This window comes from Salmo trutta, chromosome 3, assembly GCF_901001165.1.
Source record: "Salmo trutta chromosome 3, fSalTru1.1, whole genome shotgun sequence".
NCBI lineage: Eukaryota > Metazoa > Chordata > Actinopteri > Salmoniformes > Salmonidae > Salmo > Salmo trutta.
Window position 1 is genome coordinate 35090118 of NC_042959.1, and position 121896 is coordinate 35212013.

General features: G+C 42.3%; 6 protein-coding genes and 1 long non-coding RNA gene across 12 annotated transcripts; 4 read left to right on the forward strand and 3 right to left on the reverse strand.

The window, feature by feature from the left end:
* Nucleotides 1-11173: 11173 nt before the first annotated feature.
* LOC115174153 (homeobox protein CDX-1) lies at nucleotides 11174-13892 on the reverse strand. Its single transcript, XM_029732857.1, has 3 exons — nucleotides 13310-13892; nucleotides 11906-12054; nucleotides 11174-11690 (listed from the first exon to the last, which is right to left on the reverse strand). Exons 1-3 carry the CDS (start codon nucleotides 13719-13721, stop codon nucleotides 11487-11489), a joined length of 765 nt encoding a protein of 254 aa, XP_029588717.1. The 5' UTR covers nucleotides 13722-13892; the 3' UTR covers nucleotides 11174-11486.
* A 4716-nt stretch (nucleotides 13893-18608) lies between these two features.
* On the forward strand, nucleotides 18609-77903 carry pdgfrb (platelet-derived growth factor receptor, beta polypeptide). Of its 2 annotated transcripts, none has more exons than XM_029732867.1 (23): nucleotides 18609-19048; nucleotides 50110-50185; nucleotides 50560-50841; nucleotides 51336-51593; nucleotides 51951-52081; nucleotides 55855-56020; nucleotides 57072-57252; nucleotides 57640-57755; nucleotides 58057-58180; nucleotides 58453-58661; nucleotides 58982-59076; nucleotides 59209-59341; nucleotides 59494-59598; nucleotides 59697-59807; nucleotides 61987-62146; nucleotides 63995-64161; nucleotides 68350-68468; nucleotides 71571-71693; nucleotides 73488-73599; nucleotides 74137-74236; nucleotides 74354-74459; nucleotides 74786-75075; nucleotides 75978-77903. In XM_029732867.1, exons 2-23 carry the CDS (start codon nucleotides 50137-50139, stop codon nucleotides 76129-76131), a joined length of 3291 nt encoding a protein of 1096 aa, XP_029588727.1. In that variant the 5' UTR covers nucleotides 18609-19048; nucleotides 50110-50136; the 3' UTR covers nucleotides 76132-77903. The 2 variants fall into 2 exon arrangements, with proteins under 2 accessions (XP_029588727.1, XP_029588729.1); XM_029732869.1 differs by having other exon boundaries at nucleotides 59212-59341.
* Nucleotides 77904-78745: 842 nt separating this feature from the next.
* On the forward strand, nucleotides 78746-97320 carry csf1ra (colony stimulating factor 1 receptor, a). Of its 4 annotated transcripts, none has more exons than XM_029732870.1 (22): nucleotides 78746-78939; nucleotides 79075-79262; nucleotides 84240-84530; nucleotides 84634-84921; nucleotides 85103-85239; nucleotides 85346-85511; nucleotides 85748-85943; nucleotides 89530-89645; nucleotides 89831-89942; nucleotides 90097-90296; nucleotides 90567-90658; nucleotides 90876-91002; nucleotides 92079-92183; nucleotides 92357-92467; nucleotides 92638-92800; nucleotides 92976-93055; nucleotides 93177-93286; nucleotides 93495-93617; nucleotides 93718-93829; nucleotides 93946-94045; nucleotides 95321-95435; nucleotides 95635-97320. In XM_029732870.1, the coding sequence occupies exons 2-22, from the start codon at nucleotides 79211-79213 to the stop codon at nucleotides 95818-95820; spliced, it is 2982 nt and encodes a 993-aa protein (XP_029588730.1). In that variant the 5' UTR covers nucleotides 78746-78939; nucleotides 79075-79210; the 3' UTR covers nucleotides 95821-97320. The 4 variants fall into 4 exon arrangements, with proteins under 4 accessions (XP_029588730.1, XP_029588731.1, XP_029588732.1 ...); XM_029732871.1 differs by having other exon boundaries at nucleotides 79154-79262; XM_029732872.1 differs by having other exon boundaries at nucleotides 78746-79262; nucleotides 84243-84530.
* Nucleotides 97321-99209: 1889 nt separating this feature from the next.
* On the reverse strand, nucleotides 99210-100995 carry LOC115174304 (uncharacterized). The gene is made up of 3 exons (XR_003871763.1): nucleotides 100885-100995; nucleotides 100585-100707; nucleotides 99210-100488 (listed from the first exon to the last, which is right to left on the reverse strand). It is a non-coding gene; the product is annotated as an uncharacterized LOC115174304 (long non-coding RNA).
* An 896-nt stretch (nucleotides 100996-101891) lies between these two features.
* LOC115174247 (HMG domain-containing protein 3-like) lies at nucleotides 101892-108556 on the reverse strand. Its single transcript, XM_029732875.1, has 7 exons — nucleotides 108517-108556; nucleotides 105928-106102; nucleotides 105703-105807; nucleotides 105315-105588; nucleotides 104453-104593; nucleotides 102508-102832; nucleotides 101892-102139 (listed from the first exon to the last, which is right to left on the reverse strand). The coding sequence occupies exons 5-7, from the start codon at nucleotides 104459-104461 to the stop codon at nucleotides 102057-102059; spliced, it is 417 nt and encodes a 138-aa protein (XP_029588735.1). The 5' UTR covers nucleotides 104462-104593; nucleotides 105315-105588; nucleotides 105703-105807; nucleotides 105928-106102; nucleotides 108517-108556; the 3' UTR covers nucleotides 101892-102056.
* A 4650-nt stretch (nucleotides 108557-113206) lies between these two features.
* Nucleotides 113207-117036, forward strand: LOC115174278 (SLC35A4 upstream open reading frame protein-like). Of its 2 annotated transcripts, none has more exons than XM_029732877.1 (3): nucleotides 113207-113294; nucleotides 116228-116326; nucleotides 116548-117036. In XM_029732877.1, exons 1-3 carry the CDS (start codon nucleotides 113280-113282, stop codon nucleotides 116743-116745), a joined length of 312 nt encoding a protein of 103 aa, XP_029588737.1. In that variant the 5' UTR covers nucleotides 113207-113279; the 3' UTR covers nucleotides 116746-117036. The 2 variants fall into 2 exon arrangements, with proteins under 2 accessions (XP_029588737.1, XP_029588736.1); XM_029732876.1 differs by lacking the exon at nucleotides 113207-113294 and adding an exon at nucleotides 113518-113553.
* A 197-nt stretch (nucleotides 117037-117233) lies between these two features.
* Nucleotides 117234-118950, forward strand: LOC115174231 (probable UDP-sugar transporter protein SLC35A4). The gene has a single exon (XM_029732874.1). It carries the CDS (start codon nucleotides 117351-117353, stop codon nucleotides 118326-118328), a length of 978 nt encoding a protein of 325 aa, XP_029588734.1. The 5' UTR covers nucleotides 117234-117350; the 3' UTR covers nucleotides 118329-118950.
* The last annotated feature ends 2946 nt before the right edge of the window (nucleotides 118951-121896 follow it).

The following is a 121896-nucleotide window of genomic DNA, read 5'->3' on the forward strand; positions in this document are numbered from 1 at the left end:
ACTTAGTTCATCAAATGATTTAACTTGGTTGTTCTTTAAGGCTTGGTGTACATATTGCAAATTAAGTAAGGAACACCTTAGAAAACCTGAATCTAATGGGATAATGGGATGAAATCTGTAAGATATGCAATACCTGTTAGGGATGATATGCCAATAGGCAGATGGAAATTGAATCTAGACAGTACCTTGCTTACTGGCCTTTCTGTACCCTGGCGTATACACAGTCCTCCTCAGGTATGTCTACCTTCCACCGGGGACCCTCTAATATTTTAACCTGTCCATACACCTCCAATGGCTGCTGGGGAACCCCCACCACTTTCACCTGTCCGTACTCCACATTTCTTTCCTGCTGTCTCATCAGATTTTTCAGTATCCTGACATCCGCGTATTCCATATCCTGACTGTTAACATTAACTGTGTAGAGAGAGAGAGAGAGATTGATAACTTCAGAAAAAAGTTGACTACAAATACAAAGTTGACAATGTCTTTGTATTTGTTACAAACAAGCGACATATAAAAAGATGCTTCAAATCAACTGAATTGAACACATAACAAAAAAAATTGCGGGCTACAGGCCTATTTTAATCATTGAAATACATTTTATGTTCAATCGAGTACTATTCTGCTACTTGTAGGCCACTGTCTGTAATTTGACTCAATATATTTTATGATGAGTAGCCTAACGTGTGCAATGATGTGTCATATCTGGGATTTTGTGAATTTTTATTGGGTAAGCATAGAATAAGCCACCTCAACATTTGCAGCCGTAGGTGGTACGATCTCTCTAGGAGCTGATCCGTTGTCAGTATTGTGAAATAATTATATAATGCTAAGGAAATATTTGAATGGAGAAAGCTGATCCGATCCCTTTCTTTTGATTCTATCAGTATCGACACATACTCCAACGACGCACTTAGCGACTGTTCTCTCTGAGTGATGTTTTGGGAAACACATGTTACATCTTCTGCTGTTGTAGGAAAGATGCATTGTTAAAACACTCGTAAGCCTCAGTTCCATTGCTATCAGGAAACCGGGCCCTGGGCCATTTCACCATGCAGCCTCGCTGCAACCTGGTCTCAGAATATTTTGTATTATTCGGTACGTAAATCCGATACACTCCATTTGGTATGATATGTTGCGTTTCGTATGTTATGTATTCATTTGTGGCTGTCCATCATCCATTTCAGATATGTTTTACGAATTACAATTCATATTATACAGAACAAAAATATGAATGCAACAATTTCAGCGATTTTACTGAGTCACAGTTCGCAGCCATAGGTGGGCCTGGGAGGGCATACGCCCACCCACTGGAAAGCTGGCCCAGCCAATCAGACTGAGTTTCTCCCCACAAAAGGGCTTTATTACAGACATAAATACTCAGTTTCATCAGCTGTTCAGGTGGCTGGTCTCAGACGATACCGCAGGTGAAGAAGCCAGATGTGGAGGTCCTCGGCTGGCGTTACACGTGGTCTGTGGTTGTGAGGTCAGTTGGACATACCGCCAAATAATCTAAAATGATGTTGGAGGGGGCTTATTGTAGATTAATTATCTGGCAACCGCTCTGGTGGACATTCCAGTGTCTCAACATGTTGTGAGACACAACTGCACATTTTAGTGGCCTTTTATTGTCCCCAGCACAAGGTGCACCTGTGTAATGATCATGCTGTTAAATCAGTACTTGATATGCCACACCTGTCAGGTGGATGGATTATCTTGGCAAAGGAGAAATGCTCACTAACAGGGAAGTAAAAAAAATTGGCCAGAATTTGAGAGAAATAATATTTTTGGTACAAATGGAATATTTCTTGGATATTTTATTCAGCTCATGAAACATGGGACCAAGACTTTACATGTTAGGTTTATATTTTGGTTCAGTGTGTATATACAGTACCAGTCAAAAGTTTGTACACTTACTCGTTCCAGGGATTTTCTTTATTTTTACATTTTTTTACATTGTAGAATAATTGTGAAGACATAAGTATGAAATAACACATATGGAATCATGTAGTAACCAAGAAAGTATTAAACAAATCAAAATATATTTGAGATCCTTCAAAGTAGCCACCCTCTGCCTTGATGACAGCTATTCACACTATTGGCATTCTCTCAACCAGCTTCATGAGGTAGTCACCTGGAATGCATTTCAATTAACAGGTGTGCCTTGTTAAAAGTTAATTTGTGGAATTTCTTTCCTTCTTAATGCATTTGAGCCAATCAGTTGTGTTGTGACAAGGTAGGGGTGGTATACAGAATATAGCCCTATTTGGTAAAAGACCAAGTCCATATTATGACAAGAACAGCTCCACTAAGCAAAGAGAAACGACAGTCCATCACTAGTTTAAGACATGAAGGTCAGTCAATCTGTAACATTTCAAGAACTTTGAACGCAAAAACCATCAAGCGCTATGATGAAACTGGCTCTCATGAGGACCGCCACAGGAAAGGAAGAGCCAGGGTTACCTCTGATACAAAAGATACGTTTATTAGAGTTACAAGCCTCAGAAATTGCAGCCCAAATAAATGCTTCACCAGAAATCAAGTAACAGACACATCTCAACATCAACTGTTCAGAGGAGACTGCGAGAATCAGGCCTTCATGGTCGAATTGCTGCAAAGAAACCACTGCTAAAGGACATCAATAAGAAGAGACTTGCTTAGGCCAAGAAACATGAGCAATGGACGTTAGACAGGTGGAAATCTGTCCTTTGGTCTGATGAGTCCAAATTGGAGATTTTTGGTTCCAACTGCCGTGTCTTTGTGAGACGCAGAGTAGGTGAACGGATGTGTAGATCCCACCGTGAAGCATGGAGGAGGAGGTGTGATGGTGTAGGGGTGCTTTGCTGGTGACACTGTCAGTGATTTATTTAGAATTCAATGCACACTTAACCAGCATGGCTACCACAGCATTCTGCAGTGATACGCCATCCCATCTGGTTTGCGCTTTTTGGAACGCTCATTTGTTTTTCAACAGGACAATGACCCAACACACCTCCAGGCTGTGTAAAGGCTATTTGACCAAGAAGGAGAGCGATGGAGTGCTGCATCAGATGACCTGGCTTCCACAGTCACCTGACCTCATCCCAATTGAGATGGTTAGGGATGAGTCGGACCTTGGACATGGAGGCTGTGTTTGGACTGCTGGGGATCTTAGTAGGAGTGTCTCATGGTAATAAGTTTCTTTATGTGTCGGTGTCCCTCTTTTTATGCATAATATAAGGAGTTTTGTACAGTATATAAAGCAGTAAGAGCATCGCTTGATCATAGCTCTTTGTGATACAGTATACCGTAGGTTACTCAGAATCACTTTTGTCAAATGAATACCTCTCATAAACTGAGGTGCTGTTACAGTATGATGCCAATTAACCCATAAGAGTCTGGGGGGGGGGGGGGGGGGGCTACTAAGCTATATAGAATTGTTTTAAGAAGGTCATATACCAAGGATAATTTTGCTATTTGATTTTGAATTTTAAGACCCCTTGAAATTATTAAGTTTGGCCTTATTGCTATTGGCCCATACAAATGCATTGAATAACAGATAGTCCCATGAAAGAATCTAAAGGATATTTGTTCTGAAGTGTCTTTCCTATATCTGAGAGATATAAGAAATATCAGGAAATGTGTATATATACCACCATTCAAAAGTTTGGGGTCACTTAGAAATGTCCTTGTTTTTGAAAGAAAAGCTCATTTTTTGTCCATTAAAATAACATCAAATTGATCAGAAATACAGTGTAGACTTTGTTAATGTTGTAAATGACTATTGTAGCTGGAAACTGCTAATTTCTTTATGGAATATCTACATAGGCATACAGAGACCCATTATCAGCAACCATCCCTCCAGACGCCCCAAGTCCTCAGCTGGCAGCTTCATTAAATAGTACCCGCAAAACACCAGTCTCAATGTCAACAGTGAAGAGGCGACTCCGGGATGCTCGCCTTCTAGGCAGAGTTCCTCTGTCCAGTGTCTGTGTTATTTTTCCCATCTTAATCTTATATTTTTATTAGCCAGTCTGAGATTTTTCTTTTTCTTGGCAACTCTGCCTAGAAGGCCAGCATCCCGGAGTCGCCTCTTCACTGTTGACGTTGAGACTGGTGTTTTGCGGATACTATTTAATAAACCTGCCAGTTGAGATATTTGCGTCTGTTTCTCAATCTAAACACTCTAATGTACTTGTCTTCTTGCTCAGTTGTGCACCGGGGCCTCCCACTCCTATATCTATTCTGGTTAGAGCCAGTTTGCACTGTTCTGTGAAGGGAGTAGTACACAGCGTTGTACGAGATCTTCCGTTTCTTGGCAATTTCTCGCATGGAATAGCCTTCATTTCTCAGAACAAGAATAGACTGATGGTTTCAGAAGAAAGGTCTTTGTTTCTGAGCCTGTAATCAAACCCACAAATGCTGATGCTCCAGATACTCAACTAGTCTAAAGAAGGCCCGTTTTATTGCTTCTTTAATCAGATCAACAGTTTTTAGCTGTGCTAACATAATTGCCAAAGGGGTTTCTAATGATAAATTAGCCTTTTAAAATTATAAACTTGGATTATTTCTGATCATTTTGATGTTATTTTAATGTACAAAAAATAGCTTTTCTTTAAAAGATAAGGACATTTCTTGATGACTCAACACTTTTGAATGGTAGTGTGTGTGTGTGTCGGTGTGTGTGTGTGTGTGTATATATATATATGCAGTACAAGTCAAAAGATTGGACACACCTACTCATTCAAGGGTTTTACTTTATTTTTTACTGTTTTCTACATTGTAGAATAATAGTGAAGATGTCAACACTATGAAAATACACAAGGAATCATGCAGTAACCAAAAAAGGGTTAAACAAATAAAAATATATTTATTTGAGATTCTTCAAAGTAGCCACCCTTTGCCTTGATGACAGTTTTGCACACTCTTGGCATTCTCTTAACCAGCTTCACCTGGAATGCTTTTTCTACTTTTTAGAAGGAGTTCCCACATATGCTGAGCACTTGTTGGCTGCTTTTCCTTCACTCTGTGGTCCAACTCATCCCAAACCATCTCATCTGGGTTGAGGTTGAGTGATTGTGGAGGCCAGGTCATCTGATGCAGCACTCCATCGCTCTCCTTGGTCAAATAACTCTTACACAGCCTGGAGGTATGTTAGGTCATTGTCCTGTTGAAAAACAAATGAGAGTCCCACTAAGCACAAACCAGATGGGACGGCGTATCACTGCAGAATGTTGTGGTAGCCATGCTGGTTAAGCGTGCCTTGAATTCAAAATAAATCACAGACCGTGTCACCAGCAAAGTCCCCCAACACCTCCTCCATGTTTCACGGTGAGAACCACACATGCGGAGATCATCCGTTCACCTACTCTGAGTCTCACAAAGACACAGCATTTGGAACCAGAAATCTCAAATTTGGACTCATCAGACCAAAGGACAGATTTTCACCTATCTAATGTCAACTGCTCATGTTTCTTGGCCCAAGCAAGTCTCTTCTTATTATTGGTGTCCTTTAGTAGTGGTTTCTTTGCAGCAATTCGACCATGAAGGCCTGATTCACGCAGTCTCCTCTGAACAGTTGATGTTGAGATGTGTCTGTTGCTTGAATTCTGGTGAAGCATTTATTTGGGCTACCATTTCTGAGGCCTGTAACTCTAATATCTTCTGCAGCAGAGGTAACTCTGGGTCTTTCTTTCCTGTGGCGGTCCTCATGAGAGCCAGTTTTATCATAGCGCTTGATGGTTTTTACGACTGCACTTGAAGAAACGTTCAAAGATCTTTAAATTTTCCAGATTGACTGACCTTCATGTCTTAACTCTAATTGGTAAAAGACCATTAGTTTATCTTCTGTTTATGCCCCTACCTTGTCACAGCACAATTGATTGGCTCAAATGCATTAAGATGGAAAGAAATTCCACAAATTAACTTTTAACAAGGCACACCTGTTAATTGAAATGCATTCCAGGTGACATCCTCATGAAGCTTGTTTAGATAATGCCAAGAGTGTGCATAGCAGTCATCAAGGCAAAGGGTGGCTAATTTGAAGAATCTAAAATGTTTTGATTTAACACTTTTTTGGTTACATGATTCCATATGTTATTTCATAGTTTTGATTTCTTCACTATTATTCTACAATGTAAAAAATAAAGAAAAATCCTGGAATGAGTAGGTGTCAACTTTTGACTGGTACTGTATATATATATATATATTACATTTTTTTGCAGTGAACAGTCCCATTATTATATATATATACTTCCATATACTGTTGCGTGCTTGTATCACCATCTGTAAAATTAAACTCAAAACGAGGACAGTAATAGTCACTGACTTTCTTCTTGATTTTCAGGTATGGTGACCTCCTGTGATGCTAGACAGAAAATGTCATGTTATGCAGGTTGTGGGAGGAACTGTCTATCTCCATCTGGTGACTTATGCCAGAGCATATGAAATCCCGTTTAAAAAAGACTCCAATGGTAGTTCTACACGAATATTTCGAATGAAAGACAACAAGGTGATAATCCATGACTCCATTACAGCTAGGTCACATTTCTTCATCAGCAATGGGACATTTATGATAAATAACACAGAAAGGACTGATTTAGCTCAATACATAATTGTAACCTTTGATACAAATGGAACATCATTGGGCCCAGAGGACTACAACTGTTAATTGAAGGTAAATGCCTAACTCTCTAACTCATGACCATATTATTTTATTATTTGATACATTAATTTCACTATTCGCTTCCTAGATATTAATTTAGGACATTTCATCAACAAGTATGATGCAATGACTTGTAAATCAAATCATCTAATAATTTGTAACTATTTAAAGTATGTAAATGTGTCCATAGAGCTGTAATTGTGATAAACTAGACAGCAACCAGTAACAACATTATAACCTCAACATAAATACCATTGTTCATCTTCCCCCATAGCCCCTGTGTCCCCTGCAAAGCTGTCCTCTGAGTGTCTGTCTAATGGAGAGGTGAGGGTGTCCTGCTCCTCTGAGGGGGACAGTCCCCAGTACAGCTGGACTCTGGATGGACACCCACTGAGAGACACTGAGGCCTCTCCTGGTGACAAGACAGACACCATCACGCTGAAGAAAGGCCTGTCTGGAGATCTCACCTGTACCGTCAAAAACAACATCAGCAGTGTTACCACCAGCGAGAGAATCTCGCACTGTCCAGGTTATCTGCTGTTTAATTTATATTGTTAAAGTGATAATGCTCACCCTGATGTTTTATTGGTGTCATTATCATTATTATACAGTTTAGTCTAGTTTATTAATTCAACCATTTAAAAAAAACAAGCACACATAAAACTTCAAAAAGCCATACTTGCACATGAGTAAAATCATGGAGGATAACACACAGTAAAGTCTGGGACTTATTTCCATGGTGGTCCTCCTTAGACAAGATGGCCATGCAAGATCAAACACGGTTGAACACAGTATGGCAGCGAGATAATACAGCATAAAAACAAAGAAGAACATTTATCTCATCATTGCAGTTACATCGTAGGGGACAGTGATATGGGAACAGAAGACTTCAAACAATGCAGAGAGAGCTTCTCCAAGACATTTGCTAATGTTAGTAAGCTCTGTGCTAAGTATGCTCTCCAACAGTTTTACTTTAATGAGACACCAGAAGTGTAGAGTCATCCTCATAAAGGAAAAGACTGAGAACAAGCCTCTTTCGTATCGTTTATATACAGTAAAAACAGTAGTGGTCCAAGCACGCTCCCTGCAGAACACTACAACTTATTGGATTTGCCTGAAACAGTGAACCATTTAACCTCTACCACTTGCTCCTTACCTGACAAGTAGGACTTTAACCAGCCTAGAGGGATACTGTTTAACTCCAGTGCCTCCAGTTTGGAGATTAGGAGACAATGGTTGACTGTATCAAAGGCCTTTTGTAGGTCAAGAAGTACCATTCCACAAAAACAATTAGCATTTCCTGTTAGTGCAGGAGGATTTTCCTGCTGTAACAAACGTGCTCAAATTAAGATCCTATATCTGTAGTAACATTGGTGGCTGGTTTTACAATGGAACAACCTTCCACATTTCCATATGTTGTTTTGTTTCCTCTCTTTTACCCAGTGATCATCTGGATGGTAGCAGGGTCTCTGGCAGCAGTGGTTATTGTTCTAGTGATGGTGTTGGCAGTTTACTGTGTCCAGAAGAAAAATAAACCTTCAAAGACGCCAGGTTAGAGGACATTTATCAGTAGCTCTTAATTTTTTCTTAAGTACTACAATTTACCGCGTTTACCAGTCTTGCCAGTGAAATACTAGATGTAACGTCTCCCCACCTGTCCCTCTCGCTCGCTCTCACTCTCTCTCTCTCGCTAGCTAATGATGACAGCCAGGATATGGAATACGCTGATGTCAGGATACTGAAGAAGCAGATGAGACAGAAGGAGAAGGAGGCGTCAATCGAGGTGGAGTATGGAGAGTTTAAAATATTAGAGGGTCCCCGGCGGAAGGTAGACACACCTGAGGAGGAGGACTGTGTGTACGCCAGATTACAGAAAGGCCAGTGAGCAAGGTACTGTCTAGATAGAACATGAATGAATAGAAGGACACTGAGAGTTGAATCACTGAGAGTCTGAGATGAATCACTGGTTGCGTCCCGATGATCTCTACTTTTCTTGTTCACTTCCCTTCTTGGATTTGAAAGGAAATGAATGGAATATGGAATCTCCCTGTTAGCCGTGCCAACACCAATCCAATGCTTTTAAATGTGTGGGAAGTAGTGAACGAGCGCACATTTCAGGAAGAAAGAGATTATTGGGATGCACTCCCTGAGAGGCCCAGAGTTGATACAGACGACAGCCATGTTGAATCATGTTGTCTTAGTGACAAAACACAGCTGTTACTGTAACTGTATGTTCAGCTTTAGAGCACATACTGTCTGTTTCCAAGAAGTGGATACAACACTTCTGTTTTTCTTTACCACATTTCTTTCTTTGTAAAAGTGTTTTACCAATTTACGTGTGGTCTTGTTTAAGTTGTGTGATATGTCCCAAATTCTTACATGTGTTTGCTGCATGATAGAAGTAATGAAATAGTTATTTCAAATAATGTTTAAAGAATTTTTGATTTTGATAATTGCAAAACAGAAATTGAATTACCAATTTCCAATACCTTAAGTCAATACTTTAAAGCATGCAGTCCATCTCCCTCATGGACATAGCTTGAGATATTGCTAAAAATCAAATATACTCTTCTTTTTCTATGAGGAAAGTCATCCTGGGATCCACACACATGCATACATTTCTGGTAATATCTAAGATAGTAGTTACATGATGATCTTTATACAGCACAGTACCTGTACAGCAAATAAGATTATGTTACATTTTTTGAAATTGTATCTGTTTTTGAGCTAGTGCAATAATAAGCTAATGTTGTAAAATAGTTGTTTAGATACATGGTCATATCTTTTCACACCATCAAAAAAAATGTTTTCTTCCCTTGAACCTTTCCACGTCTCTGGTTTTGGGGGGGTTAAAGTTGGTGATGCATTTCCTGTTTGAGTTGCATTATTTTGTCACGGCTGTCGTCTTCGTCTTCCGACGATAGTGCGAAATCGTCATCAGAAAAGGTAGACCAATATGCAGCAGGTACGTGAATGCTCATCTTGACTTTTATTTACTATAAGAATGAACATACAAAATACGAAGACGAACAAATAACAGTCTGGCAAAGCATAGGGCTTTACACAGAACAATCACCCACAATCACAAACACAAACACACCCTTATATATGGGACTCTCAATCAAAGGCAGATAGACAACACCTGCCTTCAACTGAGAGTCCCAACACCAATTCACCAGACATAGAAACAGACATACTAGACTCCACATAGAAATACCTAAACATAAACCAACACCCGGAATTACTAAAACAAACACCCTTAAACCAAACACACCACCCTGAACCACATAAAACAAATACCCTCTGTCACGCCCTGACCAAACTACAAACAATTAACCTTATATACTGGCCAGGACGTGACATATTTCCAGTTGAGAATCCCCTCATTAACTAAAAATAAAGCATATATGATTTTGCCATATGGTATCTCATTCTCACTCAATAAGTTAAGCTAAAAGAACAAATTGTGAAGAGGCTGTTTATAAATAAAGATAATGTTTCTAACAAAGTGTTGATATCAATGTAATATGCAGAGGAATCACTTGTCATGCTCATTGTTGATGCCACTGTGTGATTGGAAACTGCAATTTGAAAATAAAATCCTGTGTTTTAAAAACAAACACAACGTGTTCCTGTCTTCTCTAATAGTACAGTATAGAGGTCAGAGGTCGAAGGTTAAGAGCATTGGGCTACCATTCATCCCATCTGAGGAGTAATAAACACAGTCTTTATGGCCAATCATAGTTGAATTCTCCACAACCCCAAGATCATTACCTCTCTATGGTTACTGATCTATAAGACAGGTGACAGATGCCCAGGTATGCTGCTGTAATCATATAACTAACATGTTCTTCTGACATCTTCTTTTCATGTCCCCTATTAGACAATAAGCAGGGAGAAAAGAGTATGCAATTTCAAAATCAGCAGACTGCACAGATTAATGTGAAATTCATAAGAGTTAAGGCCAAATACTGTCATATGGGTACTGTAAACTGGGGATGTAAGTGTCCATAAGTTTAACAGCAATGGAATGAGTTCAGTACCCATCATCATGTGACTTAGATAGGGCTTTTATCAGTTTGATAGTGCAATCATGAAACTTTTCATTTGCCTATGGCATTAAAATAGCAAACTCATCACTTGTGGAGAGACTGTAAACAGCTAAAACGTGTGGTTTCTCTCCTTGGTGATCATGGCTGTCTTGCCACATACTGTACAGGGTATACAGCAGTGGTTTTCAAACTTGTTTTCAGGTGTCCATTTTGGCAAACCAGGACAAACAACATCTATATGTAGCCTATGTGTCAACAATACACTTGTAAAGTCGTTCGTAACACAGAAATGAAAATAAGACGTTCCAAGGCATTTATTTGCCTGGATGAATCATATGATTGAGAAACTGAGGCCAGCTGTAGATCAACTATCAGGATGTGAAGAGAAATAACCCTGCTTACTTCGTATCTCAACACCTCTTCAATTGAATTTCTCTTCACAGTGCCTCAAAACTAATCAAACCTTTCACGCAAAATATTGAAGATAAAAATATTTAAAAAAAACATGAGATCAGATCAAAACATTTCCATTATTTTGCAGTTACAAATTCATTGGGTCAAGAAAATATAAACACAAAAGCAGTTTCAAATAAGGCACCTATGCCTTTTATACATATTTGCACAGTGTAACCTGTTCTTCTCTCTCTCTCTTTCTTCTTATCATAACACAGACCGTAGAATTCTATTACAGGTGTGGAAGACGCATGTAATAATATTTTCATCATATCACTGAGGTCAATTACATCTTCTGTAGTGATTGTCATGGGAACAGCAGTTTAATATTGTTATCCTCAGTACTCCTCTTTTATAGTCATTGATATTGTCTCTGACAACAAGCTGGAGCTGGTTGCCATGGAGCCGTTGCTGGGGTCAGCCAGGCAGGATGGGGTAAAGGTCAGGGTAGTTGTAGTCTTAGAGGCCTGCTGGGACAGCTGGATCTTCTTCTTGGTAATTTTCCTCTCCTTGGCTCTCCTGTTCTGGAACCAGATCTTTACCTGTGGTGATATCAGAGAATGATGAGACCTACATTGCTCTCTGAGACTCACCTGTAGCGCTCACCTGTCTCTCTGACCCACCCGTCACTCTCACCGACATGTCTGCTCTCTGCCATCTACCTGTCTCTCTGAGAGGCCCAGGGCCAGCTCTGCACTGGAACTCTTTTTACAGCTCTCCAACTGTCTCTTAACACACACCTGTCTCTCTGACCCACCTGTCTCTCTGAGAGGCTGAGGCCCAGGGCCAGCTCTGTCTTCCTCCTGATGGTGATGTAGCGGCTGTACTGGAACTCCTTCTCTAGCTCTAGGCGCTGCTGGTCTGTGTACACCACCCTGTACTTGTCCTTGGTCCGCGTCTTCCCTCCTGGAACCAAACACAAGTATGACAATGCAACGAGTATAATAACCAATGCATCTATCAACTATCAAAGGAATGGTCCAGCACTGAGTATTTGTCAAGGATTTTGATGTCGATGTTCTATATTGGTTAAATTGGTATGTCGGGTGATATGATCAATACAAAAAGTGTATAACTCTTGGAGGGATTGGCATACGTAGATTCAAGTGTAAGCAGTGTGAAGATATCTCCATGACTCAGGCTGCACAATGTATGAACAGTAGTGTCACCGCAGACTGCTAAATTTGCTGATGGAGATATGTCTGGAGCCGTGTTAGAGTTGAGTCTCACACATGGGGGTGGTTGAAAGCACTCTGGCGCCTGTGAAGCCTCATCTACCCTATTAGTCATGTTAATCATAAGCACTGTGTAAGAGACTACGTAAGACATTACTGTGGTAGTTCTTATCACTGTGAGAGCTGTTTACATAGGAGTTTACATAGATAGCCATTCAGTCCCACTTGCGTGCGTGTGTACACACACAATTACTATACACACACAACACACATTCTCTCACACACACACAGCGCCAGGGACGGGTGAGTCAGGGAGATGGTATTGATCCACAGGAGAGATCTTGACGGCACGGTGCGACCGAACATTGATTGTAGTAGGGCGAGGAGGGGAACACAAAGTGAGATAAGGCCAGGAGAGTTTCCAGTAGAGGGGGGTTGATCCTGTCCTGTCTGAGACACCCAGCCCAGTCCAAACCAAACCCCTGGCTCTCAGCCTTATCTGCTTAACCTGTCACCCCCACAGTGGACAGAGAGGGTGGGGAACCACAGGCTGCAGAATCCCTCGCCTCGGATGTTAGCTTTTCACTAAAATATTTTAACCAGCGGAAAGGATAGGTGAAAAGGTTCTGTTTGATGAATGTGCGTGACGTTGTGCAATGGTTCTGAAACTTGTGTATATGAATATGTATTCTGTTTTCAGTGTGCCAACAATGCTTGTTTTGTATCTTGTAAGCCTACACCCACTCAAAATGTTAAATCTGATGTCTGCCATTGAGCACTGACATTGGATCAACAAATCCATAACGTGTGCTATTTTTCGAATAGGTGTAATACTCTCCGCAAAGTTCATAAATCAACAAACTGTTTTGGGCGTTCAACGATAAGTAGCCTACTGTACAAAATAAATACATTTTATTGAGGAAATAAACTATGCCAATTTATAGATATGAGACAGGCTCAAGGGAATTGGGATTTGGAGAGTTTACCTGTACTGGATGAATGTACATTGTGTCTGATCCAGTCGTATGAGTTTCTTCTCTCTGAGTCTGGAGAGTACTGCCCGGCAGGTGAGTTGAGTGATGGAAGAGTTCCCGGCCCCGTAGGCAGGATGGATGTCAGATCCGGGGAACTGAAACTTATTTGTTCTGTACCTGGGCTCAAACCGTGGAAGTCCGCGCTCTGGCCATACGGTGACCACTCCTCCCGCGGACCTGCTAAGTAAGCAGGGTTCCACACACCTGTCATCTGGGCATGCGGGTCACTGATGCCTGTGACGTGATGATAACCGGAGAAATCCGTATATTGCATGAAGTTCTGACTGTTCAGAGGTTGAGTCGGGTGTCCCACGGAATTTGAGTACATTCCGGTGTTTTGATCCATCAGGTAACTCACGTACATCTCAATGAATTAACTCCTCTGCGCATGGTAATCCACAAAATTATATCACCAATTCTCTAGAGATTCCTAGAAATCTATCTATGTGACTCGACCTCCTGTAACCTACGCACCTGTTGAGTATCTACACCTCACCACACCTTTATATAGTTTTGTTTCCTGGACAAGTTGACAGTTCGAAGGTATCTCCATGACGTCAACTTTACAACCTGGAGGGACTACCTAGTTAGCTCAGCTCCTCACATCAAGATTATATAGGGTATTTTTCAGAAATTGTGTTGATTAAAAAGTTAGGATCAGTTGAGGCCCTTGAGGTGAGGACATTATGGTTATTTCATGTACAAAATGATTCCTTCAATCAAAGTCATTCACTGTGTTTATGTCTATATGAGGTGGGGTTGGGGGGTATATTCCCTCCTTAAAGTCGGATACACTGCATGACTTTACAGTGATCATAGTGGGGCATCAGATTACCAGACATGGCATGCAGGCCTACAACCTGAAATGTGGGACGACAACATGCTGAGGGTAAAGTACATTTAATGTGTGTTGTAGCTCTCTTCACGACAACAGACACAGGTTGGTTCCTTGAAACGGGCGTTTATTGCCTTGCACGTCTTTTTCTCCGATGCATCCACGTCACGCCGTGAGAACTATATGTTTGAATGAACACAGTAACGTTGATAAATTATACAGTACTGAAACAAAGGAATACAAATGGCGCTCGGCGCAACAATACAAATGGCGCTTGGCGCGACAATACAAAAGGCACTTGGCACGACTATAAACAAAGTTCTATAGGTTGAACAAAATACCTCATTGGCTGCTTGTACTGAAAAGAGGTTCTTGAATCCTTAAAGTCCCTTGAAAGTCCCTTTACTGTCTTTCTTAGCCTCTGCCATCAACAATTATGACTCAGACTAAGATCTGCTTAAGTTAGATTGCACACAGTCAATTAACAAATTCCGTAGCAGTAACACAACAGAGAACGTTAGTTCCAGGATGGAACATAAAAACACAAACAATGGCCTAACGTTAATTTACCTGTTACATCACATTTACATTCTTATCTATACATCAATAAATCATTTATTTATTTACTACATCAAATAAACCATGAATTATGTATTAATCATGCATCGTGAACACAGCATCTATGTAACACCACTTACATGTGTGATCTGCTGTCCTCTACTGTTTGTGAAAAGTAATGTTTCTTGGGTTTGAAGTAGGCTGCCATCTCAAAACTACTTTTACTTTCACCTGAGGCAATTAATGCTGTATAGACCCTTCTACTTACTTTATGAATAAAAATGGCACATTGTTGATAATCTACAGTGACAGCCTACTCAGCTGGTGCAAAGACACCATCCATTTGAATTTCGGAAGGGAAGGCATTTATTAAAGATTGAAGTCAATATCTAGTCTAGACGTCCATTAGCGACAATCCACCATTAGCACCGGCCAAGTGAACACTAAAGGATGAGAAACTGTTATAATACTCTTAAAGCATCCAGCCAAATTCACCTGCCGGCGCCCTATAAACATGATGTCCATCAGAATGTGTAGAAAAATGTACGGTGATCTGGCATCCAGACAGAATATAGCTCATACTGTACTGTAAATCCCACTTTCTCTACCACTTGTAATGTAAAGAATAGGTTATAAAGTACAGCTTTTGTGGAGAGTGTGTTTTCAGCACTGGTATCTTGTTGGACTCACTAGCGGTTCTGGGGGGGGGGGGGCAGTGCCCCTGTGACAACAATTTTGGACCCCCTTGTGGCCCCCCTAAATATGGATGAAATAATTTTTACATAACAAATTTTTGCTATCGTTCTTTTTGTACATCCGTTATTAGACAGTGGCAACGATGATGATTATGAACATGGTCTTTTGCCTGCTAATGCCTGCAATGCAGTGAAGAAAACGATATGACAACAATAACGTCTAATGTAACTGGCCCCTCTAACAGTACAACTGGCCCCAGCTTGGCCCCCCCAGTTGAAATGGTCTAGAACCGCCACTGGTTGGACTGTGTAGGACCACGCATATCTTCGTCGTTGTTGCTGCAAAAAAGACAGACAGACAGACAGACAGACAGACAGACAGACAGACAGACAGACAGACAGACAGACAGACAGACAGACAGACAGACAGACAGGAATGCTAAGCACGCACACTCACGCACGAAGCATGCACACTTCAACTCAACAGGCAAGTCTGTCCTTTACACAACACAGAGTCCAGACATAAGCTTTGAGCAAAGCCAACTGTCTGAGCTTTATGTAAATCTAAAGCTCTAAAAGTCTCCACATCTGCCGAAAAGTGTCAAACCACAAAACACTTTAAATAGAATAAAGTGCATATAGGCAACTGAGTTAGAGGAACTTGACCCTCGCTCTGTGCCAGATTGAATTGTCTCTGTGGTTTTATGTAGTAGTCCTACATATACAGTATAGCATTTCACTACTGTATGTCTTGTAGGCACATAAAGTGTAACTGGGGAAGTAATCAAAAATTTCGAGCCTCTTTGGGCCACTTGTGAGACGCTTACACGTGTCAGGAGCACTGCCTCTGGGCGGTGATGAGTTGTTATGGGTCCCCAGGCAGACCCAATGCTTTGATGTTCACCAGCCTCCTCCTGGAGGGAAAGATACTGTGGACTCAAGTCACAGCCTGAGGCAACCTGTTGCCTACAGCAGGGGCGTCATGATCCCAAAAACTCTGAGGGGGCACAAAGTACGTGAGGATCGCTAGTGGGTGGACACCGGTAAATTGGAAGATTTTGCATTTTTCAAACACCTGAAACCTATCAAGAGCCATTATCATTACGCTTAATTCTATGTAACAAATATGTCTATTTTTCTCCATATCTAAGCATACCTCTTGAGCTGTCTGTATCCTCCTGAGTGGTGGTCCTTTTTAAAGAAACTAAATATGTTTCTCTGCATCTCTGCTAATATCTGGGTCAAAGATTGGTAGGAATGTGAGTCTTATTCTGTACACTTAGTTATTGCTTGCTTTTCAAAAGTCTACAAACCTTGAGAGCAGGGTTGGGAACCTAAGCTAAGGCCAACTTCATAAAATTTCTAAGTGGCTAGTAGTATTACAGAAGTGTAGAATGTAGAAATCTGCAGTGGCACATGCCCCTGTGTTGCCCCCTATGGGCATGATGCCTCTGGCCTACTGGGCCTTGCTAAATGCTGTGTTATCTATTCTTACTATGTTATGTAATACTTTATTATGCAATACTAAATGTGGTTGCTTGAAGTTTATCCCACAGATCGTTTACAAACCTCAAACAAGCAAGTCATTGATAACGTCATAACAATTCTTTAAGTGTTTAATTGTGGCCAGTATTCATTCTTAAACAACATAATTCTCTCTTACTGTAACTACTGATGAGGATTGCCCAATTTCAGACTCTCCACACATAAACCAATATACAGTAGGCAGAACTGCATGGCACCTTATCCTAGCTCGAATTAGTGATTTATTTCCCTACTAAGCTTTCTATATTGTCACACCCTGATCTGTTTCACCTGTCTTTGTGATTGTGTCCACCCCCCTCCAGGTGTTGCCCATCTTCCCCATTATCCCCTGTATTTATACCTGTGTTCTCTGTTTGTCTGCTGCCAGTTCGTCTTGTTTGTTCAAGTCAACCAGTGTTTTGTGTCTCAGCGCCTGCTTTTTCCAGTCTCTCTTTTCTCGCCCTGCTATTTTTGACCCTTGCCTGTCCTGACTCCAAGCCCACCTGCCTGACCACTCTGCCTGAGCCTGCCTGGTGAACTGTACCTTTGCCCCCCCTCCGGTTTACTGACTCCTGCCTGGGGAAGCAATAACTACTGAATAGCAGCCATGGTGTTACTATTACTGGTATTTCAAAATGAGGATGTTTTCTACATCTGGTACAGTAGATGGAGAAGCTGTAGCAGAGGGCTAATATTACAGTGATAGAAGTTTAAGTAATTGATGTTTTAGTAGTGGCAGCAGTGCAGCGATCTGTGCAATGTTTATACTGCACTATGAGCTCACTTTGGGCTTGTAGAGAACATGATAATATCTATTCTAAAGTACTACAGTAGATTACTTTTGCATTAGTATAAAACTGAGGTGGGGCCCACTATGCTCCGACTGGCGGCTTCTGTTCTGAAGACTATGCTGTTTTCCCCTCTGAACTCCATGTGCTGTTGTAACTGCCCTCCTATTTAACTACTGGGCACTCTACATCCCTCTAACTGCTGCTGCTGGGCCTTCACATTGACTCACACAATTAAAGGAGAGTATCGTCCAATATTCCCCCGCATCGCTAACTCTCTGTCCCCCCGTTCCCTCTCAGGAGGCCCTCTCTAATAGAAAGGCCTGAGTCAGTTGCTGGCTGGCATTATGAATTTTCAGGCCATCCACTCATATCCTGGGAAAGGAGAAACTAGGAATCTGGCCAAGATTGAAAACAGACTTGGACACAGACATTGAAAACAGAGATTCTTTCAAACTGAAAGCAGAGCTCCTTTGCACAGTACAAACCTGCTGTTTTCTCTCACTCTTTCACACTTTGTGTAGATGAGGTGATTAATACTGAAAGTGAAGCTGAGTTATGTTACTAAGGGAAAGAGACTTTTCGTTTATTTTCTATAGCCTCGCACAGGCTTGCCAAAACATGTTTTCTCCTGGAATTGTCCCTTTCTCTCACTTTGTTGTGCTTGTTTTGAGTCTTAGATGCAGTCCAGTCCTGTTGCTAGTAGTGACTGTCGGAACTGCTTCAGTTCAGTTACACCTCAAACAAATCACATCGGTGGTGAACCATAGAACAACAAACACAACCTGATCCATTTGTCCCTCCTCTCTCCTCCTCTCTCCTCTCTCCTCCTCTCTCCTCCTCTCTCGAGCACTGGCAGTCTCTTCTGGGTGAGTTTCTGTTTGCTATTCGGCAGAGCAGTGGGCTGGCTTTATCTGTGTGTGAGAAGAGCGCAGAGGAGAGCAGACCAGAAGAGAGGAGACCCCCTGTGCTGTGATTTGACTACATAAACAGAGCTCAGAGCCGTACCTCCTCCGGTGGACTCCCAGGACACTGGAGATTAACCCTACAGTCCTGCACTTCAGAGGAATCTAGTCCAATCCTTAAAAACACAATTGGCTGGAGACTGTTACTAGAGACCATTACTGTTACTCTAAAGGCAACCAACCGCTGGATAGAGCACTTCTTTGACAGAAAGAGAGAGAGGGAGAGAGAGAGAGAGAGAGAGAGAGATAGAGAACTAGACACTCACAGAGACTGAGACTTGATCATGTTTTAGGAGCCAAGACAGCTGAGAACTGATACACTGAAGGTAAGAGGGTTTAGTTTAAGCTTGGCTCTTTCTTTTTCACATTTACAGTATTTCTGACTAATACATTTTTGGCAGCTTTAATAGAGCCTATGATTTACTACTGGACATGAAGGATGTATAAATTAAATTAGTTGGGACTGAAATCCCACTAAGAATAAGGAAATTACATGGCTGTCTATCACATGTAACTGTCCACAACTGGATAATGCCATTTTCTTAAAACATATTTTCTGTTGTAATGATTAATTGGGAATGTATTAATTTAGTTAACTTTGTGTATTTAATGTCATGGAATGGCTTGCCAGTCTTACACTATCGTGTGTTTTGTGTGTGTTGGTGGTTGGTTCTGTTTAAGACTGGGGAGGATGATTTTATTTTATGAGCATGGCCTTATTTCTACTACTTCCTATTGGATGACAGGTCGAGAGACAAATTGGATTAATCAAGGTGATAGAAAGTGACACATTCAATACCGTCTTGCACACTCTTGTCTGCATCTAGCTGATCTATGGCGTAATCATTAGTCCAAACAGTTGCAAACAAGAGTTTCTAGACAAATTCAGGTAGATTTATCACCATTTTGTCTGCTTCCATTTAAGAAAAGTTTTTCAACAGAATCTGTCAAATAAATACACCCCTGAGCACACACAGTTCACTTTCATAGCAGCCACATACAAAAAGCATCATCACTTGCTCATTGTGTAAGTCCTTTTATCTACACACTTTCCTCCTCTCACATTTTCCCTTTGCTTGTGGACTTCAATGCACAACACAACAGCTGCCTGACCAGGCAAAAAAAAAAAAAACTTTCCAACCCAAACTTTCATACCATAACCGCTAACCAGTAGACACAGCCTAAATCGTTGTCACCATATTAGCTAACGTCATAGTCAACATAGCTTCTAGAACTAACGCGTTAGTAAACCCACTACAATCACACAGTACAGTGTACATACAGCAAGCAGTTTAGGAGTTACACAGGTGGCAATAAATTAATAAAACCAAAAGCTTACCGTGACTTGGAAGAGTTCCAGTGCTGGATAGCCTTAGCCAGCTAGCTAACATAAATGTTTGAGCCGGGTGTTTGGTAAGCTAAATTAGCTAGCTGCATTAGCTAGCTAAGTAAGTGAAAGTGGTACATTTAAATATAGCTATTTCTCTTTATCGCGGCTGCTTCTCCTTAATTTTTGAAGAAATTAATTTGTTCAAAACTGTTCAACTATTGTCAAATCAAATGTATTTATATAGCCCTTCTTACATCAGCTGATATCTCAAAGTGCTGTACAGAAACCCAGCCTAAAACCCCAAACAGCAAGTAATGCAGGTGTGGAAGCACGGTGGCTAGGAAAAACTCCCTAGAAAGGCCAAAACCTAGAGAAGAACCAGGCTATGAGGGGTGGCCATGGTCCTAGGGCTCAGGTCCTCCGAGAGAGAGAATTAGAGAGACCATACTTAAATTCACACAGGACACCGGATAAGATAGGAGAAATACTCCAGATATAACAGACTGACCCTAGCCCCCGACACATAAACTACTGCAGCATAAATACTGGCGGCTGAGACAGGAGGGGTCAGGAGACACTGTGGCCCCATCCGACGATACCCCCGGACAGGACCAAACAGGCAGGATATAACCCCACCCACTTTGCCAAAGCACAGCCCCCACACCACTAGAGGGATATCTTCTGGAGGATATCCTCCAACCTATCTTTGTCTCTTGAGTCAACTACTCACCACATTTTATGCACTGCAGTGCTAGCTAGCTGTAGTTTATGCTTTCATTACTAGATTAATTCTTTGATTGTGTGAACAACATGTCAGTTCATGCTGCAAGAGCTCTGATAGGTTGGAGGATATCCTCCGGAAGTCGTCATATTACTGTGTAAGTCTATGGAAGGGGGTGAGAACCAAGAGCCTCCTAGATTTTGCATTGAAGTCAATTTACCCAGAGGAAGACGGAAAATAACAGTCCTCTGGCTACACCATGGTGCTACCCCAGAGAGTGCTGTTGAGGCTACACTGTAGACCTTCATGTGTGTTGACAAGTGAATAAACTGATTATACAAAATATGAAGAACACCTCCTCTTTCCATGACATAGACTGACCAGGTGAAAGCTATGACCCCTCATTGGTGTCACTTGTTAAATTCACTTCAATCAGTGTGGATGAAGGGGGGGAGATAGGTTAACGAAGGATTTTTAAACCTTCAGACGATTGAGACATGAATTGTGTATGTGTGCCACTCAGAGTGTGAATGGGCAAGACAAAAAATGTAAGTGCCTTTGAACGGGATATGTTAGTAGGTGCCAGGCGCACCAGTTTGTGTCGAACTGCAACACTGCTGGATTTTTCATGCTCAAAATGTTCTGTGTGTATTGAGAATGTTCCACCACCCAAAGGACATCCAGCCAACTTAACACAACTGTGGGAAGCATTGGAGTCCACTTGGGCCAGCATTCCTGTGAAACACTTTCGACACTTTGTAGAGTCCATGCACCGACAGGGATGTTCTGAGGGCAAAAGAGGCGGTGCAACTCTTGCACGCACGCCCGCACACACACACACACACACACACACACACACACACACACACCCTGACACTTTGTGCTTCGGTGCTAAAGGGGCTATTTGTACAGCTTTCTCAACTCACCTTTGGTGAACCACTGGTCCTCACCAGTGAACCATTGATGCCCTGCAGCCCTGGTGAATGACCTTTACAGAATCAATCTTCTACGCATAGATGCACAGAGGAGCCACTGACAGCCATGGAGCCATTATCATAGCATAGCATCATTCACGTCATAGGAGTCTTCAGTTGAGGATACAACTCTGATTTGTTTTAACCACATACACAAACAGATGTAGGATCTTAATTTGACTATTGTCACAGCAAAATAATCCTGCAGCAACCGGATTTAAATGTTAAGACCATAATGTTGCTTGATGGGTGGTTAGGCTATTAGCTGGCCAAAAGTAGGCTAAATGAAAAGTGCAATACTGTTAATATAATTGTGTGTTAGAGTGGGTTTTCAGTGAATGTATGTTAATCACAAAGCTCATCTACATTTCCTGTGGTGCAGGAAAATTCCCAGGAACAAAAGTGATCAAATTAAGATCCTACTGTACATCTAAGTGTAATACATTTGGGCCCGGTTTCCCGGACTCCAGATTTCACGGACTCCTAGTCCTAGGCTGAAACAGGATGTGAATGGAGATTCTCCATTGAAAAGGTTTCTTAGTTCTAGACAAGGCTTAATCTCTGCCCAGGACACTGGCCCATAGAATTTTTGCTTTGTCATTGGTGAGCATGTGTCACTTGTAACCAGTGAGTTGTATCTGTGTCAGCTGAGCAGAAAAGAGGGAGAGGCAGACATTCATACAAACATATTCTACTCTCTGACATCCCACAGACAGACTTAATCACTGTGGATGTTTCAGTTATTGCGCTGGCATACATATTACATACCGTATGGTTATAGCAGTCATTTAATCTCATAACAAAGACATGTGTGGCATGTTGATCTTTCATCCAACAGATGTTGTACACCTGAGACTGCTGTTCTATGACTATGGTCAGATGCTAGAAGCCTTCGGTATACCAATGCTCTGGCATGGGGCGGTTTAGGTTGTAGAGCCACAAACAGACAACACTCTAGCACTCTAATGCAGATGGATCTGTTTGATACAACCGATGTTAGCATGACATGTGGTTTACTGTTGAATCCTCACATCTGTCTCTTCTCTGAAGTAGAGTTTTTTTTAATCATGTTTAACCATCTTGTCACGAGCTGTCTGGATGTATATAAGACATGTACAGCCTGTTTAATGATCTTTTAAAAATGATGTTCATACCATTGTTTTGTAACGAGTGTTTTATGTATCGATTGATAATTGCCATTCTAAGACGTTCGGACGTTTAATTTAAGGCAAGTTTGGAACATTGTGGGGATTTTCTTAGTGTGTCAGGGGGCCGGTATGTTGGATAGAAAGAGTTCTCCCTGTGCTGTTGTAGTGCACAGTCTTCTCTTCTCCCCTCCCCTCCTCTCCCCTCCCTTCTTTGTCTGGCAGTAGAACTAATCCTTTAGCTGTCATCAGCTGTATCCTGGCTCTCAGAGCTCCCTGCATGCCAGCCAAAGTGAGAAATGTGACTCACATTATGACCATGCAGAAGACATGCAGTGTATCTGATTAAACAGGCGGCTCACAGGCACTAACCCATATGGTCTGAAGTACCAGTGTGGTAACTTATAGCTACAAGCTTTGCAGCACATTGAATAAGGCCTATGATTGATCTTTTCAATCCAAAGTCATAAGTGTTTTGAATCAAGCACAGGCACTAATGCTGTTTAGATTTGGTACTAATAAATCAGAATTCTCTCAAATAATTGTATTTAAGTGGCCTTCATGGATAGATAGTTTAGTATACCTGCTTTAAAGATCATACAATGATTACAGAATTGGCTAAGCGTTGTCCGGGTTAGGGGAGGGTTTGGCCGGGGTAGGCAGTCATTGTAAAATAAGACTGTGTTCTTAATTGAATTGCCTAGTTAAATAAAGTTTAAATTAAAAATTAAAAAATAATAATAACAACAAGGTTTTAGACCCTGGCACCCTTAACTCTCCTTGAAGTGTTGCCATTCTAACTTGTACTACAGCTATAGTATATATAGAGATCAACACTGAAAAGCCACATCTTCGTGCTATTGTCAGAACACAACATTATATGAATCATTTACCAGTGGTCAATAATCCATTGATTCATTATGTATCATCCTTATAATTCTGGATCAAGAAATAGCCACTGGAGTAAGGCCAGTGGTGGCTGAAACAGCCTGCTACTCAAAGCCTCCCTCTTTCTCATCCTCCTCCACCTCTCCCTCCTCCTCCACCTTGGTACAAATCATTCTACTGACAGAGTCATTAGAACATAGAACACTTAATGAGTTGTGAGGAGTGCTGGGCTAATACATCCTGTCCAGGTCTGGCTTGCACCACTCCTCTCCCTCCCTCCCACCTCCTACTCAACAACACTACAAGAAGCAGCTGCATCATATCTGAGAGTGGGTGTGACCGCTATTCAGCCAGCCACTCTCTTTGGAGGACAATAGAAATGGAAGGGTTCCGTAAAAGCTTCATAACAGAGTAATAAGGCTTCATAAGAAAGTGAAACGCATCCCATGAAGTCATGTGTATTGACAGCGAGAATTCGTCATAACAGTATCACGATGAAAGTGAATGGTGAATAGAGTCAGTTTGACTATTCAGGCTGTAGTGGGTCCATTGAAAACAATGCTGTTTCCTCTGGCGCTGTCCTCGGTCCAACTAAAACATGTCAGGGATTTGTTCTGGTGATACAAACTGGGCAGGAGGGCAAAGGAAAGCATGCTGTAGCTCTCAGAAGTGATAAGACCTTTCACACGAAGGAAAACAGAGAAAAAAATAGTCCTTGGCTAGAGTGAATTTATCTGGCTTGCTACTCTGTGTGAATTTGAAAGATAAACGCTAAGCTGATGATACTACAGTGAACAAAACTAGCTTATGTGTAATTACATTTTCCCTCCTTAAAATCATAAATTAAACTACCCATGAGTCTCAGGGATGGAAATAGAAAATCACCACTATATGAGTATCTCATTAAAACACTTATCAATAAACATGAAAATAATAAACTGAAATTCCTCAAAGCAGGGTCAGTTGACCCCATAGTCCTGACCCCACTGTAAAGCTGCTTTAATGGACAAACTTTACAAACTTTTTTTTAACCTCCTTTTCCTTCCTTTTTTCTCTCCCTCTCGGCTGTGTTGGAAGCCGCCATGGAAAACGAGAGGGATTTAAAGCCAGTCAGAGCTGTAATTGTATTCAGCTGTTTCTTTTTCTTTCCTTTTTTTGAGGAGTGTAGGCGTCCTCTATTTCTCACGGGGAAGGGGAGGGTCTGTGGTGGGGTCTGCTATTCCCTCAAGTGTTTGAGCTGAGAGGTGGGAATGAGGGTTGGGGGACATGGGTGTTTTACTTGCCAGATGGGGAGGGTTTAGTGGAGTGGGGGGTGTAGGGGACTGGGCCTAGTTGTCAGTGTCTAACCCTCTACATCCGGTATCTTCCCTAGGAGTGGGTTTTCGGTTGTCATTTTACTGGAACTCTGCCCTTCGTCTTTTTATAACATATTATCATTGCCTGGTGATAATACTGGATGTGCTTTTTACTCTACGTCATAGACACTGGTCTAGATTTTTTTAGGCCTTGATAGTAAAGGACAAACATTTGATTACAGGACAATAGTTTTTATTTTGATAAACGCTTAATGAGACATTGAATAAGAGCTACTTTGTTAAGTGTTTTTCCTCCTCTTTAATGCTTTTTAAGCCCTTTTCCTCGTTTAGTTTTCCAAATGACTTGCAAACGAGATCATTAAACTGATATCAAACGTCAGCCACATCCAACAACTACCACACTTTTTACCACTGGGTTTTACCAGGTCCAGACCCTCAGTTCCCCTCCTCCCCTTAGCCTTCTCAGTATCATTTACAGCTTCATTTAAATAGGAGCTAGCCAGAACCCACAGCTTCCCAAATAAGAAGTCTGACACAGCTCTGTTGAGGTAGGGCCCTTCAGACACCAGTCACTGTTTACCCATGATAATCCAACACCACTGCGGTGCATTTCAAGAAGCGGAGAAAATACAGCAATGGACATTTGCTGTTATATCAGTTTCACTGTAGTTTCCTCTGTCTCGTTCAATTAACATCTTGTTCTGTGACGATAGTATAGCGATTTGGGGGAGACTGCTGGAGTGGTGTGTGAATCAGCATCCCTGGCATACACTTCCCCGTTAACACCTGTGCCATTAAGGTCCAGACCTCTTGGCAGAAGCTGCAGTATACTTACTGTACAAACAAGGAAGTTAGTCTATAGAGAATGGCCTCTGTGTGATCCTTACTGAAGGGTCAGTAGTTTAATTGTAGGAAAGCTAAGATCTATTAGCCAAGGTAGCGTGGTGTTCTACAAGGATGTAGACTTGGTTGGTTCTATAAACACAGTTCCAGTTCATTTTCCGAAGAGACTGTGACAGTGTCAGACAAGTTTCAGTAGTGGGAAAACATTTCTGGTATTTCCGCGATGGTGAAGTATTTTTATTTAATCTTTGTTGTCTGGCACATAAAGCTGTTCATGTAGCAACCGTAATAATAAATGAAGAAATAGGTCAATTCAAGAATGTTAAACAACTGTCATGAAGATGCATCTACAGTAGAATACATCTGTGTTCCAGTGACTTGTTGTTTACACTTTGGTTGTGGATGGAAAATGCCCAAAGGCTTGAAATGTTACTTTTCTCACAGACTGGAAGATTATTGGTTATGGTAAAAATCATGTACTGTACTCTACTGTATAGACCACACACACCCAGTACTAAAGTAGAGAAGACGTATGGTTATGCACAGTACAGTATGCACAATATGCTGAAGATAATATATATCTGGACTGAAATCTCACAACTTTCCTTAAACAATATGTTACAATATTCTAGAAGTTTTAAATAGCTAATGCTATCTCGTGAATTTGCAAAGAAGAACTTGGCTAACTTAGCTAACGTTAACGTTGTTAGCTATTTTGGCTATAATGTCTTTACACGTTAGCTAGCTAACGTAGCTAACTAACTTACCGGTCGCGCAGTCCCTCTACCACCATCTCTATGATGGACTACACCTTCTCCTCCAGCTGGTCCACATGAATGGTCTAATGAATGGCACCATTCGCGCATAATTAAAGCGTGAAACAATGCTTTTAATCACGGCATGGCTGTTCATCGATTACAGCTCAGCATTTAACACCATAGTTCCCTCCAAACTCATCATTAAGCTCGAGACCCTGGGTCTCGACCCCGCCCTGTGCAACTGGGTCCTGGACTGTCTGACGGGTCGCCCCCAGGTGATGAGGGTAGGAAACGACATCTCCACCCCGCTGATCCTCAACACTGGGGCCCCACAAGGTTGCGTTCTCAGCCCTCTCCTGTACTCACTGTTCACCCATGACTGCGTGGCCATGCACGCCTTCAACTCAATCATCAAGTTTGCAGACGACACTACAGTGGTAGGCTTGATTACCAACAACGACGAGACGGCCTACAGGGAGTAGGTGAGGGCCCTCGGAGTGTGGTGTCAGGAAAATAACCTCACACTCAACGTCAACAAAACAAAGGAGATGATCGTGGACTTCAGGAAACAGCAAAGGGAGCCGGGACAGTAGTGAAGAAGGTGGAAAGTTTTTAAGTTCCTCTGCGTACACATCACGGACAAACTGAAATGGTCAACCCACACAGACAGCTTGGTGAAGAAGGCGCAACAGCACCTCTTCATCCACAGGAGGCTGAAGAAATTTGGCTTGTCACCAAAAACACTCACAAACTTTTACATATGTACAATCGAGAGCATCCTGTCGGGCTGTATCACCGCCTGGTACGGCAACTGCTCTGCCCAAAACCGTAAGGCTCTCCAGAGGGTAGTGAGGTCTGCACAATGCATCACCGGGGGCAAACTACCTGCCCTCCAGGACACCTACACCACCCGATGTAAGAGGAAGGCCAAAAAGATAATCAAGGACAACAACCACCCGAGTCACTGCCTGTTCACCCCGCTATCATCCAGAAGGCGAGGTCAGTACAGGTGCATCAAAGCTGGGACCGAGAGACTGAAAAACAGCTTATATCTCAAGGCCATCAGACTGTTAAACAGCCATCACGAACATTGAGTTGCTGCTGCCAACATACTGACTCAAATCTCTAGCCACTTTAATAATTAAAAATTGAATTAATAAATGTATCACTAGTCATTTTAAACAATGCCACTTTATATACTGCTCCAAAAAATAAAGGGAACACTTAAACAACACATCCTAGATCTGAATGAAAGAAATAATCTTATTAAATACTTTTTTCTTTACATAGTTGAATGTGCTGACAACAAAATCACACAAAAATAATCAATGGAAATCCAATTTATCAACCCATGGAGGTCTGGATTTGGAGTCACTCAAAATTAAAGTGGAAAACCACACTACAGGCTGATCCAACTTTGATGTAATGTCCTTAAAACAAGTCAAAATGAGGCTCAGTAGTGTGTGTGGCCTCCACGTGCCTGTATGACCTCCCTACAACGCCTGGGCATGCTCCTGATGAGGTGGTGGATGGTCTCCTGAGGGTTCTCCTCCCAGACCTGGACTAAAGCATTCGCCAACTCCTGGACAGTCTGTGGTGCAATGTCGCGTTGGTGGATGGAGCGAGACATGATGTCCCAGATGTGATCAATTGGATTTAGGTCTGGGGAACGGGCGGGCCAGTCCATAGCATCAATGCCTTCCTCTTGCAGGAACTGCTGACACACTCCAGCCACATGAGGTCTAGCATTGTCTTGCATTAGGAGGAACCCAGGGCCAACCGCACCAGCATATGGTCTCACAAGGGGTTTGAGGATCTCATCTCGGTACCTAATGGCAGTCAGGCTACCTCTGGCGAGCACATGGAGGGCTGTGCGGCCCCCCAAAGAAATGCCACCCCACACCATGACTGACCCACCGCCAAACCGGTCATGCTGGAGGATGTTGCAGGCAGCAGAACGTTCTCCACGGCGTCTCCAGACTCTGTCACGTCTGTCACGTGCTCAGTGTGAACCTGCTTTCATCTGTGAAGAGCACAGGGCGCCAGTGGCGAATTTGCCAATCTTGGTGTTCTCTGGCAAATGCCAAACGTCCTGCACGGTGTTGGGCTGTAAGCACAACCCCCACCTGTGGACGTCGGGCCCTCATACCACCCTCATGGAGTCCGTTTCTGACCGTTTGAGCAGACACATGCACATTTGTGGCCTGCTGGAGGTCATTTTGCAGGGCTCTGGCAGTGCTTCTCCTGCTCCTCCTTGCACAAAGGCGGTGGTAGCGATCCTGCTGCTGGGTTGTTACCCTCCTACGGCCTCCTCCATGTCTCCTGATGTACTGGCCTGTCTCCTGGTAGCGCCTCCATGCTCTGGACACTACGCTGACAGACACAGCAAACCTTCTTGCCACAGCTCACATTGATGTGCCATCCTGGATGAGCTGCACTACCTGAGCCACTTGTGTGGGTTGTAGACTCCGTCTCATGCTACCACTAGAGTGAAAGCAATGCCAGCATTCAAAAGTGACCAAAACATCAGCCAGGAAGCATAGGAACTGAGAAGTGGTCTGTGGTCCCCACCTGCAGAACCACTCCTTTATTGGGGGTGTCTTGCTAATTGCCTATAATTTCCACCTGTTGTCTCTTCCATTTGCACAACAGCATGTGAAATGTATTGTCAATCAGTGTTGCTTCCTAAGTGGACAGTTTGATTTCACAGAAGTGTGATTGACTTGGAGTTACATTGTGTTGTTTAAGTGTTCCCTTTATTTTTTTGAGCAGTGTATAATGTTTACATACCCTACATTACTTATCTCATATGTATATACTGTACTCTGCATCTTGCCTATGCCGTTCGGCCATCGCTCATCCATATATTTATTTGTACATATTCTTATTAATTTCTTTACACTTGTGTGTGTATAAGGTACCGTAATTTCCGGAATATTAAGCGTACCTGAATATAAGCCGCACCCACTTAATTTAAAAATATATATTATTTTGAACATAAATAAGCCGCACATGTCTATAAGCCGCAGGTGCCTACCGGTACATTGAAAGAAATTTACTTTACACAGGCTTTAACGAAACACGGCTTGTAACAAAAATAAATAGGCTTTAACGAAACACGGCTTGTAACAAAAATAAATAGGCTTTAACGAAACACGGCTTGTAACAAAAAATAAAAAATTAGCAGTAAGCTTTAGTTGTCTTTTCAATTCCTCACGCTGCTGTTTCCAACATCTTATCATCGACTCATTAAGACCAAGCTCCCGTGCAGCAGCTCTATTTCCTTTTCCAACAGCCAGATCAATCGCCTTCAACTTGAAAGCTGCATCATATGCATTTCTCCGTGTCTTTGCCATGATGAGGGTGACAAAATGACTACCGTAATCAGAATGATGGGAAGTTTGAGAGCGCTCGATTTAATCTAAACAGTAAACAAAAAAGTTGTTTGACCGTAACTCGTTCGGCAATTTCATTGGTCTAATGAAAGCTTCATGCCGCCAAAAAACTGAGCACGTCACAGAATGTGTTTTTTTGGAGAAAAAAAAATTGAAAGCGGGAAAAATCCATATATTAGCTGCGTCATTGTTTAAGCCGCGAGGTTCAAAGCCTGGGAAAAAAGTTGCGGCTTATAGTCCGGAATTTACGGTAGTTGTTGTGAAATTGTTAGATTACTTGTTAGATATTACTGCACGGTAGGAACTAGAAGCACAAGCATTTCGCTACACTCACATTAACATCTGCTAACCATGTGTATGTGACCAATAAGATTTGATTTGAGCTCCCTTCTTAGCAGCCAATTTGATGTCGGACCACTTCTTTTTTACGGCGTCACTGTCCCTTGCCATACCCCCGACGGCAGAGACAGACTCGGCCACTCTCGCCCATCCTTTCTTTTTGGTCTCTGCAGTGACCCCGCAGTGACCTCCCCAACAGCAACCTTTTCCCGGTTGCTATTTCCTCCACCATCACTTCAATCTCTTTTCTTGGTTATCCATTTTTGATTTTTGATATAGCTAGTCTGATGGCTATAATGTGTGAAAAATAACGAAATAACCAAATCCAATCATCCCTGTCACATAGGCTTATTTATTGGTTTCAAGCACGTCACTAACGTCAATGCCACATTAAGAAGATACTTACGAAGATCCTAAGAAAGTTCGTAAATGCTAATCCTATCTTATGAACTTCCTATTTCTCTTCCTTAAGAAACTTCTTCATTACTTTTTTCATAAGTAATGTTTCGTGAATCCCGCCCCAGGAGTCTTGTCTCAGGGGGGTTTAGTCACTCTGTGAGGAATGATAGAAAAATAGGTTTATTTTAAAAAGGACAATGGATAATTCTTTTCCCACATTGTCAGAGACTGACTCTGTTGTCTAAAGAGAACTCCAGAAAAAGCTGGAGGATGACAATGATGTGTAAACGTGTCTATAGCTACCATATTAGTCCTGTGATTTAGATGTCCAATTCATGTATAGTATGACCACTACACTAGTGCTTTCAGAGCACGGTTCTGTAATGGAAAAGTTGACCACAAAGTTGGAGAGGTTTGTTTTGTTCAGGACCATGTCCTGCACACGTATTAAGAATAGGCAATACCCTCTGTGTTGAGTACGCTTTGTGTCTGTTCTCATATTCTCTTTGTTGTACGTCTCACTTTGTTGTGGTGTTGTGTCATAAACTGTGTTCTGCCCATCAGTGTGTCCCTTCTCTGTTTTGTTTGTATCATCTGAGGTTGTGTTCTATCCGTTGTTGTGGTATCTCTCATTCTTCTATTCCAGTGAGTTTGATCTTGCTCATTCTGTCCCTTATTTTGTCCTGATTTATGCTTTGTCTTGTGTTTTCCTGTGTACAGTTGTCTGGTCTATTTTAATTGTCTGTTTGATCCTGTGTTTTGTCTGTGTTGCGCTCTTCTGTCTCTGATTGTAATGTGCCATTTTTTGTGTCATTGTTTTGTGTGTGTCTGGATGTGTTGTGTTGCACTGTACTCTGTATCTGGTTACGTTGTGTTGTGCTTTACAATGTGTCTGGCCAGTGGTCTTGGTGGTCTGCAGCATCACTGTTGAATCACTCCTTCACACCCACACATGGCTGCATGTTTCCCCATACAGGAAGTGAAGACTTTCCAGCTGCGCTCAAATAAGCTTTTTGGACCAAGTGTCTGTCTTTTGTTAATAAATGTATTTTTTATTCTTTCAAACACTGTCTCCCCTCTTCCCCTTGGGACACACTCAGTAAGGCAAATACTTGGTTGCAAACGTGATTGAGAAAGTGGTTCCCACCTCATCATGTGCCAGATGTCTAACTCAAACACGGACCAGTATGGATAATACCCAGAGATTGAGCATGAAGGCTGCTGAGGAAAGTCAGTTTACACACTAGCTGTATCCTGCGCCTGTGCGTGGGCCGGGCCGCCTGCACGTCAGGGGGGTGAGGGGGGGTGACACTGAGTGTGGTGGGGTTGGTAGTGAATGCTGGGAAGGCATCCCTGGGAAAACTCACGCTCTGAGAACACACTTTTAACTGCATGGTGATTACCATGACATCTCTAATGTAAACACCTATCTTTACGTCGACCATGGCCAATGGGGGAAAGGGACAGTATACATACTGTCCTAGACCACTCTTTCTATGGACCACTCAAATCTGATTATGCCCCTTCAATTGACCCTTCACCAAGCCCAACCCACCTTGGTTACTGTTGCAACCTCAACATTTTTCCGGAAAGCCCAAATCCCCATTCAACCACTGGCAAAATCCCCTCACTGTTTCTTAAACACAATGAAATTAAACACATACTACCCCTTGCTAATCAGGAAACTCTTGTGGTGGACTGTCATTACAATTGCTTCACGAAAACCTGGTCAAATTATGTTTGTAGTGTAGCTAGCCAGTGAATGGCTCTGAATTCACTGTCATCATGCAGTCAAAGTTTTATAACCACTTTTGTAGCTAAATAGTGCTCTCAAATCGGCAGATTGGAGTAGTATTCATACCATTGCTAGCTAACATACATTTTGAGAACACGTTATATTAAGTGCCTAGCTAGCATTTGGTGGTGAATGAGACTGAGCTAGAAAACAACGTAACAAAAGTATAATTTTGGATTTGAAAAATATTCCATAATTTCAGAAAAATATTCAATTTCAGGAATTAGAGTAACAAGTACGGCCTTTAATTTTTTTTAAAGAAAACTCTGTTTTTGCCACAGCCTTAATAACTGCCGTTAATGTGATTCAAAGGACATTTCACCACTGCTCTTTAACTGTATATGTCCATTAATATGTTATTAATATATGTGTCAAATTAATAATTTCCTCACTACATGCAAATGCAAGCATTTCTGCATCTTACCGGTAGAAACGGGCCATCTACATGTACTGGTTGTAAGCAAGCCACAATATATAGAATTCACGATTTCAGGACGAATTGCCGCCCCTGCCAAGGTGGATCCGTTTGAGAATGGGAGTCAACAGGTATCTAACTAGCTAGCAAACTACATTTGTTTATCTTAACCAAAGTCGAGCTAGCTAGCTTTCATAATATGCTGGCTAGATGTTCCAAAGCAAATCATTGTAATTAGCCAGCTGCCAGCTGCTATCTGGTAATGTGATTTGTAACTTTGCAAGCTATGTCAGATTACATTAGCTACAGCATACCGGACCGTATCTAACTGTTAGCTAGCTAACTACCGCATAGGCTAACGTGACTGGCCTGTATGTTCGAGTCTGATCCCATCAACATCTGCAGCAACATCAACATCAAACTCAGCACCAGGAACTAGTGTTTGCTAAATCTTAGCAAAGTCACCTTTGCTAAATCTTTCCATGACTCCATGATGATCAAATAAATATACTGGAGCTAGGCATAAACATGGTCTGTCTTGTTATAGTTGTTGTCGTTTATAAGTAGGGTACCACTTCTACTGTAGTTATCTGTATTGTGGAGGCTTAGCTGATAGTTAATGCAAAGCTTAATTTCTAAATTGGAAAAAAGCTAAGTTATTAGTAAGGAGGGGATGGTGTGGGTGACTGACTGGTGTCTGTTGGGGATGGATATTTTGTGGGATGGTTAGTCAGCGTGATCTATTGACACGAGGGTGATGGGGGGATATAGTACCTTGTTTAATTGTGTATTGATGGGGACACAGTAGTAAAATGTTGGCTAATCACTGACTTGTGTATGTCCTACTGACTAATCCTGCTGATGATGATGATGATGATGACCTTGACACCAGCTTTAGTAGTACAGATCCTGTAGACCCATTGGATTTTTACTTCACCTTTATTTAACCAGGTAGGCCAGTTGAGAACAAGTTCTCATTTACAACTGCGACCTGGCCAAGATAAAGCAAAGCAGTGCAACAAAAAACACAGAGTTACACAGGATAAACAAAAGTACAATCAATAACACAGTAGAAATATCTATATACAGTAGAAGTTGTAAGTTTACATACACCTTAGCCAAATACATTTAAATTCAGTTTTTCACAATTCCTGACATTTAATCCGAGTTAAAATTCCCTGTCTTAGGTCAGTTATTATCACCACTTTATTTTAAGGATGTGAAATGTCAGAATAATAGTGGAGAGAGTGATTTATTACAGATTTTTTTCTTTCATCACATTTCCAGTGGGTCAGAAGTTTACATGCACTCAATTAGTATTTGGTAGCATTGCCTTTAAATTGTTTAACTCGGATCAAATGTTTCTGGCAGCCTTCCACAAGCTTTCCACAATAAGTTGGGTGAATTTTGGCCCATTCCACCTGACAGAGATGGTGTAACTGAGTCAGGTTTGTAGGCCTCCTTGCTCGCACACTTTTTCAGTTCTACCCACAAATTTTCTATGGGATTGAGGTCAGGGCTTTGTGATGGCCACTCCTATTGTCACAGGTGTCGTAGTGAACAGACCAAGGCGCAGCGTGTTGAGTGCTCATCTTTTATTTTGAATGAAAGCACTTCACAAAGAAAAACAAACGACAGCCAAACAGTTCTGTCAGTTATACTCACACACTAAACAGAAAGCAACCACCCACAAATCCCAAAGGAAAACAGGCTGCCTAAGTATGGCTTCCAATCAGAGACAAAGAAAGACACCTGCCTCTGATTGGAAACCATACTCGGCCAAACATGGAAAACGAAACATAGAAATAGAAAACTAGAACAAATTCCCCATGAAACACAATACCCCAAAACACACAAAACAACCCCCCTGCCACGCGCTGACCATACTACTATGGAAAATGACCCTTTTACTGGTCAAGACATGACACAAATACCTTGACTTTGTTGTCCTTAAGCCATTTTGCCACAACTTTGGAAGTATGCTTGGGGTCATTGTCCATTTGGAAGTGCACCAGTCCCTCCTGTAGCAAAGCACTCCCACAACATGATGCTGCCACCCTTATGCTTCACGGTTGGGATGGTGTTCTTCGGCATGCAAGCCTCCCCCTTTTTCCTCCAAACATAACGATGGTCATTATGAGCAAACAGTTCTTTTTGTTTCATCAGACCAGAGGATATTTCTCCAAAAAGTATGATCTTTGTCCCCGTGTGCAGTTGAATCCATAGTCTGGCTTTTTTTGACGGTTTTGGAGCAGTGGCTTCTTCCTTGCTGAGCGGCCTTTCAGTTTATGTCAATATAGGACTCGTTTTACTGTGGATATAGATACTTTTGTACCTGTTTCCTCCAGCATCTTCACAAGGTCCTTTGCTGTTGTTCTGGGATTGATTTGCACTTTTCGCACCAAAGTACGTGCATTTCTAGGAGACAGAACACGTCTCCTTCCTGAGCGGTATGACGGCTGGGTGGTCCCATGGTGTTTATACTTGTGTACTATTGTTTGTACAGATGAACGTGGTACCTTCAGGTGTTTGGAATTTGCTCACAAGGATGAACCAGACTTGTGGAGGTCTACTATTTTTTTCTGCTGTCTTGGCTGATTTATTTTGATTTTCCCATGATGTCAAGCAAAGAGGCACTGAGTTTGAAGGTAGGCCTTGAAATACATCCACAGGTACACTTCCAATTGACTCAAATGATGACAATTAGCCTATCAGAAGCTTCTAAAGCCATGACATCATTTGCTGGAATTTTCCAAGCTGTTTAAAGGCACAGTCAACTTAGTGTATGTAAACTTCTGACCCACTGGAATTGTGATACAATGAATTATAAGTGAAATAATCTGTCTGTAAACAATTGTTAGAAAAAATTACTTGTGTCATGCACAAAGCAGATGTCCTAACCGACTTGCCAAAACTATAGTTTGTTAACAAGAAATTTGTGGAGTGGTTGAAAAACATGTTTAATTGACTCCAACCTAAGTGTATGTAAATTTCCGACTTCAACTGTACATTGTGTGCAAATGGGGTAAGGAGGTAAGGCAATAAATAGGCCATAGTAGTGAAGTAATTACAATTTAGCGAATTAACACTGAAGTGATAGATGTGCAGATGATGATGTGCAAGTAGAAATACTGGTGTGCAAAAAAAGTAAATAAAAACAATATGGGGATGAGGTAGGTAGTTGGGTGGGTTATTTACAGATGGGCTATGTACTGCTGCAGCGATCGGTAAGCTGCTCAGATAGCTTATGTGTCACGGTTGTCGTTGGTTAAGGAGGACCAAAACGCAGCAGGTATGTGCAGGCTCATCTTGATGTTTATTTAACTATCAAAATGAACGTACAAAAATAACAAAAAACACGAACGATCAACAAAAACAGTCTGGTAAGGCACAAGGCTACACACAGAACAATCTCCCACAAAATACAAGACAAACACACCCAACTAATATAGGACTTCCAATCAAAGGCAACACCAAACAGCTGCCTTCAATTGGAAGTCCAACCCCAATTAACTCAACATAGAAACACACACACTAGACTAACCATAGAATACATGAAAACCAAACAGTGCCCAAAAACCCCGGAATACTTAAATCAAATGCCCCTTCAACAAACACACCACCCCGAACCACATAAAACGAATACCCTCTGCCACGTCCTGACCAAACTACAATACCAATTAACCTTATGCTGGCCAGGACGTGACATTATGCTTAAAGTTAGTGAGGAAGATATACAGTAAGACTCCAACTTCAGCGATTTTTGCAATTCGTTCCAGTCATTGGCAGCAGAAAACTGGAAGGAAAGGCGGCTTTGGGGATGACCAGTGGGATATACCTGCTGGATCACGTGCTACGGGTGGGTGTTGTTATGGTGACCAGTGAGCTCAGATAAGGCAGAGCTTTACCTAGCAAAGACTTATAGATGACCTGGAGCCAGTGGGTCTGGCGACGAATATGAAGCGAGGGCCAGCCGACGAGAGCATACAGGTCGCAGTAGTGGGTGATTATATGGGGCTTTGGTGACAAAACGGATGGCACTGTGATAGACTGCATCCAGTTTGCTGAGTAGAGTGTTGAAGGCTATTTTGTAAATGACATCGCCAAAGTCGAGGATCGGTAGGATAGTCAGTTTTACGAGGGTATGTTTGGCAGCGTGAGTGAAGGAGGCTTTGTTGCAAAATAGGAAGCCAATTCTAGATTTCATTTTGGATTGGAGATGCTTAATGAGTCTGGAAGGAGAGTTTACAGTCTAGCCAGACACATAGAATATGTAGACAACTACAAACACCTAAGTCAGATCCGTCCAGAGTAGTAATGCTAGGCGGGTGCGGGCAGCGATCTGTTGAAGAGCATGCATTTAGTTTTACTAGCGTTTAAGAGCAGTTGGAGGCCATGGAAGGAGTGTTGTATGGCATTGGAGCTCGTTTGGAGGTTTGTTAACACAGTGTCCAAAGAAGGGCCAGATGTATACAGAATGGTGTCGTCTGCGTAGAGGTGGATCAAGGAATCCCCCGCAGCTAGAGTGACATCAATGATATATATGAGAGAGAGAAAAGAGTTGGCCCGAGAATTGAACCCTGTGGTACCCCCGTAGAGACTGCCAGAGGTCCGGACAACAGGCCCTCCGATTTGACACACTGAACTCTATCTGAGAAGTAGTTAGTGAAGCAGGCGAGGCAGTCATTAGAGAAACCAAGGCTGATGAGTCTGCCGATAAGAATACGGTGATTGACAGAGTCAAAAGCCTTGGCCAGGACGATGAATACGGCTGCACAGTATGAAAGGGTGAACAGGATGAAAGCTATCAGCTGGGAACAAGCTCAACATCATCTGACTCGGAAGAGGTAAAGACTGCACGAGGCTGGCAAGAGCCAAAGTGTATAGTCTGAGTCCAACGTCATGGAGCTTATGAAGTTCTGCCTGACCAGCTGCCATTACCCAACACAAGATGAGGTTCACCAGCTGAAGAATATTCATGACCCTGCCTGGAACATTCAGCCAACACAACATCCATATTCAGTTAGACTGATGTTGTAGTATAATATAGAAGGCCGAGAACGCTCACAACTGCATTGTGGTATAGATATTGCTAGAACTTGAACATATGTACATAAGGGATTTTTACAATCTTACTACTAAAACAAATGATGTAGGGAGTTGGTGTATCATCTCAACTTTAATTTGTTGGCAAGTAAACATGTTCCAATAAAACAGTAGATTAGTCTGTCAATGTATCAAATAAGTAGACATGGCTTGTATTCAGGAGAAAGTTTCTTTTCTCTGGAGACTGAGGAGAGTTCACATAGCAGTATGCATTAACAGTTATGGCAATGTATGACATATATACTTTATTTACTTAACCAGGCAAGTCAATTAAGAACAAATTCTTATTTACAATGACGGCCTACCGGGGAACAGTGGGTTAACTGCCTTGTTCAGGGGCAGAGCAACAGATTTTTACCTTGTCGGCTCGGGGATTTAATCCAGCAACCTTTCGGTTACTGGCCAAACGCTCGAACTACTAGGCTACCTGCCATCCCATATACAGTAGAAGAAAAATATACAACTAACGCCTATAAATACTACAGTTCTACAAAGGGACTTGCATACACCATACTTGCATATGGTGTGTTTGGGGTTGCTGTGCGGTATTAGGAGTCACTTTGACACAAGCGAAGATTGTTGGTATGGACCTTTCACATCTCCTCTTGAATTGCTGGAATGGCCCCAACAACACACGCAGGCAAGGGGATTCGGTGTCCTGTGCCTAGCTTCTCTAAAAAACTCAAAAAATAATCTGCAGGCCACCAAGCAGCATTGTCTGTAAGAGAATGACAAAAAAGCCATTAGATTTTCATGGGCAATTGTTGTGTACTGTCTGTATTTGTACTGTAGCAGCAGGATGCAGAATATTACACATCTCACAGACACACGTTAGCTAGCTAGCTATAACACCGGTGTAGTTACTCAAAGACTACTAGTAATATGAGTCATGAAGCCAAAGTCATTCCTATACTCTTCGTCATCATCATCAAATCATTTTTCCAGTTTAGCTGGAGAAATGTGACGCCATCTAACTTGATCTAACATTTCTCCAGTATTGCTCCTAGTCCTAATGAGATGCACTGAGGCTAGCTAGGTCAACGCTAGATAGCTAGTTAGCTATAGCATTAGGCTACAGTACATTTTGGGTATAGCAAACAGAGCTAGCTAGCTCAAATTGGCTAGCATTGGCTTGTAGCAAGCCCCGTTATGGCCAAATCGACCAGGAAATAATACTGTACTGAACAACACTGCCTCATGTGAAAAGAGATCTTAGCTATATTGCTAGCTAGCTACCAACAGCAAAACAACTTACTCATTTGTCATTTGCCCTCCTGGTCCAGCCGGTCTAGGCTGCTGCCACCAGCTGATCTTTGAGGTTCTGAAGAACATCTCAAGCACACTGATATCCATATGTGCATCGAAACTTTGTTGGTCTGTCACAAACACACATTCCATGGGGTCTGCATTGACTGTCCGCAAACGAATTCATTGCAGCACAGACATTCCTCTTCTGTTGACATGGCTGGACTGCACCCGCACAGGCACCACCAGTTTGACTGTAGCTCCCCATCGCTGCTTGCTGTTCTCACTGTCTCAACTCCTCTTCTCTTTATTCCGGCTCAAATGAATAGGGCAGTATGTCCCTATGTTAGTATGCAAAATAAAAGCTGTTCTTGGAAAGAGGAATCATCAGAAGCAGTCATTGTAATTATTTAGTTGGCCATCTCGGCTAGACAGTGCACAGTAACATAGCTCCTGTGAACCTGTAGAAACTAGTACCGCCCCTGCTTTGAAAAGCCTGCCTTCGAAGGTGGAAACAGAATGGGACAAGGAAGTAGGGCTCCCATCAGGCTGTAGTCTTCACAAATCCAGGGGAAATTAGTCACCCTAGATATCCTGCAATACCGTGGCAGATAGGAAAATCATTGAGGCAAGTCCAATGGCTCTATTGAACAAGGACAACCATATCTACTCTCTGCTAGCGTGGTCGTGCAGTCAGAGAAACTCTCCCCTTCCCACAATAAATGCTACAAAACATGACTTCATTCATTTTCAGAACAGACAGGAGACTCTCCCGTTGTGAAAATAGTAAAATACCGCTATGGTGCATAATTCTGTCTAATTATGTAGGGAGACTGGAAAAACACCACAAATAATGTCTAGCGGTGAAGTTTCCCTTCAAACGTGAGCTTGTCCAAGGTGTCAGAATTGACGGCAGTTGCTATCCATTGGAGCACTGTGATTGGTTGCCCAACATTTTGGGGTAGGGCTTAGCGAAGTGTCAATTGTAACATCACAAAGGAGAACAGAACAATGCTTACCATGGCAACAAATGATGATTGTGACATCACAAACATACTCCATACTCCCCCTGGCAACAAATAGTGGTTAGTGTGCTGATTGGGACATCACTTTGACCATTGTCCTAAAGGTTACTCAAATGTGGGTGTGTTTAACCTTTTCACACGTACCAACAAACGGGTGTGATCATTCTGCAGTGGTCCCTGCAGCATACGCTCAACCCGGTTTGATTAGAACGCTTATTTAGAATGTACAGTTTCGATTGAGGCAACAGTCAGCATTTGAGCTAGCCACACTGTTTTTTTTATAGAAACATTTTGCACAAACACAGTCCTTACAAAGTTATGTCCTGAATGTGACAAGTTTATTTTTGGACACAATGTTCAGACATTCACAGAAGTAATAACAGCATACACAATCATCCAAACTGGAAAATGTAAGCTACCTTAGTCCTAGAGCTAACTGAGGCAATATTGACATCGTAACACTAGCGGTCATAACATTTACATTTAAGTCATTTAGCAGACGCTCTTATCCAGAGCGACTTACAAATTGGTGCATTCACCTTATGATATCCGCACTAGCGGTCATAAGTCTCAGCTGACAGAAATCACAATATGAATTAGCTAATAGCAATTACTATTTATAATTCATCACATCACGGGTGAGCTCAACATTGATCTAAATAAATCGAGGGAATCAGACGATGGGTAGTTTGTGCGCACCACCATGTTTGTTTTTTGCGTCAACCAAAGATAATAAGAGGAGACAAGATGAGTTTGGTCTGTTTGCAGTATGCATGTTGAAGGGGGTGTGTAATCTACGATCATTCACTTCCCTTCATTCACTTCCGGAAGTTTGACAGACGTTTACGTGACACCCATAATCCATTGTATAATGTCAACAAACATGGCGCCACACATAATGGCAAATAGCTTAGCTCATTATAATCAGTACAACCTTCAAAAAAGTATTTTACACACATCATAGGTGTCCATTACAATCTATGCAATAATCGGAATGCATTACTTGTCACCAGTACTTGAAAACATGTGAATAAAACTGTAAATACATTATTCTACATACATACATACATACATACATACATACATACATACATACATACATACATACATACATACATACATACATACATACATACATACATACATAGTTCATGCTACAGTAGAAACGACAACATGATATGCAGAAAATAAGGCAGTTACTTTGATAGGAATGCACACATGTCCAAAGTTATTCTTTGTAAGGAAAACAACAACGAAGGCAATGCGAGCAAGTCTGCGCAAATGTCTGCATACTTGATGTGCGGAAGAAATGGGGAAGGGCTCTCCTCGAAGAGGGAAGTTTTCTGGCTCAGTAAAGCCTCAAACATAAATTGTCCGCAATTCTGAAATTGGCTCTTTCTATGTGAATTAATGAGGAGGTGGAACAACCCTCAATTCAAACTGTTAGAAAATACAACTTGTTAGAAAATAATTAGAAATTGACAAGCTGAAGCATAGCATCTAGATAATTAACAGGCAGCACGTGTTAACTGTCCTGTTGCTTAACAATCACATTTTGGAACAGAGATTGCATTCTGACATCACGTGCATAACGGGTGACCGTTAGAGATATTTGGAACTCACATATGAAAAGGTTAAGGGCTTCCCAAGTGGTGCAGCGGTCTAAGGCATTGTATCGCAGTGCTAGAGGGGTCACGATAGACCTGGGTTCGATCCCAGGCTGTATCGCGGCTGGCCGTGACTAGGTAACCAATGAGGCGGCACACAATTGGCCCAGCGTCGTCCGGGTTAGGGGAGGGTTTAGCCAGTCGGTATGTCCTTGTCCCATCGTTCTCTAGTGACTCCATGCACGCTAAATTCGGTCGCCAGTTGTACGGTGTTTCCTTCGACACATTGGTGCGGCTGGCTTCCGGGTTAAGTGAGCAGTATGTCAAGAAGCAGTGCATCTTGGCAGAGCCATGCTTCGAAGGACACATGGCTCTTGACCTTCGATTCGACCGAGTCCATACAGGACTTGCAGTGATGGAACAAGACTCTAACTACCAAAATCGTGGAGAAAAAGAGGTAAAAAGTACACAAAAATAAATAATAATAATACTGTGGGTGTGTTTGTAAATTCACTCTGGAGAGCCAGAGTGCGCTCCGAGTGTGCTCTGGGCATTCGTAAATTCAGATTATTGTCTGTTTGTAAATTCAGAGCGCACACTGGATGCTCTAGCTGAGGAGTAGGGTTGATCTGAGCGTTCTGGCCTCACAACAGCAGTCAAGCACCCAAGCTAACTGGCTAAAGTTGGCTAGTTTGCTAGCTACTTCCAGACACAAATGAGAGAACACCTCACTCTGACCATTTTGCTCACCCTAGCAGAGCTGGTTAGGCTGTTTTCATGTTATCTAGAGTGTTAGTGACTGTAACTCTAGTGCTGACAACAATATAATTACGTTTTTTTGCTGACGTTTACTGACACTGGTCATATATGTATTCATAAATTCATCAGTTATTCTGCGCTCTGGCACACTCAGATGAGAGTGCTCTGAAATCTGATTAGATAGCCAAAATGTATTTACGAATGCACCAAGTGTTGCTTCACGTGCATCTTGTCACTATGGTCTAAGTCAATGTATTTTTATCCATCTCCTCTGGGATCAACTGGAACCAACAGCAGCTTGTATTATTTGGGCCGTTCAGGGTTACTGAAGAACAGCCAGGCCCTCTTGGCAGATCGTGTCTTCACGCTTAATAAAAGTTCCATTCCTCACACAGAGTCCTGACTTGGACATAGATCTACTCTGCACATACACATTTGTATCTTCTTACACCCCCCCCCCCCCCACAGTCTCACTTTACAATACCACAGAGTATCTGATGCACTTTGTCTTTCCCAGAAGCATTTTAATGCGCATAGGCACGAGCAGTGAGTGTTTTCCTATCCTTAGGGTCAACTCTGATGTCCACTCTCCAGACCTCTCCTCATCGCCACTCATGAACGTATTCTGTGGTTTGCTATTCACCCCCTTGGCATTTTTCCTATTTTCTTGCCTTGCAACCTGGAATTAAAATGGATTTTTGAGTGGTTTGTATCATTTGATTTACGCAACATGTCTACCACTTTGAAGATGCAAAATACAGAAAACTTGAGCATGCATAACTATTTTGTCATATTCGAGTGTGTAGGCAGGAGAAACCAACTTTGGGTAAATGGAGTAGTTTAATAAATATAAAACAAACTCGAAAAAACCAACGTACATAAATAAATAAACATGGGTAAAATAATCCGTCGGCACCAATACAAAACACGAGCACATAACACAAACAATCTCTGACAAGGACATGAGGGGAAACAGAGGGTTAAATACACAACATGTAATGAATGGGATTGGAACCAGGTGTGTAGGAAGACAAGACAAAACCAATGGAAAATGAAAAATGGATCAATGATGGCTAGAAGACCGGTGACGTCGACCACCGAGCACCACCCGAACAAGGAGGGGCATCGACTTCGGCAGAAGTCGTGACATATTCACCCTCCCAAAGTCAATACATTGTAGAGCCACCTTTTGCAGCAATTACAGCTGCAAGTCTATTGGGGAATGTCTCTATAAGTTTGGCACATCTAGCCACTGGGATTTTTGCCCATTCTTCAAGGCAAAACTGCTCCAGCTCCTTCAAGTTGGATGGGTTCCGCTGGTGTACAAAAATCTTTAAGTCATACCACAGAGTCTCAATTGGATTGAGGTCTGGGCTTTGACTAGGCCATTCCAAGACATTTAAATGTTTCCCCTTAAACCACTCAAGTGTTACTTTAGCAATATGCTTAGGGTCATTGTCCTGCTGGAAGGTGAACCTCAGTCCCAGTCTCAAATCTCTGGAAGACTGAAACAGGTTTCCCTCAAGAATTTCCCTGTATTTAGTGCCATCCATCACATCATTCCTTCAATTCTGACCAGTTTCCCAGGCCCTGCCAATGAAAAACATCCTCACAGCATGATGCTGCCACCACCATGCTTCACTGTGGGGATGCTGTTCTCGGGGTGATGGAAGGTGTTGGGTTTGCGCCAGACATAGCATTTTCCTTGATGGCCAAAAAGCTCAATTTTAGTTCTCATCTGAACAGAGTACCTTCTTCCATATGTTTGGGGAGTCTCCCACATGGCTTTTGGCAAATTATTTTGTGTATGTCCATTACATGAAATCCAAATAAAAATCAATTTAAATTACAGGTTGTAATGCAACAAAATAGGAAATACGGCAAGGGGGATGAATACTTTTTTCATATGTGACACTGAGGAGACTTGTGCTCATAAATATTGATGTACTGTTTTCCTGGTTGCGGATCGCTCTCTGAGTGTTCTGATGTATGGCCTTCTGGGACGGTGTGACCTCCAGGCCCTGGCGCTTCCGCCACCATCCCCACTGTATCAGTGGGCCTGGGAAGTTTCATAGGAACACTGTGGGAATGTGAACTGTACTGTACACCAGTGACACAGAGGGGAGGTAAGGGGAGGGAGTGTGTGTTGAGGGTTGAATGGAGTGTGTGCATGCATGCTTGTACATGTCATGGTGAATGTGTGTGTGAGTGACAGTAAGTGTGTGTGTGTCTGTGTGTGCGCGTGCGTGCGTGTGTGTGTGTGCGTGCGTGCCTGCGTTTTGTTTCCTCTGTAACTGTGAGTGTGTGAGAGAATCCAAAGAATGTATAATGAAATCAATCAAACATTACACAAGGCCCTTGCTAGCCTAGTGCAGGATGACGTCCAATCCCTCTCTCTCTGGATCCTCAGCTTTATTAGAACCAGGAGGATGGAGGCGGGGGAGGAAATGTACTAGTCATGTTGTTGGAACAGTTTAAGAGTTTCAGTTTGGGGAACGGAAGTGCCAAGGGCAGTTTCTTTACACAGGCTTAAAGATCTAAAGATATACTGTATCTAAGTTTGACTAACTGTTAGCTGGATAGTCAGGGGATTTCAAATATTAACAAATTCATATTTTTTATATAGAACCTTTCATAGGCTAGAATACTTGTAGCACAACGTGCTTTACAGTAATCAAAGTAACAGTAATACTTTTTCCAGCAGGTTTTATGATTCTATTGATTACTTCTAAAAACAGAACAATGAATCAATTTACAGTATTTCAAACTGTATATGACAATGAATGAAATATTGTCTTGTGAGGAGGAACATCTTCATGGTGATGGAACAGTTCCACAGTTGTATCGTGATCAGATGAGAAGTTGGATAATTTTTACTACACATGCTTTTAATAGTACGCATTAAGTAATTCAGTTCAAAACAGAATTAAAACAATTTAAGTGCCCACAATTATTTTTAAGATCAATTTCAATGTTTCCACTAAGGATTCCTCCTCCTCTTGCTTCTCCTCCCTCTCTTCCCAGGGCTTCTTTCTTCCGCCCTCTCTCCATTTCCCACCCTCCTCCTGCGTACAAGCCTGTGATCTATCCTTAACTGTTTCCAGACGCCTGCTGCTGCACCCCTTCCCTGTGCCCCCCTTAACGCTCCCCTTCCCCACTTCCACCCACAAGAACCTCCACCCCTCTTTCCCTCTCTCCTTCCATCACATTATCTGTGTTGTAGATATTTCTCTCTGTCCTCTTTCCCTCGTATGATGCAGTGTTTACTCAGGAATACTTTCCAGCTCTCTCATTGGCTGTCTGTAGTCAATGATGGGTGAGCCATGTCACCTTTAACCTCCATTGATCTCTGACATGATGTTGATGCTGAAGTGATGACGTTGCTCTTAAAACATCAAAACCAGTCTGTGTCTCAAAAAAAGGGGGTCTGGTAGTGAACCTCAGTGGCTTCAGAAAGTGTTCACACCCCTTTACTTTTACTACATTTTGTTGTGTTACAGCCTGAATTTAAAATTGATTACATTTAGATTTCTGTTGGTCACTGGCCTACAATGTCAAAGTGGAATTATGTTTTTTGAAATTTTACAAAATACAAATAAAAAGCTGAAATGTCTTGTGTCAATAAGTATTCTATCCTTTTCTTATGGCAGGCCTAAATATGTGCAGGCGGAGAAATGTGCTTAACAAGTCACATAATAAGTTGCATGAACTTACTCTGTGTGCAATAATAGTGTTTAACATACATTTTTTATGACTACCTCATCTCTGTACCACACACATACAATTATCTGTAAGGTCCCTCAGTCGAGCAGTGAATATCTAATACAGATTCAACCACAAAGACCAGGGAGATTTTCCAATGCCTCGCAAAGAAGGGCACCTATTGGTAGATAGTTAAAAATAAAAAAAGCAGACATTGAATATCCCTTTGAGCATGGTGAAGATATTAATTACACTTTGGATGTTGAATCACACCCAGTCGTTACAAATATGCATGCATCCTTCCTAACTCAGTTGCTGCAGAAGAAGGAAACCACTCAGGGATTTCACCATCAGACCAATGGTGACTTTGAAACAGTTACAGTTTAAACTGTGATAGGAGAAAACTTAGGATGGATCAATAACATTGTAATTACTCTACAATACTAACCTATTTGACAGATTAAAAAGAACAAAGCCTGTACAGAATACAAATATTCCAAAACATGCATCCTGTTTGCAACAAGGCACTAAAGTAATACTGCCAAAAATTTGCCACTTTTTGGCCTGAATACAAGGTGTTAGGTTTGGGGAAAATCCAACACAACACATTGCTGAGTACCACTCTCCATATTTTCAAGTATAGTGGTGTCAGCATCATGTTATGAGTATGCTTGTAATCGTTAAGGACTGGGAAGTTTTTCAGATTAAAAAGAAACGGAATGAAGCTAAGCACAGGCAAAATCCTAGAGGAAAATCTGGTTTAGTCTGCTTTCCACTAGACACTGGGAGATTAATTCACCTTCAGCAGGACAATAACCTAAAACACAAGGCCAAATCTACACTGGAGTTGCTTACCAAGATGACAGTGAATGTTCCTGAGTGTCCGAGTTACTTAAATCTGCTTCAAAATCTATGGCAAGACCTGAAAATGGTTGTCTAGGAATCAATGATCAACAACCAATTTGACAGAGCTTGAAGAATTTTGAAAAGAATGATGGGAAAATGTTGCACAATCCAGGTGTGGACAGCTCTTATGCCTTGCTCACACTGCAGACCTTAATGCTCAAATCAGTTTTGTTTTTCAAATCCGTTTTGGAATACTGAATACTGTCCAAACAACAAGTTACAAGTGACCAAATCGGATTTGTGTATAATCAGACAGCAGTCACTTGCTGACATGGCTATGCTAGTTGTCATATAATGACGGGTGTGTAGGCTGATTTGGTGGTCGTGCTTCCTGTAGCTCAGAAGTTAGCAGGTGACAACAATGCTTACCATTGGATGTTTCCCAGTTGCATTGAATGTTCTAAGTCATAGTGTAAGAACACCTTTAAAGCATCAAAGAATAAGATGATCCAACTTTCAAAATAAGTAATTTTTGGTTAGCCACAGCTGTCAGCTAGCTAGGTAGCTGTTTAGCTTTCTATCACATTTCAAACACTAATTTGTTTGTAAACAGTGAACAAGTTAGGTACAACGCCTTGTTCTTGTCAAACTGTCAATAGAGTAGCTAGCAAGCAACAAGACATGCCAAATAACAGTCTCACAACCACTTGAGGGCAAATAAATCAGATTTGACTGTTCAGACACGATTCGCTAGGCCAGGAATCAAATTTGTATCTCATTTAAACTATATCTGAAGGTGGTTTGAAATGTGGATTGAAATATCAGAACCCATGTGGCTTTTGGGTGTTCAGACTGCAAGAAAAATAACAGATTCAAATCGGATATGGGAAAAATTTGGATTTGAGTCACTTCAAACTGCCAATGTGAACAAGGCTTTAGAGACTTACCCAGAAACACTCACAGCTGTAATCGCAGGCAAAGATGATTCTAACAAGTATTGACTCAGGGGGTTGAATACTTATTTAATCAAGGTATATTAGTGCTAGATTTTTAATCTTTAAAAAAAATAAAAGTTTTTTTACAATTGATCATTTTTCTTCCACTTTGACATTACATAGTATTTTGTGTAGATCATTGACCAAAAATTACAATTATGGGCCTCCCGAGTGGCACAGCGGTCTAAGGCACTGCATTGCCGTGCTTAAGGCGTTACTACAGACCTGGGTTTGTTACCAGGCTGTGTCACAACTGGCCGTGACCGTGAGTCCCATAGGGCGGCACACATTTGGCCCAGCGTCATCCGGGTTAGGGGAGAGTTTGGCCGGGGGGGGCTTTACTTCTCATCATGCTTTAGTGACTCCTTGTGGCGCACCGGACACCTACAGGCTGATTTCCGGTCGTCAGTTGAACAGTGTTTCCTCTGACACATTGGTGCAGCTGGATTCCAGGTTAAGCGGGTCATGTTTCGGAGGACGCATGACTCGACCTTCGCCTCTCCCTAGCCCCGTTGGGGAGTTGCAGCGATGAGACAAGATCGAAATCCATTTTATTCTTACTTTGTAACACAACAAAATGTGAAAAAAGTCAAGGGATGTAAATACCCTTTCTGAAGGGTAATAGGGTATCATTTGAGATTTTACCTCAGTGTTGAGTTTTAAAATACGAAACTACACATTGTATCACCATAGCAGCTTATCAGTAAACAAAACCCCAAATATGGTTTGCTATTGCCGTTCTGTGGTTGCCGCTATTGCCTAATTACTTTTGTTTACTTGGAATCCAATTAAGGGTTCAACACGACAGTGGAGTAGTTTTAGACCCAGCAGCATTGTTGGGGAATAGGGTATCATTTGAGATTTTGCCTCAGTGTTGTGTTTTAAAATACGAAACTGCACATTGTATCACCATAGCAACTTATCAGCAAACAAACTCCAAAATATGGTTTGTTGTTGCCATTCTGTGGTTGCCTTTTGTTTACTTGGAATCCAACTAAGGGTTTGACACGACAGTGGAATAGTTTTAGACCCAGCAGCAGAGTGTTGCAGAGGCACACACTGACCTGTTAGTTGGACAGAACACTGGCAAAACAAGAACAAAAACACTCCGACATTGTTCTGTCCCTGTGCAGCGAGCCGTCACATACCTCTCATGTGAACCCATTCAGAACATAGAACCGGAATGTTGTGTACAGAACTCACATCTCATTATTGAGAGGGGAGTAACCTTCCATTGTATTTTAAGAGCCGCATCTACTCTGTTTAGTCTGTCTATGATTAGCCCTGTGTTCTTTCTGTGGCATACAGTATCTTTGGATTAGGAACAGATTGTGCTGTCATGACATGGGATTTATATAGTAAGCTCCCAACTTGGTTTCGACCTAACCTTGTTGGTCCATCATGATATGAGCGTATCAGTAGTGTATGTGAAGAGATATTAATGAGATGTTATGAGTTCAGAATGTTCAGACCAACTCTGAGTCCCACCCTCCCCATGTCCCAATCCCCGAGCCGTCCTAATGCCTGAGCTCATTAGTAACCGGCGTCGGAGGAAACAACACCCTTGCGCTAACCTTGGAGTCGTCTGTCTCTCTCTCAATCATTTTGTCTGTCATAAGCCATTTACTGTATGAAGGACAAGTGTAAAATAGAAACTCTGGGTAGGGAGTTTGTCTTTAACACAAGGGTCAAACTCAATATGCTGGGAGGAATGTCGTGAAGAAAACAGGGGCTATAATGGAGACTACAATATTCAGTGTTTTTGTTTTTAAATCTGTTTGCAGAATAATTCTCTCCTGAAGCGTATCACCATGAGGAGTGTCAGAGTATGCACTCTCCATCTGACAACCATTCTTACAGGTGAGAGGAACAACCACACATCTACTGAAATATAATGAAAATAAACTGTGAGGTATAACATGACTAGAGCCTGAGTCTTTCCTAGTTAGGTTACATGGTAGGGAAAAACTTCTGAACTTTGTATGCAGCTAATTTGCCATAGAGATTGTTCTTTAATATGGATGGCAAAGAGCATTGATCAGCTTAAAAGGATCTGTCATTAACGGTGCGTCATCATCCCTCCTCCATAGCACAGCAGACTGGTCACATCCGTCATCGCTGTGTAATTGGACGGATATCTCAGTTGTTATTGCCATCTTAACCTTTGACCCTTGACCTGGAGATCTAGCTATTTGATCCCAAACCTGACCTTTTCTTGTTTGTGTTGACTGCAGCTCTTTTACACTTCTGTCCTGAGTTCTGTTGCCTGGAGATCTCCCCTAGCAACAGTGAAGTCGTCATGGCAGCGGGTGACTCCATGATCATTACCTGTACCGGCTGGGGGACGGTCGAATGGAGGTTCAAGCGGGATGACAACGTTCCCTATTTTGGAGTGGAGAACCAGAACACGACCAGTGTTCTCATTCTGGACAATGTGACATGGAGCCAAACGGGGGTATATGTCTGTGCCGAGACTTGGACTGACAAGACTATAGAGGTGGCAGTCTTTGTGCCAGGTGAGAACACTGTTATAATATTAAAATTAGATTAAGATCCCTTTATTGGTCAATTAGACACATGGTCCAACCAAAATTGTACTTCCGCTTTTAACACAACCCCACCTTTGGAGAGGTGTGCAGGGCTGCCACACTCGGCACCGTTGTAGTGGGGGTTAAGTGCCTTGCTCAAGGGTACAGTGGCATCTAGGATTTGACACCAGCAACCCTCCGGTTACTGTCTCGTCTCTAACTGCTAGGCTACCTGTCGCCCCCTTTACACTCTGTCACAGCTATTGTACTTTTACAAAGATAGACTAGGTTAGACAACTGTTATGTTCGCACTGCCCAGGCAAATATTGGATATTGTAACAGCGAACTCAGCTTATAGGCCTCCATATCTTGGTTCAATCATGATATAAAGTAAATATTTGTATTCCTCATATGGTGTGAAATGATTCCTCTTATTCTTCAAGTGATGCTAAGTCTTCCCGTCCCTCGCCTTCCTCATACAGACCCTGATGTGTGGTTCATTGAGAGTTTCCACGGCATGGTGACTAAGACCAGCGAGGAGGGGATCATCCCGTGTGTGGTCACCAACCCCCAGATCAACGTCACCCTCTACGAAAGAGACAGTGACATGCACCTGAAGGGGGTCTACATCCCAAGTGAGGGCTACAGGGCGCCCCTGGAGGACAGGACCTATGTGTGCCGAGGAGAGCTGAACGGGGAGGAGAAAGAGTCCCAGGCTTTCTACGTCTTCAGCATTGTTGGTGGGTACCTGGGCTGAGGCTGGGGCTGGGGTTCGGAGATAGGGCTGGGGATGTAACAATGAAGGAGACTAAAGAACGCTAGAGACCTAGCGTTACATGACATTCATTGTACTGTATAGGCCATGAACGTCATTGTTGATATGCATGTATGGATGTAACGAAGACAGTATTGCAAGGGTATCAATCTATGGTCTCAAGCTGTTGTATATCAGTGATATTGCTAAGTAAGCAATATGTTCTCTTTCACCTTGCGGTAATGTCTAAAAAATAACAAGGAACTCATTATCTCTATCCCTCTTTCCCTCACACCCTCCCTTTTCTTTCTTTTCTTCGCTTTCCACACATTTCCCGTGTTAGTTCCGGAGACGATCGACGCCTACATCAATGCGTCTAAGACGGTGCTGAAGCAGGGCGAGCCTCTTACAGTGAACTGCACGGTGCACGGAGTGGAGCTGGTCTTCTTCTCCTGGGACTATCCCAATAGAGACGTGAGTGGGAGAGAAGAGAGGAGAACAGGCATAGAGTAAATTACATCAAGATGTCTGTGTAGCCACACCTAGATGTGTTAAATCCCCAGGAAATATCATTCATGACAGACATGGTTTTCATATCATCATTCATAATACACTATCTTTTTGGTGGTGAAAGTGTTTTACCTCTATGGGATCGGTGTCCCTATACCGGGACGGTTGAGCTAACGTGCGCTAATGCGATTAGCAGGTTTTTGTAAGTAACAGCAAACTTTCCAGGACATATGTCTTCTATGGGCAGAAAGCTGAAATTCTTGTTAATCTAACTACAGTAGCTATTACAGTGAAAAAATACCATGCTATTGTTTGAGGAGAGTGCACAACAACAACAAACTTTATCACGGCAACTGGTTTGATACATTCATATCTGAAGGTAAATAATGTACTTACATTCAGTAATCTTGCTCTGATTTGTCATCCTGAGGGTCCCAGAGATAAAATGTAGAATAGTTTTGTTTGATAAAATCTATTTTTATATTAAAATGTAGGAACTGGGTTCTACAGTTTGAACCCCTGCTGTCTCTGGCTCCACACCCACCCCGCCCGGCCATCTAGATGCGTGAAAGTTAGTGTAATAGCTAATGATCCATCATGTATGACATTCCTGGGAGTGTTTAAACTTTTTTTGTAAAATGTTGTATTACCATATAATTTGTGTATGTTCTCTATAGTTATGTACTTGAAAATGTATCAATTCACCAATTCGGCACATTTAGGCAGTCTTGATACAAAATATTGTCCAGTATTGCAATGCTTCACTGGATCAATCTAAAACTTTGCACACACAAGTGCCTAATCTGCAATATTACATTATGGCCTTTCTCTTGCATTTCGAATATTTTTTTTGAAAACACGTTTTTTTTGTTTGTATTATCTTTTACCAGATCTAATGTGTTATATTCTCCTACATTAATTTCACATTTCCACAAACTTCAAAGTGTTTACTTTGAAATGGTTTCAAGAATATGCATGTCCTTGCTTCAGGTCCTGAACTACAGGCAGTTAGATTTGGGTATGTCATTTTAGATGAAAACTTTTTTTTAAAGTGTAAGATCCTTAAAAACCTGTTTGGGATAGGGGTTCCGCTAACGGAAGGTTTCGACAACATCCGGTGAAACTGCAGACCGAAATTCAAAAAAAAGTATTACAAATATTTAACTTTCATACATTCACAAGTGCAATACACCAAATTAAATCCTAACTTTTTGTTAATCTAGCCACCGTGTCAGATTTCAAAAAGGCTTTACGGCGAAAGCAAACCATGCTATTATCTGAGGACAGCACCCCATCAAACAAACACATGACAATCATAACTCAACCCACCAGGCGCGACGCAAAACTCAGAAATAACGATATAATTCATGCCTTACCTTTGAAGATCTTCTTCTGTTAGCACTCCAATATGTCCCTGTTGAGGCCAGGGGGCAGGATCTTATCCCGGTATTGGGATTCATTGTCATGTGACCATGGCGGGGAATTCAAAACTGCAAGAGTAATCATTTCAAATACTCAAATAATCAACTATTTTCCTCCATTTGAAAGATATATCTCCTAAATCTAACCACGCTGTCCGATTTTCAGAGGCTTTACGGAGAATGCATAAAGTTAGGTTATGTTAGGAGAGTACATTGACAATAGCTGTGTGTAATGTTTAGCCAATTCAAAGAAGGGCATCAACAGACAGAAAACTAGCTAGAATTATGCACTTACCTTTGACAATCTGCATCAGATGACACTCATAGGACATTATGTTATACAATACATGCATTTTTAGTTCCATCAAGTTCATATTTATATCCAAAAACAGCATTTACAGTCGCGGTGAAATTCAGAATTTTTTTCGGCTCCAATGCTCCCAGTGAATCCAGCATTACAAATCACGGAATTACTATTCGAAAACATTGGTAAATTATAATATTGTCATTCAAAGAATAATATATTATCATCTCGTAATTGCTACCGAATGGCCAGATCTCAAAATAACTTTACTGGGAAATCACATTTTGCAATAAACTGGGTACTATGCTAACAACAATAAGCTATAAGCTAAGCTAAGCTATACAGTTAGCATTAGCATCATCTAATATCGATAATAACATTCTAAATATCCCCTTACCTTTGATTATCTCCATCAGAAGGCGCTGCCAGGGATCCCAGGTCCAGAACAAATGTGGTTTCTTTTGACAAAGTTCATAATTTATGTCCAAATAGTTAGCGTTCAGTAGGCTCCCACAAAATGAGGTGGGCAGTGTAAAGTCACGCCGAAAAGCTAAAAAAAAACTAGTAAATAATCTATTTACGTTTGTTCAAACATGTCAAACGTTGTTTAGCATTAATCTTTTGGTCCATTTTTAACGTGAAACATCAGTAAACATCAGTAATATTTTCACACAACCTATCAAGTGTCTAGAATAAACGATTATGACAAAGACACTCTTCTCAGATTTATGCGCAGGCGCAAAAAATGAAGTGATGACGTGTCAACTTCCAAGCATTCTAATTCGGTCTGTATTCATCACAGATGCTTCAAACAACATAATAAAGATCGTTGACATCTAGTGGAAGCAGTAGGAGTTGCGAACTGAATCCTTTCTCACTATGGTATCTATAAAACAATGACACTAAATAGTACAGTCACAAAATTCACATTTTTTTTAATCTATTTTTCACAGGTTTTTGCCTGCAATATGAGTTTTGTTATACTTACAGACACCATTCAAACTGTTTTAGAAAATTCAGAGTGTTTTCTATCCAAACCTGAACAATAATATGCATATTCTAGCTTCTGAGTTGGTGTAGGAGGCAGTTAAAAATGGGCACATATTTTTTTCCAAAATTCTCAATACTGCCCCCTAGCCCGTAGAGGATAAACATCATAAATGGTCCTTTTGTTTGATAAATTCCTTCATTATATCTCCAAAATGTCAATTTATTTGGCGCGTTTTATTCAGAAAAACACCGGTTCCAACTCGTGCAACATGACTACAAAATATCTAATAAGTTACCTGTAATCTTGATCCAAACATTTCAAACAACTTTCCTAATACAACTTTAGGTATTTTTTAACGTAAATAATCGATAAAATTTAAGACGGGATAAACTGTGTTCAATACAGGACGAAAACAAAGTGGAGCGAGTTTTCAGGTCGCCCGCCCCAACCACAAAAGTACACTACACTCGACCTTCGTACTGAACAGCCATACTTCTTCATTACTCAAAAGAAAAACATCAACCAATTTCTAGACTGTTGACATCCAGTGGAAGCGATAGAAACTGCAAGCAAGTGCCTTAGAAATCTAGATCCACATAGAAAACCCATTGAAAACACTGTCACCTCAAAAAAAATCCTGGATGGTTTGTCCTCGGGGTTTCACCTGCCAAATAAGTTCTGTTATACTCACAGACATAATTTGAACAGTTTTAGAAACTTTAGAGTTTTCTATCCAAATCTACCAATTATATGCATATCCTAGCTTCTGGGCCTGAGTAGCAGGCAGTTTACTTTGGGCACACTTTTCATTCAGACGTGAAAATACTGCCTCCTATCCCAAACAAGTTAAGAGGTTTGAAGGCCCTTGTGTTAGGATTTCACTGATAGATATACATGTGGATAAAATCAACACATCCTGTTAAACTTGTAGAATCTGATATTACTTAGTTTATATTTCCATAGCCTTCAATCAGAAGGAATACAAAATGTATGCACCCCTTTCCTCCCCTGTGTCTGTCAGGTGGACTCCATTGAGCCTCTGACTGACGTCCTGTCATCCCAGAAGATGCGCTCACGCCTCATAGTCTCCAAGGTGACGCTGGCCAACACAGGCCAGTATGCGTGTCATGTCCACGAGGGTGTCCTGGACCAGAGAGCCACAGCCAACGTCAACATCACCATCCTTGGTGAGAAGGAGACAGGAAGAGACTCTAAAAACAAACAATGACTGGATAGATTATTATTAAGGCAATTCTTTAAGACTGAAAGAGCATCACTCATAATATGAACCCCCATGCACTACGCGAGAGAGAGTTCTGTTAAAATAAACCACATGTAAATGTTTTTTTATCATTTAGCTAGTGAATGTCTCTGAACATGCAAACACAACATCTGTGTTTTGTGTGAGATAGTCAATTAAAATCAAATAATATTGAATTATTATTTTTGATAACATTATGTGAAAAGTGTCCAATCTGAGAGATTTTGTTGACTCAGAATCAGCACTGTACCTTTACCTTTGAAGTCATTTCAAATAATTGAAATTCATTCAACTTAACTGCATCTAACAAGCTGCAAAATGAAAGTCGGCAGAAAGTTTTTTGAAGGGTAAACTCAACATTTTTCTCTTTCACCCTTTTTGAGGATTGGATGTAGCCAAAGACAGTCGTGCCACTGTGAATGCTTACCCTATTCCCACTGAGTTGTGTTATATTTAGGCCACGGTAGTCAAACATGTATAAACTGCCTTCTTCATACAGCCAGTGCATGCATGTTGTAAGTCTTTCTCTCTACATGGCTCTGGGCCAATACTCTGGACAGCCCACTGGAAATGACAGATCCTCATTTCAGTCTCTAAACAGTTCAACCATTTGAATAGACAGCTTTGTAATCACCTCAGTCTACAATATGGACCCACTATACTTAGCAGCCATACTGTAAACACAGTGAATTACACTTAATACTCTTAAATAGTAGTTACGATGAAGGGGAAAAAAATAACTTTTGATATCATAGCATATACGCTAGCATACTGGGCATCAGAAAGCATTGGCTGCAGATATGGATCAACAATTTAAAGGCATCTTCCCTTGCCCTGGGTGCCTGTCTGTTTCAGCTTCTCAACTCCCATTTGTCAAGCTATTTATTCCTTAACGCAGGCTACATGTTCTTGCAGAATGTTTACAGAGGTACTATACTTAATGTGTTAACTAACTAACGACAACCTTCTTCTGTCAGAACAAGGCTTCGTGGAGCTGAGGTCCATCCAGGATCGTAATGTCTCAGCCCAGCTGCACCAGAACGTAGAGCTGAGGGTGGAGATTGAAGCTTACCCCCCTCCACGTGTCCGCTGGACCAAAGATGATGCCACGGTCAACGGGGACAAAGTCGTAGTCACCACGCAGGAGCATGAGACCAGGTGAGACCAACTGGACGACGATCAATTCTAATCAATCTGGAGATTACATTTCACAGATTAGATCAATAGAGTTTGTTCTATTTGTCGTTACATGAAAGTATAAAACAGATCAGGCAACCAGATTTACAATTCCACTTGTGTGGTATACAATGCATTACGTTAGTGACTAATTGGGTAATTTACCCCTCAGAGATGGTCTTAGTCTGCCTCTGGTTCCTGCTGGGTGTTGGGTTACCTGCTGTCTAGGCTTTATCTGCTGTTGATTGATGTCTCAGGAGGTTTTATGGTTTTAGCAATGTTGATGGGTTTATTAAGATAAACCCATTTTTCCAGGATCAGTGAACCAACATTATAACTGTGTGGTTTTCCATTACCCCTCTATCTCAGGTACGTCAGCACGTTGACCCTGGTGAGGATCAGGACAGAACAGAAAGGCCTCTACACCGTTCACGTCGCCAACGGAGATGACACCAAGAAATTGACCTTTGATCTAGAGGTCAAAGGTGAGTCGCCTTTGCAACCAATGTAAACCAATATGGTGTATATCAGTAGTCTGTTAAGTGGTTCCTTCTCCTCCTTTACCTTTTGTCATCAGCACTGATTTGAAAGAACTGCATCCACCATGGATGTAGCTCCATTGCTTTCACACTCCCTATGCTTTGAGATCAGTATAAATAAATGAGAGGCGATGATAATAAAAAGTAACTTAAGACTATTGAAATTCCACCCTGGCTCAACATATACCTACACTTATCATCTAGATTCATGGGATATGTTCCTAATCCTGCACCCCTCTCTGTGTAGTCCCCCCTCAGATCACAGACCTGTCAGACCACCACCTCCCTGGGAAGAGGCATGCAGTGACCTGTGTGGCTGAGGGGGTACCTTCCCCCACCATCCAGTGGTTCAGCTGTGACAGCATGCTCAAGTGGGTCATGTCATCATCATCATCACACTGTCAGTGTCTGGCATTCTGTCACACTCTGGACACTAGAGGGCAGACTTAGCTTGTTTCGTTTTAGTAATCGCAGTTTAAACTGATATCAGGCCAGCTATAGGTTATCAGACAACTTCTATACCAGAGTGCATTAGCTCACAGCATTTACCTCAGACACACCTGAGTAAAGGTAGCAGTAGTAGTTCACCTTCACTACTGTACTATTGAAACACCTGTAGTTATTATTATAACATCTGTCCCAGGTGCAGTAACCGGAGCACAGTGTGGCAGCCCCTAGTGTCAGACCCCGAGACCCTGAGCGTCCAGACCAACGTCAGCTTCAACGAGAGCCGTAAGGTGGGCCAGGTCCGCAGCCAGGTCATCTTCCACAAGCCCCAGCAGGTGAGCGTCCGCTGCGAGGCTAGCAACGAGAGAGGACTCCGCAGGAGGGACGTCAAACTGGTGTCCAGCAGTATGTATCTAAAGATAGAACCGAACAATGATGCTATTGCCATTATCTAAGAACAACATTTTATCGATGGGGATATTTGTATTTCGATGTGTATCTACCTAAGGGGTTGCATTTATCAAGCACATACTGTAACTAGACAGTCCTGGAGAGTTGCAGGGTGTACTGTGCAGGCTGTTGGTTCCAGTCCAGCACTAGCACACCTGATAAATAATAGTTTATGTATAAATAATGGTGTGAATGTTAATACTAGGAACAAATGTTCTCTGTGACTATGTCGACTATGTAATAGTTGGACGTTAATGTTCTGTGTTGTGTTCTAGCTTTTTTCTCCCAGGTGGCAGTGTTGGCTGCGGTTCTAGCCCTGGTAGTCATCGTCATCATCTCCATCATCATCCTCATCGCTGTGTGGAGGAAGGTGAGACTACACAAAGACACAATGAACAATGTTAAAACAACAATGCAAAATGGAGTACAATTACTAACTCACTCATGGTATCTCAATGTGCCTGAGTGATTGGGTAACTCTTACTCTTGTGTGTTGCCTCAGAAGCCTCGCTATGAGATCAGGTGGAAGGTGATCGAGTCAGTGAGTCTGGACGGACATGAGTACATCTACGTTGACCCCATCCATCTGCCCTATGACCTTGCCTGGGAGATGCCCCGAGACAGCCTGGTGCTGGGTAAGGACCAGGAACCATGGGGGAAGGGGGTGCCAATGATGTCTATGGGGGTACCCCCAACCTTTATTTGATAGTATATTTAATAGAGACAGATACAAGTTACTGTTCATATTGACTTTTCTGATTTGGGCAATGTTTGTGTTGTGTTCCAGGTCGTACTCTTGGGTCCGGAGCATTCGGCAGGGTGGTCGAAGCAACCGCGTATGGTCTCGGTCATTCCCAGTCCAGCACGAAAGTGGCAGTGAAAATGCTCAAATGTAAGTGAGAACAATCATCTTCAGCATAGAGGTAGTTTTAAGCCTGTATGCCAGTCTGTTTCATGCTTTAGTTCTCTGACCTCTGACCACTCCTCCAGCCACGGCCAGGAGGAGTGAGACCCAGGCTCTAATGTCAGAGCTGAAGATCATGAGCCACCTGGGGCCTCACCTCAACATTGTCAACCTGCTGGGGGCCTGCACCAAACAGGGTGAGCCCTGCCCCCGTCACCACAGCAACAATCACAAGCTCACAACCTAATGTCATTAGTCTCTGAAATCCCAGACCTAGGGCAACAGCATGTACAGTGGCTTGCGAAAGTATTCACCCCCTGTCACGTCCTGACCATAGAGAGCTCTTATTTTCTATGGTAGAGTAGGTCAAGGTCAGGGCGTGCCGGGGGTGGTTATCTAGTTTATTTAGTTCTATGTTGTTTTGGTTCTAGTTACTTTTTTCTATGTTAGGATTTTTGTGTGATCCCCAATTAGAGGCAGCTGGTCATTGTTGTCTCTAATTGGGGATCATATTTAAGTAATTGTTTTTCCCACCTGTGTTTGTGGGAGATTATTTTGAGTTAGTGCATGTTGCACCTCTTTCGTCACGGTTTGTGTTTTGTTTGTAGTTTATTGTTTGTTTTGCAAAGTTTCACATTAAAATAAAAGATGTGGAACGATACCCACGCTGCGCTTTGGTCTCCCTACAACGAACGTGACAGAATCTCCCACCACCAGAGTACCAAGCAGCGTGGCCAGGAGTGGACATGGGAGGAGATCCTGGATGGCAAGGGGCTCTGGACGCAGATTTGGGAATATCGCCGTCCAAGGGAGGAGATAGAGGCAGCAAAAGAGGAACGGCGACGATACGAGGAATTAGCACGGCAACGACGGAAACCCAAGAGGCAGCTCAAAAGATTGTTGGGGGGGGCACACGGGGAGATTGGCGGAGTCAGGGTTTAGACCTGAGCCAACTCCCCGTGCTTACTGTGGGGAGCAGGAGCGTGTGACCAGTCAGGCACTGTGTTATGCAGTGATGCGCACTGTATCTCCAGTGCGCATTCATAGCCCGGTGCGCACTGTGCCTGCGCCCCGTATTTGCCGGGCTAAAGTGAGCATTCAGCCAGCACGGGTTGTGCCGGCTCAACGCTCCTGGTCTCCAGTACACCTCCTCGGTCCAGGATATCCTGCGCCAGCTCTACGCACTGTGTCGCCAGTGCGCATTCACAGCCCAGTTCGTCCTGTGCCAGCACCCCGCACTTGCCGGGCTAAAGTGAGTGTTCAGCCAGGACGGGTTGTGCCAGCTCTACGCTCCAGACCTCCAGTGCGCCTCCACGGTTCAGTATATCCTGCACCGGTTCTACGCACCAGGTCTCCAGTGCGCCTCCACGGCCCAGTACGTCCTGTGCCTCCTCCTCGCACTCTCCCTGGAGTGAGTGTCCTCAGTCCAGTACGTCCTGTGCCTGCTCCCCGCACTCGCCCTGAAGTGCGTGTCACTAGTCCGGTGCCACCGGCTTAAAGTGGTCCTATGGACAGATATTCCAATCTCCACTGTGGAACTTTGCAGCTCCTTCAGGGTTATCTTTGGTCTCTTTGTTGCCTTTTTGATAAATGCCCTCCTTGCCTGGTCTGTGAGTTTTGGTGGGCGGCCATCTCTTGGCAGGTTTGTTGTTGTGCCCTATTCTTTCCATTTTTCAAAAATGGATTTAATGGTGCTCCGTGGGATGTTCAACGTTTCTGATATTTTTATATAACTCAACCCTGATCTGTACTTCTCCACAACTTTGTCCCTGACCTGTTTGGAGAGCTCCTTGGTCTTCATGGTGCCGCTTGCTTGGTGGTGCCCCTTGCTTAGTGGTGTTGCAAACTCTGGGGCCTTTCAGAACAGGTGTATATATACTGAGATCGTGTGACAGATCATGTGATACTTAGATTGCACACAGGTGGGCTCTATTTAACTAATTATATGACTTCTGAAGGTAATTAGTTGTACCAGATCTTATTTAGGGGCTTCATAGCAAAGGGGGTGAATTCATATGCACGCACCACTTTTCCAGGTTTTTTATGTTGAATTTTTTCAAACAAGTTATTTTTTTCATTTCACTTCACCAATTTGGACTATTTTGTGTATGTCCATTACATGAAATCCATTTAAATTACAGGTTGTAATGCAACAAAATAGGAAAAACACCAAGGGGGTGAATACTTACGCAAGGCACTGTATGCTGGAACATTGTTAGGCAGATGGGTTGCCTCCCACACTAAGGGGACTATAACATCATAGTTACAAACCTTTCTTTTTACTAACCATGTAATTGTATGTGTAATACAATAGTTCACACAAATTCTTCCCCGATGAAGATAAAAATGTCCCTTTTGTGGCACCCAACCTCTCAGGCCCTCTCTACCTGGTGACAGAGTACTGTCGCTATGGAGACCTGGTGGACTACTTACACAAGAACAAGCACACGTTCCTGCAGTACTACCTTGAAAAGAACCAGGAGGACTCTGGCTGCCGCATCTCTGGAGGGAGCACTCCTCTCAGCCAGAGGAAAGGGTGAGAGCTACCTCTTCATCTGGGGGTCTGTCACGAGAATTTTCAATCCCAATGATAATAACTAATAAGCTTTGACTAATCCACAAGGTTTGTAAGACACTGGGTTAATAGTAATTAGGCAAAGACTCAGCTTATGCAAAAGGTTCGTACAGTTTATTCAGAGAACGTTCTGAAGTCCATTATTCAAAGACATTCATTTTATAACTTGCTTCTTCCTTACACACATACATCCACACAAACAGTAGATATCCTACGCACATACATACACACGAACAGTAGGTGGGATGTATCCCTCCCCAGAGTTCTCACCGCTGTTTATCACTACTCAGCACTGTCCATTCCATTCCCCTGAGATTAGAGGAACCTTGAAGTACTCCCTGTCCTATCATAAGTTTCTCAGAGTTCTAGCCAGGTCGAGCCAAACAGTCTAATTGTTATTTTCTTAGGCACACACATACATTTCTCTTTCTCACAGGTCTCTACTAAACCTTATGGGACTTACGTTTAGTACTTTAATTATTCATTATACATGCTACATAAACTAATAATCACTAATAGTTAGGTTTCAGGGTAGAATTATTTAATCATTATATTTAAACATATAAATCCTTTATCAGGGTCACTCAGGTCTTCATTTGGAAGATAAAGAAGAGGTTATATTGGCCAGTGCGTGGATCAAGTACAACCACAAAAAAAGACATACACTACTGTTCAAAAGTTTGGGGTCACTTAGAAATGTCCTTGTTTTTGAATGACAAGCACATTTTTTGCCCATTAAAATAACATCAAATTGATCAGAAATACAGTGTAGACACTGTAAATGTTGTAAATGACTATTGTAGCTGGAAACTGCTGATTTATAATGGATATTTACATAGGCCTTCTTTAGAATAGTTGAGTATCTGGAGCATAAGCATTTGTGGGTTCGATTATAGGCTCAAAATGGCCAGAAACAAAGAACTTTCTGAAACTCGTCAGTCTGTTCTTGTTCTGAGAAATGAAGGCTATTCCATGAGAGAAATTGCCAAGAGACTGACGCGTTTCAGAAGAAAGTTCTTTGTTTCTGGCCATTTTGAGCCTGTAATTGAACCCACAAATGCTGATGCTCCAGATACTCGACAGAAGGCCAGTTGTATTGCTTCTTTAATCAGAGCACAGTTTTCAGCTGTGCTAACATAATTGCAAAAAGGTTTTCGAATGATCAATTAGCCTTTTAAAATGATAAACTTGGATTAGCTAACACAACGTGCCATTGGAACACAGGAGTGATGGTTGCTGATAATGGGCCTCTGTACGCCTATGTAGACATTCCATTCAAAATCAGCCGTTTCCAGCTACAATAGTCATTTACAACATTAACAATGTCTACACTGTATTTCTGATCAATTTGATGTTATTTTAATGGACAAAAAATGTGCTTTTCTTTCAAAAACAAGGAAATTTCTAAGTGACGCCAACCTTTTGAACAGTAGTGTACATATGTAGGATCTTAATTTGATCACCCTGTTGCAGGAGAACTTTTCTGCAAGGCAGGAAATGTAAACGTGTTGTTTATTTGAGCTTTAAAAATGCTTCTGAAGTTGTCATTTCCACTTTGAAATTTCAGACTTGATTTTCATTTACAAAAAATGTATCAACCACAAAAATGTCCATTCATTATAATCCACATAATAATTTGCATTTCCTGCTGCTGCAGGGTTATTCCTGCTGTAGCAAACTACCTCAAATTTAGATCCTACATCCGTAGACATTCAATTACAAAATGAGGCCATAGAAACATAGAGATGACCATGAGGTTTTTTATTTTTCATTATACTTTACCCTAATGTGTCCCAAATATCTTGGCAGCTACGTGTCATTTGGCAGTGAGTGTGACGGTGGTTACATGGACATGAGTAAGGACGAGCCCACAGTGTACGTCCCCATGCAGGAGCTGAAAGACACCATCAAATACGCTGACATCCAGGCTTCTCCCTATGAGTCTCCCTATCAGCACGACCATTACCAGGAACAAGGTATAGAGTCCAAGAAATGCAGAGCCATAACAAAGCTCAAGCGTACTGTATACTTTGTATATTTTAGGTCTGTTATATGTCAAACATATGGGAAGCACATGAGAAGAGAAAGCGCAGGAGGATGGGTTAAGGACAATTTAATTGTTTATTTGACCTACAGAGCCTCTATGTACACTGAGTGTACAAAACACTAAGGACACCTGCTCCTTCCATGACAGAGACTGACCAGTTGAATCCAGGTGAAAACTATGATCCCTTATTGATGTCACTTATTAAATCCACTTCAATCAGTGTAGATGAAGGGGAGGAGACAGGTTAAAGACGGATTTTTAAGCCTTGAGACAACTGAGACATGGATTGTGTATGACATCAATAAGGGATCATAGCTTTCACCTGGATTCACCTGGTCAGCCGTCAAGGAAAGAGCAGGTGTTAAAATGGCGCCGAAGAGGATGGCGTACGTTTTACATGCCCGTAACCAATTGTGCTATTTTGTTCATTTTTTTGCGTTGTTTGTAACTTATCTTTTTTACTTATTTTGTATATAAAGTTGCTGCTACCGTCTCTTATGACCGAAAATAACTTCTGGACATCAGAACTGGGATTACTTACCACGAACTGGAAGAAGCTTTTTCCTGTAACGAGTCCAACGAGAAAGATATACTGCTCTCCCGGAACAGGCCCAAATCCCCATCATATGCATGAAGAAAAGATAGAGGAAAAGAGGATGCAGATTGGGCTGCCTTTTGAGAATCCGTAGGCGAGCGAGTAAACTCCCACTGCCATCAATTCTACTTGCTAACATGTAATCATTGGAAAATAAAACATTAAGAACTGTAATATCTTGTGTTTCACCGAGTCGCGGCTGAACGAGAACGCGGATAATATAGAGCTGATTTTCAATGCACCGGCAGAACAGAGAAGCCACGTCTGGTAAGACGAGGGGTGGGGGGTGTGAGTCTTTTTGTCAATAACAGCTGGTGCGCGATGTCTAATATTAAAGAAGTCTCGAGGTATTGCTCGTCTGAGGTAGAGTACCTCATGATAAGCTGTAGACCACACTGTCTGCCAAGAGAGTTCTCATCCATATTATTTGTAGCCGTCTATTTACCACCACAGACCGATGCTGGCACTAAGACCGCACTCAACCAACTCTATAAGGCCATAAGCAAACAAGAAAATGCTCACCCAGGAGCGGCGCTCCTAGTGGCTGGGGACTTTAATGCAGGCAAACTTAAATCAGTTTTACCACATTTTTACCAGCATGTCACATGTGCAACCAGAGGAAAAACAACTCTAGACCACCTTTACTTCACACACAGAGATGCATACAAAGCTCTCCCCCGCCCTCCATTTGGCAAATCTGACCATAATTCTATCCTCCTGATTCCTGCTTACAAACAAAAACTAAAGCAGGAAGTACCAGTGACTCGCTCAATACGGAAGTGGTCAGATGAAGTGGATGCTACGCTACAGGACTGTTTTGTTAGCACAGACTGGAATATGTTCCGGGATTCATCCAATGACATTGAGGAGTATACCACCTCCGTCATCGGCGTCTTCAATAAGTGCATCGACAACGTCGTCCCCACAGTGACCGTACGTACATATTCCAACCAGAAGCCATGGATTACAGGCAACATCCACATCAAGCTAAAGGCTAGAGCTGCCGCTTTCAAGGAGCAGACACTAATCCGGACGCCTATAAGAAATCCCGCTATGCCCTCAGATGAACTATCAAACAAGCAAAGTGTCAATACAGGATTAAGATTGAATCCTACTACACCGGCTCTGACGCTCATCCGATGTGGCAGGGCTTGAAAACTATTACAGACTACAAAAGGAAACCCAGACGCGAGCTGCTCAGTGATGCGTGCCTACCAGACGAGCTACATGCCTTTAATGTTCACTTCGAGGCAAGCAACATTGAAGCATGCACAAGTTCACCAGGTGTCCTGGATGACTGTGTGATAACGCTCTCGGTAGCTGATGTGAGCAAGACCTTTAAGCATGTCAACATTCACAAAGCCGCGGTGCCAGATGGATTATCAGGAGCTGTACTCAAAGCATGCGCGGACCAACTGGCAAGGGTCTTCACTGACATTGTCAACCTCTCACTGACTGAGTCTGTAATACCTACATGTTTCAAGCAGACCAACATAGTCCCTGTGCCCAAGGAAGTGAAGGTAACCTGCCTAAATAATTACCGTCCGTAGCACTCACATCGGTAGCCATGAAGTGCTTTGAAAGGCTGGTCATGGCTCTCATCAACAGCATCCTCCCGGATACCCTAGACCCACTCTAATTCGCATACCACCGCAACAGATTCACAGATGACGCAATCTCAATCGCCCTCCACACTGCCCTTTCCCAGCTGGACCAAAGGAACACCTATGTGAAAATGTTGTTTATTGACTACAGCTCAGCGTTCAACACCATAGTGCCCATGAAGCTCATCACTAAGCTAAGGACCCTGGGACTAAACACCTCACTCTGCAACTGGATCCTGGACTTCCTGACGGGCCGCCCCCAGCTGGTAAGGGTAGGCAACAACACGTCTGCCACGCTGATCCTCAACAGTGGGGCCCCTCAGGATGTGTACTTAGTCCCCTCCTGTACTCCCTGTTCACCCATGACTGCGTGGCCAAAAAACGAACAAAACCATCATTAAGTTTGCTGACGACACAACAGTGGTAGGCCTGATCACCGACAACGATGAGACAGCCTATAGGGAGGAGGTCAGAACTGGCAGTGTCGTGCCAGGACAACAACCTCTCCCTCAATGTGAGCAAGACAAAGGAGCTGTTCGTGGACAACAGGAAAAGGAGGGCCGAACAGGCCCCCATTAACATCAACGCAGTTATAGTGGAGCGTGTCGATAGTTTCAAGTTCTCTGGTGTCCAAATCACCAACGATCTATCATGATCCAAACACACCAAGACTGTCGTGAAGAGGGCATAACAAAACCTTTTCCCCCTCAGGAGACTGAAAAGATTTGGCATGGGTCCCCAGATCCTCAAAAACTTCTACAGCTGCACCATCTAGAGCATTGAGCATTGTGACCTGGTATGGCAACTGCTCGGCATCTGACCATAAGGCGCTACAGAGGGTAGTGCGTACGGCCCAGTACATCACTGGGGCTTAGCCTCCTGCAACCCAGGACCTATATAATAGGCGGTGTCAGAGGAAAGCCCATAAAATTGCCAGAGTGTCACGTCCTGACCAGTAAAATAGTTATTTGTCATTGTAGTTTGGTCAGGGTGTGGCAGGGGGTGTTTGTTTTTGGTTTAGGTTCTATGTTTATATCTAGTTTTCTATTTCTATATTGGGTTTTTGGTAGGACCTCCAATTAGAGGCAGCTGGTTGTCGTTGTCTCTAATTGGAGGCCATATTTAGTTGAGGTTTGTTTCACTTGTGTTTTGTAGGTGGTTATTTTCTGTATAGCCTGTGTGCCTTATGGAACTGTTTTTCATCATACATTTATTTTGTTTAAGTGTTATCTTTAAATAAATTAAGTATGAGCACTTTACCCGCTGCGCCTTGGTCCTATCCTTTCGACGCCTATGACACAGAGACTCCAGTCACCCAAGTCATGGACTGTTATTTTTCTGCTACCGCACGGCAAGAGGTGCCGGAGCGCCAAGTCTAGGACCAAAAGGCTCCTTAACAGCTTCTACCCCCAAGCCATAAGACTGCTGAACAATTAATCAAATGGCCACTGGACTATTACATTGACCCCCCCCTCCATTTGTTTTGTACACTGCTGCTACTCGCTATTTATTATCTATGCATATTCACTTCACACCTACCTACATGTACAAATTATATCTAACATGTACCCCCGCACACTGACTCGGTACCGGTACCGCCGGTATATAGCCTCGTTATTGTTATGATATTGTGTTCCCTTTTATTATTTTAGTTTATTTGGTAAATATTTTCTTAACTCTTAAACTGCACTGTTGGGAAAGGGCTTGTATGTAAGCATTTCACGGTAAGGTCTACACTTGTTGTATTTGGCGCATGTGACAAATAAAGTTTGAGTTTATTTGATTTGTTATTGATGTTTCGTACACTCAGTGTATACTGTCCATGTGTATCATCTGAACATCTATTCACCTTTACATTGTCTCTCTTTTTTTACCTCGTTAATGAACCCTGCCATCCTTGTCTCTGCTCTCCCTCCAGACCAGACCATAATGGACCCTGCCCTGTTCATCAGTGACTCTACCACCCTCAGCTATGCTGACCTCATCGGCTTCAGCTACCAGGTGGCCAAAGGCATGGAGTTCCTCGCCTCCAAGAACGTATGTAACGTTTTATTTACTCAGCCTTTACTAATTACATGGAATCTAAACTTTATTGATATATATGTATTTATCATTTACCCTTTATTGAGCCAGGCACAGTAATTACAGAGCTGTAGATATGGATATAGAATGTACTTCACCATCAATAGTTAATGTCCAGTCTGACCTTGGCTTCCTGTAACCCTGTTGTTTACATGGGCAATCAGCAGTTGAAACAATAACAAAGCATCTTCCCTGCCAATGTTTTGGTTAAAAGCTGATAGATGGGGCTGGAGAAAGTAACCACTCTCAAATAGACAGAGCTATGGATGCAACAGCTGATCCAAAATGACATATACAATTAGTTTGATATGTACACTAAACAAAAATATAAATACAACATGTAAAGTGTTGGTCCCATGTTTCATAAACTGAAATATAAGATCCCAGAAACGTTCCTTAAGCACTAAAAGCGTATTTCTCTCAAATGTCATGCACACATTTGTTTACATCCCTGTTAGTGAGCATTTCTCCTTTTCCGAGATAATCCATCCACCTGGCAGGTGTTGCATATCAAGAAGCTGATGAAATAGCATGATCATTCCACAGGTGCAAATTGTACTGGGACAATAAAAGGCCACTTTAAAATGTGTAGTTTTGTCACAAAACACAATGCCACAGATGTCTCAAGTCTTGAGGGAGCGTACAATAAGCATGCTGACTGCAGGAATGTCCAACAAAGCTGTTGCCAGAGAATTCAATGTTAATTTCTCTACCATAAGTCGCCTCCAACTTCGTTTTAGAGAAATTGGCAGTACATCGAACCGGCCTCAGAACCGCATACCACGTGTATGGCATTGTGTTTTAGCATGATTATGCACGGCCCCATGTCGCAAGGATTTGTACACAATTCCTGGAAACTGAAAAGGTCCCAGTTCTTCCATGGCCTGCATACTCATCAGACATGTCACCCATTGAGCATGTTCGGGATGCCTTGGATCGACGTGTAGCGTGTTACATTTCCCGACAATATCCAGCAACTAAGCACAGCCATTGAAGAGGAGTGGGACAACATTCCACAGGCCACAATCAACAGCCTGATCAACTATATGTGAAGGAGATGTGTGGTGGTCACACCAAATACGGAATGGTTTTCTGATCCATGCCCCTACCTTTTTTTTAAGGTATCTGTGACCAACAGATACATATCTGTATTCCCAGTCATGTGAAATCCATAGATTAGGGCCTAATTTATTTATTTAATTTCATTGATTTACTTATATGAACTGTGCCTCAGTAAAATATTTGAGACACTCAGACATAATTTACAAACTAACATTTGTGTTTAGTGAGTCCTTCAGATCAGAACCAGTAGAGATGCCAGGTATGTTCTCTTGATAAGTGTGTGAATTGGCCCATTTTCCTGTCCTGCTAAGCATTCAAAATGTAACGAGTACTTTTGGGTGTCAGGGAAAATATATGGAGTAAAAAGTACATTATTTTATTTAGGAATGTAATGAAGTAAAAGTTGTCAAAAATATAAATAGTAAAGTACAGATACCCCCAAAAAGTACTTAAGTGGTACTTTAAAGTAATTTATACCACTGACAGAATCAGAATCCCATTTATTGTCCTACAATTGGAAAATCATGGCACAGCTCACACAGGAATAACTAAAACAAATATGAAAACACAGAAGAAACAAACAGTGTTGGTTATGCTTACAGAGGACTGGGTGTTATCTATTCTCACGGCCTGAGGTCTGCCACTTAAACAGTTGTGGATCCAGCGAATGATGGTGGGAGATATGTCCAGGTTACTGAGCTTCTGGATCATAGTGTGTCGTTGGATGGTGTTGAAGGCATAGCTGAAACCCACGAACAGGATGTGTGCGTAATTCCCCATTCGTTCCAGGAGCCTGTGCAGGCTGCAGACCACCGTGTCATCCGTTCCTCTCCCTGCTTTGTAACAAACTGGTAGGGATCAAGGGCGGAGTGAACGGTGGGTAGTAGTAGGATGTTAAGAACCAGTCTTTCCAAGAATTTCATGATCAGTGACTTGAGAGCAACATGCCGGTTGAACTCAGTCGAGGTAGACTTTTTAGGAATGGGGACGATGGTAGATGTTTTCTATAGGGTGGGGATTGTGCCAGTGGATAGCAATAGGTGGAAGGCTGTGGAGGATTGGGATGAGCTCAGCAGCTCAGGCTTTTGGGACTCGACACTCCCGCCTGGCCTTGCACTTACTGTAGCTTTCCGCTGGTATACCGCCACCTCCTCCTCACTGAAGAGTGGGGCAGGGGAATCAGTAAAGTGGAGGGCATCCAGCAGGTTCTCACAGCTTCTGGATCATAGTGGGTATCAAAACGTGGGTATCAAAACATGAGAAGAAGTTTCTTTGTACTCCCTGACGAAGGCCATGCAGCCGAAACGTTGTTTCTATTGAACATGCCATACAAATCAAGGCATTTTAATTAATTATATGAAGAGTGCCTTGGTCCGCCTTGCTTTTTGATAACCAATTTACCCCTTTTACCAAAGAGCACCTTCTGTCTACCACTTTTGTGTACCTTAGCAGCGCTTCCCTTCCTCCTCTTTTTTCTACATGACAAGAAGTTGTTGGACAAGGCGAGTGGGTCATCATGGGCCGGTGGAGATGGTTTGTCAGAGTAGCCTGCCAACTTCCTGACTTTTGAAAGACCTGCTTAGCAATCATGTTGCTGTTTTCCACCTCCACCTTGTATCTTAGTGTGGCTCGTTGGATGGCATGTTTGAGGGAGCTGTTCAGTTGGCGCAGGGACTGCATGTCCCGATGGGAGAACGCAATCTTCTTCATCCGTAATGCGTTTTTGATCTTGCCATTAATCCATGGTTTGTCATTCGGAAATAACCTGGTGGTTCTCATGGGGATCACACGGTGTGTACAGAACTTGATACTGTCCGCTATTGTGGTAAGCATTTCATCAATGATGTTGTTGGGTATTACAGTAAAGCTCACGAGGCATATATACGTCCTACGCTTCAAGAATCAAAGGGTACATAATATATCATACATTTTATAAGTCCAAAAATGAATGTAGCAACTGCAGATTGCCCCTTTTTAAAACCCTCTCCTCCTCAGTGTGTCCATCGTGACCTGGCCGCCAGGAACGTGTTGATCTGTGAGGGGAAACTGGTGAAGATCTGTGACTTTGGCCTAGCCAGAGACATCATGCACGATTCCAACTACATCTCCAAAGGCAGTGTGAGTGGCAGGCTCACTAAGGGTCACTCATACACATACAATGGGGGGAAAAGTATTTGATCCCCTGCTGATTTTGTACGTTTTCCCACTGACAAAGAAAGGATCAGTCTATAATTTTAATGGTAGGTTTATTTGAACAGTGAGAGACAGAATATATCCAGAAAAACGCATGTCAGAAATTTTATAAATTGATTTGCATTTTAATGAGGGAAATAAGTATTTGACCCCCTCTCAATCAGAAAGATTTCTGGCTCCCAGGTGTCTTTTTATACAGGTAACGAGCTGAGATTAGGAGCACACTCTTAAAGGGAGTGCTCCTAACCGCAGCTTGCTACCTGTAAAAAAGACACCTGTCCACAGAAGCAATCAGTCAATCAGATTCCAAACTCTCCACCATGGCAAAGACCAAAGAGCTCTCCAAGGATGTCAGGGACAAGATTGTAGACCTACACAAGGCTGGAATGGGCTACAAGACCATCGCCAAGCAGCTTGGTGAGAAGGTGACAACATTTGGTGCGATTATTCGCAAATGGAAGAAACACAGAAGAACTGTCAATATCCCTCGGCCTGGGGTTCCATGCAAGATCTCACCTCGTGGAGTTGCAATGATCATGAGAACGGTGAGGAATCAGCCCAGAACTACACGGGAGGATCTTGTCAATGATCTCAAGGCAGCTGGGACCATAGTCACCAAGAAAACAATTGGTAACACACTACGCCGTGAAGGACTGAAATCCCGCAGCGCCCGCATGGTCCCCCTGCTGTAGAATACATATACATGCCCGTCTGAAGTTTGCCAATGAACATCTGAATGACTCAGAGGACAACTGGTGAAAGTGTTGTGGTCAGATGAGACCAAAATGGAGCTCTTTGGCATCAACTCAACTCGCTGTGTTTGGAGGAGGAGGAATGCTGCCTATGACCCCAAGAACACCATCTCCACCGTCAAACATGGAGGTGGAAACATTATGCTTTGGGGGTGGTTTTCTGCTAAAGGGACAGGACAACTTCACCGCATCAAAGGGACGATGGACGGGGCCATGTACCGTCAAATCTTGGGTGAGAACCTCCGTCCCTCAGCCAGGGCATTGAAAATGGGTCATGGATGGGTATTCCAGCATGACAATGACCCAAAACACACGGCCAAGGCAACAAAGGAGTGGCTCAAGAAGAAGCACATTAAGGTCCTGGGGTGGCCTAGCCAGTCTCCAGACCTTAATCTCATAGAAAATCTGTGGAGGGAGCTGAAGGTTCGAGTTGCCAAACGTCAGCCTCGAAACCATAATGACTTGGAGAAGATCTGCAAAGAGGAGTGGGACAAAATCCCTCTTGAGATGTGTGCAAACCTGGTGGCCAACTACAAGAAACGTCTGACCTCTGATTGCCAACAAGGGTTTTTCCACCAAGTACTAAGTCATGTTTTGCAGAGGGGTCAAATACTTATTTCCCTCATTAAAATGCAAATCATTTTATAACATTTTTGACATGCGTTTGTCTGGATTATTTTGTTGTTATTCTGTCTCTCACTGTTCAAATAAACCTACTATTAAAATGATAGACTGATCATTTCTTTGTCAGTGGGCAAACGTACAAAATCAGCAGGGGATCAAATACTTTTCCCCCCCACTGTATACATAAAATAAGACAAAGTTTGAACGATCACAGTAAAACACCATTTAAACACCATAAATTACAACTTTCAACCGACTTAAATTGTAAGCCATAACTGCTGCTGTAACCTACCTCTAAGTACCTGGCTGATGCTAACGTTCTCTCTAATTCTGGCCCTCTCAGACATTCCTGCCCCTGAAGTGGATGGCCCCAGAGAGTATCTTCCATAACCTGTACACCACCCTGAGTGACGTGTGGTCCTACGGCATCTTGCTCTGGGAGATCTTCACCCTTGGTACGTGGACGGGAAATGGAATCCATTCAATATTAAGTGATAGATCGAAGAGATTACTATTTGATTAAATCGAAACAACCCATTAACTGGAATTCGTTCAGAAAGATCAGTCGTAGCATGAGCGGTTTGATGACCTCGTTTATTTAATGTATGTTAGTATAGAGGTTTCAAAAGGCTGTCAATACCGTGTTTAAACAGACACGCAGTAAAGTTGTCTTAAGAGGACAAGACGATCAGCTTGTCTAATCCTGAGTCTATTTAGGGTCAGATGAGGTTTTGTTATTAGCTACAGTCCAGGTTTATTATCAATTCATTTTGGGATTTTTACAAATGCTTTTGGAACTGCTGTGACAAGAAGAGTACCAATTGAGAAGTGATTAATTTAGCGTGAAACAGCGTGAACAATGTTTTTCGTGGGAAACCAAATACAGCATGAGTCTTGTTTCATTCGAGATTTGAGAACTTTTAGACACTGCTGATTCAGCATGACTTAAACAGATCAGCCTTTAAATACTTGAATGGTTGATCTTTTAACAGGAGGAACCCCTTACCCTGACCTTCCCATGAATGAGCTGTTTTACAGTGCCTTAAAGAGAGGCTATCGCATGGCCAAACCTAACCATGCCACAGACGAAGTGTAAGTCTCTACCATCACTCTCAAACATCTCTCTCTAATCATGTCTTCTGTCAGTTTTCTTTTTTAGTGACATGTTCAGTTAAAATGTTCAACTAAGGAAGTAATTCTGTCCTCCAGTTATGAAGTGATGCAGAAATGCTGGGATGAGAAGCATGAGAAGAGGCCAGAGTTCTCCTTTCTGGTGCACACCATGGGGAACATGCTCACTGACAGCTATAAAAAGGTATCCTATTAATATAGGGTTTTTCCCTTTACACAATGCATCGGAGGACCAACAGTATTTCCACATCCATCTATGAAACGATCACATTTTTTGCAAAATGTAAAATGCATCATACGGGGATGATTTCTGTATTTTGTAAGTTACATATCGTAAAAACCTGATTACTGACAAGTAAAATATTTTGGGACTATGTCCAGAAAGGACAAATGAAAGAAATACCAAAATATAGTTTTTGGGTGGAGTTTTCCTTTAAGTGTGTTTTGACTATGGACAGATCTGACATTGATCACTGAGATGTATCTAATTGACTATAATTATTGGTACAGAGATACTGCCAAGTCAACGACGAGTTCTTCAAGAGTGACCACCCAGCCGTGGTCCGAACCAAACCCAGGCTCTCCTCTCCCTTCCCCACCCCAGCCATCACCCCCTCCACCGCCCCTGACACCCTCCAGGACCTCAACCCCTACCCCCTAACTGGAGACTTTAGACCAGAGACAGATGGAGAGGAAGTGACAACCTCCTACAACGACTACATCATTCCCATCCCGGACCCCAAGCCTCAGGAGGAAGTCTTCTCCGAGGCCAACAGCATGCCAATGGAAAGCCCCGTGAGGTATGGCTGTCTAACATACTTCCTGACTACAAACACTGACTGCAAATGTGTGCCAAATGCTGATCATGCAGGAAAGATAAAGCATATTTACTCTAGAGGACCTTGTATCGTTACAACACCAACACACAGAGCCATATGTGGTATTTTGATAAAAATCGGTCTTATCTTACCATGTATACACTGAGTGTACTAAACATTAAGAACACCTTCCTAATATTGAGATGCACCATGCACCCCCCTATTTTTCCTTAGAACAGCCTCAATTCATCGGGGCAAGGTGTCGAAAGCGTTCCACACGGATGCTGGCCCACGTTGACTCCATTGCTTCCTACAGTTGTGCCAAGTTGGCTGGATGTCCTTTGGGTGGTGGACCATTGTTGATACACACAGGAAACTGTTGAGGGTGAAAAACCCAGCAGCATTGCAGTTCTTGACACAAACTGGTGCGCTTGGCACCTACTACCATACTCCGTTCAAAGACACTGTCTTGCCCATCCATCCTCTTAATGGCTCGCATACACAATCCATGTCTCAATTGTTTCAAGGCTTCAACATCCTTCTTTAACCTGTCTCCTCCCCTTCATCTACACTGATTGAAGTAGATTTAACAGGTGACATCAATAAGGGATCATAGCTTTCACCTGGATTCACCTGGTCAGTCTGTCATGGAAAGAGCAGGTGCTCATAATGCTTGGTACACTCAGTGTTACATTTTGAGGAATTTGTAAGACATTTAAACTGAAACCTTAGACAAGCCAAGCTGGCAGAAATATGATAGTTTAGGTTTTACATTGTTTGGATTTGTGGCACAATGCTGTAATGTTTTCACCAGAAATGGGACGTAAAATCGTAAAATCCCACGCTTGTTTGTAAAGGAACATGTGTGTTGTTATTCCCTGTAGCTCTCTGGCTCTGGAGGATGATGAGGCTGACTCCATCTCCCAGGAGACAGCAGAGGCAGACACCATTCCAGAAGAGGAGGATCTCCATGCCAACCAGGCTCTGATTCCACTGGAATCTTCTGGAACACCGGAAGTGGAAGACAGCTTCCTGTAGACCTTTGAGAAACTTGGTGGAATGTATAGCAACATTCCTGAATAGCTTTAGTGTGGGGATGGGAAACTTTGATGGGGGTTGGGGCCACATTTTTTTTACTTATCATGAGGGTCCGCAGTGGCTTGCGGGTCTGCGTACACACATCCCTACCCACAAATGCAGTCAGAGACGGTACTAGTTAATTTCCTGCCGCCAGTTGGCCATCCCTGCTTTAGTGGTTTAAGACAACATGTTGCGATTTCAATGAGAAGCTAACCCTAACAACATAAACAATTCCCACTGCTTAAGCAAATATTTCACAACTGGTACTTTCAAAATAATTCTGTGCTGAAAATCAATTGAAAATCAATAATTACAATGAGAGAGTGACATATATTTAATCAATGATGATTGTTGATTGATGATGATTTTAATTAATCTAATCAATGCAAAATACTCCATATTGAAGAGAGGGACCATTTTCAAAGCCTTCACATAATAATGAAGATGGAAAAAATACCAGTATCACATAAGAATAAAAATGTACATCAGGAAATTCATGATTTTAAAATACACTTGTATTATGGTCACTATTGCAGTGTTTCTATGGGGATTTGTCTAGTCATTTTTCCTTTTACATGTGTTGTATTTTTATATTATAAAGATGAAAACATTAGGCTTCTAAAACCCTTTCAGTTTTTTTATCACTAAAAGTGAAGCATGTACTGGTACATTTTGCTTGTGTGAAGAAGTTCACATTTTTAGACGGGTAGGCTACTTTAGTTAGTGAAAACAATCAGAAACACATCATCTTATGGCATCTATACTTCTCAATATCAATGGGATATGACTTTCTAGTTGCACTGAGATATATTTTCTTTGTTTTTACAAATGTGTACTTTCTATTTCAAGTTATTTCGCGGGAATATAATTAACTTAGAGAAAAGATTCATACATTTGGCCTTAATTAAGCAGAATATTGTACATTCAGTAAAGGTTATGTGTCAAATATCATTTTATGTTGTCTTGAGTTTTATAGAGATTTCTTTTCACATTTTATATAGCATTTTGTTTAAACAATTCTGTATACATTTTGCACTTTACAATGTTTAGGAAAACATGAACATTTCCAAGAAAGGGATTTAGGTTCAGTACATAAGAGATTGAATGATGTCTGAGAGGTATGAACAAATTGTATGTTTTTACACGGAGGTACTGACTGAATGAGAAGTGATCTGAGCATATCACTGCCTTAGCACACCTGGTACAAGATTAGTACGTTGTTGTGTACTGTGACCATGACTGATCTAATATCTTTGAAGTGCTTTTGTATTGTATGAAGTTCTATGAAAAATACAAATAGTAGGCCTAATGTTAAAATAAGCTTTTCTTTGGTAGGAGATCTTTTTAGAAATGTGGGTATCGAGATTTTAATCTATATTATTGAAACAATGTAATGATACCTGAGAGAAGTTACTTATTTTCTTGTAACTTGCTTAGAGTCCACTCACAGAGGTTGACCTATGGTTAGATACACTACCACTGAAATATAAATATGCTTATTTGTATACATTTGTCACATGATGTAAGAACACGGAATGCAGAACACGCATGAATGCAGAACATACACACTACATAATGTAGAATATTCACCACACACACGCTATGGTACCAAAGCTTTTCTGTATGTTCACAAATGTATTTTTATATGCAGTATTCTGTATGTTAATTAAAAGTGATTATGTGAAAATAAAAGTTTATAATAAAAATATGATAGATCAGTTCACAAGAAATGTGTTCTGCATTTTATATTAGTTCAATGACTTGCAGCGTTCTACTATTTTCCCATAACGGAAAATAATAAATTATGTTTTTTTGCTCTCTAATTTTCAACACCAACATCTGTTTCTACACTGGCTTGTATTTTAATGCCTTGGCTTTATCCATTCAATGTCGAAGAGATAATAAATGTCCCCAGATGAATTGACCATAAGAGAGAGATCCCCAAAAAATCCAAATGAACTTTCCCAAGCCCAGCTAGACTTAGTTCAATCAAAGCCTCTCTTTTCAGCCCTCAGTACAAACAAACTCAAAACTCAGCTGATCATCTACCGTGTCCATCATGGGTTCTCTCTCTACACCCCCCTACCGACACCTCTCACCCAACATACTCCCTTGCGCCCTCTCACCATCCCCCCCTTTCCCCCACTCCATGCCCTGAATCCGAGGGCCATCAATTAGGTATTTTACTGTCCTCCCAGAAGCCCCAGCCCTCTACGCTGTTTGGAGCTGAGGAACATTGAGGCCTGGGGCTGAGGCTAGGCAGGCTGGGAATGGGGATGAGGCTAAGCAGGCTGGGAATAGGGATGAGGCTAAGCAGGCTGGGAATGGGGATGAGGCTAAGCAGGCTGGGAATAGGGATGAGGCTAAGCAGGCTGGGAATGGGGATGAGGCTAAGCAGGCTGGGAATAGGGATGAGGCTAAGCAGGCTGGGAATGGGGATGAGGCTAAGCAGGCTTGGCCTGGGGCTAGGCAGCAGAGCAGCAGTGTGACCCATCATCACAGCAGATTAGTCTCAGCACCATGGCATTAGGACTGGGAGGGCCGGCCTGTTTTCTAGCTAAACAGAGACACATGGTCATTAGAGGGGAGCGTGACACCTCTATCTGTCTGTTTATGCCTCTCTCTCTTTTACTGGCTTCTGGTCAGACTAAGGGAGATAGAGACAAAAGAGAGACAAGGTTGGAGGGACTTTACTCGCTCCTGGATGGTGAATCCACAGAGCTCTGTGGGATCAGAGGCATACCACTGAGCTGAAGACATCTACAGGTTCAGTAGAGTTTATTGTTTCTAATCTTAGTCATGTTACACAGTAACTTTTATTAATAGCATGTGAATGACATTAGAAAAGGCTTTCAGTAAGGTCTGGCCTATATTGCCTTCATTTCCAAATATCCTCTTTAGAAAAGAAGAAGTGAATGACAGTGAGTGAGTGACAGCAGAGATCCAGCGTAATGATTCCAAATTTTTCTCCTTGACCAAGACACAATAACAACACTTCTAGACATTCAGACACACACAGATCTGGAGCAGATCCAGGATGGAGCTGTACCTGGCCTTTCTGCTGGGGATCCTGCCCACTGCAGCTCAAGGTACGACTCAACACCTGTTTTCAACTATACTGCATCATATTGGGATTCATGTGTTGTGTTGTTGACATTGTATTCACTGCAGCTCTTCTGTCCTCCATAGTTTTACATATATATTACCAGACTAAAATGCAATTTATATGCAGCGGTGGAAAAAGTACCCAACTGTCATACTTCAGGAAAATAAATATACCTTAATAGAGAATGACTCAAGTAAAAGTGAAAGTCACCCAGTAAAATACTACTTGAGTAAAAGTCTAAAAGTATTTCGTTTTAAATATACTTAATTATCAAAAGTAAATGTAATTGCTCAAATATACTTAAGTATCAAAAGTAAAAGTATAAATCATTTCAAACCAGACAGCACGATTTTCTTGTTTTATTATTTTACGGATAGCCGCAGGCACACTCCAACACTCAGAAATAATTTACAAACGAAGCATTTGTTTTTAGTGAGTCTGCAAGATCAGAGGCAGAGATGACCAGGGATGTTCTCTTAAAAAGTGTGTGAATATGGCAATTTTTCTGTCCTGCTAAGCATTCGAAGTGTAACTAGTACTTTTGGGTGTCAAGGAAAATGTATGAAGTAAAAAGTACATTATATTATTTAGGAATGTAGTGGAGTAAAAGTAGAAGTTGTCAAAAATATCGAGGCAAGTCAGTTAAGAACAAATTCTTATTTACAATGACAGCCTACCAGGGAACAGTGGGTTAACTGCCTTGTTCAGGGGCAAAACAACAGATTTTTACCTTGTCAGCTCAGAGATTCGATCCGAGCAACCTTTTGGTTACTGGGCCAATGATCTAACCACTAGGCTACCTGCTGCCCCAATGCCTCATACTTAAGTATATGTAAAACCAAATACTTTCAGACTTTTACTCAAACAGTATTTTACTGGGTGACTTTCACTTTAACTTGAGTCATTTACTATTAAGATATTTTTACTTTAACTCAAATATGACAATTGGGTACTTTTTTCACTACTAGTGTAATGTTTATGTCCAATGGCCAATGAGCACCGATAGGTTTTATCTATAATTTCTCTTCGTATGACAAGGATTGAAAGGGATTTGCCAGTAGACTTTTGACTTGACTCATGATGATGACTGCTTGTCCAGCTTGCTATGTTAACATGATCAGTCCAATCAAAGCTATGGTAGATATAACATGATTTTACATCATTTTATCTGTGGCCAATGACCTTGAGTCCTCTCAGATGGGCACTTCTAATGTAAGTCTATGGCAGCACTCAAGGAGCTTGAATTTTCGAGATCTCCCCGTAGATTATGCGGTGACGTAGTGTCCCCATGAGTGACAGAACACTGAGCCAATCACGGCGCAGCTAGAGAACATTACCAACCCCTATACTCCGTATTTTCTCGCTGGCTGCCCCACCACCACAGAAAGCACTGAGCTAGGCTGAAACACCTGCATTTTAGAGCTGCCTTATTCAAGAAAGAAAAAAATGTATGCGGCTTTATCAACTCAAAGATTTTTTTAAAACAATGTTTGCAAACTGATATGTGACACGTTTTAATGCCAAAATAACATGCATGCAGGGCTAAACAGGTGGGGCTCTGCCCTGAATGATTGGTAGGAAAGTGAAAAAAAAGAAAAAATATATTTAGCTAGCTCTCTCTCCCTCTCTCTTGCTTCTCCTTCATTTTTGAAGAAATGTATTTGTTCAAAGCTGTTAAACTATTGTCTTTCTCTTTCTTTGAGTCAGCTACCAATCACATTTTATGCACTGCAGTGCAAGCTAGCTGTAGCTTATGCTTTCAGTACTAGATTAATTCTCTGATTCTTTGATTGGGTGGACAAAATGTCAGTTCATGCTGTAAGAGCTCTGATAGGTTGGAGGACGTCCTCCGGAATTTGTCATAATTACTGTGTAAGTCTATGGAAGGGTTTGAGAACCATGAGCCTCCTAGGTTTTGTATTGAACTCAATGTACCCAGAGGAGGACGGAAACTAGCTTTCCTCCGGATACACCATGGTGCTACCCTACAGAGTGCTCTTGAGGCCACTGTAGACCTTCATTGCAAAACAGTGTGTTTTAATCAATGATTTGGTGACGTGAATATATTTTGTATCATTTTATCTGAAAATTATAGCGTTTTTAATGTTTCATTATTTTTATTTTTATGAGCCTACATTGGTAGGACCGTATTGTCCTGTACATCTGCTGCTGTTCTTGTTCCATTGCTCGACAGCCATTTGATAGGCAGCTAGTATACTTGGAGTCCATAGGAAGGTGGTGTGTAATGTTATCAGGAAGTCTTGACCCAATCAATACTGAATAGCCCAAAATCATGAGCACTCCCTCACTTTAACCCTCTGAGGTTGAGCTGTGGGCTGTGGTAAATAAGAAAATCTGCTGAACAACAAAACTCAGTTCTGCTTTGAGATAAATCAATAACAAGACATACTTTACATGTAAGAATGAATTGAGACAAAACCTATTGTGATTTTCAGATGTTGTTTTCTGATCCATGCTTTACCAGATACAGGAGAGTGGATGCTGAAATAAATCCACCACAAGAGAGCCGAATTAGAGCCCAATAGAGCCCAAATTAACCTTTTACCAAATAAGGTGTTAGAGAGGATAAGAAAAATGTTATTTGAAGCCATATCCTACTGTAGATTTATGTTGAAGTTCTTCAAACTCCCTTGGCCCCTGTGATTTTCTGGACTGTCTCAAAGAAGGCATTGTTTGTCCCTGTATCAGCACATCACCAGCAGTTAGCTTTGTCACACCCAAAGGACATATACATGGTTTTACCAACCCATACAGCTCCCTCTGTCTCACTCTGACCCTTCTGTTCGGGAAGAAAATAAGGAATTCAAAGATTTCTTTGTTTGTTTTTGTGTTGGTGTTTGTGGGTGTAAAAGGGCCAGGGCTTTACCATAGTCTAGGATGGTGGTTCTCAAACCGCTCTTCAGGGACCCCCAGCCATTCCATGGATTTTTATTTAACCCTTATTTAACTGTATTTAACATGTATTTGATATATTCCAGAACTAGCACACCTAACTCAACTTGTCAACTAATCATCAAGCCCTTTGGCGTGTTCCTCTGCCCAGGTGTTTCTGCCGCATGCCAGATCTTACATGCCTGGATATGTATTTTATGTATCAGCTAACCATATAATATATTATAGCAATCTGGTGCCCGACCGTACTGTCGATGACGCAACACGCAACCATTAGTTGATGCATGCAACATCTGAGCAAGGGAACACGACCCTTGACTAGGTAAATCAGCTGAACTAGTTCAGGGCTACAACTAAATTAGGAAATGTCTGTGGGTCCCTGAGGGACTAGTAAATGTGTGTCCATTCACTCCCGTCCTCGGTAGCATGACATCGATATAGAGAAGAAAAGCAGAAGTGAGAGAGAGAATAGGATCTCTCCTTTAGAGCCAGACTGGCCAGTTCTGTAATTTGTTTCCTGAATTTGTGGTGTCCAAGATGACTCTTAATCAAATCAAATCAAATCAAATGTATTTGTATAGCCCTTCTTACATCAGCTGATATCTCAAAGTGCTGTACAGAAACCCAGCCTAAAACCCCAAACAGCAAGCAATGCAGGTGTAGAAGCACGGTGGCTAGGAAAAACTCCTTAGAAAGGCCAAAACCCTAGGAAGAAACCTAGAGAGGAACCAGGCTATGAGGGGTGGCCAGTCCTCTTCTGGCTGTGCCGGGTGGAGATTATAACAGCACATGGCCTAGATGTTCAAATGTTCATAAATGACCAGCATTGTCAAATAATAATAATCATAGTAGTTGCGAGGGTGCAACAAGTCAGTAACACAAGAGTAAGTGTCAGTTGGCTTTTTCATAGCCGATCTTTGAGAGCATCTCTACCGCTCCTGCTGTCTCTAGAGAGTTGAAAACAGCAGGTCTGGGACAGGTAGCACGTCCAGTGAATAGGTCAGGTTTCCAGCAGGTCTGGGACAACAGGTCTGGGACAGGTAGCACGTCCGGTGAACAGGTCAGGGTTCCATAGCTGCAGGCAGAACAGTTGGAACTGGAGCAGCAGCACGGCCAGGTGTACTGGGGACAGCAAGGAGTCCTCAAGCCAGGTAGTCCTGAGGCATGGTCCTAGGGCTCAGGTCCTCCGAGAGAGAGAAAGAAAGAAAGAGAAAGAGAGAATTAGAGAGAGCATATTTAAATTCACACAGGACACCGGAAAAGACAAGAGAAATACTCCAGATGTGACAGACTGACCCTAGCCCCCCGACACATAAACTACTGCAGCATAAATACTGGAGGCTGAGACAGGAGGGATCAGGAGACACTGTGGCCCCATCCGATGAAACCCCCTAAACACAGTGACCAAGAAGACATTCCGGGAAAAAAATGGTGATTTGAGGTTTAAATCTTGTCTTGACAGAGTTAACTGAAATAAAACCAGTTGATATAACCATGTTTAGGAATCAGAGTTTCCTGGTCATGCACAGGGTGGCAGGTAGCATAGTTGTTAAGAGCATTGGGCTGAAAGGTTGCTACAGTAGTTCGAATCCCTGAGTCGACTAGGTGAAAACCTGTTTGTCCAGGGTCACCGTCAATGATGGCTGATCCCTGGCGGTGACCCCATTCTCAGTGGGAGGAGGATATGTAAAAAATACATTTCCATTTTACACCTGACACTTGTACATGTGTGAAAAAGGAAAAATATTAGCACCCCTATTTGAAGAACTCCATCCTAACCAATATGGTGCTTTCTAATCTGAAAAAAAACTTTGTCAAATCATGACATCAGTGATATTCTGGTCAGACGTCCATAAAGATGCCAGAGTTTCCGACCCAGAATTCCCAGTTTGATGTCTGTTCAAAACAAATTTTCCAAGTTTAAGCTTTTTCTGAGTTCCCATTAGTCTTGAACCCACTGAAGTCAGAGATTTCCAACTTCTGAGTTTCCAGTTCCCAGTTGTTTTGAACGCGTAGATTTATGATCTCATCTCTATGTTAACCTCAGCAGAATGGCGGCGTCCTGTGATCAAGCTAAACTCAGAGGTCGTGGTTGGGCCTGAAGTAGTACTGAACCCTGGCACCCCATTGGTCCTGAGGTGTGAGGGGGATGGGCCAGTCAACTGGTTAACCCGGTTGTCCAAACACAAGAGCTTAATCTCCAAGGGCAACGGGAGTGTCAGAACCTTCACGGTGGACCGTCCCTCTGCAGAACACACTGGGACATATAAGTGTGAATATACCAGTGGGAACGTCAAGGGCCGGGACTTGTTCTCTACGGTGCACGTATATGTTAAAGGTAAGCTCAGAAGAGGAGTGAGTTGCCGTTTGTTTACCATACCTGTAGAGAGGGTGTGTTGGCCAGTATCCCTCATTCTAACACATCCCCCCTTCTCCACCAGACCCAGACAGCCTGTTTTGGACCAGCAGCACGTCCCTGCGTGTGGTGAGGAAGGAGGGGGAGGACCACCTGCTCCCCTGCCTGCTGACCGACCCAGAGGCCACAGACTTGGGGCTCCGCATGGACAACTGTACCTCCGTGCCCCCAGGGATGAACTACACAGCAGACCCCCGCAGAGGCATTCTCATCCGCAACCTCCACCCCAGCTACAATGCTGACTATGTCTGCAGCGCCAAACTCCACGGGGTGGAGAGGACTTCCAAGACTTTCAACCTCAACATCATCCAAAGTAAGTAGGTTGAGTGTTGTGGAGGGATACTTTACTTAAAGGCGCATGCTTGATCAGGCCCATGTACCATACTGTACTGTAAAATTGCTATATATTCAAATTCAGGAACAAGTATTCGAATTGGCAAAGGAGCTTGTAATTTTCTTATACATGCTGTGTTCCTGGTTCCCTCTGTGTCCAGGGCTACGTTTCCCACCTTATGTATTCCTGGAAAAGAATGAGTATGTTCATATCGTGGGCGAGAAGCTGAGCATCCACTGCACCACACACAACCCCAACTTCAACTATAATGTCACGTGGAATTACAGCTCCAAAAAGGCAAGCACTTTCAGAGTATCTGAAACAACCACTGTTGGCCAAAATAAAATGCATGACAATATGTCTTGACAATGACATTATGTTATTTTCCTGTCTCTTCTTACAGAGATTTACAATAGAGCAGAAAGTCCAATCAGTGGACAGTAACCGTCTGGACATTGAAAGCATCCTGACCATCCCTGTAGTGGACCAGTCAGACACAGGCAACATTACCTGCATCGGCACCAACGAGGCTGGAGTCAACAAATCCACCACCTCCCTGATGGTTGTAGGTAAGTTATTGGATAACTCTAATACAATTCAGACACACATGGGGATATTAGCACATATTCCAATCACAGAACTGGATTGTTAGAATCAACGCACACTGTATCAAAACATTTTGCAACAGAAGCTTTTTTTGGGTGGACAAGTTAAGGAAGTCCCTCTCTGTTTCAGTGCCTAATGAAAACACTTCTGGCTGATCTTGAAGATAACCACTCCCATGTCTCTCCATGTCTCTGTCCAGAGGAGGCCTACATCCGTCTTTCTCCCCAGCTGTCCTCCAAGCTGGCTCACCAGGGCCTGTCCATTGACGTGAACGAGGGGGAAGACCTGAAAGTCAGTGTCCTGATCGAGGCGTACCCTCAGATCATAGGCCAGCACTGGGACACCCCTACAGCCTCCTCCACGCAGGAACAAACCTTTACACGCTATAACAACAGGTGGGTGGGACTCATACAACAACAAGATGAAGAGAACTGACTGAGTGAGGAGTGATCCTCCTCTAGCTGTTTTGGGAAGGCGTTTGGGTCTTTGGGACTAAAGGGCAGCAACAGAAAACTGTATTTTAAAATGTTCAGGGATCAAAGGCTCACTAGACCCCTTACTTTTTCCACATTTTGTTACGTTACAGCCTTATTCTTAAATTAATTAAATATTTTTGTTCTCAATACTCTATAATGACAAAGCAAAAAACAGGTTTTTAGAAATGTTTAAAAAAAAAATTATAATAATAATGTACATAGTACATACTCAGACCCTTTACCCAGTACTTTGTTGAAGCACCTTTGGCAGCGATTACAGCCTCAAGTCTTCGTTGGGTATGACGCTACAAGCTTGGCACACCTGTATTTGGGGAGTTTCTCCCATTCTTCTCTGCAGATTCTCTGAAACTCTGTCAGGTTAGATGAGTAGCCGCATAGCTTTTTTCAGGTCCCTCCAGAGATGTTCGATCAGGTTCAAGTCCGGGCTCAGGCTGGGCCACTCAAGGACATTCAAAGACTTGTTCCGAAGCCACTCCTGCCTTGTCTTGGCTGTGTGCTTAGAGTCATTGTCCTATTGCAAGGTGAACCTTCACCCCAGTTTGAGGTCCTGAGCGCTCTGGAGCAGAATTTCATAAGAAATCTCTCTGTACTTAGCTTCGTTCATCTTTCCCTCGATCCAGACTAGTCTCCCAGTCCCTGCCGCTGAAAAACATCCCCACAGCATGATGCTGCCACCACCATGCTTTACGGTAGGGATGGTGCCAGGTTTACTCCAAACGTGATGCATGGCATTCAGGTCAAAGAGTTCAATCTTGGTTTCATCAGACCAGAGAATCTTGTTTCTCATGGTCTGAGAGTCCTCCAAGCTGGCTGTCATGTGCCTTTTACTGACAAGTGGCTTGTCTTGCCACTCTACCATAAAGGCCTGATTGGTGGAGTGCTGCAGAGATGGTTGTCCTTCTGGAAGGTTCTCCCATCTCCACAAAGGAGCTCTGGAGCTCTGTCAGAGTTACCATCGGGTTCTTGGTCACCTCCCTGACAAAGGCCCTTCTCCCCGGATTGCTCAGTTTGGCTGGGCGGCCAGCTCTAGGAAGTCTTGGTGGTTCCAAATTTCCTCCATTTAAGAATGATAGAATCCACTGTGTTCTTTGGGACCTTCAATTCTGCAGAAATGTTTTGGTACCCTTCCCCAGATCTGTGCCTCGACACAATCCTTTCTCGGAGCTCTATGGACAATGCCTTCAACCTCATGGCTTGGTTTTTGCTCTGACGTGCCCTGTCAACTGTGGCACCTTATATAGACAGGTGTTTTCCTTTCCATATTATGTCCAATCAATTGAATTTACCACAGGTGGAGTCCAATCAAGTTGTAGAAACATATGAAGAATGATCAATGGAAACTGGATGCACCTGAGCTCAATTTCGAGTCCCATAACAAAGGGTCTGAATACTTATGTAAATAAGGTTTTTCTGTTTTTTATTTTTTATTTATTTGCAAAAAAAACATTTTTTTACCTGTTTCCGCTTTGTCATTATGGGGTATTGTGTGTAAATTGATGAGGACATTTGTTATTTAATACATTGTTGAATAAGGCTGTAATGTAACAAATTGTGGAAAGGGTCAAGGTGTCTGAATACTTTCTAAATGTACTGCAATTCAGAATGGGGAAACTGCAGAAGATTTGAAATGAGCTGATGTTTCCGTTAATTTGTTTATCTGGCACAAACTCAGAGGTCACCACCACCAGTCCGGAGAGCTCTGTACTATGAAACTAGAGTTAAGGGAAGGAAAGAGCTAAAGTTTTACCTCCGCTATGACACATAGCAGTAACTGTCTAAGGAGAACTAGCATGTATTAGTCACCAAACCACACCACAACATCTGCATTCATTCCACTTTTGTCCCAGTTAAACATTTCCAGTGATTCTACAATACACTCTTAGAAAAAAGGGTTCCAAAAGGGTTATTCAGCTCTCCCCATAGGAGAACCCTTTTTGGTTCCAGGTAGAACCCTTTTGTGTTCCATGTAGATCTCTCTGTGGAACCCAAAATTATTCTACATGGAACCAAACAAATTCTACCTGGAACCAAAAAGGGTTCTTCATAGGGTTCTCTTATGGAGACAGCCGAAGAACCCTTTTAGGTTCTAAAAAAATAGTACCTTTTTTTCTAAGAGAGTACAGTCATGGCCAAAAGTTTTGAGAATGACACAAATATTAATTTTCACAAAGCTTGCTGCTTCAGTGTCTTTAGATATTTTTGTCAGATGTTACTATGGAATACTGAAGTATAATTACAAGCCTCTTGAGGATTGACCACAAGTTCTCAACGGGATTAAGGTCTGGGGAGTTTAGAGGCCATGGACCCAAAATATCGATGTTTTGTTCCCCGAGCCACTTAGTTATCACTTTTGCCTTATGGCAAGGTGCTCCATCATGCTGGAAAAAGGCATTGTTCGTCACCAAAGAGTTCCTGGATGGTTGGGAGAAGTTGCTCTCGGAGGATGTGTTGGTACCATTCTTTATTCATGGCTGTGTTTTTAGGCAAAATTGTGAGTGAGCCCACTCCCTTGGCTGAGAAGCAACCCCACACATGAATGGTCTCAGGATGCTTTACTGTTGGCATGACACAGGACTGATGGTAGCGCTCACCTTGTCTTCTCCGGACAAGCTTTTTTCCGGATGCCCCAAACAATTGGAAAGGGGATTCATCAGGGAAAATGACGCAGTCAGCGGTCCAACCCCTGTACCTTTTGCAGAATGTCAGTCTGTCCCTGATGTTTTTCCTGGAGAGAAGTGGCTTCTTTGTGGCCCTTCTTGACACCAGGCCATCCTCCAAAAGTCTTTGCCTCACTGTGCGTGCAGATGCACTCACACCTGCCTGCTGCCATTCCTGAGCAAGCTCTGTACTGTTGGTGCCCCGATCCCGCAGCTGAATCAACTTTAGGAGACGGTACTGGCGCTTGCTGGACTTTCTTGGGCGCCCTGAAGCCTTCTTCACAACAATTGAATCGCTCTCCTTGAAGTTCTTGATGATCCGATAAATGGTTGATTTAGGTGCAATCTTACTGGCAGTGAAGCCTTTTTTGTGAAGCCCTTTTTGTGCAAAGCAATGATGATGGCACGTGTTTCCTTCCAGGTAACCATGTTTGACAGAGGAAGAACAATGATTCCAAGCACCACCCTCCTTTTGAAGCTTCCAGTCTGTTATTCGAACTCAATCAGCATGACAGAGTGATCTCCAGCCTTGTCCTCGTCAACACTCACACCTGTGTTAACGAGAGAATCACTGACATGATGTCAGCTGGTCCTTTTGTGGCAGGGCTGAAATGCAGTGGAAATAACTTTGGGGATTCAGTTCATTTGCATGGCAAAGAGGGACTTTTCAATTAATTGCAATTCATCTGATCACTCTTCATAACATTCTGGAGTATATGCAAATTGCCATCATGCAAACTGAGGCAGCAGACTTTGTGAAAATTACTATTTGTGTCATTCTCAAAACTTTTGGCCACGACTGTAGATCCGGTCTGTTTTTCACTCAGGTATTCCGCAACCCTGCTGCTCAAGAGGATGATTGCACAGGAGCAGGGCCAGTACACCTTCTATGCCAAGAGTTCCATGGCCAACGCATCCATTACATTCCAAATCCAAATGTATCGTAAGTAAAGTATGAGTACAGATGTACTAATACACAGTGTCAGTTCATACAACAACCATACTCTCTGAGGAATACATTTTTTTTAGCACAGCATCTATTGAACATATTTGTCTCTATTTTGAGTGTGTGGGAGATGTATTATTTGACCATGCCACTGACTTCCTCTGCTCTCTCTTGATTGGCAGAGAGGCCGGTTGCCGTGGTGAGATGGGAGAACATCACCACCCTCACGTGCACGTCATTCGGTTACCCTGCTCCCATAATCCTCTGGTACCAGTGCTCTGGAATCCGAACCACGTAGGTGTTAGAGAGGGCACAGTGGTATGATATTGCCATTGTAAAAGATAGAGTTAATAAATATAGTACGTATATTTTTTTTTATTATAATGACATATTAGGTATCATAACTAAATGGGGAACTCTATCCTATCTGTGTCTTCCTATGGAACAGGTGCAATGAGAACACAACAGGTCTCCAGATGCCTGCTCCTCTCTTGGCCCAAACAGTCGAGGTCCGGAGGGAGGAGTATGGAGCGGTCGAGATCCAGAGCGTCCTGACAGTGGAACCGTCCAGCCATAGGATGACCGTGGAGTGTGTCGCCTTCAACCTGGTCGGAGTCGGCAAAGACACCTTCGCCATGGAAGTTTCCAGTAAGAGCCAGAGCACGGTCATCCATGGTTATCCTCAGGCTTACTGTCTTATCCTTAGTTCATACTCCTTTTTCCTGTGTCATCATAGTCAAGTACATGAACGGTACATGAACTGTCTGTTCTTTTGTTTATTCAGATTCACAATAGCCGTTACTTTAGCTGCAGCTACTCTTCCTTGGTTCCACATAAACCCATAACAAAGCCATCACACACAGAAGGTTCTAAGTGTGTCATCACAAGACACCCTGACTCTTCTCTCTGATTGGATAGATATAATGTTCACCTCCACTCTATTGGGAGCAGCTGGTGTTCTGGCCTTTCTCCTCCTGCTACTCATGGTCCTGCTCTACAAGTACAAACAGGTAGGACACAAAACACCCTCTGCAATATAGAAAATATACTAATAGACCAGTATGTGATCTCATCTAAAATAAACTAGGTAAGAAACTGATATATTCATGAATAGAGTATTCACAAATATATGTCGTTTGAAATCATTGTTACCTTTAGTCAAAGAAACCATGGAGAACCCTTAGTTATTCAAATGGTTGACTAATGAACATTTCCTTCCCTCTGAAGAAACCAAGATATGAGATCCGGTGGAAGATCATCCAGGCCAGTGAAGGAAACAACTACACCTTTATCGACCCGACTCAGATGCCGTACAATGAGAAGTGGGAGTTTCCCAGGGACAAGCTCAAGCTAGGTGTGTGGCCTTTCTTAGATAGGCTACTGCAGTGGTTTGGTTCATGGAAGTTTGATGAAAAATGTAATTTGGCCTTACTACTGTTAGCCCATACAAACACATTGAATAACAGATTCACTACATGGAACAACAGATGGTCCCCCAAAAAGGAAGTTTGTTCTGAAGTGTCTGTTCTATATCTGAGAGATATAAGAAAGATTTTTCTGACATGTATTTGACCACTTATTTTTGACAAAAATTATCTCCATATACTGTACACAGTGCTTCCATTACTTTTTAACTGGTAATGGGGGACCTTCAGAGGAGTCTCGTGAGGCTTGTGGGCATCCTAAGGCAAAACAATGGACATGTACGTGTTTGTGAGAGACTCACCTTTCCACAGAGGGATCATATTAGTTTGTAGCCCAAACTGTTCGGACACTACAGACAGAAGTTGGCAGATCGGCTGTACCGACTACAGAAGAGTCCCAAGAAGATGGTCGGGGTAGTAGAGCAAAACTACGACTCCCACAACGGGGTTAAAGTTCATTTCCTGAAATTCTGCACATTTTGCCATGTGGCGTAGCGAAAACGTTGCCGTTTTAAAGCAAGTTAGCTGCAATTCTACACATTTTGCCATGGAGCGGAGAGACGTTTTTGAAATTGTATAAATCCTTTCATGCAATTCTGCTCATTTTGCCTTAAGGTGGAAACACATGTATGCAGTTTTTAATATGCTAACTGATGATCAATGGGCCCCGTCCCGTCGGTAATTCGACCATAACTTACCACGCTAAAAAAGACACAGCTGACATGGACTAATTGACTGCTGATGCACAACTAAATTTCGACATTGCACCTTGTGTATTCTATTATTCTAACTGTCAACAGTAATTTGAGACCTCGACTGAATTATTATTTACGTTTTTTTGTGAATTTGCCAGTTTCCCATACCTGGGTTAGATATTCCATACTGTATGGTGAATGACTGGAATCTCAACTACATGTACAACTGTAAAGTGTCTTTATTTACAGAAAGAAAGGATATTGACATACAGTCAGACTAGAAAGTGATGCGTTGGATGTGTGACCTGCAGGAAAGATCCTTGGAGCCGGGGCCTTTGGGAAGGTGGTGGAGGCCACAGCCTATGGTCTGGGGGAGGACGATAACGCGATGCGAGTGGCTGTAAAGATGCTCAAAGGTCAGAATCCATTGACTTGAACAAGCTTTTTTAGTTCAGGAGTAGAATTGATCAAAGTCTGAGAAACCGTCTGTGATCACAGTGGTAGGGAAGTGCCATATGATTGGGTTTGTCTTTCTCTCTGTTTATTTGTCTATCTATCTGTCTATCGATCTATCTATCTCTTTCTGCAGCCAGGGCCCACTCAGATGAGAGAGAGGCTTTGATGTCAGAACTGAAGATTCTGAGTCACCTGGGACAGCACAAGAACATTGTCAACCTCCTGGGAGCCTGCACTCAGGCGGGTGAGACTGAACAGTATAAAACACAGCTTCCTATCTGAAGAAGTGCAGAGACATTCAGAGAATACAGTATCTGTATTTTTTTTGTAAATGTATTTGAGTCAAATTTCATACTATGTGGAAGTTTGAAAGTTTTCTCCATTTATTGAAAATATAAATGTTTCTTATCTCAGGACCTGTACTGGTGATCACTGAGTACTGTAGTCATGGCGACCTTCTGAACTTCCTGCGACACAAGCAGGAGACCTTCCTGAACTTTGTCATGAACATACCAGAGGTACCAGAAGAGACCAGTGACTACAAGAACCTCTGTGAGGGGAAACAGTTCATTAGAAGGTATGGATAATGTTGACATGCACCAAGCTCATGAAAAAGAAGGTGTACTCTGACTCACCTTTATTCAGCATACACAGCAGCAGTCTTGTGAAGTAGCCACTTTGTGTGATTTACCTCCTCCCGATCCCTCACGCTCCTCTCCTCCCCTGATCCCGTTCTCCGCTCCTTCTACCAGTGATAGTGGGATATCCAGTGTGTGTTCTGACAGCTACCTGGAGATGAGGCCTGGTCCCCAGCCTGTCAACTCCTCTCTGGGTAATTGATCTGTCTTACTCCCTTTTCTTTTATCTAGCACCATTCATTGCATTGGTTCACCAGTTTATTGTTGTTTGTCTCAGTTGGACATTTCTATGAACATACAATTCTATTCTATCAGATTCTGTGTGTGAGGATGGTGGGCCGGACTCGTGGCCGTTGGACATGGAGGACCTGCTGAGATTCTCCTACCAGGTGGCTCAGGGCCTGGACTTCCTTGCAGCCAAGAATGTGAGTCACATCAACACAAAGTTTCACAACAAAGGTTGCGAAACAAAGCTTGTAAAACTATATTTCACAGTTTGAGATTATGTTTGATGAAAATTCAGCATACTATAGTTTTTTTTTAATATCATCTCATAGAAATTGGAGATGCACTTTGTGATGTTGTCGTAAGGTACTGTAACTGATTCTCTCTCTGTCTGTCTCTTTGTTTCAGTGTATTCACCGGGACGTTGCAGCCCGGAACGTTCTCCTGACAGACCGCCGTGTGGCTAAGATCTGTGACTTCGGCCTGGCACGTGACATCATGAATGACTCCAACTATGTGGTGAAGGGCAATGTGAGCAAACAACAACAACAACCTCAGTAACATGTTCAATGTCAATAAAAAAACATTCATGCATGTGTAATATGCGCTTCCTCACACCCTGCGTCTATAGGCGCGTCTGCCAGTGAAGTGGATGGCTCCAGAGAGTATCTTTGACTGTCTCTACACTGTCCAGAGTGACGTCTGGTCCTATGGGATCCTGCTATGGGAGATCTTCTCTCTAGGTGAGCTGGCATAAACATAGATTTCTCAACATAATAGATTTTGATATCTCTGGTGAAATCATTCAGTCGTTCTTGTTTAGTTGTTTAATTCATGTGTCTTTGTTTAATTTCTTTAGGAAAGAGCCCCTACCCCAGTATCCTGGTGGATATTAGATTCTACAACATGATAAAGTGTGGTTATCAGATGTCTCAACCAGACTTCGCACCTCCAGAGATGTAAGTTACAGATGCAGGGCTTTTAGGTTTAAATAACCTTGTTCCCAGGCCAATTGGGCTTCATTGGGATACACATTCATGTATATTACAATATCCTTTTATAATATTCTGCAAGACTGAACAAAGTCACCCTATGTTCCAGTCATACCCCCTTTTCAGCATTTGTAGTAAAAGTACATTTATTGTGCCATAAAAGCATTAAGCATTGCTGATTCCAGATTACTTGGCTGGAGTTCTGAGCCCTACATTGAAAAAGTAACAAAGCTCTCCTCCACAATCAAACACCCCACAGAAATGAGAAATAAAGAGTGTATTTTTCAATATCTCCAAGGCTCCATACATCTGTGTGTGTCGATTCGCTGTGGTTGCCACACTACCCGGAATAACTGTATTGTGGGTCCGGAGACAGAGCGACAGAGGGCGACTGAGACTGAGTCAGGACTTATTCATCTGGGCCCCTTTGTGTGGGGATGAGTCAGTCCTGGGTCAGGCATGGTTCTGCGTGTTAGCCACATGATCAGCAGACTGTAGCCCGGAACAGTGACCTTTCACAGACCAGGCAAGGAGAAGACTAGAGGGACTGTAGTGGCGTTTAGGAGGGGTGCATCTCCGTGCGTCACAATCAACCATGTTTATCATTCTCGGACCTAGATACATACAACCCCAAAGATTGGCCAAAAATGTTCTAAGTAACACAAGGCAGAAGTATTGCAACTGAAAAGTATACTGTCCAGTTAATTTGATGTGGACATGGTGGGATTCGAAAGACCACAGAGCTCTATATTGAGACAATCTTCTCCATGATGCTTGAGGGCCTTGTAGAACGATGATGAATGATACAAAATATAGCATTTTTTACACGGTATCGGAACCAATATGATATTTCAAAACAAATCAAATTATATTTGCCACATGCGCTGAGTACAACAGTTGTAGACTTGACCGTGACATGCTTTCTTACGAGCCCTTCCCAGCGATGCAGAGTAAAAAATTACACAAGAGGAATAACATACACAAGAATGAAGCTACTGTACATTTACATTTACATTTAAGTCATTTAGCAGACGCTCTTATCCAGAGCGACTTACAAATCACACAAACTGTATATTCAGTACAGCGAGTAGCAGTACCAGATCAATGTGCAAGGGTACGATGCACAGTATTTGAGGTAGATATTTACATAAAGGCAGGGTAAAGTGACTGGGCATCAGGGTGGTTAATAATAAGAGTAAGAATAAAGAAGAATAAAGTAATAATGTATTTATGTCCCACTAGGTATACAATCATGAAAATGTGCTGGAATCTGGAGCCAACAGAGCGACCGACCTTCAGCAAGGTCAGCCAGCTGATTGAGAGATTACTGGGTGAGCAGCCAGAACGTCCAGACCAGGTAACACAGACAGGGGGATGGATGTTTACCATGGTAGATAAGCTGTATAGCTCTTATCAGAATAAAACAGCATCTACCCTATGGACAACATAAAACATATTTCATTGTCAGACTGGATTGACCAGATTTAAGCATTGTTTGAAGATAGCAATACTGTAACTCATGAATGAGTATTTGTTTTGAAACCTGTTATTTTCAGTGTTCTTCTCTCCTGTCCCAGGAGCACCAGAACGTCCAACTGCAGCAGGACATGATGGTTGAGGAGTTGGAGCTGTGTGATGATAATGATGAGCCTAAGTGTTGTGACGGCTCCTGTGACCAGTCGTGTGAGCACGAAGAGGAGGAGCAACCACTGGTGAAGACCAATAACTATCAGTTCTGCTGAAAGCATAATTCTATTTCTATGTCTGACAGCTCCGACATCCTCAAACTATCCACATTCTGATCTGGAATTCGTCCACTTTCTATCTTCTCCTGCTCACTGTAGAATCATTCTGGCAGCACAGATATTTTGTTAAAGCAGTGAAAAGCAATTTTTACGCCCTGTTTTACACTGTATACAGACAGGAAGCTGAGAGAGTCATGTCATGTGACTTGTTATATGCCATGACAAGTTTTGGAAAAACAAAGGCGAGAAATAATCTATCACAGATAGTGCCTTATTTGTGTAATTAATACATATAATGCCTTATTTTACATTACTTACTCTTCTTTGTTGTATGTTTTGGAGATTATATTTTAAATCTATGCACCAAAGATGCACCTACCGTGACAGAACAGATTGTGCTGCTCACAGCATTTTGTAGGCTATTTGTCCTTTTAATGTACATTATATTCTTCTGTAGCCACTATGGTGAGGGTTTATCTATTATTTGTGGGAAATGGGAACGAATGCTGGTGGTGTTCGAATTGACATTTGTCAGCGGGCTCACTTTCACATTGTAGGACTACCTTTTTTCAACATGCTATGCAGCAGCAAGACAGTACATTTACATTTACATTTTAGTCATTTAGCAGACGCTCTTATCCAGAGCGACTTACAGTAGTGAATACATTTCATAATTTTTTTTTTCTTCCGTACAGTAGCAAACAATGCAATTGTATAATTTCTGCTACAGTATATTTGAGCATGCTCTATATTTGTATGATGGCTTAGTTTGATGCTGGACGTAATAACATGAGATACAATCTAACTGGGGACCACATTCCATGTATTGTCCTTCAGCCTAAACATGCTGCATGAACCATTGAAATGGATATTGAGACGCTATTTACGTCAATGAAAGCATGTGTATTGTTCTTTTATCTCTAGTCATAGTTGTTTCGTATGACAGTCACAGTATCTTCTGAGTTACTCTCGTGTGGACAGAATCACGCAGCTGACTAAATGACCCAAGATTTGAGTTGTGTGTTAAGCAATATTACTTCAGACTCAGCCAGTCGATGGCAACATGTGATTGTCACATCGACGTATAGCCTATATGCTACAGTAGGGAATGAAAGGCAGATAAAACTGTGTAAGGAAATCTGTGGATCACAGTATGGACAACACAAAGGCTTTGTTTTTGATTGATTCAACCGATTCTTTATTTCTGTAACACTCAATATTTTGATGTTCATTCATTCATCAGTTCATCATTTTTGGGGGGTCAATTATGCTGTAAAAATGTTAATTCATTGTATTGAATGTAGAATTCAGCTAATACTGCCTGCTGTAATTTTGATGATCGCAGATGCGAGCTCTACGTCAGAGTAAAAGCTATATGTCAGCTGTAAATCAGAATTGTTGTAAGACATTTACTCGGATTGTCAGCAGCTATTCTGAATACTGAGTTGAAAGCAGAGAAAAGTATGATCTTTTTATTAAAGGGAAATTTCAAAAATGTTCAATTGCATATTCATCATCTCCAGCACCACCCCAACATCAACATGTGAAAATGGAGCGTTTCTATGTTTTTTTTGTTGTAAAAAAAGATAAAGATAAGTATTTCCAATGACATCGTTGGTGTGCATAATGTGATTTTAAGCATTTATGAGTAGGCATTGTCTTCTAATTGCTTGATGATGTCATTGGAAACACAGGCTGCAGTTACACGATGCAACTTGCATGCAATTTTAGTTGCTTCTTCATTGCTTTGTGAAATAATAAGCAACTCATCTGCAACTTGGCTGCAAGCAACAGCCAATCAAAACAAACACTTTTGTCACATTATCCATTCGAAGGTTAGGAATTCTGACCCAGTTGTCATGTCAACACAGCTGTCAGTGCTGTGCAGCACCATCAGTGGTCAAGGTTGACAGAACAGAGATTTATACAAATGATTGTACATGGTTTAGCAGTCAATCAATTATATTTCGAACAAAAAATGTCCACCGTGAACTGTGCTAGCTAGCTAGCTGTGTTGGTGTTTGCAATGACCTTTTGGCTAGCTAACAAGCTAAATTGTACATAATGCATATCTTCCATATCCTTGCTGTTACAATAACCAAATGGTTGGATAAACAACTCATTTGTGAAACCACAATGTAATGCAGCAGAAAACATGGGGAGAGTTTAGAATTCTCAAACAAGCAGCTTCAATTTGATTGGCTGTTGCATGCAAATGTAATCACGTTTGAGTACCTTCATGTAACAGCAAAGTTGCTTGAGCTTATGTCACTTGCAACCTGCATCTGTAGCGAAAATGTCGTGAAAGTTGCTTTGTGTAACTCCAGCCTTATCTTCCACTATCTTTTTTACTACAAAATATAGAAACGCACAATTTTCACATATGTTAATGTTGTGGTGGTGCTGGAGATGATGCATATGAAGTAAAAACATTTTGAAATTACCCCTTTAACTGTATGTATGATATACACTGAGTATACATTAAGAACACCTGCTCTTTCCATGACAGATTAGACAGGTGAAAGCTATGATCCCTTATTGATGTCACTTGTTATATCCAATTCAAATCAGTATAGATGAATGGGGAGGAAGGTTAAATAAGGATTTTTAAGCATTGAGACAATTGAAACATGGATTGTGTATGTGTGCCATTCAGAGGGTGAATGTGCAAGACAAAAACGTAAGTGCCTTTGAACGGGGTAGGTGCCAGGTGCACCGGTTTGTGTCAAGAATTGCAATGCTACCGAGTTTCACGCTCAACAGTTTCCCGTGTGTATCAAGAACGGTCCACCACCCAAAGGACATCCAGCCAACTTGACACAACTGTAGGAAGCATTGGCGTCAACATGGGCCAGCATCCGTGTGGAACGCTTTCGACACCTTGTAGAGGTGGGGGTGCAACTCAGTGTTAGGAAGGTGTTCCTAATGTTTGGTATACTCAGTGTAATGTAAATGTTATTTTTACTTTACTGCTTGAAGGCAAAGGACAACTCCTTTGTGGGTTATCCTTTTAGTTTTTGCTAACCAAATCACAGTATGGTTTCTGCAAGGACAGTAATTACATTCACAGACAATGTGTCGAAAACTCTGAAACTTGAATAAATATATTTTTCTGGCTTTCATTGGAAATATGTAATTTTCCATTTATCCTCGACTTCAAAAACGAAATATTTCAGCCTAGATACTCTATTGTACGTCTTAAGAACAAATAGGACCACAACAGGGAACAAAATGCTACATTTCTGTGATTTTTAAACTCAGTCCCCATTTTGGATACAATAATGTCTTCTCTGCGTTCTTCTGAAGTTTCATTCCATGTTGTCATGGGAGGTTGAGCAATACCAGACCACCTAAATAGGAAGTAAAAATCACCCCAAACAACCTTATTCATCATAAATAAATACTTTTCCACTTTATTTAGAAAGTCTTGTGCAAAACCACTCAGGAAATGTAATCATTTAAGCTTCCCCGAGTTGAACCGGCCAATGGCACGCGTGCCCTGCTCAAAATGAAATGGAGGTCTGTGCCGCTCATATTGTTAACGATGCAGCATGGTGCATTGTTCAGAAACATACATCTCTTTTCCATAAAATATGTTTGAGTTATAAAACAATTTTTCATTGTGAAGGCAGATAAAGCGTTTTTTTTATTAAAAGTAATGCCTTTTGCATGTGAAAACACAGAATCCTACTCATTACGGGGCGTTAATAGAATCCATGGATTGTTCTCTTGAAATTCCATTTGAGCAGCTGAGATAGAACAGTCCTGACATTTGGAGCCACTCCTCCAACTGGAGTTTAGGCACAGTCTCCTGTAGTCCTCCTGTAGTCCTCCACAGTCTCCTGTAGTGCTTTCACATCTGCCATGAGGCAGATGTGAAAGGTTGTCTACTTGAATCTTTGAAAACATGTCAGTTCAAAACAGAGGATAAAACATCAAAACAGTCTCACTGATAATGAGAAAGCACGAGAGGTCATTAAATACACACAGTTATTAAATCATAATAGACTTCTAGACAAAACATTAAGCACTCCAATATTGAAGTTAGTCAACATGGACAATATGCTCTATTCTAAAACTATGTGAACATTCCTTCAGTCAAAGTAAAGCAGAGAGCAGTAACCGTAGCAACATTCAAAGTTTAGACTCTTCATAGGTTCCTCTTCTCTCACAAAGAAAACAAATTGCCCTTATTTAGATTCATTTCAAGCCATCAAATTCTCTGCTGGACTGATGAGAAAATAAGTTACAGACTATGAGTCTGGTTAGCAGCAACACCTCTGCTTCTTTGAAAACACTCAAGCATCTCTTTTTGCACCTTACATCGAAGGCCTCCCAATACAATTTGTCTGTTTGTCATGTCAATAGATTTAGTAAATGTTGTTGAGGCATGGTTGGCTAGCTAGCCTTTTTCATAGATTGACAGACTGAATGGTTGATTGACAGGTTGATTAACTGAGTAATAGTTGAGTGGATTATGGTGGATGACTGATTGACTGATCGATTGATTGATATTCTATTGGATGGATTGACTGGTGAGTTGTATGCGGCTAACTGATGGAGGCAGATCTGGGACAGCTCGCCTGCGGTGAGGTGTGAGGGTGTTGCGAAGAGGCCGTTCTGGACACGTATACACGGGGAGATCAGAGAGACCAGCAACTCGTCCTGTCAGAGATAAAAGAGACAACTATCAATCTCCTAAACACACACAAACAAACACAATCAAAACAGAAATAAACATACCTTACACAGTGTCCCTACCCTGTTGCTCTCTGGTTGCAGCCATCTCTCCACAGCAGTCCCGTATGCCTTTGAGCTCCTCTGCACTGTGCTCGTCCAACCGGTATGGTCTGAGCTGGCCCTCGTGGATCAGACGCACCACACCTGACGGGTCAGCCGGAACCCACACAACATGTAATCAGTAAGTAGTGGGCATTATTTGTGTCCTGATATTGTGCAACAGTGTTTTTTCTACTTGTTTATTCACATCCTTTTAGTTACTTTTTGGATAAACACAATGATAATGAATCAAAAAGCCAGAGAGCTGTCGTGACTACTTACCTGTGTTGTGTGAGTAGGAGGGCCTTGTCCTTCTCTGTGTTGATGACGGTGGAGCCCCTCCTCAGTGGGGGGATGAAGGGGGGCGATGATAGATGCGTCAACCCACGTGATGGCGACTCTGCAGGGGAACGCTGCCTGCTCAATGGCCTCACTCTCCATGGTCAGTCAGAAGTCATCCACATGCACCTCATCTGGAACCCCGAAATCTGGCCACGTAAAATACAGGAGGGAGGGAAGAGGGAGACACACTGGTATCCACATAAATACAACACAATGCATGCAGACACAGCTTGAAAGTCCTGAAAACGGGCCAGGCTAAAACAAAATCAACAAACCAGAGGCCACGTGAAAAATGTATGCAAAAAAAGGACTACTAAATGTCTCTATTTTTATGGCTGTAGGATCTGTGGCTCTTTTAACAACACTGAGACCGAGGTGTACACAATACACATTGAGATACAATATACACATTTACAACTACAGTACACATTAATAAATGCATATTAAAATACACAAAAATACGCAGAAATATGCAAGTCTCTTTGCAGTCTCTCCATGCCCCCACAGTCTCCATCCTCTCTCACCTCCACATTCCTGAGCTCCAGCACGTTGTGTGTGTATTACCGCTGGTACATCTCCATCTTGGGGGCGATGCCACACACACACACACACCATGTCATTGTAGTCCCTCACCGTCAGACACTCAAATGCCCAGTAGCCACTAATTAGCAGCTCCTGGACATTGGCCAACTCCTCGGGTCTCGGAGATTTGACTGATCGACAGAGGGAGAAGGAGTTGGAGACAGGGGGGAGAAAAGCAGATGGTGGGGTGAGAGGAGGAAAGAGGAATGGAGGATGAGTAAAAATACGAGCGAGAGAGAGGGTTGGATGAAGAGGAGAAAGAAAAGAGAAAGAGTAGATGAAGTTAGAGCATGAACAAAAGTAATAGCTCAAAACCATCTGAACTGTCATTTGCTCCAAGCGAGTCTAACCAGGGTGGTTGTGGATGTGGTCCAGGGTGGTCCTGACTGCCTGGTTAGGATGCTTTGCTCCAGATCTTAAAGAATAGATCCACACTCACCAACAACCTGTTGCCAATGTTGAACAGGCCTGGGTGGAGGTCGGTGAAGCTGTGTAGGGCCAGACACTGGGGGTTGAGACACACCTTCAAATCAAATGTTATTGGTCACATTCAGCTGGAAATAGGCTGTCTGGATCAGAGTATCAGTCAGCAGCCAGCAGTCCTCTTGCCTTGCTACAGAAATATGAGACAAAACACCAGAGACACACGATAGAGACCTTTCCATAAAGATAGAATCACCACAGTTGTTATTGTTTTTGTTGCAGAGCTGAGAAGCGTCATCCAGCATGGTAAAAAAACTATGCCGTACATATTGTGCTCTTCTATCACACGTGTGATGATATCAGAGGGTAAAAAACACTGTTTGATGTTTGCAGTAACTTCTTTGTTGTTGCAATATCCCAAACGGACGTGGCCGTTTCATAATTAAGGATTCCAGCTTTAAACCAAACTATTGTACAAAACACCAGACATGTGAAACAGTGACCAACCATTGAGCTAAAACAAAAACAAAACAAAACTACACAAACAAATCTTCTCACCTCTGTCCTCCCGTAAACAGGGATAGTGACACAGAGCGCAGTGTGTGGCTGCAGACCCATAGAACCGTGGCCAGCCTGACTGGACCTGCACCTCCCCCAGGCCTCCCTGGTCCTCCTCCAACTCCTGGTCCCCAGCCTGGGTGGTATTGAGGACCACCTGGGTGGAGTTGAGCTCCTGCATGTGGGCCAGGGTGTCGTGGAGCTCAGCCTCACTCTCGGGGATCTGCAGGGCATGGTGTAGCAGCTGCAGGGTGGACTTGCGCTGGAGCTCCCTCTGGGCTGAGGACAGGGTCTGGTATGGGTCTAACAGAGCTACTGAACCACCCTGAAGGAGGGAGGGAGGGAGGGAGGGAGGGAGGGAGGGAGGGAGGGAGGGGAAGAGGATAGGGGGATGGAAGGGAGAGAGTGAGAGTGAGAGTAAGAGAAACAGTGCGGGAGGGGGAGAGAGAGGGATAGAGGGAGAGATAGGGATACATGAGACAGGGGGATGGAGAAGTAGAAGAGGAAAGATGGAAAAAATGTGAGAGAGGATGAGAACAGAGAGATGAGGTTAGAGAATAGTAAGGAAGAATTCAGATGCCAACAGCGAGACATACAGCAACACCAAAACATTGCGTGATTCCCTCCAGCAGTGCGCAGATAGGAGTCAACCTGTGCCCAGCACATGCCCCTTTGCCCTCACGCTTTGCCTCCTGCTTTTTTTTTTACTCTGAATTGTTGGGAAAGGGCTCATAGTAGCCTAAACTTGTAAAATCTACATCAGTTGTTTTTGGCACATGTGACAAATAGAATTTTATATTAGATTGCGAACGCCCGGTATCCAAACATGCATGGCTTGAGATGCGGTCACCAGTCGAGTGTGTGTAGTTAGCAACAGTACTGCCACAGCAGCATAACACTTGACAACAATTGATTTTTGATTTACTGAACATCAGCGTCAATATTCGGTCTGGTTGGCTCATATGCGCAGCAGAGAGGCAGAAAGACAGAGGGGCCGCGGCATCAATGAACTTCGCTCCGACTCAACTCCATCCCTTCCTCAGGCGGTTGCAGCAACACAGATAGTCTAAACTCTTGTTAACCACAATATAAATATAATACATAAAATATCCACACAAGACACTAGCCAGCCAGTCATACATCTTGACTTATAAGATTCTGAATATTATCTTATGAAGTTATTATTTAAGAGCATTGAAGATAAATCACAAATCAGTAAACAAAAAATAAATAAATAAATAAATAAAAGAGGCCTCCCGAGTGTCACAGCGGTCTAAGACACTGAGTGCTGAGGCATTACTACAGCCTCGAGTTAGATCCCAGGCAGTGTCACAGCCGGCCGTGATCCGACAAACCCGGGTTAGGGGAGAGTTTGGCCCGGGATTTCCTTATCTCAACGTGGTCTAGCGACTCCTTGTGGCGGGCCGGGTGCCTGCAAGCTGACCTTGGTTGTCAGTTGGACGGTGTTTCCTCCGACACATTGGTGTGGCTGGCTTCTGGGTTAAGCGAGCAGTGTGTCAAGAAACAGTGCGGCTTGGCAGGGTCCTGTTTCGGAAGACGCATGGCTCTTGACCATTGCCTCTCCCGAGTGCATAGGGGAGTGGCAGCGATGAGAGAAGACTGTACCTACCATGAAATTGGGGAGACAAATGGGTAAAAAGTTAAATAAAATAGAGCTGGCTAAGTAGTAGATTTACATCAACATCAATGATCAGCCACAGATCACCCTCTTTTCCTGATGTCAATCATGTCTTTAGGAGGCACTGTATCTAGCTTGCTTACAATTGGTAAAAAGTGAGTGTATTGTTGCAGAAATAAATAGGCCTCTGCTAAAAAAAATGAAATGTTCACTAAAGGCAGTTGGTATGTTATGAATTTCGAGATATGATTTATGAAAGTATATATATTTTTTTTATGTGTGCATGGACCTGCCCTCCAGACTGACCTGTGCCATGTTTCCGTTGCCTTTCTCCCTGCACTGTTCCCATCCACAGCAGGGGCTCTCTGTAGGCTGTTCTTATATATGTAGTCATATGACGGGTTCTCACAGCGACCCCTGCCCCCGCGCCAAAGACAGACTTAGGTCCTGACAAAGGAGGAAGAGACAGTCACACAGAGGACACATGTCATACCATGAGCCAATATAGAGTGGGAGTAATACAGAAAAGTCAACATTGTCACACTCCAACAGACAACACTGAGCCCTACAGAGGAAAAGTGTGGATGGCTTATGCTCCCCAAAATGTAGTTAAAAAGGTCCCACTAACTAGTGTGGAGGTAGAGTTGTGTTATTTTATAGGTACATAATATCATTTTAAAAACAGCTGGATATCTACAGCCATATTATGGCTGCTTTGTTGTCTTCTCAACTTTGCCTTTGTCAGAAGGGAGAGTAATGCACTGGACTAAGGCCCGGCCTAGTTTCAGACAAATAACAACACAGTTTCAGGCACGTGTGTTTACACCACAAACAGAAGCATTAATCCAATCATGTCCATCTGTCCACAGTAGTGCCCACCTGTGTTGAAAGGGGTGGGGAGGATGGCTCTCACAGATCGCGACTGACCATACACACTGTTCCTCTCCTGAACTTTGACCCTGGCACCAGTGACAAGTGTTCCAGCCCAAGCTCAGCTCAAAGACACCACAATTTACACTTAAAATAACTTTTAACAATTATAACTTGAAGCCCACTAAGATAAATACTCACAGGGCTTGTTTGAAAAATAGATTCTCAGTGTGACCACCTAGGTAAAATAAAAAAAATAAAGGATGAATTAAATAACATTATTCATGGTAATGCTCACATCATAGTAGTTGTCTGAGTCCCTGACACCACTGCAGTAGGCTGTATGACTCCCTGGCTGTTGGCTCTGCCCCTCTCTAGTGATGACCCTGCTGTAACTGCACAATTGCATCGGTCTTCCGGACTCCAGTGGTCCTCTCCCTGCATTCCACCCTCCAGGCACTTTACTGGGAGGGGCTGTCTGGTCATCAGAGGGAGGCACACCAGTCTCAGGGGTGTCCCCGGGGTTGTTTGGTTGTTTCTGGGGAGAAGTCTTGAAGGGGCTGCACCTTTCACTGAGACATAAAACATGGAACATTTGTGTCACACCTAGTCTGAACTGTTTAAGTATATGACTCATCATTTTCCTACCAATAAATTGTCATTTTCACTTCACTCTCCATACATACCTCCAGTTGGGAACCTGTCTGTGACCCCCTTGGGCAGGAGGATGTAGTTGGCCCTGGGGAGGATCCTACGAAGCCTGGGAGCTCCTTGGAAGGGCCCAGCGATGTCTACGGAGGACACAGAGAGAAGAAGGACTGGTGTTATCTTTAATAATAGGGCCAGGAGTTTTTCTTGACCACACTATCTTAGACAGAAGACACACTGGTAGAAATATGAGGTAAACATACAGTGTCTGTCCCTTCCTTCTGCAGCTTGGCCTTCTCCAGGTAGTAGCCCTTGTCTGCCACGTTGAGCCTCTTCCAACTCACACTGATCCTCTTGATGATCTCAGACTGGTGCAGGCTGGGGAACTCCTGCTGTATGGTCTGGTGCACGTCAAAGTAGTACAGCAGGTAGGCTGATCTGGAGGTGAAAGGTCAAACATTGTAAATAATTGTTATCTTGACTGATACAGCAGTCAACTCAACACAAAGATTGGGTCATTTGATTTAGCTTCCTCCGTCTACCCGAGCAACCCAAATCAGGTGCACTCAGTCAGTGTGAAAATAGTGAGTATGTCATCTGCATTGACTGTTTGGGTGCAGTAGAGTAGACTACCTGGGCTTTTGGGGTTTCTCCATGATCTCCCCCTGCTGAGCCATAAAATATATTTTCAAACTATACTGAACAAAAATATAAAACACAACATGCAACAAAATTTTACTGAGTTACAGTTCATATAAGGAAATCAGTCAAATGAAATAACTGAATTATGCCCTAATCTATGGATTTCAAATGACTGTGAATACAGATATGGACTGGGACATTTTCAGCTTCCAGGAAATGTGTACAGATCCTTGCGATATGGGACTGTGCATTATCATGCTGAAACATGAGGTGTTGGAGGCAGATGAATGGCACGACAATAGGCCTCAGGATCTCGTCACGATAACTGTGCATTCAAATTGCCATCAATAAAATGCAATTGTGTTTGTTGTCCGTAGCTTATGCCTGCCCATACCATAACTCCACCGCCACCATGGGGCAATTTGATCACAACGTTGACATCAGCAAACCGCTCGCCTACACGACGCCATACACGTGGTCTGCGGTTGTGAGGCCAGTTGGACGTATGACAAAAATCTCTAAAACGACGTTGGAGACGGCTCATGGTAGAGAAATGAACATTAAATTATCGGGCAACTGCTCTGGCGGACATTAGACTCCCGAGTGGTGCAGCGGTCTAAGGCACTGCATCTCAGTACTAGATGCGTCACTACAGACCCTGGTTCGATTCCAGGCTATATTACAACCGGCCGTGATTGGGAGTCCCATAGGGTGGCGCACAATTGGCCCAGCGTCGTCCGGGTTAGTGTTTGGCCGGGGTAGGCCGCCATTGTAAATAAGAATTTGTTCTTAACTGACTTGCCTAGATAAATAAAGGTTAAATAAAAATAAAAACATTCCTGCAGTCAACATGCCAATTGCACTGCTCCCTCAAAACTTGAGACATATGTAACATTGTGTTGTGAGAGAAAACTGCACATTTTAGAGTGGCCTTTTATTGTCCCCAGTACAAGGTGCACCTGTGTAATGATCATGCTATTTAATCGGGAGGGGGGGGGGGGGGTTCGCAATACAAGCTAGAACCGCCACTGGGTGGAGATGATGAAAGACATGGACCCGGATGGTCTGGGGTGAAAAGGAAAAGGAAAAAGAATGGCCCTGCTATAAGCGCTACTGCCAGCAGTGGCACTTCTAGTGTTGAGAACGTGAAGAGAGTGAAAAACAAACGTAATGGGGGGCATAGTGGTTGAAGCCAAAATACTGTTCAGTAAGAAAGAGCGGCAGAGAAGTGAAAGCCTGTCAGTATTAATGTTTGAGAAGGTTGTACCTAAGAAAGTACAGATGGGCTTCTTGGCTTTCACTGTTAGAGTTTGTTCCACCTCGATGGTGTTTTAAATGCCAAATAATGGGAAAAGTAGAGGCTCTGTGCAAAGGAAAGAAAATATGTGCCAAGTGTGGAGGTTATGATTATGGTAAGTGTGGAGGTTATGATTATGGTGAATGTGGGAACAATGTCAAGGTTAAATGTTGTAACTGTAGGGAGGAACACAGTGCAGCATTTGGTGGATGCCAGGTGCAGAAAGAGGCTAGAAAGGACCAAAGATATAACATCACTCATAATGTATCTTATGCAGAGGCTGCAAGGCAGATTGGGGGAACTATTAGGCAGAATGATGGAGATAACAGGGTTACTCCTGGAATAAGTGGACCTACTGTAGAAAATGTTGTTAATGTTGGTCCTGACACGGATACGAGACCGTTCAGAAATCTTGCTTTCACAAATGTGTTGTTTCAAAGGACACCTTAATAGTTAATCAGATTGACTTCATAGCCTTCATTGGAAAGGTTATCAACTTGACTACGTTTGCGGAAAGAAGAACTGCCAAGTTGAAGACCACTGTGGAAGTAGCAACAGAGTTTTTAGGAGTAACAGATGTTACTGTTGCCATGATTGTTGATATGGTGACTCCTAATAATACTTATGATAGATTGTCTCAGCATGATGATAATTAGAGTTATGGTTTTTGTTATCCTTCAGTGGAATGCCAGAAGCCATATTGCTAACGGTCAGAAGTTTAAGAAATACAGTGCCTTCGGAAAGTACTCAGACTACTTGACTTTTTCCACATTTTAAGTTACAGCCTTATCCTAAAATGTATTAAATTGTTTTTTCCCTCATCAATCTACACACAAAACCCCATAATGACAAAGCAAAAACAGGTTTTTAGACATAAAAAACTGAAATATAACATTTACATAAATATTCATACCCTTTACTCAGTACTTTGTTGAAGCACCTTTGGCAGTGATGACAGTCTCGAGTCATCTTGGGTATGACGTTACAAGCTTGGCACACCTGCATTTGGGAAGATTCTCCCATTGTTCTCTACAGATGCTCTCAAGCTCTGTTAGGTTGGATTGGGAGCATTGCTGCACAGTTATTTTCAGGCCTCTCCAAAGATGTTTGATCGGGTTCATGTCCGAGCTCTGGCTGGGCCACTCAAGGCCATTCAGAAACTCCTGCGTTGTCTTGGCTGTGTGCTTCGGGTCGTTGTCCTGTTGGAAGGTGAACCTTCGCCCCAGCCTGAGGTCCTGAGCGCTTTGGAGCAGGTTTTCATCAAGGACCTCTCTGTACTTTGCTCCGTTAATCTTTCCCTCAAACCTGACTAGTCTCCCAGTCCCTGCCGCTGAACAACATCTCCACAGCATGATGCTGCCACCACCATGTTTCACCGTAGGGTTGGTGCCAGGTTTCCTCCAGATGTGACGCTTGGCATTCAGGTCAAAGAGTTGAATCTTGGATTCATCAGACCAAAGAATCTTGTTTCTCATGGTCTGAGAGTCTTTAGGTGCCTTTTGGCAAACTCCAAGCGGGCTGTCATGTGCCTTTTACTTAAGAGTAGCTTCCGTCTGGCCACTCTACCATAAAGGCCTGATTAGTGGAGTGCTGCAGAGATGGTTGTCCTTCTTGAAGGTTCTCCCATCTCCACAGAATAACTCAGGAGCTCTGTCAGAGTGACCATCGGGTTCTTGGTCACCTCCCTGACCAAGGCCCTTCTCCCCAGATTGCTCAGTTTGGCCATGCGGGCAGCTCTAGGAAGAGTCTTGGTAGTTTCAAACTTCTTCCATTTAAGAATGATGGAGGCCACTGTGTTCTTGGGGACCTTCAGTGCTGCAGACATGTTTTCGTACAATTCCCCAGATCTGTGCCGCAACACAATCCTGTCTCATTATGGAAGGCCGTTTGGGTCTTTGCGTTTCAAAAAAAGATACACTTCAAATAACACTATTTGACGTGTCAAATAAGCTTGTTGACCAATCAGAACATGAATATACGTATGCTATGATGCTGGTAAAGTTGTCTCGCGCACCACACACGTGCTGGTCATAAAAAAAAAGCTAGGTAGCTCATGGATGCAAACAAATGTTCTTCCCCAAAAACATAGCAAAACGACATAATCTGTTTCAGTAGCTAGTTAACTATATAGCTAGGTGTCATCATCTAAAATAACCTTAATTTATAAGACAGTTCTTATTTGATTATTAATGGTGGTCAGACCCATCTATGTGAATCTAGCCACAATAAGGATTAGCCACAATAGTGGACTTTGCGTTAAGCCTTCAAATTAAAAGTATGTCATTGACATTGATGCAAATGAATACAAATAGTAGTAGAATTATGCCATAATTGAATAGATCATACTAAAAGAGGTTGGAATGTTGTTATATAAAATCAATAAAAGACAATAATTTATTAATTTGACAAAAATCTGTTGAAATCACACTGGATGTATAATACTTTAGAATTGCATTGGGGGCATACTTATTTCACTGTACAGCTTTACCTATGGATTGGATCAATGACATGGGGTATCAGTCTACTCAGTGACACCCAGAGAACAATAGCGTCATAGCTCTTATTGCGGGACTCTGAAACAACTGGGAATTGAGACACATTTATTGTCAACCTATGTGTATTGAACACTATTCCTGAGAAAAAACAATACTGCGTGGATGTTTTGGAGTCTGATAACAATGAGGAGGACGTTGGGAAAAAAATAGCTTAGGTATTGAGTAGACTGAAAGCGCATTTCATTGATCCCCAATCCTTAGGTAAAGCTGTACACCGCAATACCAATGTCAATACACACAATAGGCTCACTGGGGAGGTGATTTCACACAGTCACAGTCCCGCAATAAGAGCTACAATGCTAATATTTGCGTAAACTCTTCACAGTTGTGTTCTATGGGTGTCACCGAGTAGACTGATACCCCATTTCATTGCTTCACATTCCAACCTTGTTTAACATTATCTAGTCTAAATATGGCATGATTCCACCAATCGTAACCTTCTGTATCACTTTCAAAGAGGTTATTTTATTTTGAAGGCAAACCGCAAATTCAACTATTGTGCCTAATCCTTTTTGTGGCTAGCTTCACAACACATAACCCTGTCCGGTGGAGTCTCACTAACCAGATGAAGCTTAGACGGCTGCTTATAACGTTAGCTTTGGGCAACAGGGTTTAAGTAGCTGGCTATCTATTTATTTTCCTGAACTTTAGTTCAATTTCAATAGTCGAACAACAAGTGGCTACCTAGCTAATACTTACTGACAAGGATTCCTAAATCATTGCTAAGAATAATGAAAATGACTGCAGTTTCTACTGGCCATTGTTTTCAGGCTGGTTGTATTGGTACCAAGCTAAAGCTAGCTAGCTAACGTTACCCCAGAAGCGGTCGAACAAATAATGCTTTATTACCAACGCAGTATTGTAAACACATCGTTCGTGGCCGGTGTTTGCAGACTTTTTTGTACAGCTTTGACAGTGCTACTCGTAGTGGTGGCGCTTGGCTTGCACGTACAAATTCATAACACACAACATTCCATAATAGCACTGTGTTATTTGTCGTGTATCTTTTTTTGATACGCAAAGACCCAAACGGCGCTCCATGAACAATTACTTCGACCCCATGGCTTGGTTTTAGCTCTGACATGCACTATCAAATGTGGGACCCTATATATATATACAGATGTGTGCCTTTCCAAATCATGTCCAATCAATTGAATTTACCAATCAAGTTGTAGAAACATCCCAAGGATGTTCAATGGAAACAGAATGCACCTGAGCTCAACTTCGTGTCTCATAGCAAAGGGTCTGAATACTTACAGTACCAGTCCAAAGTTTGGACACACCTACTCATTCAAGGGTATTTCTTTATTTTTACTATTTTCTACATTGTAGAATAATAGTAAAGACATCAAAACAATGAAATAACACATGGAATCGTGTAGTAACCAAAAAAGTGTTAAACAAATCAAAATATATTTTATATTTGAGATTCTTCAAAGTAGCCACCCTTTGCCTTGATGACAGCTTTGCACACTCTTGGCATTCTCTCAACCAGCTTCATGAGGTAGTCATGGAATGCGTTTCAATTAACAGGTGTGCCTTGATAAAAGTTAATTTGTGGAATTTCTTTCCTTAATGTGTTTGAGCCAATCAGTTGTGTTGTGACAAGGTAGGGGTGGTATTCAGAAGATAGCCCTATTTGGTAAAAGACCCAAGTCCATATTATGGCAAGAACAGCTCAAATAAGCAAAGTGAAATGACAGTCAATCATTATTTTAAGACATGAAGAGCAGTCAATCCGGAAAATGTCAAGAACTTTGAAAGTTTCTTCAAGTGCAGTCGCAAAAACCATTAAGGGCTATGATGAAACTGGCTCTCATGAGCACCGCCACAGGAAAGGAAGACCCATAGTTACCTCTGTTGCAGAGGATAAGTTCTTTAGAGTTACCAGGGGAAGGATTCTAATGGCCTAATGCTCTAACCACTAGGCTACCTGCCGCCACAAGTGGAGCTGTTGGCGATAATAGTTGCCCTCCACTAGGTGGAGTACGTACAACGTGTTAGAATTATAGTATGCTCAGATTCTCTGTCTGTATTGAATAGTTTATCATCTGGTAAATCTAATAGGAGTGATCTACTATTGAAGGTATTAATGTTGTTATGGAGAATTGAGAGAATGGGTGTATTAATGAGATTCTGCTGGGTCCAAGCACGAATGAAATTGTAGACCAGTTAGCTAAAATATTTTTGAAATGAGATATAATTGATATTAATGTTCCACTGGGTAGAGGTGAGGCCAAATGTAAGATCAGAGACATTTTGATAGATGTGTGGCAGAAGAGATGGGACTGAGCCCAAGGGTCTGCATCTATATGCCTTCCAAAGAAAGGTTGGTGGACCAAGAGTCAAAGGTCAGATTAGGAGGGCAGAGGTGGTGTTTGCCCGATTGCACTTAGGACATTGTACATTGTACTCGTCACAACATCTGGTTGGCAAGCATGTTAATGGTTTGTGTCTGGAGTGTATGGTCGATGAAATGGTGGAGCATGTGTTGTTATATTGTTGTAAGTATGTTGAAGAGAGGGAAAGATTGAAGTGTGGGGTTATTGAGGTTGGACGGGTTTAGAAGGGATTTGGTGGATGGGGTAGGGTCTATTAGAAGTTAGTAGGGCTCTTTTTTTATTTTCTCAGAAGTACTGAGTTAGGAGGATTTAGAAATCTTGTAAACCGTGATTGACCACACACACTTCAGCACAGTCGGTGGCGGCATGTACCTTTAACGTTGGTTTGCGGACCGCCATTACATCATAGAAGAAGAAACGACGGTTTCCACTAGTCTAGATAACACAGCAATCTATCCCCGATAGTGCATGTGGGGTAAAATCATTTATGACACATACCCAGGAAATGATAGCACGGGAACAATATCTGAATTTAATCCAAGCATACTACAGAGGATTGACAGCAACTACAATTTTCAAATGTCCATATGCACAGATCTAGGATCAGTGTCCCCTAACCATATACAGCCTCGATGGTTGAGAGGTGAAACAGCTAGCTGACTTGCAATCAGTGCAATTTTGCCCACAAGCAAATAGTGTTCCAGGCAAAAGTAATCGTTCTGAAGTGGCGGTGCATCCTAGGCATACGAGTATATCACAGAGCATTCACTTAAACAAAAATGGCGGGTGACAAGGTGAGTACTGTTTTTTGCCTTCAATCTTTTTTAAGTGTCTTGTCAGAAAACGAGCTATTTAAGAGTAGCGTGATCTAGTCATAAACCAACTAGCTTTAACTTAAAATCAGATAGGCACGGTGTGTTGGTAAGTTATGTCTGGGGACGTGTAACGTTATTCATTACGGAAACGGTTTAAGAAGCAAGGAGAAGATGGCGGAAAAACAGGTTTTGTTTGAGACTGCGGCTAGTGAGTCGGATGAAACTAATCGTACAGAAAGTGAGAATGAATGGGTTGCAGTGGCAAAACTGTGCTGTAAACTACTAGACTTGTTTTTAGGTCGGGGTGAGGGTTTTGGATCAATGCTAACTTTGGAAATCCGTTTAACCTCTCGAGGAAAATTTGGGTGACGGTCACAAGAAGTGGTGTTTAGATTTTGTGTGTGTCTGCGGAGCATAAGAAGCGTGTTTTTAAGACTCAAAGATACCGGTGGAATGTTTCCTGTATGGATTTTCGTAGCAGGGCGCCTATCAAGTAGTGGTGGGGAGTAGACTATTGGCGCGTCAACTCCCATTTCTGGTTGTCAATCTTCATGAACGTCAGTATTTTTGCAGGGGAGGAAACTATTTTGCGTAGTCTACTTCTAGAACACACTCTCGCTGGCTACATTCCCAATCACCCCCAGCGTCCAATTGGCTCAGTCGTCCCCCCGTCTTCTTCCCTGTAACTATTCCCCAGGTCGTTGCTATAAATGATCCTGTGTTAAGTTAATTTACCTGGTAAAATAAGGGTTAAATAAATTAAAATGTCGGCCACCAGGAAGGCAGTCAGAACTGTGCATCGGTAATAAAAAAAAAAGTAGGCTATAGACTATCGCAATGCTGTATTTCGCAATTCCGTGGTTTGCAATGTCTTATGTAAATTCACAAAATTAGGGGCTATCAATGAGTAGGCTGAGCTATTCTACACTCAACAGACCGAAGACCAAACACACACTAGCGTTTTTACATTTACATTTACATTTTAGTCATTTAGCAGACGCTCTTATCCAGAGCGACTTTTTCATAGTGAAGAGAAAGGATCGGGGCAGGCAGAGAGACAGTCAGAACCGGTAATCTGTATCTAGCAATGCTTCGTAAATTCACCTACAGTATGGCTAAGTTATTCTTCATAGTACCAGTGAATTGAAGTTGAACAAAGCCAAATGCATTAGTTTAATTAGGCCTAAATATGCAAACCAAGTATTGCCTATAGCGTATTTAATGAAACCCTGGCTGGCTGTTGATGTCCTAGGTCAGGGCTCTCCAACCTTGTTCCTGGAGAGCTACCTTCCTACAACCCCAGTTGTAGCTAACCTGATTCAGTTTATCAACCAACTAATTATTTAATCAGATATGCTAGATTATGGTTGGAGTGAAAATCTACAGGATGGTAGCGCTCCAGGAACATGGTTGGAAGTCCTGTGTTAGGCAATAGATCACAAAGCAGCATCCCAGCTAAACTTTTTGAAAATGGCAAGTTTCAACTTTCTCATCCATAAACACAGTCATCTGCAAATACGGTTCAGCAGCTCCTATCATCATAACGGGGGGCATTGTTATTAGGAAGGACGTCTACCATGGCTGGATCGCTAAAATAAGGATTATGATCACACTTCCTCAATTTAAATATTATGGGGAGACCTATATATACATTTGCGAGCCAAGCATGAGTTATCAGTGTAGCCTATTATTGTCTAGACGTGATGTCGAAATATCTTCACGCCTACAATTAAAAACCTCCAGTAGTAGGACTCTGCAATAATAGTGAGGTGGTGTGTATGCGTGTGGGCGTCCGTTTCAGCGTGTTTTCGGAGTCGAGCAAGAGTCAACTCCTACGACTAAAACCACAGGAGTCGGAGTTGACTCCAAAAATCCTGGAGTTGTGCACCACTACTATCAAGGGGGTTATTTCTGGGGTGGCTCAAGAAATAAAGGCAGAGGATATTACTGAAGACCTCAATGGAGTGGTTGGTGCACATCAACTGACCTGTATGATGGATGGAGAAAATAAAAAAATAATAAATTAATCCATGCTACTGTTCTTTGATGAAGAGTCTCTCCATTCTCATGTGAAGTTAGGCTTTGTGAGATACCCAGTAAGAGCTTTTGTGCACAAGCCCCTTCAGTGTCATAAATGTCAAATAATTGGTCATGTGTCAAGTGTGTGCAGATGGGAAGAGTATCGTATGCCAGATTAAGTGAAATTCTGCAACTGTGGAGGTGAACATGTGCCTGAATTCCTGGAGTGACCCTGTCAGAGGGAAGGAGAATGAGGTGGCAACAGTAAGGAGTGTCCAGCGTGTCTCCTATCTGGAGGCGGTGAAAAGATTGGAAGGAACGAGGGGCGGGGAAGAAACTATGGTAGTAGAGACACAACAACCAGATAAGGTTTCTCATCAATCGAGGAATAGTGAAATGCTACATGTTAAGGTGGACTTTGTATTATTTATTGCAATGGTCATAAACTACAGCACAAGTGGAGAAGAAGTCTAAGAAAATTGGAATCATTGTGAATGCAGCTGAACGCTTTTTGGGTCTTCGTGATTTCACAGACAAGGCCGTGCAAGAACTCCTATCGGTGAAATCCTTTCGTTAAACCCCATCGAAGAAGTTTAAGAACCAAACGGAGCAAATGGAACTAAACAGGGAGGGACCTACCTGAATTTGTCCAATAGAAGCTCTCGTTTTCGTTGTAAAATGTTTTCCATTTGGAGTAAACCGTTTCTGTTACAAAACGTTTTGTAACATAATCAGAATAATGAACACAGCCCTGGTCACTGTCATACGCATGCATAGACTGAATAGAATGCATAGACTGAATGTAATGCATTAACTGACGGGCAGTGACAGAAATTGACAGGCGCTTCAGGAAGTGTTTGCCAGTCAGTGTAACTTACTTGCATTTGTTCTAGGATCCTTTCAAGCAGATGAAGGATCTCAACCAGCTCAAGAATCAACTGGAAGATATCCAGAAACGTGTGGAGACCGAATTTGCAGCAGGAATTCCACAGGTACAGTATGTTGTTATCCAATGTTAGAAAGTAGGTGAAATGTCACCTTATGAAACAGGACAGCAGACAAACCATGAACCTCAAGTCAGTCCTGAAACAGTAATAGTATAATAGAAGAATCGACTAATGATTGCTTTTTAAACGAGTCATAAAAGCATGCCATATATTCTATTTATTGTGTGCCTGCTTTGTCCTGACTGGTGTTTCCTGTTCTCTCCCAGGGGGGCTCTGTGCTGGCATCTCCCTTTTTGAAGGGGTTCCTGGCTGGGTACGTGGTGGCCAAGCTCCGCTCCTCAGCTATCATAGGAGTGCTACTAGGAACATTCACAGGCATCTATGCTGCTCAGAACTATCAGGTGCCCAACATTGAAAGCACTCTGAAAGACTATATGAGTTCGTTTAGAAAAGGACCAAAGTAATGGGAAGAACCAGGCCTAGGCTTCATCTAACTGCCTACGGTCAAGGACACAACCACCACTTCTGTAGATGCTCCCTTTTCAGAGGCTCAAACCTCTATTGTGTATACAGCACAAAGAAAGTTTGGATTTAACTGGGTGTTGATGTGTCCGTTGGGAGTCCAGTGTGAAAGCCTGGGTTTGTTTTGGGGGTTTTGTTTAAAGGGTATATAATCTACATTCAGTGCCCTGGGAACATCTGCTATTCTCTCTGCTGATCACTGTGAATCAGATTATAAAGTGTGTAAAAGGTGATAAGGTTCTGTACTTTGAGTGTAAGGTTACATTGCAGGGATATTTGACTGCTTGCCTTAGTAAAGTTGCCTCGTACAGTAGCCATCTAATTGATTTTGAATCAAGGATGTTAACGGCAAGACAGTGGTGCTTTCATGTTTTGTAATCACAAGCAACTTTTATCAGCTTAGAATAAGAACATATCTTGACAATATTATGTTATGGTTTAATAGATCTAGCCTAATTTAGGGGATTTAAAAAATTATTTTGTTGCCCATTTAGAGGGTGTTTGTACTTTTATTCCCCGGGGGGGTTCATAACATGCAGTATTGAGAATGATTGTGATCCATGCCGTGGGGTCCGGGTCCCCATCCCGTCACAGGAGGTGGTGGAGGAAGAGGGTCCAGTGGGGTGGCCTCCTAGGACTGATGGTCCTGATCTATGGCTCCCATGCCCCCCTAATAGCCCTCACCAAGGTGGGTGGGCGGGTTCCCTTTAGCTCCTCTTCCTGTGTGCTTCTGATAGAGATAACCAAGCTTTTGGTGTCCCTAGCCACTCTGCTCCTGACTAGGGACCTGTCTGCCCTGCGTGCCCCCCTGTCCCTGGCCCTCGTGGCCCCCTACGCAGTCCCAGCCGCACTCTATGCCTTCAACAACAACCTGGTGGTCTTCATGCAGATCTACATGGACCCCAGCTCCTTCCAGGTCCTCAGCAACCTGAAGATCGCCTCCACGGCCCTGCTCTACTCCTCCTGCCTGGGGAAGAGGCTGCGGTCCGCCCAGTGGCTGGCCCTGGGGATCCTCATGGGGGCCGGGGTGTGTCACAGCTACAGCAGTCTGGATCTGGAGTATCCAGGGCAAACTGAGGACCAGGCAAGTTCCAGGCTTCACATCACAGCCTGGGGCCTTGTTTTAGTGCTGGTTTACTGCTTCATCTCAGGGCTGGCGGCCGTCTACACAGAGCAGGTGCTGAAGAGCCAGCGACTACCCCTAAGCCTGCAGAACCTGTACCTGTACGTGTTCGGATTGGCCATCAACTTGGTCTCCTACCTCTTAAGCATGGGGGGAGAACAGGGTTTCCTAGAGGGTTACTCAGGGGTGGTGTGGGCCATTGTCGTTGGGCAGGCAGCAAACGGGCTGCTGATGTCAGTAGTGCTGAAGCATGGCAGTGGCATCACCAGGCTGTTTGTCATCTCTTGCTCTATGCTGGTCAATGCTCTGCTCTCCTGGGCCCTACTGGGCCTGCAGCTCACCCCCTTCTTCCTGTTACCCACCTCTATGATTGGCCTGGCAACCTATCTGTACTACAGTTAGCAGAACTCTGCCTAAACCTACCTGTATTGGGTACAGTGGACCCCTGCTAACTGACTCCCAATCCACCACCCCACCACAATCTCTGGCAGCACTTTTTACCATATGATGCGTTGACATTGATTGACATTAAGGTTGGAATGTTTTTTGGTTGGAGGGTTCTTTTCCCTTTTGAAATGCGTTTTTATTTTAGTGATTCAGATCCAGTATTTTTCATCTCATGTCCCAAATGGTCCATTTAGTTTGAGTTATTTGAAGTTTCTAATTTGATTGTTGATTATGTAATAGAAGCTGCACTTTAGCTGAGACTTACAGAGCCCTTCGTCACACCGTCACTGTTTTGTCTGTTATGCATAATGTATCGCCTACTTTTCACTTGCCTTTGATTTCCAGGTCAATCAAATTCCTCCATATTCATTCAAGCCTTTTCTTCAATATATCATGGGTAGTTGGATTTGAGTAATACGTCTCCATTATTTCTACATTGTCACCCAACACTTAAGAGTGGTGCTATGATTGTCAGTATGATCATTTTATTAGCATTTGTCATTACCTCTACCAATGTCAAGACGTATAGTACAGAAAGTGTTTATGCAATACTATATATTAAAGATAAATATTTCAATGTTTTGTTTCTCTTATTTCTTACCAGAAATAAAATGCCATAAATTCATGAGAAACATTTCCCCATCCTCTCACTGTTACTGGGATACTCTTTGTCCCTTGAGGTCACCCTGCACACACAGAATGTCCTTGAGCTCTGCCAATGCTATGGAGGAGGAAGAAGAGAAAGAGAGAATCTGATTTATTGATGAACTAGGTTTAAAACCAATAAATCAAGGTATGCAATAGCAATGAAATACACCATTATTTCAAGTGATGTAAAATCAGTTTTTCTCAAAGTAGGATCTAAACTGCCTATACTGAGACAGAAATATGCTATAGTTAATATTATACAAGTGTTATCCAGGTGTGTAACTCACCTTTGCGGAGCTGTTTGTTGTCTGCCTGTAGCTGTTGGTTCTGAGAAGACAGGTAGACTGCATCCTGTATGGCCTCCAGCAGGAGAGTCCTGTACCTGCCCTCTGACACCCTCCTCTGCTCCTCACTCACCTGGCGGAAAACCCTGAACACCTGATAAGGGATTGAGGGTGGGGAGACAGAGCTTGGTATGGTGGTGATAGGTGTGACACTGGCAAAAATGGGTAAGATAGGCAGGGTTGGTTCAAACAATGGCAGTGCAGGTAAGGGCCCTACCTGCAGACTCTCCTCCCTAAGAGAGTGCAGCTCATGCTGGTGTCTGTGGTACTGTGTCTCCAGGTCTCTCTCAGCCTCCAAGGCCTCAGTGTGCAGGGCCTCCATCTGTAGAATCAGGACCTGTCTCTCTCTGGCCAGGACCAACAGCTCCCTCTGGGGGCCATCAGTCTGACCATAGGGATAGATTTATGGAGGCAGGACATTTGACAGTTTAAGTGTCTAAGATGTGAGGAATATCATGATTACATCAATCTCAAGTGTTAGTCACCTGCTCCTGCCCCAGCTCTCTTTCCATCTTCTCCACCTCCTCCTGTATCATTCTCCCATGATCCTCTTTGATCTTCCTCCTCCGCTCCTGTGCTCTGTTGTACTCCACCTGGTACCAGTCCTCAAGTTGTCAAAGGAGGAAGATATTTTACATTAGGGACAGATCACTTTGTTCTCAACCTCACAGAACAGTAGAGTATTCCTGGTACCTGTTCTGAGTGGCCAGATTTCTCACTGCTCTCCTGTTTCTCCTCCTTTCTCAGGGCTTCCTTTAGCTGCTGGATCGTACCCACTTTCTCCTGCATCCTCTCCACACTTACTCTCCCCTCTGTGAAAAAGGAAAGACACACAGTTCTTGGGATTCACTGTTCATAGCGACATAGGCCTCTGATCTCTACACTATTCTATTCTGTAGGCCTAACACCCGATATAATGGATCACAATCATCAATTGAGAAGATTAGATGAATCAGGTACAAATCCTGAGCAAAGCTGGAATAGTGTAGGTTCAATGGCTGTTCATTATGAGAGAATGCCAAGAGCGTGCAAAGCTGTAATTAAGGCAAAGGGTGGCTACTTTGAAGAATCTAAAATACATTTAGATTTGTTATGTATATTTTCCTTTATTATATTACATACATTTGAAGGACAGTATATTTTATATTAGTAATATTTTGTTTGTTTTTAGTCCTAGCCTTCAGCTACCCTCAACCCCTCCCATCTATCTCTGAAGACCATCTACTTTTGATTTATAGCTGACATATACAGTATTTTTCTAATGTACTGTGATGTTTCACAAAAGTTCTGGAGCTTTCAATTGTCAGAGTTTCTAGAGATTGTGAATTAAAAGAAACACATTTTCTAAGAGTATTATTATATTATTGATCGATTGACTATGACTTTTCAAATCACCCAGCAGTGCTATTTACAGAGTTCCAAGTAAATGTTGCAATTTGTCAGCCATTCCTGATCTAATTATTCTGTCTCTTCACAGTAAAATATGCAGAGGTGGGATGGTTATATCCCCCATATATATATATATATATATATATATATATATATATATATATATATATATATATATATATATATATATATATATATAAAATTCTATTGATTGCAAGAATTTTGTATACCCGTTTAAATTTAAAAACTCATTTTGTGTATCACTTCATAAACCATGAAATTGCAACCAGCTATCTATTTTTTTGTTGTTTTAAAAATAGTGATATTTTGGAGATGATTTCATTTTCAAATAACCGAAAGTGAGAGGTTCTAATCTGAATGAAGGGAAAAGGCCATTCTTGAATACAGGGTGAGCCATTCTTATTAATCTGCTAGAGAACGAGTTCAGATTTAAATATAGTTTTTGTATGATTGAGGCCTTCAGTGAGAGGTCCAATCCTTTAATATTTCATAATTTCTGCCTTCTGGATTCATATTCATTATATAAATAGGCCCGTTTAATTTTGCCTGGCTTGCCGTTCCAAAAAGAGTGGAATCGTTTTGCTCATATAATTTAATGGTAGGCCTATCAAAACTGAATTTTAAGGAGAAAGCATGTGCATGATCCCACAGGAAATATGGGATTTTTTTTTTAATGCTCCGGAGTTGGGAATATTGGTAGCCTACACTACCGTTCAAAAGTTTGTGGTCACTTAGAAATGTCCTTGTTTTTAAAAGAAAAGCATTAAAATAACATCAAATTGATCAGAAATACAGTGTAGACATTGTTAATGTTGTAAATGACTATTGTAGCTGGAAACGGCAGATTTATTATGCAATATCTACATAGGTGTGCAGAGGCCCATTATCGGCAGCCATCACTCCTGTGTTCCAATGGCACGTTGTGTTAGCTAATCCAAGTTTATCATTTTAAAAGGCTAATTGGTCATTATAAAACCCTTTTGCAATTATGTTAGCACAGCTGAAAACTGTTGTCCTGATTAAAGAAGCAATAAAACTGGCCTTCTTTAGACTAGTTGAGTATTTTTTATTTTTTTATTTCACCAGTTGAGAACAAGTTCTCATTTACAACTGCGACCTGG

Coding starts and splice junctions, on each gene's coding strand:
- LOC115174153 (XM_029732857.1), bottom strand. CDS start 13,721: ATGTACGTGAGTTACCTGATGGATCAAAACACCGGAATGTACTCAAAT. Junction 12,055..13,309: donor TGTACATTCATCCAGTACAG/GTAAACTCTCCA, acceptor GTTTGGTTCCAG/GAGGGAAGACGCGGACCAAG. Junction 11,691..11,905: donor TCAGCCTCTCAGAGAGACAG/GTGGGTCAGAGA, acceptor ATATCACCACAG/GTAAAGATCTGGTTCCAGAA.
- pdgfrb (XM_029732867.1), top strand. CDS start 50,137: ATGAGGAGTGTCAGAGTATGCACTCTCCATCTGACAACCATTCTTACA. Junction 58,181..58,452: donor AGCTGTGACAGCATGCTCAA/GTGGGTCATGTC, acceptor CATCTGTCCCAG/GTGCAGTAACCGGAGCACAG. Junction 73,600..74,136: donor CTGGGAGATCTTCACCCTTG/GTACGTGGACGG, acceptor ATCTTTTAACAG/GAGGAACCCCTTACCCTGAC.
- csf1ra (XM_029732870.1), top strand. CDS start 79,211: ATGGAGCTGTACCTGGCCTTTCTGCTGGGGATCCTGCCCACTGCAGCT. Junction 85,944..89,529: donor TTTACACGCTATAACAACAG/GTGGGTGGGACT, acceptor TTTTTCACTCAG/GTATTCCGCAACCCTGCTGC. Junction 92,801..92,975: donor GGGAAACAGTTCATTAGAAG/GTATGGATAATG, acceptor TCCTTCTACCAG/TGATAGTGGGATATCCAGTG.
- LOC115174247 (XM_029732875.1), bottom strand. Junction 102,140..102,507: donor CTGTTTACGGGAGGACAGAG/GTGAGAAGATTT, acceptor ATATTTCTGTAG/CAAGGCAAGAGGACTGCTGG.
- LOC115174278 (XM_029732876.1), top strand. CDS start 113,533: ATGAAACTAATCGTACAGAAA. Junction 113,554..116,227: donor TGAAACTAATCGTACAGAAA/GTGAGAATGAAT, acceptor CATTTGTTCTAG/GATCCTTTCAAGCAGATGAA. Junction 116,327..116,547: donor TTGCAGCAGGAATTCCACAG/GTACAGTATGTT, acceptor GTTCTCTCCCAG/GGGGGCTCTGTGCTGGCATC.
- LOC115174231 (XM_029732874.1), top strand. CDS start 117,351: ATGATTGTGATCCATGCCGTGGGGTCCGGGTCCCCATCCCGTCACAGG.